Source organism: Petromyzon marinus, chromosome 43, assembly GCF_048934315.1.
Source record: "Petromyzon marinus isolate PM22_M1 ecotype Great Lakes invasive population chromosome 43, UKy_Petmar_22M1.pri1.0, whole genome shotgun sequence".
Classification (NCBI taxonomy): Eukaryota; Metazoa; Chordata; class Hyperoartia; order Petromyzontiformes; family Petromyzontidae; genus Petromyzon; species Petromyzon marinus.
In genome coordinates this window covers 5,414,023-5,554,923 of record NC_133709.1, presented here as the reverse complement: position 1 = coordinate 5,554,923, position 140,901 = coordinate 5,414,023, and the positions used below count along the sequence as shown (strand labels likewise).

The following is a 140,901-nucleotide window of genomic DNA, read 5'->3' as shown; positions in this document are numbered from 1 at the left end:
GGCTTGTCCAACTGCTTACATTGTTAAACCCAACCGGGGAATTGACATCCATTGTTATTTCTATGCAGGGGCGGAGCCAGGATTTCAGGCCGGGGTGACATTCAACAAATTTTAATTTCAAGAATGATTTAGAGAGTCAGGCTGTTGAACTAGACGCCATCGGTTGGCGACACACTCTGACAATGCAGTTGCACGGAGTCCGCCAGACCGAGTGTCGTACACTTATACGCAGAATGTCACCCCTGTCACCCCCCCCGGCTCCGCCCCTGTTTCTATGAATGCATTAACCCCCGCCCCCTTGGTCTCTTCACCTGATTGGCTCACAAGTGACGAGATCACATTCATCCCCCTATTTAAGACCGAAACAGGAGGAGGATTTCTCCATAACTCTGGCTTTCGCCAGATGATGCTGGTTGTAATTACCGGCGAAGCGTCGTACTCGAATTGTCAATAATAAAGGCTTTTGGGTTAGATCGCGTAAGTATAAATGTGTCGCAACCCTCCACCACCCGACACGGCCAATCAGTAAAAAATGTGTCACGTTAACAAAACGCCAATTAGTTACTTCTTCAGCCCACAGGTGTGTTTGAAGAGTTGATCCACAACATTTCGAATTTGAGTACGACGTTTCGCTGGTAATTACATCCAGCATCTTCGGGCGATTTGACACATTATTTACTGATTGGCCGTGTCGGGTGGTGGAGGGTTGTGACACATTTATACTTATGCGATCTAACCCAAAAAGCCTTTATTATGAATAATACTGGTTGCATAAGCCTACGTGTTAAACTCGAATTGTCAATATTGTGTGTTTACTCTCCAACACACCGGTGTGCTGAACAAGTAACGAATTGCCTTTTTTGTTTGTTCATGTGACAAACCTTCCTGATTGGCTGTGGCGGGTTTAACGACACATTTAGATTTCTGCGAACTAACCACCAAAAACAGCTATTTTGCTTACATTGTCTCACAAACTGATCCATTCGATTCCCCTTTACCCTCTTCTTGTTCATTTTCTCTTGCAGAGTAAGTGTTGTCATGTGTACAGCTGACCCTGTTAGGACATGCCCCACGCATGCCACTTGTCTTCTCTTTAGAACTTTCATTGATTCCTGCTTGTAGACATGGAAGTGGTGCATCGCGAGGTTGAGCCTCCTGGATCTGTTTGGGTAAGACGGCGTCGGCTTCAAAAGTGTCTTGAAAAGTCTCCCGTTTTTGAACGGCGAGATTGCCGATCAATCACGATCGTTTGGAGAAGCTGAAAAATATCGAGGGCGTGGGAGGACTTTGGTGTGTGAGACTGCATCCGTTTCTGCTGAATCAAACGCATCTTCATAGTTTACTAAATGCTGGGCAAATTGGCATTTATTGTTCCTTTGTATTTTCCAGACTCTGTTCAATCGTGTTATGTGATCAATGATACACTTCTTCTTTTAAAAACAGCTTTCTCTCGTGATGCGTGGTCCTCTAAACTGACCATTCTATTTTTGTAAATCCTTTCTGTACACGTGATGGGAATGGTTCGAACAACAATTCCCATCCCCTTTTCAATCCGCTGGTGAAGAAGGCCTTGTCATGCACCGCTGTGTCATGGGGAGTTGACTGTACTTCATCACGGTGGTCAGTGTGGGTTGCTAGACTTGTCAAAAAGAGGACGACGATGCTTGCTTAATGCAACCGTCTGCGTGGTCAGAGAGCTGAGGGAATGTAATCACGCAAACCCTAACAATATCCGGAGGAAAAATGGTTAACTACCATACCAACAATACTTGTACGGCTAATAGCTAATGGTAGTACAAGCAAGACTTCTCTTATTACAGGAGGAACATTTCACACGGGTTTTTTTCCAGGAAGATAACCGACACAACAGACAGTAGTGTAATGGGGTTTTTGTATCACTGGAGGGGTGTTTCTCTCATGCCCTTCACCAACCCCTGCACAATCACAGTGTATATACTTTACAATACAGTGATTTGTTTTATTTTAATTTATTTCTAACTACGTGACTTTACCGAAAGAACCAAAGAGTGTGGATTCCTGCAGTCACGAAAGCTTCAAATCAAGATTGAGTACTTTATATCGTTGAAGATTTTAGCCTCACCATAACCTCATCGGCCTTACACGGTTGCACATTACTGTAAATACCAGAGATTGGCAGCAGCAACAACAACAACAGCAGATTGGACCTGCTTGCTTCACCTGAGTGCCTTTACAGCCCCTCGTTCTCCTCATTGCTCTCCAGACGAGGTCAATTGGTGCTTTCTCACGCTCAGCCTCTCAACCCCAGGAGATTCGCGCAAGCTACGACTGATGTGGTCGTTCTCCTGCCGTCCACTCGACACGAGCCCTTGAGATGGTGTCCTGCCACCCGATTCCTCCAGGCTACAATAAAATATTGTGCAACGTTTCCCCGATGCGGTCTGTTCTCCGAGAACGCGGTAGTGGTTGCGTTCCTGAAGAACACCGCATCGTGGAAACATCGCGTTATTATGAATAATATAAAATATAGGGTACAGCACAGTCCGCGATAACGCGTGGGATGCGTGCGCAGGCTGAGCACAGACTGAGGCGCGTGGGTAGCAGCATCTAGAAGCATCCAGCAGTATCCCAATGCCTCGTGTGATGATGCAACGCCGAGGCAGCCGTAGAAGCGCTTATTTCCTACTCGCACAACGTAGTTCCGTTCGTTCGGTCGCGTTACATCCAATGCGCATTATCAAAAAAATGTGTTCCCCTAATACATTCATAGCATTATATCCAATTCGCGTTATGAAAAGTACGCGTTATGGGAGAACAAACTGTACTGTACTACACAGAGTGGTTTTCCCTCACTGCAAACTCAAACGTGAGTGTAATGTGGTAAGACAAATTCTCCTTCTATCTTACACATATTCAGCCTTTCCTTGCCAAAATGCCCACGTTATCAGCATGTCTTGGGACGCTACTTCTTTGCAAAGACAGCTTCCGATTTCATCGCTCGGGCATAATGCAACGCACTGATTTCAAACCACTGTCGAATGTTTGAAGGTCCATCCCCTTCTCCCGGCATCATTGCTTGGGACTGTTTTTTTTCCCCATTGTTTTCAAAGGAGCCGTAACCGTTGTTGATTCTTCGGGTCAACATTATTTATCAAGCATTGTTCATCCACACTGGGATTATCCATTATTTGGATCCCTTGAAAATAAATTATAAAACCCATCAAGTTTCTGCCCAGCAACCGATATATCGAGTACAAAATAAGACGTATATATAACGCGTAATTTTACTAAAAAATTTGAGCTGCGTTGCATAACCTTTGTAATTCTTCAAATCAGTTTTGTTTCACTGTTGGAATAGAAGAATTATTGAGACATCATTCTGCTAATTTTGATTCCCAATCATTTACCCAGCTTATTTGATGATGTCCATAGCTATTCCATTTTGTCCAGAAGCTTAATCTCTTCATACTGAAAACGGTAGCGATTCATTCCGAGGGAACATCCTCCTTTTCTAGATTTGAAGCTTTCGTGACTGCAAGGATCCATACTCTTTGGTTCTATTCGGTAAAGTCACGTAGGTAAAAAAAAATAACAAAAAATCACGACGTTTCGGCCACAACACAAGTGGCTTTCATCAGGTGAAGGGACCGGACTGTCCAGAGGACAGCGTTGGGAGGACGCGACCTGGGCTTGGCTGTCTTCACTCCAACGCTGTCCTCTGGACAGTCCGGTCCCTTCACCTGATGAAGGCCACTTGTGTTGTGGCCGAAACGTCGTGATTTTTGTTATTTTAATTTTTTACCTACGTGACTTTACCGAATAGAACCAAAGAGTATAAACATCCTCCTTACCTGAAACATCTTCCTCCTAACCCCAAGTCAATTGTGTCCTGGTGTTAAATTATTTTAACGACGAAGATCTGTGTACAATTTCTGTACTAGTCTCTTGGGGATTGCTACACCCCAAGGGGTTCGCGTCTCATAACGACGATGATGATGATCTGTCATGTCACTTGCCGACCCCCCTCCCCCCCCCCGACTGGACATCTGTGAAAAAGAGCTTTATAGCTCATCAGATTCCTCCAGGATTAAGCTTCACGTCCTTGCGTTGACGTTCTTGCCCACTTAATGATAATCTAAGCTTCCAACGCTACTTCGTAATGAGTCTGAGTCAATCCTCTCTTTTTCCCGTTTGATTTTTAATAAATAACCTTATTCCCCAGACACGTGTGAATGAGATCCGGCCAATGGACACACCACGATTAGACCAAGTTCTGCAACACTCAGATAAAACTGAATATATGAACCTAATTGGGGTACCCCAGGGTACCACAGTACTCCGGCTCTCGCACAATGTCCGTGATGCAGTCATTTTTAGTCTGTTGATGGTCGGCGACGCGGCAATCGACTCATCTCGACGAGCTGTACTCACGAGGATGCACCACCGCCACGGTGCGTACCGCGAGCGTTCGGGGTTTCGGCGCAATCGCCCTCGCTGCGTTTCGACATCGCGGAGTGTGGCACTGATTTCGGATTGATTGGTTACCCCCAGTCGCGGAGTTAAGTAACACCCCTGGGAAAAAAATAGTGTCCCAGAAATAAAACATTTCATTGCCTCGGCCCATTTTGTTTTATTTGTTACCCCGGGGCACCGCCACTAGGATCATATGCAGCCCAACAATAACGAAGCCTGCGATCTGCAACAATCCAGTAATACTGTACACCAGTGCCCCTCACTAATTTTCAGAGCGGGGCCCCACTTTCCCCGATAACACATCATCAGTGTGAATGCCGCTACACCATTTGAAACCATTGGGGTTTTGACAGCAGCACGATGATGGTGATGGTGGGGGGGGGTGTTTTGACATTTGTGTATTGCCAGGACCGCACTAAAGGCCATCAGAGACCCGCCAGTGGCCCGCTGGCCCTGCACTGAAGAACGCAGCTCAATCGCGACAAACTCGAACCCTACAATCTTTCTATATTTTACAGCTTCTTCAACATTAACCTGAATTGTGCAACAATCCAATATTACCTCCGATATATGGAGGTAATATTTGTTTCTTATCCATGAAATAAATATTTCCGATTCACCAAGAATCACCGCTCTGCTTTAATTAAACGAACAGCCTTTCTGATTCACCACTTTGAAGTTACCAGACATTCGCCCCCTGGTTTCTGAAACTTTATTCAGGAGGAATCTGATGAGCTGTGAGGCTCTCGTTCGCAGATGCCGAAGTCTCACGCCAAAGCTCTCCCCAACACCACGAACAAAATTCCCTGCGCTGTCTCCCTCGTCCTCTGCTTTAGCCTCTCTCTACTCTATGGCCATCCTCACTCACTTCGCACATGCACTAAACTTCGACGATCACAATCCCCATCTCATCATTCCCTTATTTCTTACGTTGCACTCGTTCGCACGTGGTTTTTTTTTAAATATATCTCTGACTCGCTCTCTTCACACCGTTTCATTCGCTCACACACTCTCTCTCTCTCTCTTTGGGTGTCACACTCTGCTTGATTTGCGACCCCAATTATCGCTATGGTTCCACACTGGTCTCACTCCTGACTACCACTCCTGTATGCGGTTCTCTCTCTATCTCTCTCTCTCTTGCTCTCTCTCTCTCTCTCTTCTTTCTGCTCACCTGCCCCACATCTGTTCTTAATCCTGCCTCTAGCCTTGCCTTCCTTCTTCCATAACTTCCTTTTTCCTGCCCTATTCCTTCCCCTAAGTCATGACACATGCATTATGATTACATCTTGTGAATTGCCAATGATCAACTTTCTCTTTTTGCTGTGTTAATGTTCCCACTGCATATGGCATCTTCATCTTTCCTCCTTCCCCCCTTTCTTTTCGAATGGTTTTAGAGCGTTCTGTACATTCTGTTTTGTTTGAAAAAATGTCATCCCTTTTGGTATCAGTTTTAAATCCACACACATGCTGTGATCATTTCATAGCCTATTTTTATTTTGCCCATCACCGTGCAAGTAATTCAAAGTGGTCACACACATTTCAGCGTTCTGCGACTAGAGTACAGCATATATAGATATTAATATCGTGATTATAACCTTCACATACACCCTGAAAGTCACGTTTCATGTCAACTCTCTTGTTAGCTCTTTGGCATTGTTTAAAAGTGTAAAGGGAATGGCACCGGCCTGTGATCAACTTAGTGTGGCGAATCTGTCAACAGACTCATGCTTCATTAGTGTGGACATACAAAACGGAGATCCATATATCTATTATTGAGCAGGATCATGTTTTTTAACTTGTTTCAAAGTGGGGATAATACCACCTGCATTGCATATTCCCTCCGCACAAACCACACGAGTAATTTTTTTACACAATCCCATCAGTCACGGGGCCTTCCGAGAGTGCATAATGTCCTATACGCGCAAAAGATTTATTTGCTCAAAAGTTTTGTCCGCATTGCTGCTCCACGTTCGTTTCTGGAATCTCCTTTGCTGCTCCATCATACAAGCTCAGTCCCATCCCTTTCGCTCCCAATAGGGTATTGGAGTTGGGAAACCATCCAAATGTAGGATTACAGAACTTGGGGAATTGTTGGAGATTGATTGCCATACCTGTAAATCCATACGGTTTACCCGTGTTCGTGTACAGGGAAATTGAGTTTTCAGGTCTAAACAGCGTACAGGCGTTTCAACACGGGCAAAAAATTTTTTTATTTGTTTGTGTTTCTCCATTGTGATGGTACTTTGTGGGATGAACGTTGAGATGTATAAGGGCCACGGGGGTGACCAATAAGGTGTGAATTGGTCTGTAATAAGGTCGGGCACTGATAAGGGGTTGACATGTTCAATACCCCGTTCTCCGCAACGTTTGATGTTCTCCGCAACGTTGGATGTTCTCCGCAACGTTGGATGTTTTTCGTTGTGTGTTGCTGTGCTCGTGTATCCCCGTTGTGAGATAGCCGGGCAACTGGCTAAGTGGGGTCAAATGGAATGGAAGAAAGGACTTTTACTGGTAGGAACCTCCTGGTTACACCACCAGCCCACAGGGGATTATTGTGTCCGTCCGTCGTGCATCCAAAAAATGGGAGGGGTGGGGCTGGGTGGAGAGGGGAGGGTGGGGAGGGGCTGGGTGGGAAGGGTGGGGAGGGGGTGGGAGGGGAGGGTGGGGCTGGGTGGGGAGGGTGGGAGGGGTGGGGCTGGGTGGGGAGGGGCTGGTCACCCCGTGGTGCCCTTATAAAACTCAACGTTTCACCTCCTCACGTCGGCTTGTGCCCGCCCTCACAGTCGGGCATATTTGCTGAATACACCACGTGGTGCCGCCGTTGACCCTGGCCATTGACCGAGCAACCCAACGTTCCTACCAGCTCCCTCCGCAGTAATGTGTTTTTTAAAGCTCGGGTGATACAACTTAACGCTCGAACTTGAGCAGTATCCGTTCAGTAAGATAAAAAGCAACTCAGGACCGGTTTCGACATTGCAGTGTCTCATCAGCAAGCGGGTTTGCTTGAAAACCCACGCTTGGAGGGCGTCCCATTGTTTATGGGCACGAATGCCCTCTCCTTACGTGAGCTCGACGCAAAACAAAAAAAGTAACACATCGTTGTGGATAATATAAAGTAAAACAACACGAGCAAGGGCTTCATTCGCGTTATTCACGACGCAACGACATCAACAACAACAATTACGGGGGGGGGGGGGTTGTAAACAAATCTTGATTTTTACGTGGGATGGGTGGCTGTGGGTGAGTGGCGGTCAGTGGTGGTGGGGCTGTGGGTGAGTGGGTGTGGGTGGGGTGAGTGGGTGTGGATGAGTGGTGGTGGGTGTGGTTGGGTGGATGGATGTGGATGGGTGGGAGTGAGTGGGTGTTGGTAGGTGATGGTTAACGGTGTGTTAGGGTTTCGAGTGGGATGGGTGGCTGTGGGTGAGTGGCGGTCAGTTGGGGTGGATGGGTGTGGGTGGGTGAGTGGTGGTAGGGGTGGATGGGTGTGGGTGGGTGAGTGGTGGTGGTAGTGGGTGGGTGGTTGTGAGTGGGGTGAGTGGGTGTGGGTGAGTGGTTGTGGGTGGGGTGAGTGGTTGTGGGTGGGTGAGTGGTTGTGGGTGGGGTGAGTGGGTGTGGATGGGGTGAGTGGTTGTGGGTGGGGTGAGTGGTTGTGGGTGGGGTGAGTGGTGGTAGGTGGGTATTTTGTACCATCGGACACTCCACCCCCACAACTCCCAATCGGTGATGGGGCAGTTGTGGAGAGTTTCCCATACCTGGGCAGTGTGCTTATGACTGGCTCCAGTTTAACAGCAGAGGTCTCACTCCGAATCAGTCGAGCGGCAATATCTTTTCATCGGTTGCGTAACGCTGTGTGGAAGCTACCTGGTCTGTCGCTCCGCACTAAGCTTCAGGTCTTCTCGGCCACGGTCATTCCCTCCCTTCTCTACGCTTGCGAAACGTGGACCTCCCTAATGGAACATCTTCGCCGGTTAGAAATATTTAGGCTGGCCTGCCTACGATCAATCCTGGGTTTAACCAGACTGGATTGTGTGAGGAGCTCACAAATCCTTGAAAGATCTGGGCAAGGTCCCATCGGTGAGCTCCTCCGGCGGGGAAGGCTGCGATGGCTGGGTCATGTAGCCCGCATGCCCAGCCACCGCATGTCGAAACAGCTTTTGTTCGGCCGGATTGAGGGGGCTAAGCGGGCGCGGCACGGGCTAGAGAAGAGATGGAGTGATGTGGTACAGGAGGACGTGGAGCTGAGTGGACTTGCCGATGACTGGTACCAGCGGTGTCAAGATCGGCCTCTGTGGAGGGGCTCGTGAAGGACGCTACTGGGCAGTTGGAGGTAGTCGCCCTCCAACAACAACGGAGGGCGGATGAGCGACGCTCAGAACAACGAGCGGAGCGCCGGGTGGCTAAAGCACAGCAGGTTGGCACAGTAGGGGGCACAGGTGGTGCATCAGCCAGTCATCTCAGTCAGTCGACCCGTGGCACCTGGGTCTGCCCCGTGACTTCCTGCCAGCGGGCGTTCAACACTTCACGTGGCCTCAGGGTGCACATAGCCTGGCACAAGCATCGTGGTGACGTCACCGCCACTTAGTGGCGAATGGCGATTGTTGTTGTTGTTGGTGGGTGGGGTCAGTGGTTGTGGGTTATTGGGGATGGGTGAGTGGATGCGGATGGGTGGGTGAGTGTGGGTGAGTGGGTGATTGGGGATGGGTGAGTGGATGTGGATGGGTGGGTGAGTGGATGTGGATAGATGGGTGGGTGAGTGGGTGATTGGGGATGGGTGAGTGGATGGCTGTGGGTGGGTGGATGTGGATGTGTGAGTGGATGTGGTTGGGTGGGTGGGTGAGTGTGAGTGTGTGGGTGATTGGGGATGGGTGAGTGGATGAGTGTGGGTGAGTGGGTGAGTGTGGGTGAGTGGATGAGTGTGGGTGAGTGGGTGAGTGTGGGTGAGTGGGTGAGTGTGGGTGATTGTGGATGGCTGAGTAGATGGCTGTGCTGAGTGGGTGAGTGTGGGTGAGTGGGTGAGTGTGGATGAGTGGGTAAGTGTGGGTGAGTAGGTGAGTGTGGGTGATTGTGGATGGGTGAGTGGATGAGTGTGGGTGAGTGTGGGTGATTGTGGATGGGTGTGGGTGAGTGGATGAGTGTGGGTGAGTGGATGAGTGTGGGTGAGTGGGTGAGTGTGGGTGAGTGGATGAGTGTGGGTGAGTGGATGAGTGTGGGTGAGTGGATGAGTGTGGGTGAGTGGATGAGTGTGGGTGAGTGGATGAGTGTGGGTGAGTGGGTGAGTGTGGGTGATTGTGGATGGGTGAGTGGGTGTGGGTGAGTGGGTGTGGGTGAGTGTGGGTGATTGTGGATGGGTGAGTGGATGGCTCTGGGTGAGTGGGTGAGTATGGGTGAGTGTGGGTGATTGTGGATGGGTGAGTGGGTGAGTGTGGGTGATTGTGGATGGGTGAGTGGATGAGTGTGGGTGATTGTGGATGGGTGAGTGGATGGCTGTGGGTGAGTGGGTGAGTGTGGATGAGTGCGTGAGTGTGGGTGAGTGGGCGAGTGTGGGTGATTGTGGATGGGTGAGTGGATGGCTGTGGGTGAGTGGGTGAGTGTGGGTGAGTGGGTGAGTGTGGGTGATTGTGGATGGGTGAGTGGATGGCTGTGGGTGAGTGGATGGCTGTGGGTGAGTGTGGGTAAGTGGGTGAGTGTGGGTGAGTGGATGAGTGTGGGTGAGTGGGTGAGTGTGGGTGAGTGGGTGAGTGGATGAGTGTGGGTGAGTGTGGGTGAGTGGATGAGTGTGAGTGAGTGGGTGAGTGTGGGTGAGTGGGTGAGTGTGGATGAGTGGGTGAGTGTGGGTGAGTGGGTGAGTGTGGGTGAGTGGGTGAGTGTGGGTGAGTGGGTGAGTGTGGGTGAGTGTGGGTGAGTGGGTGAGTGTGGATGAGTGGGTGAGTGTGGGTGAGTGTGGGTGAGTGTGGGTGAGTGGGTGAGTGTGGGTGAGTGGGTGAGTGTGGATGAGTGGGTGAGTGTGGGTGAGTGTGGGTGAGTGGGTGAGTGTGGGTGAGTGGGTGAGTGTGGGTGAGTGGGTGAGTGTGGGTGATTGTGGATGGGTGAGTGGATGGCTGTGGGTGAGTGGGTGAGTGTGGGTGAGTGGATGGCTGTGGGTGAGTGTGGGTGAGTGGGTGAGTGTGGGTGAGTGGATGAGTGTGGGTGAGTGGGTGATGGGGTGAGTGTGGGTGAGTGGGTGAGTGTGGGTGAGTGGATGAGTGTGGGTGAGTGGGTGAGTGTGGGTGAGTGGATGAGTGTGGGTGAGTGGGTGAGTGTGGGTGAGTGGATGAGTGTGGGTGAGTGTGGATGAGTGGGTGAGTGTGGGTGAGTGAGCGAGTGTGGGTGATTGTGGATGGGTGAGTGGATAGCTGTGGGTGAGTGGGTGAGTGTGGGTGAGTGGGTGAGTGTGGGTGAGTGTGGGTGATTGTGGATGGGTGAGTGGATGGCTGTGGGTGAGTGGATGGCTGTGGGTGAGTGTGGGTAAGTGGGTGAGTGTGGGTGAGTGGATGAGTGTGGGTGAGTGGGTGAGTGGGTGAGTGTGGGTGAGTGGGTGAGTGTGGGTGAGTGGATGAGTGTGGGTGAGTGTGGGTGAGTGGATGAGTGTGAGTGAGTGGGTGAGTGTGGGTGAGTGGGTGAGTGTGGATGAGTGGGTGAATGTGGGTGAGTGTGGGTGAGTGTGGGTGAGTGGGTGAGTGTGGGTGAGTGGGTGAGTGTGGGTGAGTGGGTGAGTGTGGATGAGTGGGTGAGTGTGGGTGAGTGTGGGTGAGTGGGTGAGTGTGGGTGAGTGGGTGAGTGTGGGTGAGTGGGTGAGTGTGGATGAGTGGGTGAGTGTGGGTGAGTGTGGGTGAGTGGGTGAGTGTGGGTGAGTGGGTGAGTGTGGGTGAGTGGGTGAGTGTGGGTGAGTGGGTGAGTGTGGGTGATTGTGGATGGGTGAGTGGATGGCTGTGGGTGAGTGGGTGAGTGTGGGTGAGTGGATGGCTGTGGGTGAGTGTGGGTGAGTGGGTGAGTGTGGGTGAGTGGATGAGTGTGGGTGAGTGGGTGATGGGGTGAGTGTGGGTGAGTGGGTGAGTGTGGGTGAGTGGATGAGTGTGGGTGAGTGGGTGAGTGTGGGTGAGTGGATGAGTGTGGGTGAGTGGGTGAGTGTGGGTGAGTGGGTGAGTGGGAGAGTGTGGGTGATTGTGGATGGGTGACTGGATGGCTGTGGGTGAGTGGGTGAGTGTGGGTGAGTGTGGGTGAGTGGGTGAGTGTGGGTGAGTGTGGGTGAGTGGGTGAGTGTGGGTGAGTGAGTGAGTGTGGGTGAGTGGGTGAGTGTGGGTGATTGTGGATGGGTGAGTGGATGGCTGTGGGTGAGTGGGTGAGTGTGGATGAGTGGGTGAGTGTGGGTGAGTGGGTGAGTGTGGGTGAATGGTTGAGTGTGAGTGATTGTGGATGGTTGTGGGTGAGTGTGGGTGAGTGGATGGCTGTGGGTGAGTGTGGGTGAGTGGGTGAGTGTGGGTGAGTGGATGAGTGTGGGTGAGTGGGTGAGTGGGTGAGTGTGGATGAGTGGGTGAGTGTGGATGAGTGGGTGAGTGTGGGTGAGTGGGTGAGTGTGGATGAGTGGGTGAGTGTGGGTGATTGTGGATGGGTGAGTGGATGGCTGTGGGTGAATGTGGGTGAGTGTGGGTGAGTGTGGATGGGTGAGTGGGTGAGTGTCGGTGAGTGTGGGTGAGTGGGTGAGTGGATGGCTGTGTGTGAGTGAGTGTGGGTGAGTGTGGGTGAGTGTGGGTGAGTGGGTGAGTGTGGATGAGTGTGAGTGAGTGGGGGAGTGTGGGTGAGTGGGTGAGTGTGGGTGAGTGTGGGTGATTGTGGATGGGTGAGTGGATGAGTGTGGGTGAGTGGGTGAGTGTGGGTGAGTGTGGGTGAGTGGGTGAGTGTGGGTGAGTGTGGGAGTGTGGATGAGTGTGAGTGAGTGGGTGAGTGTGGGTGAGTGTGGGTGATTGTGGATGGGTGAGTGTGGGTGAGTGTGGGTGAGTCGATGAGTGTGGGTGAGTGGGTGAGTGTGGGTGAGCGGGTGAGTGTGGGTGAGTGGGTGAGTGTGGGTGAGTGGATGAGTGTGGGTGAGTGGGTGAGTGTGGGTGAGTGGGTGAGTGGATGAGTGTGGGTGAGTGGATGAGTGTGGGTGAGTGGGTGAGTGTGGGTGAGTGGGTGAGTGTGGGTGAGTGGGTGAGTGTGGGTGATTGTGGATGGGTGAGTGGATGGCTGTGGCTGAGTGGGTGAGTGTGGGTGAGTGGGTGAGTGTGGATGAGTGGGTTAGTGTGGGTGAGTGGGTGAGTGTGGGTGATTGTGGATGGGTGAGTGGATGGCTGTGGCTGAGTGGGTGAGTGTGGGTGAGTGGGTGAGTGTGGATGAGTGGGTTAGTGTGGGTGAGTGTGGGTGAGTGTGGGTGATTGTGGATGGGTGAGTGGATGAGTGTGGGTGAGTGGGTGAGTGTGGGTGAGTGTGGGTGAGTGGATGGCTGTGGGTGTGTGGGTGAGTGGATGAGTGTGGGTGAGTGTGGGTGATTGTGGATGGGTGTGGGTGAGTGGATGAGTGTGGGTGAGTGGGTGAATGTGGGTGAGTGGGTGAGTGTGGGTGAGTGGATGAGTGTGGGTGAGTGGATGAGTGTGGGTGAGTGGGTGAGTGTGGGTGAGTGTGGGTGATTGTGGATGGGTGAGTGGGTGTGGGTGAGTGGGTGTGAGTGAGTGTGGGTGATTGTGGATGGGTGAGTGGGTGAATGTGGGTGATTGTGGATGGGTGAGTGGATGGCTGTGGCTGATTGTGGATGGGTGAGTGGATGGCTGTGGGTGATTGTGGATGGGTGAGTGTGGGTGAGTGTGGGTGAGTGGGTGAGTGTGGGTGAGTGGATGGCTGTGGGTGAGTGTGGGTGAGTGTGGATGGGTGAGTGGGTGAGTGTCGGTGAGTGTGGGTGAGTGGGTGAGTGGATGGCTGTGTGTGAGTGAGTGTGGGTGAGTGTGGGTGAGTGTGGGTGAGTGGGTGAGTGTGGATGAGTGTGAGTGAGTGGGGGAGTGTGGGTGAGTGGGTGAGTGTGGGTGAGTGTGGGTGATTGTGGATGGGTGAGTGGATGAGTGTGGGTGAGTGGGTGAGTGTGGGTGAGTGTGGGTGAGTGGGTGAGTGTGGGTGAGTGTGGGAGTGTGGATGAGTGTGAGTGAGTGGGTGAGTGTGGGTGAGTGTGGGTGATTGTGGATGGGTGAGTGTGGGTGAGTGTGGGTGAGTCGATGAGTGTGGGTGAGTGGGTGAGTGTGGGTGAGCGGGTGAGTGTGGGTGAGTGGGTGAGTGTGGGTGAGTGGATGAGTGTGGGTGAGTGGGTGAGTGTGGGTGAGTGGGTGAGTGGATGAGTGTGGGTGAGTGGATGAGTGTGGGTGAGTGGGTGAGTGTGGGTGAGTGGGTGAGTGGGTGAGTGTGGGTGATTGTGGATGGGTGAGTGGATGGCTGTGGCTGAGTGGGTGAGTGTGGGTGAGTGGGTGAGTGTGGATGGGTGGGTTAGTGTGGGTGAGTGGGTGAGTGTGGGTGATTGTGGATGGGTGAGTGGATGGCTGTGGCTGAGTGGGTGAGTGTGGGTGAGTGGGTGAGTGTGGATGAGTGGGTTAGTGTGGGTGAGTGTGGGTGAGTGTGGGTGATTGTGGATGGGTGAGTGGATGAGTGTGGGTGAGTGGGTGAGTGTGGGTGAGTGTGGGTGAGTGGATGGCTGTGGGTGTGTGGGTGAGTGGATGAGTGTGGGTGAGTGTGGGTGATTGTGGATGGGTGTGGGTGAGTGGATGAGTGTGGGTGAGTGGGTGAATGTGGGTGAGTGGGTGAGTGTGGGTGAGTGGATGAGTGTGGGTGAGTGGATGAGTGTGGGTGAGTGGGTGAGTGTGGGTGAGTGTGGGTGATTGTGGATGGGTGAGTGGGTGTGGGTGAGTGGGTGTGAGTGAGTGTGGGTGATTGTGGATGGGTGAGTGGGTGAATGTGGGTGATTGTGGATGGGTGAGTGGATGGCTGTGGCTGATTGTGGATGGGTGAGTGGATGGCTGTGGGTGATTGTGGATGGGTGAGTGTGGGTGAGTGTGGGTGAGTGGGTGAGTGTGGGTGAGTGGATGGCTGTGGGTGAGTGTGGGTGAGTGGGTGAGTGTGGGTGAGTGGGTGAGTGTGGGTGAGTGTGGGTGATTGTGGATGGGTGAGTGGATGGCAGTGGGTGAATGTGGGTGAGTGTGGGTGAGTGTGGATGGGTGAGTGGGTCAGTGTGGGTGAGTGTAGGTGAGTGGATGGCTGTGTGTGAGTGAGTGTGGGTGAGTGTGGGTGAGTGTCGGTGAGTGTGGGTTAGTGGGTGAGTGTGGGTGAGTGGGTGAGTGTGGGTGAGTGTAGATGGCTGTGGGTGAGTGTGGGCGAGTGTGGGTGATTGTGTGTGAGTGTGGGTGAGTGGGTGAGTGTGGGTGAGTGGGTGAGTGTGGGTGAGTGCGTGAGTGTGGGTGAGTATGGGTGAGTGGATGGCTGTGGGTGAGTTTGGGTGAGTGGATGGCTGTGGGTGAGTGTGGGTGAGTGTCGGTGAGTGTGGGTGAGTGGATGGCTGTGGGTGAGTGGATGGCTGTAGGTGAGTGTGGGTGAGTGGGTGAGTGTGCGTGAGTGGATGATTGTGGGTGAGTGTGGGTGAGTGGATGAGTGTGGGTGAGTGGGTGAGTGTGGGTGAGTGTGGGTGAGTGGGTGAGTGGATGAGTGTGGGTGAGTGGATGAGTGTGGGTGAGTGGGTGAGTGTGGGTGAGTGTGGATGGGTGAATGGATGGCTGTGTGTGAGTGTGGGTGAGTGGGTGAGTATGGGTGAGTGGGTGATTGTGGATGTGTGAGTGGGTGAGTGTGGGTGAGTGTGGGTGAGTGTGGGTGAGTGGATGGCTGTGGGTGAGTGTGGGTGAGTGGGTGAGTGTGGGTGAGTGGATGAGTGTGGGTGAGTGGGTGAGTGTGGGTGAGTGGGTGAGTGTGGATGAGTGGGTGAGTGTGGATGAGTGGATGAGTGTGGGTGAGTGGATGAGTGTGGGTGAGTGGGTGAGTGTGGGTGAGTGTGGATGGGTGAATGGATGGCTGTGTGTGAGTGTGGGTGAGTGGGTGAGTATGGGTGAGTGGGTGATTGTGGATGTGTGAGTGGGTGAGTGTGGGTGAGTGTGGGTGAGTGTGGGTGAGTGTGGGTGAGTGGATGGCTGTGGGTGAGTGTGGGTGAGTATGGGTGAGTGTGGATGGCTGTGTGTGAGTGTGAGTGAGTGTGGGTGAGTGTGGGTGAGTGGGTGAGTGTGGGTGAGTGTGGGTGAGTGTGGATGGCTGTGGGTGAGTGTGGGTGAGTGTGGGTGAGTGGGTGAGTGTGGGTGAGTGTGGATGTGTGAGTGTGGGTGAGTGTGGATGGGTGAGTGTGGATCAGTGAGTGTGGATGAGTGAGTATGAGTGAGTGTGGATGGGTGAGTGTGGGTGAGTGGGTGAGTGTGGGTGAGTGTGGATGGCTGTGGGTGAGTGTGGGTGAGTGGGTGAGTGTGGGTGAGTGTGGATGTGTGAGTGTGGGTGAGTGTGGATGGGTGAGTGTGGATCAGTGAGTGTGGATGAGTGAGTATGAGTGAGTGTGGATGGGTGAGTGTGGGTGAGTGGGTGAGTGTGTGTGTGGATGTGTGAGTATGAGTGTTGGTGAGTGTGTGTGAGTGTGGATGTGTGAGTGAGTGTGGGTGAGTACGAGTGAGTATGGGTGAGTGTGGATGTGTGAGTGTGGATGAGTGTGTGAGTGTGGATGAGTGTGTGAGTGTGGGTGAGTATGGGTGAGTGTGGGTGAGTATGGGTGAGTGTGGATGTGTGAGTGTGGATGAGTGTGTGAGTGTGGATGAGTGAGTATGAGTGTGTGAGTGTTGGTTAGTGGATGTGTGATTGTGTGAGTGTGTGAGTATGAGTGAGTGTGTGTGTGAGTGAGTATGAGTGAGTGTGTATGAGTGAGTATGAGTGTGGGTGAGTGTGAGTGTGTATGTGTGTGTGAGTGTTGGTGAGTGGATGTGATTGTGTGTGTGAGTGTGTGTGAGTGAGTGTGTGTACGAGTATGTGTGAGTGAGTATGAGTATGTGTGAGTATGTGTGAGTATGAGTGTGTGTACGAGTATGTGTGAGTGAGTATGAGTATGTGTGAGTATGTGTGAGTATGAGTGTGTGAGTGTTGGTGAGTGGATGTGATTGTGTGTGTGAGTGAGTGTATGAGTGAGTGTGAGTATGAGTGAGTGTATGTGTGAGTATGAGTAAGTGTGTGTGATTGTGGAAGGCGGCGGCGGGTGATCGCGCGCCCCGCGATCTGCGCGACTCCTTTTTGGCTCTCGGGCACCGCGCGCGTCCATTTCGCGTGCGCGCCTCTCCGCCTGCCGGCCACAAGCCTTCGCTCATTTAACAACTCTCTCTCTCTCCACCTTTCTCCTCACGTCCGGCTCGTTCATTATATTGTGGATACATATCGAATGCAGTTTGTTCGTCGAGCAACATTTGATTTTTTTTGTTCCCGTATGTTCATAAAACCGCAACTGTCGCTCCGTGGGGTAACGCTGAACCTCCCCCACCCCACCCCCCTACGATAGTTCCAACATTTGTTGTTGCATTTCTTATTCAAAAGGGGTTTGGCGGCTTCCTGTCGTGAAGTTTGTTATAATTGTGAGTGGTGGTGGTGGTGGAGACGCGTTTGGTTTTCCTGGTCTCGTAATGGAGCCGGGCGGAGGGGCGGGGTGAGGTGAGCGCTCGCCTCGAGGGGCGGGGATTGAGGGGAGGAGGGATGGAGGTGATGGGGGGGGGCGGACATTTTCTCGATTCGGTACGCGAACACTCCGGCGGCCATCTTACTACGGGGTTGCCTCCCCCCCAATCCCACCCGCCCCTCCTACACCTCCCCCCCCCACCTCTGCCGTGTGTTGCTCTTTGGCGGGTCCTTCCTTTCCGACGCCGTTTTTAGTCGACGAGTAACGACGTCACCAACCCCCACCCCCTCGCTCCCTCCTACCCCCCCCCTCCTACATCCATTCACCTCCTTCCCTGACAAAGATGGCCGGCAAGTCCCAACCGCCCCGCCCCCTCCCCTGCGGTTGGCTCGCGGAGGCAAGGCAAGGAGGGGCGGGGTAGCCCGACGTCTTCGTAGGGGCGGGGCGTTTGAGGAGGCGGGAGCGAACGTGATGACGTCGGTGCCGTTGACTTTGCGACGCCCCAATGAGTCGTCGCGCCCCTCTTCCCCGGGGGCAGCTGATCGACGAAGCCTAATCTACATCTGATTAGCATATTATTCGAATGTTCTGCGGGTGGGGGTTAAAATGATTTGGGGCGTGGTTATTATAAAAGGGGGGCGGGGTGTTGAAGAGGGAGGCGGGGCTAATTGGAGGGGGCGGGGTTATTTTGAGAGGGGCCTTGCTGTGTCTCACCACGGTGTATTATCATGGGGGTGAATCTGCGTGCATGAGTTTATAATGTTATAGTCGAATATAATCGAATCGTTACAATTAACGTAGTCGTGAATAAGCGCATCATTATGCGTGTCTCTATTAGACAGGGACGTATTATAAGATTCACACCTCCACAATTTGTTACATCCCTGCGTTGCCATTCGATTCAAGTATCCACTTATTTTAGCGTACAGAATCAAGCATGAGTAAGAATATTTGTTCATGCCGCTCGTTGCATATTGATATACTTAAGAGGCCAGCGTAACGTGGTCTCAATTAACATGCACTCTATTTTGATCCGGCATGTTTTAAATTTAAAAAACCCCCACCGGTACTGCTACACAACCGGTGGTGAAGTATGCTCAAATAACCCTCGGTGAACCCGTATCCATCCAGCAGTAGATCGCTTCGAGTATATGGGCGGACCACGGGGCACGAGGCGGGACTGGGTTGTTCACACTGCCATCGTGTGGGGTGTGGGATGGAGAGGCTGCCACCGTGTTTACTGCCGGTGAATGTGCGGTGGTGGCTTGTTGGAGGTTGGGGTGCACGTGGGAATGAATGGCTTAAGATGCAATATTACAGCCAGTGTTAACATAATGTTCCCAACCTCCGATAGATAAGTACGGTCGGCTACGTACGGTACCAACGAAGTTCAACATACATACACGTTCAATATTGATTTGAAGCTTTCGTGACTGCAGAAATCCATACTCTTTGGTTCTTTCGGTGAAGTCACGTAGGTAGAAAAATTAAATAAAAAATCATATATCACGACGTTTCGATCGCAACAGCAGTGCAACTGCTGAACCAGGAAGAAACACAACGAGAGAGCTGTGGAACTGCTGAACCAGGAAGAAACACCAAAGAATATACATACACGTTCCCGATATGTATTTTGCTGTTGGTAGTATTATCATCGTTATGGGACCTCCCTTGCCAGTATCAAAATATAAGAATAGGAGTTGAAGCTTTCGTGACTGCAGGAATCCATACTCTTTGGTTCTTCCGGTAAAGGCACGTAGAAAGGTTTTTTTTGAACCTGTCTACGTGACTTTACCGAAAGACCCAAAGAATATAAGAATATGTTTTACCCTTCATGGTAATAAAACAGGTGTTAAGATGTTAAAACACCAAACTGAAACCTTTTGCAAGGAATCATGTTAGTTTCCCCAATGCGACATGTCTCGGACCATGTCCGTGAACATAAGGTAGATCTGAAACACTGTAGGACCAATACCTCGGCCGTGGCTGATCATTGTTTTAATGCGGTGGGCTTACACGAAATTGATTTCTCTAAGACGAAGGTACTTTGCAAACCAACTGGCTAGTAGCTATCAACAAAGATTCGTTCATTAAGCCATCCATATATTTCGACAGAGACACAATTTCAACCGAGAAGATGGGTACAAACTTGGCAATCATTGGAAGGACATTATCAACCAGTTTAAGTCATAACTGGCTGTGATGTTCCCTTCCTGCCACCTTCAGATGTTAACCCCATGGCTTCGGCTCTCCGACATTACATTAACATGCTAATTTATATACTCTTTGGTTCTTTCGGTAAAGTCACGTAGGTATAAAATAAATCACGACATTTCGGGCACAACACAAGCGTCCGTCATCAGGTGGGAAACCATGGTCTGCTGCTGAGCCAAAGGGTCATAAAGAAGTGGCTGGGGCGAGTGATATTCATGTGAAAAAAATGCTAATTTCTCACATTAACATCACTAGCCACGCCCACTTCGTTAATGACCCTAGGACTACACCCGATAAAACAGTCTACATTAAGCAGCTTTCCTCCTCACCTGATGACGATCGCTTGTGTTGTGATCGAAACGTCTTAGTTTTTTGTTATTTTCTTAGAACCATCTACGTGACTTTACCGAAAGACCCAAAGAATACTATTCTTTTTTTATTTGAAGCTTTCGTGACTGCAGGAATCCATACTCTTTGGTTCTTTCGGTTGTCCTCAGGCGTAAAAAATAATCCAGCAGTGGAGCTGCTGAACCAGATTATTGGAGTTCAGCAGTTCCACTGCTGGATTATTTTTTCCACCTGAGGACGACCGCTCGTGTTGCAATCGAAACGTCGTGATATATTATTTTTTGTTTGATTTAATTTTTCTACCTTCGTGACCTAACCGAAAGAACCAAAGAGTAATACTATTATATTCTTTGTTTTTTCAGTAAAGTCACGTAGAAGGGAAACAATAATGTGAGAATTTAATTGTTTCATATTTTTATTATTTTATTGCTTCCCTTCTATGTGACTTTACCGAAAGAACCAAGAATATGAGTCCCTGCAGTCACGAAAGCTTTGAATGAAAAGTAATACTATTCTTATATTACCATCGTTATGCAACACCGTGTAAACATCTGGCAAGTTCCCCAGCATTGATTCCAAGCAAAACCCGAACTCTGCTGATGAGTCGCTGTGTGTCGTCGAAACCGGTCCATGACTTTTCTTATACTGTACTGATACCGAATCAATGCCGCTGCAAAATTATGCAATCCGACAATGGGTTATCTCATGTGTTTTTTTTTAAATCACGTGGAGAGAGACGGACATTTTGTGGGAGACATTGCATTTCAATTTTTTGGGGTCGGATTATGGGAGTTGACAAGCCACCAAACGGTGCAATTCCAACCATGCGACCCCACACACTATGGGCCAGATAAGTTAAGCATAAGGTAGTCGGCGCTCCTTAAACAGAGGAGGGAATGGCAAAGCGTCACGAACCACAACTCCTGTCGCCCTCTCATCGTGGCGAGCAAGACCTCTCGACGTTGGCATTTAGCTCCATGAGGCAAGAATAGAAAGGAGACTGAGTGTAGTAGTTAATTGTAGTAGTTTACAATCGTACTCAGATTGTAAATGTTGTGGATTTGCTCTCCAACACACGACCGGTGTGCCGTAATAGCAAGGGTGGGAAAAGCCGATTTTTTTTGGCCGCCAAATCGGGTTATTGGTTTAATGGAATTAAACCCGATTTTTCCGATTCAAACCTGGTTTTATTATCGGCGTCTCGTGCACACTTCAATCCTGCTCCTCGTCGTCGTTCGCCGCCGCGTCATCTTCGTCGTCGCTCTCGCTGCTGTCGGGCGTCGGGTAGTCGTAGAACGCATTGAGGTTCGACTTAATGAAGACGAGCTTCTCGACTGTGTTGGGCGCCAGGCTGTTCCTCAACTTGGAATGGATAAATCCCATCGTCGAGAAGTTTAGCTCAGACGCAGCGGTCGACGTGGCCATGCTGAACAGTTTGATGGCGATCTTCTGGAGTGCGGGATAGTCGCTGCCGCCGGACAGCCACCACTCTAGCGGGGTCTTCCTCTGCTTGGCCAGGAGCTGAAAGCGAAAGGATTTGTGCGTGTTCTCCTTCGTCGCCGCGATCTTGAACTGTGTGTACTCCAAGTAGAGCTGCTCCTTGCGCGGGTCGTCGACTGGCTGGGCGTCGTCGATTGGCGTGTTGATCAGGGCGTCCTCAAGGCAGCATCGGTTTTCGCTGGGCAATCCCGGGTCGAGCAAGTAGGACAGGCCGTGCGCCACGTCGTACATGAACTGAAAGTGATGCATCGCGAGCTTGAACAGATAGTCCCTCTCTTCCGCAGTGATGACATTGTCGGCGTGAAGCTTAGCGAATTCAGTTGGCAGACCGTGGAAGTTCGGCATCACCTCCGAGATCGGGACCTTGTCCGACTGGTACTTGACGATCAGGCGATTGATCGGGTGCAGGATCGCCAGCGTCTTATTCAGGTTGTCAATGAAAAGGTCATATTCTTAGCTCTTTCGGTAAAGTCACGTTGAAGGGAAACAATAAAATAATAAAATATATAAAAAACAATAAAAACATTCTCACGACGTTTCGACCATAACACAAACGGTCGTCATCAGGTGTGTTATGGTTTAAACGTCGTGAATTTTTTTTATTGTTTTATATATATTTTATTATTTTATTGTTTCCCTTCAACGTGACTTTACCGAAAGAGCTGAGAATATGAATTACTGCAGTCATGAAAGCTTTAAATCAATAAATGAAAAGGTCGTCGGTGATCGTGACGCGCAGCCAGGTCCGCTGTGCCTTTTGGGTGGCCGTTCCCTGCACGAAGTCGCGCGCCGAGACGAGTGCGTGCAGGTGTCGCTCTGACTGGAGCAGGGACAGGACCATTGCTTGAATCGTGCCCCATCGTGTCGGCGCAGCCCGCACGAGCGTTCGTGCTCCGGTCGACTTTTGCAGATCAAGTAGCTGAGCTTTCGGGACGTGATGGTTGTGGAAGAACTTGACGATGTCCTTGCATTCGTCCACAAAGTCGTGCAGGTCCTCGAACGGGTAGCCGTCGGGATAGGTCGCGTCCGCGCTGCCAGATTTCTTGGTCTTGGTCGCTCCGAACACGTCCTTGACCAACAGGTGCAGGTCGTGCGCACAGCAATCCTGGAAGTAGGAAGACGGGAACATCTCACGCAAGAGCTTCCACGCTTTCTTGTTTGCGCTGGTGTTGTCGGTGATGGCGCCGGCGAACGTGGCCTTGTCGTGGCGGCGGATCACGCGCGCGATATCATTGGCGATGAACTTGTGGTCGTGCCCTTGTTGACCAGTCAACACCGACTCGAGGAACAGGCTGCAGGCAGGCGAGACGGCCATGTAGTTGACGATGGAATCGTTCTTGATGTTGCTCCAGGCATCGGTCGTCAGGCACGCCGTTGCGCCGCACATGCGCTTATCGACCTTTGTCAGGAGCTCGGCGTGGCAATTGTCGAGCAGCGTTGATCCCAGCTGCTTCCACTTCGGGAGCAAGTTGTCATCTGGGCGCAACATGCGGATGGCCTCCTTCAGGTGCACGTCCTCGACGCGCTGGAACGACGTCCCGGTTGCGTAGAAGTGCAGTGCGATTTGTTGCTGAAACTGGGCCTTATCGGTCTTGGAGACGGCCGGCAGGGCGAAATACTTGATCGAGCTCTGCCGGCTCGAGCTGATGCCGGACACGGACGGCGCCTTCGCCTGGCGCGCCGGCTTCTTGTTGCGGTTGTACCAGTCTGGGCGATCCGCGTCCTCCATGCCGTTCATCAGCTTATGGAAAGGGGCGCATTTGTTCAGGTGCGTCTTGACCGACTCGCTCTTCTTGTGGTAGTTGATCAGCGTCTTGAAATGCTTGCAGACGTTCGACTTGGCGGTCTGCGGCTGATTGGCGTCGGTGAAATGCTGCCAAATGTTGCTCTGTGGGCGGCCGCGCTTCGACTGAACGTCGGCGACTTCCACCACGTCGCCGTCGACGTCACTGCTGGCCGCCAAGTCGATGAGCTCGTGGAGGACTGGCGAAGGGGCGCCGCCGTCGTGCTGTTGGTCATCGCCGCCGTGCGCACCGCCACTGCTAGGCATGGCGAGGGCGAGGCTGGAGTCGTCGGCGCTTGGGATGGAGTGGGTGGACATTGTATGGAAAACTTGGAATGGCAGCTTCCGACGAGTGACGAGCTGACGAAAGCCTGGGCGAGGGCCGAACGCACCGCGTGACTCACTCGCATGGCGGCTGAGCCCGGGCCCCGGCCCAAACGCCGCTAATAAAACCGAATAAAACCAGATTTGGGCAGGATCCAGGTGCTCCGGTTTTATATAAAAACCTATTAAAACCCGAATGAATAAAACCGGGCCGTGCCAGCCTTGCGTAATAGTAAGGAATTGGCACGTTCTGTTTATGTGACAAACTTTACTGATTGGCTGTGTCGGGTGGTGGCGGATTTAACGACACATTTATATTTACGCGATCTAACCCAGCAAAAAAAAACCTATATTGTTGATTATATTGGTCGCGAAAGTCTACGTGTTAAACTAAGTAGTTATATTTTTGACTCAAAACTTTCGTGACTGCAGGAATTCACATTCTTGGTTCTTTTGGTAAAGTCACGTGGATAGAAAATGAATTAAATCATGTTTTTTTCCCTTTTATTTTTCATTTTAATTTACTTTTAAATCTTTTATTTTATTTTCTATCTACGTGACTTTACCGAAAGAAACCAAGAATATAAGAAGTTATATCTTTAAATCTAAATTAAGTTATAGTTACTTCTGATCGGTGGATCGGTGAGATGGAGGGGTTGGGGAAAGAGGTAAAGCGAATGGGTGTGGCGAAGGTGGAGCCTGCGAGGGGTTGGGGCGGGGCCTGCGGGGGGTGGGGCGGGGCTATACGGGGGCGGAGCCTGTTCGGAGAAGGGGTGGGCGTGGGTGCCAGCGCGGTGACGTAACGAACGTGTACGTTGTTACATACAAGGGAGGGAGGAGGGGGGAGGGTGCTGCGCGCGTGTGTGTGTGGGGGTGGGGGCACGAGGAAAAGGGAGGGTCGGACGTGGAGGGGGGGGTGGCCGAGAGCGAATCGGATTAGCTTCGTGCGTTTCCGTCGAGGCTTCGTGCGTTTCCGTCGGGCTGCGCGCTCCTCCGTTGTTGGCTTCCTCGGGCGAACGTAAAACTTTAAGATCAACAGCCGCCATTTTGTTTGGAGGTTCTCTCGCCCGGGAGCGCGGTCTCGGCCGCCGGGACACACAGCCGCAGCCCGGCAGTCGCCGTCCGTTCTGCCGTTCGCCGTCGCCTCCGCGGTGCCTCTCCTCCCCTACCCTACGCGCGCTTAGCCGCGCGAGGAGGCTCTCCGTGGTCGCTCTTTTGTGTTTTGTTGAGAGAGGGCTGCCGCCGCCGCCGCCGTGGCCGCCTCGACCGCCGCCGCCGCGCTCCGTTCGCTGCCTCCTTCCATTGCACCCCGGCCGGAGAGCCGTCACCATTTTTTTTATTTTTTTTCCTCTCCCGTCTCGCTCGCTTTATATTTTATTTTTGAAAAACAAAGCTTAAGAATTATTTATTGATATTTTTTTCATTCTTTTAAACGAGCTTCGCGGATTCGATAACGGGTGGAGGGAGGTCGTGTGTGTGTGGGGGTTTTTTTTTCAGTTTTTTTTCTGGATTTCAGCGACGAGGTGATTACAAGGGAAGGCGGGGGGAGGAGATAAATAAATATAAAATAATTAATCAATAGCCCCTATATTTTATTTTTTCACCGTAAATCTCAAGTATAACCGTCGAGTCGTCCAGCGGAAGCAAAAAAAAATCAAAATTCTATCTCGACTCGGGGGGCCCCCCCTTTTACGCGTCCTTCATCTGCGGGCAAAGTAGTGTTTTCGTCGGCAGGGGCGCTAGGTGAGACGTAAGGCTTCGGCCTAAGCTTGGGCGTCCCCCGCGGGGCCCGTCTGTCCCTCCCGGCCCGGCCTCCCTCCCTCATCCCTCGGGAGGGTTGGACGATGCCCTGATCGGCCAGGACACGGGACGGCGAGCCGCCTCGCGGCTCTCTTCGCCGTCGTCGCCTTCGGCTGGTCGGCGGTGGGGAAGGAAGGCCGAGACAGGGGGGGGGGAACCCCGGCTACTCGCGAGAGGCAGAAGCTATTGGTTCTGTTCGGACGACGAGGAGAAGGAGGAGGAGGAAAAAAAACTCGACGACGAGGTTGGGGCTAGGGTGGGTGGGTGTGGGGGGGGACGGGCGTGCGGCCCCGACGAGGTGGACCGCACCGGCCATGGCTGCGTTGCGTACGGACTGCCCGAGGGGCCACTGATTTAAGGAAGAAGGAGACGACGACGACAACGACAGTAATTATCGAGTTGGATCAACGGAGACAGACGGCACTGTACGAGTGATTTGAGAGGAGGGGAATACGAGGAAGAGAAGGGAGCCAGGACGGTAGGGGAGGGTGGAGGAGGAGGAGGAAGACGCGCGCGCGCGCGAAGGCAAAGAAATAAGACGAGGATTTAAAAGGAAATCGCCACCAGCAACAAGTCTCGACGCAGGGACTCGGGGGCGACTGCGTTTTCCGAATGATCTCTGGCCGCGGTGAGACTGCTGCTGCTGCAAAATGGCCGAGAACCTGATGGACGGACCGCCCGCCGCCAAGCGGCCCAAGATCTCCTCGCCGACTCTCTCCGCCAGCGACGGCGCAGGTTGGTGGTGGGGGGAACCCCGGGTCGGCAGGGTCGTCTCAGGACGGGATAGGGACGATAAGGGAACGGGTGGCATTCGTTATCCCCCCCCCACACCCACCCCGACCGTCCTCTGTGCTGTGGCGGGAAGTTGAATTACTTGAATTCAGTGTGCGGGGGAGTATTGGGGGCTTTAAATTGGCCAAAACATGCAAATCGCAGGACCCTCCTGAAAGGGAGCCATGAACCGGGCTTTGTTGGGCAAATGCATGACATCGCATTTATTTCATGTTAAGTGCCAATGTTGTGAATGGTTCAGTTGGTAAAACTGCGACATAGCAGGCGTCTGTATGTGTTGCGAAAATGGTGTTTGTTGGTGTCGTCAGTGTAATGTTTGGTTGCATTGAACGGTGTGCATTGTAAATCCGGACCGTATGCTTTTTAGCCGATACGCTACGTGTGCACATTTATATACAGTACGTTCGGGTAGTCTAATGTATACAGTGCTATAAAACAGCAATTAAGACTTATGAGATTTTGGGCTCGTTGGCACAGATAAACGCTTTAAAGAGGCGCGATTGGTTTAGAATTTGCCAACGCCGAATTCAACGATGTTTGTGATGCGAGTGTTGCTAAGGTCCCATAACTGTGCGCGCGCGCTGGTGTCTCGTACACACGCGCGCGTGCTGGTGTCTCGTGCACACGCGTGCGCTGGTGTCTCGTGCACACGCGCGCGTGCTGGTGTCTCGTGCACACGCGCGCGTGCTGGTGTCTCGTGCACACGCGCGCGCTGGTGTGTCGTGCACACCAGCGCGCGCGCTGGTGTCTCGTGCACACGCGCGCGCGCGTTGCATTTGTGCACGAATCGAATGTTGCACGCGCGCTTGTGTTGGTGTTTTATGCACGTGCGCGTGTTTGCACGCGATTCCGTGCACCGCGCTGCCTTTCGCCTTCAAAGCTCTCCTCCAACCTTCTCACCCAGCAGCAACTCCACAATTGACCACCGGCTTCCACCAACATCCACACGGGCAACCGTTTCAGCGTTGCATATGTTATTCCACGTTGCTAATTTCCACCCCCCCCCCCCCGACTTGGCGCGCAGATACTGCCTTCGGCTCGGTGCTGTTCGAGTTGGAAAGCGAGTTGCCAGATGAACTCATCCCGTCGAGCGACCCCCTGTCCCGGCTGCCCAACGGCGGGGAGCCGGGAACCATGGGTGGCGGTGGCGCCACGTCCATGATGCACGACGCCGCCGCCAAGCACAAGCAGCTGTCCGAGCTGCTTCGAGCGGGCAGCACCTCCAACCTGGGCCCTGGCGGCGGTGCCGGTGCGGCCTCTGGAGCCGCCGGCTCAGCCCAGGGCCAGGCTGCTGGACAGTCTTCGGCATCCGTCGGCGCCGGGCAGCAACAACAACAGCAACAGCACAGTCCCAACGTGTCCACGGTGCTGGGCAATGCTGTGAAAAGCCCTGCGGCGCAGGGCGGCCTCACCTCACCTCCCGGCATGCTGGCTGGGGTAGGTGGGCAGGGAGGACCAGGCGGCCACGGGGGGCCCGAGCAGCAGCAGGGCCACCCTGGCTCTGTGGGCATGCAAGGTGGAATGCTGAATCCGGCGGTGAAGAATGCCATGAACTCTGGCATGGGGCAGGGCCACCAAACACTCCTGAACAGCAATGCGCAAACGATGATGCAGCAGCAGCAACAGCAGCAGCAGCAAGGCGGGCAACAGGGACAAATGCTGAACGGGCCCCTTTCGGCCAACAGCCTGGGGGGCATGGCTGGAGGAGCAGGAGGCCCCGCGCCTCCCCGTGCTGCCATGCAGTTCCAGGGCACGGTGGGAGCCAACAGCCTCCTGGCCGAGACCCTGGCCCAGGCGACGCCGGGGAATCACCCCGGCCTGGCGCAGTCTCAGGCCGGTGCCATGAACAAGGTAGGTGATGGCTCTGTGTTTTGCGTCTCATGTCCACCGCGAAAAGATACCTTCGTATTTGCTATTACCTTTTTTTCTCCCCCCTCCCTCCCTCCCTTCCAACTCGATGTTATTTCTTTTCGTTCTCAAACGCGCAACCAAATAGTGCTTGTGTTGGGTTGTAAAACACAGCACCACCACCCCCCCCATGACCACCCCTCACCCCCCACCCCCCTCTACTAACTCACGCCACTCCTCCTCCAGCTGCCCCCTCCTCCGTCCGCAGGACAAAGGAAGCCGCCGCTCACACGCGTATAACACGGGTGCTGCGTGCAGGAATATCATCGCGCCTTGTGCCACAGAGAACGGCGGGGGGGTTGGTGGTGGGTTTTTACCCCCCTTAGCTCGCGCTGGTTCATGCACACAACCTCTCGCACATGAGAGAGAGAGAGGGGGGGGGGACCCCTCCAGTGATGTCGTGAATACTAACTATTTACTACTGTATTTACTACGGCGGCCTGCTTTAGTTTGTCACTCGCAACGCACAAGTTTCGACTGGGGAGGGGGGGGCGCGTGTTTCAGACCATTGTGTTTAAAAAATGTTGGCCTCTTGCGTGTGTTGTATGCAAAGGACAACTTCGATTCAAACACGATTGCGTTTCTTTTGGACGTGGTGTTCGAGACGTGTATCCTCTCGGTGTGTGTGTGTTTTGTAAACATCGTCACTGGGGAGACAAAGGCGGCCTCGTGTGGTGTTGACCCACCCCCTCGTGTGCCGTGCCGGCCTCCATAGGTGCTCGCTAACAGCACTTGCCCCAACAGTCTGTTTAGGCTACACGGGGGGGGGGGGGGTGGGGGGTGAATCTTCGTCTTTGTTATTGCAAGTGAGTAAATGGGGACTAATTGAATGGGCCATGTTAGGGGGCGCGGGAGAGGTGGACGGGTACGAATGGGGGGAATGTTTGCTGCACTTCCACAGTGCTCTACTTTTGCATCGATTTTGGCGTCTATAGCGGCATTTCAATCCGCCAGACAAGAACCGTGAATATCTACAGATGTGCAAGTTATACGGACAGATAGTAAAGAAAAAGGGAAGGCCTGGAGCTTGTACGTGCACTTTGAAATTGCAATATTGATCGGTACGTTCCTCAAACACGTTATCCTTGTTACATATCTTTCCTCATACGACGGTGTTGTAATGACGAACATGCTGAGTTTATCCGTCCTTATTGGGGAGGTGGGGGATATCCTGAACGTGTGAGTGAGCGGTGCTGCTGGGCATTGGGGATAGCCACCAACCTCCTGGTGTCGGGATTCCCTCCTATGGGTGAACCGGTGGAGCTGAGAGAATCTGGCATTGCCTGGTGTCTGCTGCTGCTGCTTGAAACTACTGATGTGGTGTCTGCTGCTGCTGCTTGATGCGACTGATGCTGCACCAAGTGCCGATTCGTTGAGTAGCCACCACCATCAGCCGCCGCCGCTAGGCCCGGCGCTGCTCGCTCCGGGTTAGAATTTTCATGTCGGGATTAAGAGAGGTGAATTGCAGTGCCCCGGATTAGCCGTGTTGTGTATTATATAATGACGCGTGCATATGACTGTGTTATCGCCAACGGTATGCGCGCGCGTGTGTGTCTCTATCTTTGTGAGCGTGTTTTGTGTGTACCGTGTGTGTTTGGCGTCGATGCATGTTTGTGTCGGACGTGTGTGCATTTGCGTGAAATGAAACGTTCGCACGCGTGCAGTATCATTTTGCGGTGGGTTGCATGCGCGTTATAGCAGCCTGTGTAAAGTGCGTGCACGCATATGCGCAGACCCGTATACGTGCTTACACTTGCCTTACAATGCTCCTTTCGCGTAAGAATGTGGAACTGTGCATATGCGATGCAGCATATACACGAGGTGTGTAGTAATGCATAGCATCTAGTGTGTACTGTAGGTGCATATAGCAGCGCAGTATTGTATGCATTGCACGCAGCATACTGTACTTTAATGTAGCGAGTGTGTTTAGAACTGCCATTCACCAACCGGCTGTAAACGGAGATGTGAAGATTGGTTAGGGACCCCCCCCCAAATTCCCATCTTCATCCAGCAGTGGATGGACGAAAGCTTATCAATAATTAATATTAACCTCCGAATAGTGTGACGGCTTTGGAGGGCCCTCATCATCTAACAGTCGAATTGATGATGGCTGCGGATGATTAAACTCGTGACAAAATAAATGCGTCTACGAAGTAACCCAACAACACTTCATCTCTGCAGGCAAGGGGATTGCCGTGAAGGCATTTTTGAAGGGGGGGGGGGTGGATGGTTGGCGGTTTTTGTATTGTTATATAGGCACTGGGGAAAGCGTAGGCCTGAAACACGCACACACACACACTCGCAGCTTTAGAGGAGTCGGAGCAGCAGCGATTCGGGCCCGTGTGTGGGGTTGGGCATTGTACAAGTTTTTTTTTCACGAGCGCGTCTCGCCATTTTAAAGTGTTTACGCCCCGTGCTTTTAAAAGGCACGGCCTTGCTCGCCCACCCCACCCCAGTCCGTGGTGCGTGTGTTAATGCGTATGCCTGCCTCCGTGCGAGCGGGTGGTTGGGTGGGTGGGTCTGTGTTGCCTGTGCGTGATATCTGCTTGAGAGAGAAGTTGTGTAAAAACAAAGGAGCGAGCGGATCGGTGATGTTGACCGGCATTGTTGTCCGCGTTCGACCGGTTTTGGTGGCTCAGCCTAAACTGTGCCTTGCAATCGTGCGTTTCGGCCCACGCTTCCCCCAAAACGCATATGTTTATACCGTTTGCGATTAAAGGTGCCGGTTACATTGCATAGTTTGTCGGTGCGTTGAACTAAGTGTAAAAGCACTGGTTGGTGAAAGCGATTGTTGTTTGTGGTAGTGGATAGTGAGACCCTCTCCTGGATAACTAGAAATGTGTGTTTCTTACCCATATGCATTTTGGGTTGTTTTATCTGCATTCTCACCCATGCAATGTTTGAGGAGCAGAAAGTACAGTAGTTGATTATAGCACGTGCACCTTTTTTGCGTAGCTTGCAAAACGTGTTCGTCAGAGGTATTTTAGCATGGATCTGTGCTTATGACTTGAGACAATTTGACTGTGCAACGTGTATATATAGTTTCCTTGGTGTTTATGCATACACTGAAACTGCAAATAATTCTCAACGCATTTGTTGTGCATTGCAAACTTTAAATAATGAAGCGTGTAAGGATAATACGTATTTACAATTCAATGGTTGTAGCTCTTAGTTTCAGTTTGTACATTGTAAAGAGGCAAGCCTTTAATTTCCCAAACACTCCTGTCTTATTGTGAAAATTAAAAAATCTTGTTGGCACTATTGTGGGTAATGTGCAATGTCGAATTATGTATCCCAATGCAAAATTGGCGGAACATTTTGCAGGTTTTCAAATCTACATTGGTGATGGGGCTTGAAAGAGTTTTCGCACATTGCATGTTAAGCTTTAGCGAGTGAGGATTTCAACAACTACACATCCTTATTGCATGGATATTTGTTCGCGATTTAAAAGCAGTGTCTACTTCCAAAAAAAACCTAGTTTGGGATTATCAGTGAAACAAAATGGCTGCTGCCAGAATCTGTAAATAATGTTGGCACGTGCGAATGTTGTGCCGAATAGCATGGACCATCGGTGCGATGTATAGGCCATTTATGAGTAAATATTCCTACTGTAGAATGCTTACGGTCCCTTATATTTTGATGCACAGGTGAACGTAGTTTTCCTGCAGCTTGCATTAACTTAGACGACAATTTGCGGTGGTTAATTAGTTCTTGGATGTGAACAGATGTTGCTTTGCTTTTGTGGCTTGGCTAAGTGGCATAGGTGTGTGGTGTAAAATTGTTGGTGCACTGGATAATACCGAACTCTTCGTCTTTGGAAGCCTGCATCAGGGCACTTTATTGTTTGTGTTGTTGGAAAAATATTTGAACAGTAGTAGGTGTTCTCCACTTTGAAAACCATTCTGGAAAACAAGGTGTAGTATAAATGAGTGTAAACACACTTTGTAGGTATGTATAATTCTGCAAAAATGAGGCTGCACAGCGTTGACTAATTATAATATTTAAATGTTGTGTCCTAACAGGGTATCCTCCCGTCAGTCTATGCAATGCTCTACTTAACTAGCCCCTGTCAGTTCTGTATTCATTTCCTCATTCGCACTTCAGTGTGTTCCTTGTTGCACACGCTGAAAACCATCACTCACATGAACTCACTCGCTTGTAAAAAAAAAGTTCTCACGTGATTCTTGCTGTGTGCATATTGCAGATGACACCATCCATGGGAGGTGGCGCCTACGGCCAGCAGTACAACCAGGCCACCAACCAGCAACTGAGCGCTGCGGCCATGGGCAGCACGATGCAGAACAAGGGCGGCATGATGAACAGCATGCCGGGCTTCCCCAGCGACCTCAAGAACACCTCCATCACCAGCATGGCCAATATGGTGAGCGCCGTGGACGTATTCATCGCCACTCCTGCCGAGAGTGTTGCAGTGGCACACATCGACACTTGCGTGGAAATGTGTGTGTGTGTGGTGGCATTGGCACACCGGTTCAAGGTCCATCATCGATCCATACGAGAGAAGCCTTAGCTATTTGAAGTTTATGGGCCCAATAAAAGTGCACAACCGCAGATTTAATTTTCACTGATTTCTAATAAAGAGGGTATGGAATAGCAGTATCTCTACAAATTTCCTAATTTTTCGACACCAATGCCGCCATCCATGTGAGGCCTCGTTCATGCTGGATGTTCATTCAGCATATTCCCGCAATTAAAATTGACGGTAAAAGAGAGTTGACTTTTTATTTACAGGGAACATTTGCTGACATTGGAAATGGGAGTTGTCATGTTTTAACACTTTTTAATAGAAATCTTGGAAATTGGAATATTATTTGAAGATTAGAACACAAGTACAAATTTGAGTACTTAAATTTTTGAGGGGTGAAAAAATGCTGATAAGGAATCCCAACCGTTTAGATGAGTGGAAGATCCACACCATGCGTGCAAATTAATTGGCACTGTTGCATTGTGCGTGTAACTAACGCAGCAGACTATTGAGTGAACAATTAAATGTGGATTAATAGGTGTGTTTCTAAATATCTCCATTTCCCTAAACAAAGCACGATAACCAATGTTAACGACACAGATGTTCTTACTCTCTAAACGAGGCCGATGAAAACTGACTGAGGTAAGTCAATATCTGTAGGAATGCAGTGCCACTCATGGTTAATGAAAATGGTCTTTAGGCAGTGGTGTGGCCTTGCTTAAGCAAGTGTGAAAGTGAAGTTTTCTGCACATTAATGTTCCTGCTTCCCGTACCAAGAGAAGCGAAGTGGCAGCGTTTAAAGCGCAAAAGTGCTGTTTTTGACGCATTTTGTTTAAATAGGACCCATGTCAGCATTAATCGAACTAGGGATGTTGAGTATTCCTCCCACCTGCCATTTATTACACATGCATGCATTTTCTGACCAGCTTGACATTGTTGGTTGATGCTTAATACCTGGAAGTAAAATTTGTAGCTCTTTGCGACATCTCTCTCGATAAACGTCCACATGTAGTGCAGTTGGTTTGCTTACTCTGTATGCACAACAAAGTATAATTTTGCTGAATGTGGATTCGAATCTGTTTTGATAACTACATCCAGTGCTTCGAGGAGGGGTATGCACAGCCGTCCTCCGGCCATTGCTTATGATAGATGAATAAGGAGATATGCGAGGCAGTTCTCGTCATCCGCGGCTTGTGGGCTCAGTGGGAATGCTTTGCTGTAGGGAAAGTATTTTATGGACATTCGGAGTCTTTTTATGTATTTATGCTTGCGGTGTTAAAATTGCTGGCACGTGTTTTTCGTTTTGTTTGGTACGCTTCTTGTTATTGAACATACTTAGTGTTAGTAAGCAGTTTCCCATAAAATATGTTGGTGCAATTAAAATAGAAATATTGAAATGCTTTTTGAACAGGTAATTTAAGTTTATAAAAAAAAAGACATTTCATGTAGTCTTCAAGCAGGGAACCCAAGTTTATTCCAGATATAGCATTTATTCATTTTCTTAATAAGCAAGTTGTTTGCTGAACATATTGACCTTTTAACACTGCCGATTGAAGAATTGTAATACTGTGAAATGATTTAGTTGTAGTGCCTTTATCAGTAGTTGCACGTGTGCATGGCTGAATATGTTAACCGACAAACATCACTCAAAAGCTATTGCCGAGGTGGAAGGTAATGGCAACGTTGGTCTATTCGGGTATGAAATGTGGTAGGATAGTGTTAATTTAATACTTCACAACTCTAACATAGTGAGTGACAAAAGTTCAAAAACTAACCCCTCGCTGGAAGAGTCTATTGGCTTGAGGTTAATACCTGTATCAAGCTCTTGAAGCTAAAACCTCCGATGTGGTGCATTAAAGCGCTAGGCTTAACCACCGCGATCAAACCTTTTTTTACGTCAAGTGGTTTGATTTTTTTCCACCGAAGGCAAATATGGTTTCACAAATACCCCTGTTGTGAATTTGTGTTACTTGGTTTGGTCTTAGGCAGCTCCTGTGTCAAAAGGTAAACAGAAAAGAATCCTAATGTTCTACGAGGCTCATAGGTTGCTGTGTATCAAGAATTATTGGTACATTATTAAATGGAGGTCTTACCATGTTGACACCATCCTCAGCTCTGATCAGGTTCGATTGGCCTCTCATACCGTGGTTTCGTTGTAATTACATCATCCCTCGGTTGGATTTCTTTATAAAAACTTGTACTTTAGCATGTCTTCATTTTACAGGCAGTGTATGCATTGATACGTTGATGCATTTGTGTGTTTTTATGCAGTGTGTATCGGATACCACACATTTCAATCGAGTGATTGCATTAAGCAGAAAATCGATTGCTTGTTTTGTTAGGTAATTCTGTCAATAGGGTCAAGAAAGAGTGGAGCCCGCACATACATAATGTGTGTATTTATAGTTTAATGCAAAATTGATGTGCGCTCTAAAATAGTTGTGGTTTGGAAATCCCTGTAAGGTGTTGTAGGCTTTTATGCTCCATGTGCGTATGCAGCCGCTGTTGCCGACATTAACTCATGCACTGTACTCGGCACTGGTGGATGTGCACGTGAGTGCCATGCTTGGTAACATTGCGATTGAGCCAAGCTGTAAATAATATAGGGTTTTTTTTGTAAATATAAATGTATCATTAACCCACCACCACCCGACACAGCCAATTAGAGAAGTGTATCACGTACACAAAATTTGGCAATTGGTTACAACTTGAGCACAACGGTGTGTTAGAGACTAAACTCATAATATTTTCAATTCGAGTATGACGTTTCACTGGTGATTACAACCAGCTTCAGGTGATTTGCTAGAATTTTGATTCTGGAAAATTATATTTACGCATTCTAACCCAAAAAAACCTTTATGCATATTGGTCGAGAAAACCCACATGTTAAACGTAGCCAAACTGGCCTAGCACATGGCAGTGGAAGTGTCTTAGGATAAGTTGCTTGGATGGAAAATATCAGTACAAAATGTAGCAATTCAAGCAAGTTTCAGCTACGCAAATTTATATTGTTTCATCCATTGCTGAGTGTTTATTTCCTGAAAAGTTAATCCAGGCGGCCGGGGTTAAGTGGCCTAAAAATGCTTATCAAAGGAATGCATGTTTTTGTTGTTCACCTGACAATTAACTTTTAGCCATCATGTAGCAGACACATCACGCACAAAGATAAGTCCGCCGAGTTAATGTAAAGTAGCAGCGAGTTAATGTAAAGTAGCAGTGTGTCCCCGTGAGTTTTTTTTCATATTGTCTATATTTATCCTCTTGATTTGAAGCTTTCGTGACTGCAGGAATCCATCCTCTTTGGTTCTGTTTGGTAAAGTCATGTAGGTATAAAATAAAATGCTTTCCCACCTGATGACGGATGCTTGTGTTGCGCCCAAAACGTCGTGATTTATTTAATTTTATGCTTTCATGACTTTACCGAAAGAACCAAAGAGTATATATTTTTATCCTGTAATACTAAAATAATTATATAGCATGTGCATTTTGAAGTCACTCTCTAAAATAAATGAAAATGATCACACCAGTAAGGAATCGCTTTGGGCGATTGTTATTTGATCATCAGTGGACTGTTAATTCCTGGAGTTGGCCTTGGATAGCCTATTTTGTTCTAATGTGTACAGTCAATAGGCGTGCCTTAAATGAGGATGTGGTTGAGTCTGCATACCCACTTTTTCATCTTTAGATAAAAAGGCTGTAAGCTTACTGTGATGCAATAAATATTTACATTTATGTTTACATCTGTGCTCAGGTCAAACTCATTGGCTGTCCCTTCCTGCTAAACTTTTAAGACCTTGGGCCAGATTCCCATCTTCACGAAACAGGCCAAATATATTACTTTGGTGATTTGTTCCATAGTAGGGAAGGAGGTGTCGGTGCATTTGACTAATATGAACATTTGTTTAGGTATGAACCTGGCTTCTCTGAGATTATTCAAACTGGGACACATGTTAAGTTGCGAGCTTTTGAGGCTGTGGAGCCCATTGCCTGTAGGATAAACTGCACCTGAGCAGTGGCATGATTGACCTGTCATTGACGACCCCTTAATCAGTGTCTCAGGGGCCTGCACCTTTTCAGATGGAACTTGTTAGCATGTATATGTTGGCGACGAAGGGAAGATATGTGTTACTCACAACTCACTTGAGTAAGTGCAATTAGATTAGCTGAGTGTTGTGATTGATTAAGAGGCGGCTTCAGTGGTATTTCCCGTGCTCACCTCCGCTTGTTGGCTGTCTGCACGTGCACGCTGCAGTCAGTCATTCACATACTTGTGTTGATCAGTGTTAGTGTTTTTTAGGGATAGCCTTTAGGCTGAGCCAACTTCTCTGAAAAGCCTAGACTTGTCTTTTTACTGGTAAGAATATGGAAAAAGTGGTGGACCCGCTGACCTATATAGGAAATCCCAGATACAAATTGATAACATTTTTAACTGGAAATGCTGCACTTGGGCATATTGCTTGTCCAAAATATTTAGATTCTTCACTCGCAGAATTTGTAAGGTTAAAATATGGAGACAGTTTGATTCCTTTTAATTTAAATTGTACCCCTACATATTTCTGGAGCACCAGTGAATCGCCTGCTTAAATCCGTCTGCGTTTGTCCTTTTTACTTTTCGCTGCGTGTGCCTGATCCTCTTGCCCTTTGACACCACCGCACACACTCTCACTATCCCAGCCACAGCAGGCGGGCGGACTGGCTCAGCCTCCCGCGCAGGGCCTGGCCTCCACGCCAGCGGCCGACCCCGAGAAGCGCAAGTTGATCCAGCAGCAGCTGGTGCTCCTGCTGCACGCGCACAAGTGTCAGCGGCGCGAGCAGGGCAACGGCGAGGTGCGGCCCTGCAACCTCCCGCACTGCCGCACCATGAAGAACGTGCTCAACCACATGACGCACTGTCAAGCCGGCAAGTCCTGCCAAGGTGAGCGCGCGTCCGCCTTCTGCTGCCGTTGTCCGCAGAGTTTTTTTTTTTCTAGGATGCTTCCCTCTATCAATTGAAGGGAGCAGGGCCTTTGCGTGCACGGCAATTGGCAATTGGGAGGGAGAGGTGACGTGCAATCTGCAGGCTTGTTTCTCTTGAGGTGACAACGGTTCACTTGGCAATATTTTGGTTGAGGAAAATTTTGCAGGACCCTCCTGGAAAAAAAACGTCTTTAAGCTCGGTGAGGCTTTTTACTGTGTTAACAACCATTATAATAAACATAATCATAATGATGCAATAGCATTTCAAGCTGCATGGCCAGTGTCAAAAAGCCCATTGTTTCCAAAGTGGCTTCTCTGCATCACACTTCTTGGTTGTGTTCCTGACAGACCTGCGCACTATATATTGGAGAGTCCTGTTCTCAAAAAACTAGTGTCGATCAGCTATGCCTCAGTTGCTGGCATGTACCGTGGACTGCATGCTCGTTTGCCAAAATGGTTGTTTAGATTTTCAGGTTGTAGCCAGCAGCTGTAGTTTTGCATGTAATTTGTATTTTCGCAAGTTTCCTTCGGCTTTTGCCCTCTGCACTCTATTTTGTCACGGACTTCTAAAGTTTTCTGTGCATCACAAGGTAGTTCCATCTTGAGTAGGTGTAACCTTAAATAGGTCCATGCATAGACCGATGCTTGGAAATTACAGTTTTGTGGTGACCCTCTTTGCCATTTTTACTTGAGAGGGCCACTCACTGGTCGACATTTCTCAAGGATAAATACGAAAGAAATACCAATGTTATGTATTTTAATTGCTTGTTGCAATTCGTGCAGTCAAACCTGTTGCTTTAGTGAGTGAGTCCTATGCGTTAGCCATATTGGTAAAATTATATGTGGCCAACTCAGACAGTCTAGTAAACGATTTGGTTTTACATTTTCAGTCGCACAAACGTTACTGACTAAGCCAGAAGTGGGAACACTGTAACATCCTGTGCCAAATCAACGCTGCAAACAGTAGCATGTGTGCTTTTGAGCCCCAAATTTTAACACACCCATCAGGTGTTTACTTTTAGTCAGCGGGTGTTTCAATATCCTTGGATGACCGTGAATTGTCGACTCAAAAACGACCTCAATTTAAGAGGCCGAGATCAAATAAGGTTCCTATATCCAGCAGGAAGGACCAAAATCTGCAATACAACTTTTGGCCAATCATAGCTCATTTTAAATAACTCTTAAGCTTAAGGAATTCTCGGTAGTTTTTCTGAATAGTTGAGTCAGCATTCCTAGGCATTGATTCGTTTTTGAAAGGAAGTTTTTACATTGCAGTGAAAAAGGATTGTTCCCGCTGTAATAATATCCAAAACTGGCAAGTGAAGCAAGGATGGTATTATGGTTGAAACTTTATTTAACTATTGAACTTTTTTATTTTACCCCAGGTAAGGCACAATGCGCTATATAGCTCTTTCAGAAGCGACCTGGCCTCAAATGATTGTTAAACGAAGTGGCTTATGTGGAAATTTAAAGTAGCCAAATACTCTAAATGCACGTTGATTCTAAATGTGGAGGGGAAACCCAGAGGACCTGGAGAAAAATCCACGCGACAAGGGAGAGAAGATGCAAACTCCAAATAGACAGGTGTCAGGGTCGGGCTCAAACCCACGTCCTTCCTGCATGCCAGGCTAGGAAGTTAATATCTCGCCACAGTGGCCCCCACATGATGATTGGATATTAATCCAAGGTTATGCCGGCACCTTTTGCCTAAGAGGTGTCCACATGCACCTTGCTGACTTGGCAGCGCGCACGCACGCACCTCGGTTCGATCATGCGTTTACTAACCGCGATGGGGCTCTTCCTTTTGGCAGTGGCTCACTGCGCGTCATCGAGGCAGATCATCTCCCACTGGAAGAACTGCACACGACCCGACTGTCCTGTGTGCCTCCCGCTCAAGAATGCGGGAGACAAGCGTAACCAGCAGTGTGAGTATCAAGATGGTCACGTACGGACCCATTGACTGTTTACCTTGATTAATGCTTGCAATGCAGAGGGGGGGGGGGGTTGCTTTTGATAATACGCTCAAATCCACGTGACAAAGCTACAGCCAATCGTGAACGCATTGAATTTTTTAACGTATAATATTTTCAGAGTCGTTTATATGCTGTTACATATTTCAAACTTTATTGTGCTTGTTGTGCCTGATAATCGCCGCTATTTGCACAATGTTCTTGTGGCAGGTTACAAGACACCTATTGTTGTGCAAACCTCTTGTAATTTGCATATTGGCACTATATTAATTGGTTATATATGTTGAATATACATATATACTGGCCTTTTTAATAGTGCATTAAGGTCCTGGTAAAGTAATATACCACGGTGTGTAAGATTTAAGAGGGTATCTTGTGACAGATTCGGGTCCGTTTTGACTGTGTTTGTAATATTACTCGAACAGTCAGCCATTTTATCCTAAGCCATTTTGCAGTGGACTCCAAAAATGAAGGACAGTGTTTTAGACCTGTATTATTTTTTACTTTTTTCTTTCCCAAAGTGGCACTTGCATTCTATCAAAGTAAATGTTCTTAGAATAGTCTGTTGCTGTACTCACATGCCCTGTTAATGTCCCAATAACACTTAATATGCACATGGAAACTTGCCGTATGAAGCTGTATCGAATGAGTTGCCATAGGCAAGGACAGCGAATTGCCACCGGGTGGATTACACCAGTAGAGTGGATCTTATTTATTTTTGTTGCCTAAACTGAGAATATTTGTACTCGCGTTGCATAGAAGAGTGATTTCCGAGATGAATGAGCGTGGTTTAGCTCTGATGCACACATTGCGTCATCGCTCGTGTGGTTTTGACGAGGTTCTTGACGAGAAACTGAAAATGGCTGACTTTCGGTATTTGTTGCCTGGGGCACAGGGTGCGATGAACAGGTTCACGTGCCGGCAAAGTCTTGCCCTTCTGACTTTCTCGTGCGCACGCGATAAACCAAGACTGGGAGACAAGGGTGGTCCACGGGTGTGGCATTGGCCACATAACCCTGACACTTGCTCCGCACCGGCCACATAACCGTGACACGTGCGCCGCAGCGGCCACATAACCGTGACACTTGCGCCGCAGCGACCACATGACGGTGACACGTGCGCCGCAGCGATCGCTAACAGTACCTGTCCCAGAGGTGTGCGAGGCCGAGTGGGTAAACTTTGTCTCGCTTGTGTGTGTGTGTGTTGTGCAGCCCTGCTGGGCGCCCCGTCGCTGGGTGTGAGCAGCTCGGTGAGCACGGGTGTTATGGGTCAGCCCAGCACGCCCGGTCTCTCGACGTCAAACCCCATCGACCCAAGCTCCATGCAGCGTGCCTACGCCGCACTGGGCATCCCGTACCAGAGCAGTCCTCCCCATGTGGCCCAGCAGCAGAGCGCCAATCGAGCCATGAACAGCATCAGTGAGTATACCTTCAAGATGACGATTGTTTGCTAAAAATCCATCCGGTGTAAATTCATTAAAGAGACGATTACTTGGATAATTTTCCTTTATGGTAGTGAGCATTCACCGAGTTCTAAATGATGGATTCGAATGTGGATTATGGACTCCTGCCAATTAACAGCAGTATTCCTCAGCAGGTGACTTGCTGAAAACTAATACCATACGAATGTAACTTGAAATCGACCAAATAAATATCTACATAACATAACGTAAATTGGCTAAAATGCCATTTCCTCCAAACAGGCCAAAGTAATTTTAATTTAATGCAGACCCATCCACTTAATTTATGTGTAAAAGTTCCATTGTTTTTTTTTGCATAAAATACATTGTGTAATACACACCATTTTTATAAATATAACTTGAAAAGTCACTGCTGTAATGACTCCATAGGTAGGCCTCCAAAATCTTAACTTTGAAAATGATTAATTTCATGTCTAGCATACAGACTTGGAATATATCAATCCTCACACCATCAAAACCAACATGAACAACCTACTTTTCAGTAGTATTTGTAAAGTATATATTTTGAAGCAACTGCTCAATGCACAACCGCACATCCAAAATTCACACTAAATCTACCCATTGTGCAATTTAAATAAGCAACAGCATGTGGTAGGGCTCTGAATTATTTAAGTGCTGATGTCGGTTTGTGTTCGCAATCAACTAGAGGAATAACGTAAGTTGATGATAGCAATGGGAGCTGTCGGTTCTTAATTCTCACCACGCCACCGGTAAGGAGTGTTGTGATTGTGACCGCTGTTTCCTCAATTTGTGCGTATTATAATAATCTCATGTCTATGGCCTGCCCCAATGTTTTCTCGATTTGTGAGGAAGAAATGGCAATGCGCGAAACCCAAGCACCAGAAACATGCCTCGTTGCATGCAGATACTCGCATTACAGAGAGCAATAAGCGTTTAGTGTCCCGTGAGAATGTTTTCTCCAGATAAAATCACCCTCGAGTTCAAATTAAGTCATCCTTTTCATTGTTAGTGCACGTGGTGTTTAGGAGTTAATGACATTACTATTTCAATTGGTAATGCTTGATAAATCACATGGTTTTATAAAACAATATGATATTATATCTATAATTGCATTGTTTACTACCATCGGTATTCTTTATAAGCAACTTAATGCCTTTATTAGAGCTGTGTTTGAATTATTAGTTATGAAGTCTACTGTTGGGGTTTCTTATGATTGCGTTAAAAACATTAGTTTTAATCTCCCAGTGGACATTCATCTCTATTCAAAACATTGTATTATAACTTGCACGCCACAGACTGGATGTTGACCTAAGTTCAGTTGAACCGTTTCTTGAAATATAAGAGAGGTTACTGCAAGATATGAAAATGTAACAGGTGTTAAAACGGTGTAACTTATTTTTTGTATTTGAATGCATTTCTAAGCCTCAAATCTACTAATTGCATGAATACCTTGGTAAATTAATTTGGAACCATGTCAAAGGTTAACTGTAAATGTAATGTGCTCAAATGCCTTATTTTCATATTTACCATGTAAAATACTGTGAAAATATGAAGGCGCCACCATGAAAAGCGTGTGTTTTCATGCATTTCTTCACAGATGCCAACCAGATGGGTGGTATGGGCACTGGCGGAATGGGCATGTCCAACTCCAATCAGTCGGGTAGCATGATGCAGGACCCTGGCATGCTGCCGCCCATCGGATCCCAGAGGTATGGCAGTAGTGCATCCGTCCATTGTCCTTATCACTTTGCCCATCGCAAAATCTCTGTTGGGTTCTGCTTTGTCGAGACAATTGCCTGGAACTTGTCATCGTTAATTTTGTTTTTTTTGTGTGTCCGTCTGTGTGTTATAGCCCAATGGGTGGGGATAACGGGCAGGCCGGAGGTCTTACGGCAAGTGCGGCCACGGCTGCCCCCAGCACAGGCGTGCGCAAGGCCTGGCACGAGCACGTCACTCAGGACCTGCGAAATCACCTGGTGCACAAGCTGTAAGTACCTGCACCCTGCACACTTTGACTGCAAGCACACCCATTATCTGACCACAAGCACTTGAGGTGCTTGGCCTGTTGGACTCCATTAAAAGCCCCCTTTGGAAGAGAAACCATGGGAATTGCAATGGGTTGCAGTCAGTTTTTGATCAACTGTACTCACTTTATCCATGATGTTGTTAAAAGAACACAGAACTGTATGCGTATCCTTAATTGCACGTTTATTTATCTTTATCCTCTACTGCCGACCCCCGTTTTAATGTTATTCACAACATGTATTTAACTTATATTCTTGGTTCTTTCAGTAAAGTCACATTGAAGGGAAACAATAAAATAATAAAAATATATATATAAAACCAAAAAATTATCACGATGTTTCGACTGCAACACAAGCAGTCATCATCAGGTGTGAAAACCAACGGCAAGAACATTTTAAAGAAGTGGCGGTATTTATTTATTTTAAAATGTTAGCGCCACGGACAGCGATTTGACAGTTTGTTTAGATGGACGAGTCCATCTATGTTCGGAAAAGAGGAGGGGGTAGACGAAAAATGAATGTATGCTGTCTGAAAGCCACCGTAAGCGTGAACAATTAATTAAGACCCGAAAATGTTTATTAAATCCTTCCAATGATTGCTAAGCCAGAATCTATCTTCTCGGTTGAAATTGTCTGTGTTTGTATATGTGGATAGCCTCATGAACGAATCTCTCATGGTAGCCAGATGGCTTGCAAAGAACGTCGTGAGAATTTAATTGTTTTATATATTTTTTATTATTTAATTGTTTCCCTTCAACGTGACTTTACCGAAAGAACCAAGAATATGAATCACTGCAGTCACGAAAGCTTTAAATCAAAAATGTATTTAACTTATTATCCGTCTGGCAGTGTCCAAGCCATATTCCCCACGCCGGACCCAGCTGCACTGAAAGACCGGCGGATGGGCAACCTGGTGGCCTACGCCCGCAAGGTTGAAGGGGACATGTACGAGTCTGCCAACAGCCGGGTATGGTGTGCCCGCTCGCGCGGTCATCCACCCCTTGTGGGTGAACATCTCCTCCGCTTGCCCTTCAGCAGCGTATGAATGGCATATTCATGTGCATGCCAAAGTGGTAACACGTCGTGTTTTTGTGCGCGGTGTCCTTGCAGGAGGAGTACTACCATCTGTTGGCGGAGAAGATCTACAAGATCCAGAAGGAGTTGGAGGAGAAGCGGCGGTCACGCATGCAGAAGCAGATGATGCAGAACCCTGCTAGCATGCCGACCATGAATATGTCGCCGGGACAGGCCATCCGACCGCCCAGTAAGAGTTCTAAGTGCATATTGCCGGATAGGCCTGTAAACCTTTGGCTCCAGTAGGGCTATTGTGCACACATGGTGTTTTAAGGGCACCCTGTGAGACGAATAGGTGAGCATGTGTGCACACTTGGGAAAGGTCCTAGTGAAGAATATATATGTCCATGTGTGTTTAACACGTAGAAGAATGTCCATGTGTGTGTGTTAACATTGTGTATCGGCAAGCAACTAAAATTCCTGGATGCGGTGCGATTGAAGTGACGCGATTCCTAATGGGCACCACATCGGACCATATCATGGACAGAAATGTAATTGTTGATCAATGTGGTGAACCCAAGAGGGTTATTTATGGGGAGGTCCTTATCCAGCAGTGGACCTAACAAACGGGATGTACAAGTACATGCACAGCATAGTGGGATTAATGTTTAACTTCCAAATAAACTTTTCGAAAAATCAACCCTATAACTAAATGCAGCCATATTTAGCTTTTGGTGGCTGTACAACAAGCAGTGACGGAACAAAATAACTCCCTCCTTATCCATAAGAGAGCCTTCTGGAAGATTCTGATAGCATTGGTGCCTTCAGTCATGGCGAGGCGTGTACAGGCATGTCCTTTGTCTTCAACCATCTCCGTACTGAATGCTTTATTTATAGGGTGGGGGGGGGTCTAAAAATGACATTATCTTTAAAGGGTAATTTTATTCATAATGTAAAACAAAAAGTTTACGTTGATATTTTTTTTGTGCAGATGGGCCAATGTCCGACACCGGTATAATGCATACAACTGCTCCAAGCACTCCAGGGGTGCCTTCTCAGCTGCATGGTCGCATGCCAGCTCCACCAGGTACTTGCCAGTTCACGGAGGGGCCATCCGCAAGCTCATTCAGCTTCTATGCTCCATTATTTTATTAAGGAAATTAATAACACAATTATTCGTCAACGGTGTGGTTTCCTTGTTTCGTCAAGGATGAGAGTGAGTGGACGAAAATCGTCATGCATGACGGCAATGGCATGGCCTTATTGATTACAGTGCACTGAGGAAGACGCTCGTGGCAAAAAACTATACTATATGTATAAATTTTTTTTAACGAAGTTCACTGATTGGCTGACCTCAATATGGGAGCAAATTGAACATCCCTCGCACACCAAAATTTAATAACTGAAACGCACTAAATTTCAACTGCTTTAGTTGACTAGACTAAGAGAAGGACGAAATAAAATCCAGACTAATAGCAAAAGAATGCCAGAGATTCTTGTAGACTAGGCTTAAGACCAAAATAATAAGGCCAACTAAATTAACACTTGTGCACACAGCTCTGTGTAGCCATCTAATCCTGCAAATCTGCGCTGTAAAAACTGTTTTGAGCAAACTCTATCCAGTGTAGAACTTTTGAGTAAGACACCTGTGATGATGTTGGCACGGTGGCATGTCTCCCCTTGTAATGCTGTTAAGGTAAGGGATGGGTGGTTGATGCAGATGAGTGAAATTGCCCAAACTCACTTGGCTGAGAGTTGCATGCAATTGAACGTCTGTGCAAAAGAGCTGTGCATAGCTCATCGGATTCTTGTGTTTTGTCTGGTATAACAGGAGTTGGATAATAATAGAATTATCCTTTTGGTTGAGCATGGATGGAATGACTGAGTTGTCCTTCCCCTAATCATTGCTGCTTTGTTTAAATGCATAGGTGAAGAGAAACACATTAGTTAATAAAAGAGATATCTGGTAGTTTAAAATGTGAAAAAAAATGTATTGGAACACTGCTCTGTATGACAGTTGCGCTGCAGAATGGGAAGGACAAGTGCCCTCTGCTGAGAGGTTTTGATGCCACTTGCCTTGGTTAAACCATTTCTTTTATCCACAATATTTAGTACCCACTTCATTTATAATCCATTCCCAGTCCTTAGATGGTACGATAGGTCTTGTTTGACTAAATTAAATGCACAGTTTGGTATTAAACCTACAATTCATTACAATTTTAATGAGTAATTCAATTTGTGATGTACATTTAATTGTTTCTGTTGCGCTTCATAATTAAGTGTCTTCCGGCATGTTAAACTGCCTTGCACTCAAGTATAACATACAATTTAAATGTAATTGAGAATCATTTTTTGAAATACATATTTCCACCCACTTGTGGAGTGATCGCTAATTGATGGCCCAGTAGGGACCAGCGCGCAGGACTGTGAGAATGAGACAAGTGTTGCCATTGCTTCTGGAAGCCCGCTTGATATGGGGTAGACTTTGTGCATGAAGCGCGATCACCAATTCCTCTGCCACTGCGTGGAGAGCAAATGTTGGTATATTATAGCCTTGTACCAGTATATCATGACCAGGTGGACCCACCCCTTAATTTATTCATTGGTATGCATTTGAAAGCTCCCATGCTTGTTCACAAGATTTGGCCATTGTGTCCTGAATGTGGTTACAGATATTGTGAGTTGCCTCCAATTATGTCACTTACTGTGGGACAAATTGCTTCCAAATCTACTGTGGTGGGTAAATTTTAAATGTGCCAGATTTATGCCACCATGTCCCTGAAGGGTGCTTGTATTCTAATTGATCGTTTCTGCCCATGGAACTTTTTTTATGAACTCTCACATCTGAAAAATTAACTTCTGCAAATATGTGGGCATGTACTGTGTCTTGTACTTTTTTGACCTGCATTTGCAGTGAATCTTTACATGTTGGTGTTGATTGTGGGACGTCAGAGGAGTGCCACGAACTCGGACAAATTAGTTGCTCCTGGAGTGGGTGAATTAAATTTTGGCTGGCTGTTTTGTGAGCCACTCCACATTGCCCTTGTGGAGTGTGGTTAGTGTAATAAATATTAGGTTATGTAGTATTTTGTTTATCATAGAATACAAGTGGCCGCATTGGGTTAAGGGGACAGACTGGTCTGCCACGGGGTTTTCATATTCCCCATGCCAGGTGTGGGCAGTAATGCCAATATGAATATAATAGAATTAATTTGCACTTTAATTAGGTTTACTGGGCACGCCTGACGTGGGGAATTTTTCAAATCCCGTGGCAGAATGCAGTGTCCCTTTCGTCACTTGGGAGCCTTGGGTGCTTTTGATGTAAGCTTCATTTACATTTATTCAGTAACTTGGTGGTCGTTGAAAATCCAGGCCCCGATCAATTAATCTAAAACAACTACATGCAACAAACTGCCCAATAGATGTTGTCCAGCACTGATATTTTTTAGTTTTTTTAATTTGTAGTTTCCAAGAACCTTAATTGCCAAAATGTGTTTTGCGGCATTATCACTGGAAACGAACAATAATACTTCAGAAATAATGAAAGACCTATTGGGGAAAACTGGCGAAAGCAATTAATTGCATGCAGCGAGTGCTCTTTTAAATTTTCCTTGCCGAACTTGTAACATTTGTAACTTTGCATGGCAGTCTTGTGTATTGGGTACCATACATTACTATGTATTATTTCCGTGTATCAGTTATAAGTGCAGTGAAACTTGAGATACAACAGTGCGATGCCTTTGTTACTTGAATGAATTAATTATATGTTATTTGTCATAGCAACACACATGTGAATGTGACATCTGCCATCTCAAATCAGCAGGACCTGGGCTCGGAGCTTGGCGGGGTCCGGCGTGGCACGGTGTGGCGGCGGGTTCTGAGTTTGCCGGCGCTGTTGGTGCTCGTGTTCCCGCAGGACCCGGGGGCCAGTTTGGGCAGATGCCCCCGATGGCAGTGCCACCAGCCGTCCTCAACCAGCGCTCGACGCCACCACTCAACCACCCCAATCAGTTGAACCAAATTAACCAAATGAATGCTATCAACCAGGTGAGAGCCGCGACGGCCGCTGATCGCTACAGGAATCCCCCCCCCCCCACCCCTCCCCCCATAAGTTGTCGCATTTTCGTTGTTTCACATATACTTTGCTGATGAATTGAGGAACGTGTATTTCCTTGTGAGTTTAATGTTTTGCATGTGTTCTTAAAAATAAGCTCCAAATAGGAATGCACATGGTGATAACAGACTATTTTGCGACGTTATACAGTACTGTACGCGCATAGCACGTACCAAGTGCGGAGGGAGGTGAGCTCTCGACGTGCTACGCGGTAACAGGACGAAATGAATCCGCGACAATTACAATTAATGTTCACGTGGTACGCCCCTATGTGCGTACAGTACACTATTTGTCGCAAAGTAGCTGGACTCGACAATGTAGAGGAGTTGGAGATGGTGGAGTAGCGTGAGTCCCAGCTAGAACAAAAAAGCAAGCCGATTAAATTATACCACCACAAGGAATATGAACTGGCCTGAGCACAGCTTTCTTTGTCACTGTTCTTAAGGCCTGGCCTCAGGAATAATGGACGGTCTGAACTGCATTTGGTCCCAGAAACGGTTAAGTCTGGGCACCAAATGTCGAGTTCCAGTGCTGTGTTTTTTCAGTTTTGTTGTATGGTCTGGAGGCCTGGGCATTGCTTCGAGCTGATTTAGATAGGCTGCAGCCCTTGCACATGCCATGCCCAAAGATGCCTTCTTGGCGTCCCGATGGTTCGACTTTGTCAGAAATGTCACCATTGCATCTACGACAGGTCTACTAGCGATTGAGAGCTTAGTTGGAAGGAGACAGTTGTCCATTTTTGGACACATTGCCTTTCTTGTTGCGCAAACTCCAGCAGTTTGTCCTTTAGTTGGCAAGTGACGTTGGAAGTGGACTGCAACCGTCTGACGAATGGCTCCGCCCCCATGGTCACCCCTCGTAATCCATAGATCAAACAAATTACTGGACGCCTATATGGCAGCAAGAGCAGATGCATGATGATTGACTGCTACAAGGAACTGTATGAGCGGAAGAAGAAAATTGCTGTCCAGCTGTTTTTGGGCAGATTTTTTTTTACATTCTGCAATCAAGTCAGAAGGTCTGGGGAAGAGTGCCAGCTTCTTCTGGTTGAACGTTCTTGTGGCTCCAGCTTCATAGTCAGATCGTACTCCCTTAGTCTGCATAACTCCACAACACTGCTCACCCCAAGAAGCATCTATCAAATATGCGCCTAAACCATCTCTGGAAAGTTTTTTCTAATTATATCTATTGAGTGAAAATGTATGTTAACGTATGCATTTGTGTATACTTTATGACATATAGTCACGTTGCTTCTAGGATAGTCGACGAGGAAACACAACCCCTGATTTTGAAATGATGTTTGGGAAATTAGAGTTCTCTTTAAGCAAATTCGAGTAACATTTCCCAGGAATGCACACATCCCCAATGTTTTGTGGGGGGGATTCATGTACTCGCCCCTGGTGCAGCAACTGAGTAGGCTGCAGTAGACAAAGCCGAAAAGCTTTGGGTTTTACAGCATGACTCACGATCTCTGATGTTTTTTTTAATGAAATGTGGCTGGTGGTTGCATTTTGCTTATTTAAGCAAGAAATATTATTTCCCACCCTACTGTCTGCCACAATCATGCTGGCATGGGCCATGTTACATTTGCAAGTTGCCACACTTGAAATGCCCACAAGGATGCCGAGGGCATACTGCTGCTGCCAGAGCCAACATAAATGAGTGCTTATTGTTAGCAATGTATTCCACTCGGTGAGACGAAGCTGTGATGTTCCATGGGTGTTTTATTGGGTTTAATGTCTCGCAAATCAGATGCCCCCTTTTTATATCTAATTATAATTGCTCTTCCATGTAACTCAACACAGCATCTCGTAGGAGGCTGTTCTCGGCTGCTTTTGAACACCACGGTTGTGGTTAAATGTGTGCCTTCAACAATCAATTGCTGATGTCATCGATAAACCCATGATGCAGCTATAGTCGATCCTGTGAAAGTAACTGCTTAATTTGTGTAGTGGCCTTATAGTGAATAGCAAGTAGGAATCGGTGATCAAGGTTTTTAAAAACAAATCAAATGTGGCTGGTGTTTTCTGCTGGATCAGGTTCCATTACTTTGGAAACTCGTTTTGATTATTCAATATGTTTGGCTACACGCTTTTATTACTGGTGAGAATCACATGATAGCTACCAGCCATGGTTATTCTGAATGGAGTAAAACATTGACCATCTTCATTGTCTCACACTTGCGATTCGTTACGTGGTGGCTGTTTGGGTTGATGTTCAAATTCCCCATTGTACTGCGTGGGTCGATTCATGATGGGTTTTGTGTTCGTGTTCTTGCAGATGGGGAGTACGCGCATGCCGCCGGCGCAAAGCATGATGCACATGGGCAACATTGGAGCGCAATCGCAGCAGCAGTCGCCGACGCAGCAGCAGCAGCAGCAGCAACAGCAGCAGCAGCAACAACAGCAGCAGCAGCAGCAGCAACAACAGCAGCAGCAGCAACAACAGCAGCAACAGCAGCAACAGCAGCAGTTCCACTCGCAACAAGCGGGGCCTTTCCCTCCTGTGACAGCAGGCAAACCCACAAGCAGCGGGGCCCCCTCACAAACCCCTCCGCAGCCTGCTACCACACAGGTGTGTGCCATAGTCCCTCCATGTACTCTAATAGTGACATTTACCGTTATGGAGGTGTTCCTTCACAACTGGTGAATATTCTGATTTCTTGTCATTTGTAATTCCATGGAAGGAGAGCAATGCAAGCTCCATTGTTGCTTGCGATTACAGAGGACAATAACACAAATGGATGCAGTTCACTGCTTTACATGTGACAACATGTTGGACAATCTCATTGTGTTGGGAGGTTCATAATTGCTGATTTCAAATATAAACGTTATTTGCTGATAATGCATTGAAAGTGGTGCGTAAATAACAAAAAAATTAACACCACTTGCTGACTGAGTTTTTCAGAGTTGATGATGCAGGGTTGCAAATTGGTGGGAAAACTGCCAGACTTTGTTGGTCTTCTATACATGCACACGCTTTCCTTAGGATTTCACCTCCCCCCCCCCCCCCCCATGTCTTGTACAGGCGGCACCCATGCCAAGCACAGTCATGCAGAACAGTGGAAAGGGGAACGCAGGGCTTCCTCCAGTGACCCAGGTGGCCGGGATGGCTCCATCAGCCGGGTCTCCTCTGCCACCTGCCCATCAGTCCAGCCAGCCGCCCACGGCCCAATCTGGCATGCACGGGAAGCAATCGCCGCAGCAGCAGATGCCGCAGCAGCAACAGCAGCAGCAACCGCAGCCTCAACCACCGCCTCAACCGCTTGCTCAGGTGCAGTCTCAGGTATGTAGGCTGCATTGGTAACCACTGTGGAGGGTGACTTGCTGATAAAGCTTTCGTTTTTTATTTGTGGAATCTAAATGTCAGCATACATTTTAGAACTGAGCCATGTCAATTGAGGTTAAACACGGTGGATACAAGAAGAAGCAACATGGCGTATGCCATTTGCATGCACTTTGGGCCATCTGGTTTGAGCAGTTGTTTTTTGAGTTGGCTAAAATCGGAGAAAAACTCTTCTTGAAAGCATTCTGTATGAATGTAATTAGAAAGTGGAGGTTGCTTTCGGTGGGAGATGTGCAGAATGTAGAAGAGCAGGTACCCAGGCAGGCATTGGAGTTGGGCACCTGGGAGGTTGGCTACCAAGGGGAAGACCTAAAGCCATTGGTAGTTATGAGATCTTAGAAGGCCTGGTGTTTATTGTGCAACCATATTCGGGATATTGACCGAAGGATGGAAACAACGGTAAAGTGTGTTGGCACATCAACGTAATTGGCCGTGATGGCTTTTTGACCATAGTGTATTTTTTGTCCCCCGGGCGCAATGCAGGTTCAGCGTTCTCCACAGAGCCAGGCGATTCCTCTGGCGCAGACGACGCTGCCTTCGGCCCAGGGACCCACGTCTGTGGGGCCATCCCCAACCGCAGGGCCCCAGCACCTGCAGCAACCACCGCGCCCGCAGTCACAGCCACAGCCACAGCCCGGGACGCCGGGCCAGCCACAGCCCAAGACTCCGGTGAGCCGGCAGGGAGAGAGTTGCTACGCGTAATGCCAACATCTTTGTGTGCGACTGTGGTTGGAACTGGGTATGGATAGCACTGTGGTGTGCAATAGCTGCTGCTAGTTGCGTAACAATGCACAGGATTAAAATTCTGTGCTTGTGGGATGCTCGGGTTGAATCGTCGTTTAGGATTTATGCTTACCCATATGCTCATGTTACGATTTGCCTAATGTGGTGTATAGCACTACAAAGTAGATTAACAAGAAGCTATTTAATCAGGATCAAAACATAAATTATTTCTAACAATGATGACAAATTATTGAAACAAGTTATTAAATGCCAAACTGATGCTGAGAAAAACGGCACTCGAGTCATCACATCAGCCCGAAACCAAATGTCGGTCCACTTTTTTTTCCCCCACACGATTAGTTCGTTGCCCTTAAAATGCTCATTCTTGCCAACTAGTGCATACCTATTCTTAGTTTTTTTCGGTAAAGTCACGTTGAAGAGAAACAACAAAATAACAAAATATAAATTTATGCAAACCGACACACCTGATGATGACCGTTTGAGTTATGGTCGAAACGTCGTGAGAATTTTTTTATTGTTTTATATATTTTGTTATTTTGTTGTTTCTCTTCAGCGTGACTTTACCGAAAAAAACTAAGAATATGAATTACTGCAGTCACGAAAGCTTTAAATCAAAATTTAGTGCATACCTGTAATATAGTACTATGTCGACGAAACTCAGATCTTTGTGACTCCTAAACCTACTGGGCTGTAAGGTAGCCAAGAGTCGGCAAGACAGCAAATACGTTTATGAACATGTATTGGTGACCCTTTTAAAATTATCCAATGATGTTTTCCTGGACACATGATTGACCTAGGCATTTTGTTCTGAGATGTAGCCAGGTGGTAAATCTTTGTTGGGAGCAATGGCATTCGTAATTTACTTTGCATTGAATGGTTTGTTTTCATGCAACCATTTAGGAACTTTCTTAACAGCCAACAACTATTCTGCAAGCCATTTTGAATGCAATTTGGCCATCAGAATATACATTAACTTCAACCTGTCCTCGTAACATCCTCTTGGATAATGACCTTACCTTAGATGCAAGCGGAATTTTCAAGACGTCACTGTTTTTGCAAAAATACAACTGGTCTATGAACTACTCCGGGTAGAATATAATCTGACTTCCAGCCTCCGTTCCCAGCCATAACCACGGAGTAGCAGTCAGTGTTCGTACCAAGGTAGTATGTGATTGGTATTAGGTTATGCAAGCCAGGCGTGCACAAATGTATTTACCCCATCGCAATTTGACGAAATGGTGTGATTCAGGGTCACGATTCATGTTTAACAATGGATTATTTAAAGTTAACGTGTTTTAATGAGTGTAGCCTTGCTACTGGCTGCAACGGGTCATATAAATCAATGATATTTCATGCATACGAATTGAAAGTAATAGATTTTTACATGGCACGATTCCACGAATGTGTATCCCAAGCCTAAGAATTTACTTTTATTGTGCGCGTCGATACACGCCCAACGCGAACATCCTGATACTTAATTCGGCAACTCCTGCCTCCTAGATGTCACAGTCGTGCGTGAGCGCCGGCGACGTGAAGGTGGGCACCCCAGCGTCGGCAGGCAGCGCGTCAGACGGAGGCTCGCAGCCCGTGCCCATGGACGTCCCCACAGCCGCCACCGCCACCGACATCAAGATGGAGATAAAAATGGAGGAGGGCGCCAGCGAGGGTGCCGCCCAGCCCGACGAGAAGCCCGACGTTAAGGTATAGCGGTGTCGCCACTGCTAGACGCTGTCGATATGGATTTGCGGATTAAAAATTTGAATTGCGGTACCCGCATCAAGTGTAATTGTACGTTAAGAATTTAAATGAATTGTTTTGTCGAATTAAGTAAGTTAAAAGAAACGAATGGTGATGTAAGATAACATAGTTTTCAGTGAAATCGTGAGCATGAATTATGACAATTCTCAGGTTTAGGGATAGATTATTGTGTATTTTAGTAACTATGCTTGTCAAGGTCATGTAGAAAATCCTTAATGGGCATCTCTGCAGTTTTTGTATCTTTGCCCTGATGGACCTTATGTGTACGTTATTTTCCTATGATGATTTGTTGCTTAAAAGAAGATTCAACCTTTTTAGATCCATTTTTGGGCTGTTCAACGCTATTTTGAAGTTTATTTATTCTTAAAATTAACGTACTGTCAGGCTCATCACTGTGGTGAAATAGTGACATCGCTGTATTGCCCATACGCTTTAATGTAAAATCAGAGCAGCAATGTCACAGGAACACTGATGGAACATTTTGCCAATTTTTTCTCAGTAACAAAGCTTCGTCTCATATTTCGGATAGCCCAGGACACACAGCTTGGGTACATACCTCCACAATTAAAGCTACTCTACGTAGCTTATTGCGGTTGTGCATTACGGCTATCAGACGTGTTTTTGGGTTGTAATTCTTGTTGTTTGGCACGACTTCTGACGTTTCACTCCCATGCTCTGGGAGCTTCAGGATGTGAATTGCTGGGAACGAAACGTTGCACATGACGAACACCACTTGGTAAAACCCAAGCTGTTCGCTTCTCTGAAAACATTTCACGTTTTAGCGGTTGGTCCCATCACTAGGCTTTGACTGTGTTGATAAACAAAACAACAGTGGGGCTCTTGGTGCTCGAGTCCCCGATGATGGGCGTCTGTAGCCTGCAATGCTGACCACTGTCCGTCCGTCGTCCACAGCCAATTCGGGAGGAGGTGGACGGCGAGGTGGAAAAGATGGAGCCGAGCGAGGTGGACGAGAAGCCCGATATCAAGATGGAGGTGAAGGAGGAGAGCTCCGAGTCGAGCAACTCATCGACTGGGCCACAGCCCTCGCCCGCCACACCCCAGCCACGACCCAAGAAAGGTGACGGCAGCCCCCACCCCTCGCCTATCTCCAAATAGCACGGTTGGCTACGTACGTTGCAGAAAGAGTTCTGCATACAGATATACAGTATATACATAGGCACCTACGTCGTGCCCAAAGGTGCACCGTTGCCTTCCTTCGCTGCTGTGCTTGCAAACAGAAGACGAGACTCGAAGAACAAGTGGCTCTTGTGTTTATTGATGCCAGTCATGTAATTATTCGTATATTGTAATTGATTCCTAATAGGATAAATTCATCAAATAATGCTTATGGAAATCTGTTAAATTTTACTTCCTACTTATTTTCTAATCGTGTTTCTTTGGGTAATGATGAGACAACATGAACAAGCCAAAAATATGATTTATCTTGAATTCAATCGTGACAATTTGTTGAATCGCTGGGGGATGTTTGAGTGAATGTACCTGCCGAGTAGAAATGTGCTTGTGCTGTGTCCCTTGCTGTCCAACATGAGTTTTAAATGTAATTATTGAGGAAAAAAGACTTTAAAATCACTCGTGCTCTCTTCAGACACACACACACACACCTTGGGTGCATGTCCAAAGGATGACATTTGGGTTGCATCGCCTTTGCCCCAACCCAGTACATGCTAGGCGGTGCTTGGCGGCGTTCCTAACGGAAATGCGTTTGTGTGCCACCGGCGTGCAGTGTTTAAGCCCGAGGAGCTGCGGCAGGCTCTGATGCCCACACTGGAAGCCCTGTACCGGCAGGACCCCGAGTCCCTGCCCTTCCGTCAGCCCGTGGACCCACAGGCACTGGGGATTCCCGTGAGTTACACTTTGCACGCCACAGTCACAATCATCAGCATCATCCTGGCACCCTCCCCACAGGATTTGTTCGCAAGCTAGAGACACTCATTGCTCCCATTGCTCGAGTACTTCATGGCAAATGAGAGATTTTCTATTTTAGATTATGTCAAAGGAAGTGCCACTCTCCCTTCCTTAAGAATGTCCTTTTATCCAAAGCTCTACTGCAGAGCTTTTGCCTAAAAGCTAATTTGATTGAAATGCAGCTTAGATGACTCACCTGTTTCTGAACAAGGGGTTTCATCCATCAATGCATCTGTGCACATGGCTGTGTGTACCCGTCCAACTACAAAAGCCTGACATTTTCGAAAATCCTTCTGAAGGCAACTGCCCAATTTAAATGATGCCACCCACAAGTATGTATTAGTTCGTGGAACATAAGGACTTGAAAAAACTGGCTGAGCTGATGGTGATTGTTAGAGAACCCTGTATTATCACAGGGGGAAAATTTAATGAATTGACTTGGGGCATTCGAGTAAGGCCTGATATTGTTTAATCCACCTCACCCCCACGCTGTGCACGAGCCTTAACAATAGGCAGATTTGATCTATGCTTCCCGAACTTGTTTGAGAGTTTAATTCGTCGCAGTGGTTAATTCAACTTCGTCAAATGCATCGTGTTGCTTGTTCATTAAACCACGACCTAGTTTACCGCATTGGGAAACCCGCATACTCGTGCAGAACCTGGACTTTGGGCACATAAGTGTGGCACTTAAATCTCCGCGTGACTCACCCAACCCCACTTTTTGCTCGGATGCCTTGCCTAGCTTCTCGTGCAATCTCACCTGACACCAACCTTGTGTATATGAGTGCGTGTACATCTCTATTCATCACATCCGCATGCACTCGAGTAGCTTTTCAATGAACCGCAAAAGACACCTGTTACTCTTGTAGTGCTTGCACTTATTAATTGTAGTGGACATGTATCGGAGAGTTTGCAGCCTTAGGAGAAGCATCGTTGTGACAAAGCCATGCACCCAGGAAGTTTGCCTTGGCCAAATATGAATGCCCCACTTTTTACTGTGTTAGCTGCCTCTACTGCTCATAAAGGCTGCCCCTCTTAACCTTGTCCAGGGGTGTGGCAGAGCCAATTCCTTTCAGACCTCTCAAAGATGGCTGCAATGAAAAGAACCAAAAGCAAATCCAAATTTAGATCGGTGCGGGCATTCGTGGGTGAACACCTGTTAGTGCATTGTATGTGAACACAATTTGACAGAAGTTTGGGTCCTTGATTAAATACATAACTGTCTTTTGGGTTTCCTATTGGTAGCATTCAAAGCTATCGTGTGGAAAACCCTTGATGTATAGACCCAAAGTCTCTTCACTTGGTTTTACCACCACCCCCACGCACTAGATTTTCAGGAAGTTTCAGCTTCAACTTAAATGACATCCCATTTCAATGTTTAACACGTAGGCTTTGGCGACCAAAACCTCTTATGGATCCCATTTAAAACTATAGTGATGGATATAAACTCAACATAGCATCATTTTAAATGAGTGTGCCGATTTAAATCGCTGTTCGGTGCTGAATGTGTGTGTGTGTGCATGTCAACCGGTATTTATGTACCAAATTCGTATGAACTTAAGGCCGTTTGTTACCGTGAGCCATTTGTAAAAAAAAAATCTGCTGGTGCTGCTATGTTGCCCTATTTAAGCCCTTGCTTAAAATCTTTGAAAATCTATGCTGGTGATGCCTTAACTCTTCCATTGCAGTTCTTGATCCCTTCGTTGCTCCACTACCTCTGTCGTGTGCAATAACCCAAAGCTTGCTGGGATTTGATTTTTGTTTCTTCAACCTCTGTTTTTGCAGATTTAAGATATTAAAAGTTGCTTTTATTACATTAATTGGCATTCATACTCCACCTTCATTAATGTCACCTGAAGATAATCTGCCCATCTTGACATGTTTTCAGTACGTCAGAAGAACGGAAATGAAGTCCCAGCTAGCCCGCTTACAGCTTTACTGTTTGTGTGTGCGTGTGTGTGTGTGCGCGCATGTGTCATCAAATTTTTTTGGCGTTTCTGCGAAACGGTAAGACACAGCCACGGGAGATTTTGTACCATTATTATACGGAGCGAGCTAAAACTGTGTTGGATAGTTCCAATTGCAAAATCGCTACATGATGCTACACGTGTAAAATAGTTTAAAATGAATAAATAAAGGCCAAATGAAGCCGTTAAACCCCACAAGTGCCTACGGACATTTCTTGACCGGCAACTTTATGCGCGACAGTGATTTAAGGCTCCAAATTAAAAGGTCCTCTCCGTGATAAGCCACGCTCAAGCCAAACGCACGTTTGTGTTGCCATCTGCTGGCCACAATGGTGGTACCAGTTTCTGCTGCAGAAAAGTTGATGATCCCCTTCAGCCTTCGTCGTGATTCTGTGCAATTCGTTGGGGAGGACGTTGCGCCCTTCGGCCAATTTACGTACTGACCGTTTCAGGTCCTTTATATATATAAAAAAAAACGTGTCTTTAAAGAAGCCACAGCTTGTTTTGGTCCCAAGTGACTCATGCCCGTGAACATAATGCCCGTGTATTCGGAGACTTGAGCAAAACGCTGCTCTTTATTTTACATATTTTGGGTACCAGGCAATCGTGGTATCGACAATGCGGCTTGACTGTTGACGGCCTGCTAGCCATGTGCTGAAGGCGCACGTGCGTGAAGCTCATTAATTGTTTTCAATTGCTCGCCCGAACCCATGCCCCCTGGCTGTGTTTGCTCTGAGTGACATGTGAACCACCCAGACACCGTAAAGCCACGTTTCTTTAACAGAAACGCACCAAATTATGAAATTGCTAGCGGTGACGGATTAGCATTACCTTATAAGGTTGTACACATTTTGGCCCCCAAGGTGGTGCAGTGTGGAGGGTAGTAAGTGCGTTGCGATCGTGCTGCTGTTTTGCCGCTGTCAAGGAATTGAGCGCTTGATTTGTACGCCATTCCCTCAATCGCGTTTAAATTTCTCAACCTACAAGTGAATCTATAACACTTTCGCCGATTAAACTCCACAACTTTTGCAGCCTTTTAACTGGATGCAGTTATTTCTGCTCATGTACGTACTTAATTTGACTCGAGCTGTTACCCAGACGCTTAAGGGTTCATGAGAATTCACTTCGCTCAAACATAAGATTGCATAGCCATCGCGATGGTTTTTTCGGATGCTTGATATTTCTTGATATTGGTGCTTTTGTTTGTTATTCTATAACGGCTTTATTCTGACCGTGGCGTGTTGAGCGCGTCCGTGTCGCGTGCCGAGCTGGGCGAGCGCACCCTTCACTCTCGCGTTGCCGCCGTGTCGGCAGGACTACTTTGACATCGTCAAGACCCCAATGGACCTGTCGACAATAAAGCGGAAACTGGACACGGGGCAGTACCAGGAGCCATGGCAGTACGTGGACGACGTGTGGCTCATGTTCAACAACGCTTGGCTCTACAACCGCAAGACGTCGCGTGTCTACAAGTACTGCTCCAAGCTGGCCGAGGTGTTCGAACAGGAGATCGACCCCGTCATGCAGAGCTTGGGCTATTGCTGTGGGCGCAAGGTGAGTTCGATTTGTTGTGCCCGTACTCTTTTTTTGCACGGTGCCGAGCCCTTCGTCTACAAATTTGTCCACAATGCCACCTCGACGCGATGACTTTTAGGTGGCGGCGTCAGTGGTCATGGTGCCCCATCGTTGTTAATGCCATGGGTGTCTTTCCCCTGTGCCCGTGTCGTTTCAGTACGAGTTCTCCCCGCAAACGCTGTGCTGCTACGGCAAGCAGCTGTGCACGATCCCCCGCGACGCCTCCTACTTCAGCTACCAAAACAGGTGAGCGCGCGCCGCACACAAGTGGCTTCCCCCCTCACGTGCCTTGTCCCTCCCCCGCCCACAAAGCCAGTCGCCGGCTAAACGGCACGAGTGTTGCCTGCTAGTTTGCGTCATCGTTGGAAGCGCCCGACAATGTTATGTGCGCACATTTGGCGCCAAACAAAAGCAAGCAAGCAAGGCTGCTGCCACGTTGACTTTCAACAAAGCAAAAGTCTGACGAAGCGTTGTGCAGCTTCATTGAGGTGGCCTATATTCAGCAGTATCGTTTAAATTGAGCGTTGTGATGTACACAATCAATGTTTAACTGCTACTATTAATAATAGTTGTAAAAGCTAATTACATCGTGGTCATAATAATAACTGTTAAATTAAAAGCAGAACTAACACGTTTTGTTTTTGCGTTAGTTCAAGACAAGAACCGCCGCGTTCCACGCCACTTGTTGAGTTTTTGTTCTTCCACAGAAGTGGGCCAGATGATTGGTTATACAATTAGCACTTGCAAATGGGGCCCAAATGTTCCAGTGTAAAATGGGTGAACTGCCAAAGCTGTGGGATGGTTCTTTAAAAATGTCATTCGTTTCTTTTTTTCTCATTCAGTCTTTGCTCTTAAGCTTTTCCTATTTCTGCTGGCAGGTCCTTGTCTTCACTTCCACTAACCTCTCTCTTGCAGCATAAGACTTGATTTATAACCTATCCCTTATCACTCTGCACCAAACTGGTCTTTAAATCCTACCGCAGATGGAACACAGGCTTGCAGATGTGGGAGAAAGAAACGGGGGGGATGGGAAGCTATCTCTTCTGCAAGATGTAGACAGGCTCCTTGCAGAATTGTGTTTGCACCACCACAAGCCTGTCACTTTTATGAGACCTAATTCTGTGGACAGCCGTTGCAAGTGCAGTCCACGCATTGTGATGTGCTACTTTTTCCGAGTTCACACAATTCGAAAGTGGAAAATGAATAAACCAGACTTCTATGCCACTTGATATTTGTGCAGATTAATTAAAAAAATAAACCTCACGCTTAGCATGTTCTCTACACAGCAAGGTTTCAAAGGGTCACAGCTATTTTGGTTTGGCATTACCAAATGAGTGCTGTCTGATATAGAACATTTTAAATATTCTGTGACGTCCTTTGCAGGATAAGGCCATTGCTCCACAGTGATAACATTTTACAAAACCTTATAAATTGCCGGTGTAAGTTGATTTAGATGTTTTTTCATCCCATCATGGCCACACAACACAATGGACACATGATGGTGATGCAAGCCGCACGAGTTACACAATTGCAGTCTTTTAAATTTAAAAACTTAAACTGTACCGAGCATATCCTAAAAAAATATATAAAAAGAATATCTTGGCATTGTGGGTTGTATGTGCAAGGGTAAAACAACACGTCATTTAGTGCAGCGACGTTTAGACCCTTTCAACGTGACTCTAGGTGTTCTGCGCAGGATCTCTGATGTAACATTATCTTCCGTGGATAGACTGTTCATCCTCTGCCTCACCTTGCAAGCTTCTCGTTCGCTTCACTTGCACGAGGAGACACGGGGGGAATGTGGTCTTGCTGTTACAGATGTAACCCGTGGTTCTTTGTCACTGCCTGCTTTTTCCAGTCCATGCATTATCCTTCTGACTGATTTCCCTTTCCTGTCCATGCCCTTCCCACCCCAGCCACCACTTATTCTAACCTGTTCCACTGGCTGCTCGGGAAACCTTTTAATTTCTCACATTTCTAAAATTATGTTTTTTTCTACAAAGGCCAAACAGTTAATCCATTCAGTTGCGCACAGATAATCTCCAATCTCTACTCAATTCTATGGTGACACTGCACTTCAAATTGATAGTCGTTGCTTGTAATTTATTGTATACAAAGGCCATTGGTGATATTCTAAAATGATGTGAAGTGTTGTGATGGATATACCTTTGTGGTTTATCTGGGAATCCTATTGGTTCAACTAGGGCTGCTCAAGCCCAAATCTTCCCCCAAGCAAGCAAGCAAGCACGTGCATTTTGAAAATTGTATCAGCCACAGAACCTTTGTATGCAACACTCTGTTGCATGTATTTTTTCAGTCAGTCTACACTTCGGAAGAACAATTGCTCAGTGAGATAAGAGGCATTGGCCCTCGCATCCAGGAGTTTTTATTTTATTTTATTTACACGAAATGAACGTTGGAAAGAGTTCGCTTGCTCTTTATAAATGGCTGCCGGCTTGAGGGTTAAACCGTACCCCCCCCCCCCGACCCCCCCAAAGTCGCTGTCCTGTGCCCCTCTCGTTCAAGCTCCCCCCATGCTTGCTGCATTTTGTATTTTTACCATTTCCTGCTTCGCTTTGCAATCTCGTACTAAGGATTCGCTTCACTGCTGATTATGGTAGCGAATTCTTTAACGTGTAAACTGTTAAAAGAAGTAAAGTCCTGCTTGTATTTGTAGATAAAATTGTAACCGTAATTTACATGGCAAGAGTAAATTGAGAAAATTATTACAGCCAATAAAAAGCCACGATGGCGTTAATGATATTCGTTATCTTGATTGCTTAGTCAAGGAATCGATGGAAGGTGGCGGTTGATTACGGGTGGAATTCATTGTAACGTGACTTGATCGACGTGTTAATTTTGAAATCAGTTGCTAATCTAATGCTTTGCTTTGGCTCTCTGCTCTGTGTTTGTCTTTGTGTTGCGTCTCCCCTTTGTGTGTGTACCATTTGTTTTTTTTCCTCCCTACCTCACAACCCACTACCCTTGTATTTTACACGCCCCTTATTCCTCCTCCCCACCAAAAAAACCCGCACGCATTGCCCCCTTCACGACCCCCCCCCCTAAAATGATTTCCCCCCTTGCCCTCCTCCCACTTGCAACCTCATCAACCAATCGCTCCCTGCCCCCCCCCCACCCTCCCCCGTCGGTTTGTGCCGGTCGTCGTCGCCGTCGCCGCCCGCCGCCCCTCCCCTGCTTGGCTTCGTTGCCGCCGCGTTGGCTGTGTTCTGTTGGGGCGGACAGTTCACCCAAATATGGCCTTATTGCTGACAGGTATCACTACTGTGAAAAGTGCTTCAATGAGATCCAAGGGGATACCGTATCCCTTGGGGATGATCCCTCTCAGCCGCAAACGTAAGTTCTCAGACTGGTGTGTGCATGTTTTGGGGGGGGGGGGTGGGGGTGGCTATAGCTTTGGACTGTTGGGGAGTGCGGGGTGTTTGTGCCAGGATGAGGCGTTTATTTTTGTGTCTGTTTAATCCACGCCTGTACGGGTTCGTTGGGTGGGCATGGTTGGCAAAGGCCCTCGATAGGATATGGAACAAGTGTCTTTGAGGTGTTGATTAAGTCAACTTGATCGACATCAGACTTTTCTTCATTATGGTCTATTGGTTGACATGCTTATGGGGAAGTCTATGTAACGGCAAAAAGCCTGGGCTTGTATACACATGCATCTGGCAGCAGGGAATTCGAAGTGCTCTTCTGAGTGCATAGCGCAATATGTTTATAATATTTTATAAGTTTGTGTGGTAGTGTCAAGACTGCAATTACCATTTTCAAATGGTCTGTTGGCATATATTAGTTGCAGAAAGGGGACCCCTTTGCAAAAAAAAAAGTGGTTTGCAGCTTTAAAGGAGTACCGGAGCATTACAAATGCATTGAATAAAACAAATGCCGTCTCATTGTAAACAGATTGTGCAGCTTAATGGAGCCACGCCATAGACGATCAGTTCAATCCCAGCCTTCTGAATTGCCTGTAATTTTGGCCTACTTCCCAATGGCCAGCAGCACCTTAAATGAAAAGTCCAGTGCTCTTGTGTGTGCGCCGTGGCAACAGGAAGACCACTGACCAATTGCACACACTGACGTTTGTGAACATGGGGATCCTTTGCATCCACACATTGGGATGTTATTTTAAGTCAACAAGGCACACGGCAAATACCATTGATACACCAGGTCCGTTTTGAGGCAATCGTTGCTCGAAATTCTTGTGGACGGTTGCTGCGCCATTTTCTTTTGCCAAATATGTGAAGCTGCCTAAATCTGGCCATGTGGTCGCTGCTCCCCCTAGTGGGCACCTGGGGTGGAAACTTCAAGTAAGATCGGACAGGTGTCAGGAATTACACGAGGTTGTGTGCTTTTTAGACCAAACATTGTTTTTCAGCCTTTTTTTTTTGCACACGTTGTTTTCATGGGCCCTGACAGAAAATGTCGCTGTATTTATTTTCACGAAGTTACCACAGTTGGTCACAAATGCATAGCCGTTGGCAATCTAGTGTATTAAATCAGGACCCTGAAGATCAAAATGCAATCCCGCCAGTAACTTGGCCAGGGGCAGTCAATAGGAGTCGTGTTAAATACACGTTTATTTGCATTTAAACAGATGCAGAAAATTAATTTTTACGCTTCATGTATATGCACAAAATATAAACTACATTAATGTCAGGATGTACAATATTGCAAATAAGAGAAGTTAATGGTGAATCTGAATATATTTCGTTATTTTAGATGTTTTACTACCCTTTGAGTGTTCTATCACCTCGATATAAATGGTGGCTGTGTGGGGGAACCTGCCTGGCTTTATAGCCGGCATATCCCATGATGTTCCTGTGTGTGTAACCCTGCTGCACTGTTTCTTACAGGACCATTAACAAGGACCAGTTTGAAAAGAAGAAAAATGACACTCTTGATCCTGAGCCGTGAGTACACCCTGTTCACTTCTGGCACCAGTCACCAGCCACCCTCCCTTGCACTTTCTTTGTAATTGCTGCACATCCACCACCGACCTGCCTGTCCCTGTATAACCTTGTTTGACACGTGCTTTGCTGTTGCAGGTTTGTCGAGTGTAAGGAGTGTGGACGAAAGCTGCACCAAATCTGTGCGCTCCACAATGAGACCATTTGGCCAGCCGGGTGAGTGATGACTTAGGCTTCTTTTAAAATAAAAACGTCTCCCCCCCCCTCCCCCCGCCTTCCATAAAGCTGAACATTTCTTATTTGGGATTTTATTCAAATGTGGTTTGTGTGTTCAATATTTACGCTCAATGTGTGCGGTAACCTCTTACTGAAAGACCCCTCCTGTTATGTCCGCAGCTTTGTTTGTGACACTTGTTTAAAGAAAACGGGAAGGACGAGGAAAGAAAACAAGTTTTGTTCTAAAAGTAAGTGGAGTGCGATGGCCACAACAGTGTGATCCTGAAATTAATCTCTTCTCCCCAAAGACAGTGCTGCTTCTGAGATGCGTTCCAACGGCGAATGAGCAGAGCCTGTTGAGCTTCATGTGCCACACAGCTCACCATATATATAGAGTTGGAAGGACCATGTTGACAGGGCCCCTGATATTCGTTGAAATATTACAAGTGTAAATTCTGTAGCATTAAACTTTGTTGTGCTTACGCGGTGTTGCAACACGGCTTTGATTCACGCACCCAGCCTCTTGTTCACTCAGTAAACACGTTAATCCGTTTTGAGTATGGCATACATCACAAGTAATGGTTTTTAATTCCTCTAATGGGTATGCTTTGATTTTAATCCGGATTCTTTTTGGAAGTCCGCAATAACCCTGGGTGTCTGAATAATCTGCTGGTGAGCGAATTTGCCACTGAGGTAGCCGTATGTGTGTAGGGGTTTGGCAGCTCCAACCCCTACCATACCTGCTAACATTGCAGTGCTTGATATATACCATTGGCTTTCGAGATGGAGTCGAGTCACGACAGTTGCTATAACTGTTCCTCTACCTGACAGGTCTGAATGCGGGGTTGCCGACGTCCAAACTGGGCACTCACCTTGAGAATCGCGTCAACAACTTCCTGCGGCGGCAGAACTGTCCGGAGGCGGGCGAAGTGACCGTGCGCGTGGTGCATGTTTCCGACAAAACGGTGGAGGTGAAACCTGGGATGAAAGCCAGGTGAGTTCTCGGGCGGCAGCAGCAGTGTGGTCGCCCTGTGGTGCCCGGTTCAGGTTTGCTCTACGCATTTTAGCTCAGCCATCGGAAGCAAATATGTATTATAACACGACTGGCATTCTCGTGATAAACTTGATGGCACCACACCATACATAGCTGATTAATATAAGGCGAGGTGTATGGATACAGTGATCAATCTGGAAAATAGTCGTGTAAATCTCTTGGAAACTGGTCGACACATTTTGGGTGTGGGGTGATGAGCATTGCCTATATGGCATTTGATGTCACTACAATGTAACGCATTTGTTCTTCACAAGGATGCGTAAACCTGTAATTATTATTTTGAAAGGCTTAATATGTTGTATCCAATGTGTTTGCACTTTACCATTATGTAGAAGCCTAATTCGCCTGTAAGCTGATGTGTGTGTGTGTGCGTTTCGCCCTCTGCACTTGGGCTAGGTTTGTGGACAACGGGGAGATGGCGGACTCGTTCCCCTACCGAGCTAAAGCACTTTTTGCCTTCGAGGAGATTGACGGCGTCGACGTTTGTTTCTTTGGGATGCACGTCCAGGAGTACGGCTCCGACTGTCCGCCACCCAATCAGAGGTAAGGCCACGTGCTGCCAATTAGGCTTAATACATCGCCTTAACCCCGCCGATGTAATTGTTGCAACTATACTAACTATATTTCTAATGATGCATGCCCATGGTCTTGTGCAGTAGGTGATTGATGAAAAACCAGTGATGTTGGACAAAGTGTATCAGAAGAGTTTTGAGAAGTTTGTGTATTGAGATTGGTGGGAGACATGTAGAGGCTTGGAAATAAAATATAGTTTTAACGGAGTATTGATAAAACAGATCGTCCAGTATTATAGCTGTTATAAATTGGGCCAGCTCTATAATCTACGCGACCTCCTTGTGCATCGTACTAGCCATAATCAGAGCTCACTTGACTATCCCCATCAGTTGAGCCAGGCATAACGCGTGCATGTCTGGTCCCCCTTTGCTAGGCGGGTGTATATATCGTACCTGGACAGTGTGCACTTCTTCCGACCGCGACACCTACGCACAGCTGTCTACCACGAGATCCTCATTGGCTACCTGGAGTACGTCAAGAAAATTGGGTGAGTGTGGAGGCAAAGGAGAAAACATCCTCTCGTCCAGAAATCGAATGCATTTGGTTTTGTCAAATCCGTTGGAGATTGTGGGGAATTTTGAGTCTTGCATTGCCCTTTGGCAAATGCTATTCGGTAAGTATTCAACACCTGTCAACCGGCAAGATGTTTGTTAATTTAGGCGATCTAATTTGGCGGTTTCACATGCCGCAGCCCGTTATAATTCTAATTGCAGCCCAGAGATGTTGATTACAAAGTAGTAACCTTTATATAACATGTGATTATGCGAGCAGAAAAGCTGAATGTTCTCTCTGGTTCCGATGGGCACACCCTTGACTCGGAGCGTGTGTGCGTGTGTGTGCGCGCGTACGTGGATGTGTCCACAGCTATACCCAGGGTCATATCTGGGCGTGCCCACCCAGTGAGGGCGACGACTACATCTTCCACTGCCACCCTCCAGACCAGAGGATACCCAAGCCTAAGCGCCTGCAAGAATGGTACAAGAAGATGCTGGACAAGGCAGTGGCTGAGAGAATCGTCCATGACTACAAGGTAATGCAGCGACGCACGAACAGCAAAGTGTGCCCATCAACCACGCTCATCATCATGTGAGCATGTTAACCGCTGACATAGTGGTTATACCTTTAAGCACCAATTGAATGTGCATCAGTCCTCGGCGCCCGAATTGCGCGAGCTGCGTTGGATACATTTTTAATTTTGCAGTATTGACTTTAACCCGGTACGTTGGCGATGTCACGGTGCAGGACATCCTGAAGCAGGCCACAGATGACCGGTTGACGAGCGCCAAGGAGCTGCCCTACTTTGAGGGAGACTTCTGGCCCAACGTGCTTGAGGAGAGCATCAAGGAGCTGGAGCAAGAGGAGGAGGAGCGCAAGCGAGAGGAGACGAGTGCATCATGCGAGAGCACCGAGGTGAGGGCCGTATGGTACGATGGGCAGGGACCGCTCACTCGGTGGTGGTCATTGGGCCGTTGCCGATGTCCGAAGGTCCCATATAATGCCTCTGCTTGAGGTCCCCAGCGTGTACGTCTGCGCCCGCGCTCTTGCGTTCTGAGAGCGTCACGCACTTTTTCGTTTGCGCTGATTGTGCAGGGGAAAAAGGGAGATAGCAAAAACGCCAAGAAGAAGAACAACAAGAAGACAAGCAAGAGCAAGAGTAGTAGCAGCCGCACCAGCAAGAAAAAGCCAGGCATGCCCAGCGTGTCCAACGACCTCTCTCAGAAGCTGTACGCCACCATGGAGAAACACAAGGAGGTAAGTCTGGCTTGGTGGATAAGAGTGGCTGTGGTGTTTATTGGTGGCTATGGAGTTGGGCTTGCGTAAGATGGGTATGGGTTGACTTAAAGCTTTCGTGACTGCAGGAATTCATACTCATTGGGTCTTTCGGTAAAGTCACGTAGATATTTTTCTATTCGCGTGACTTTACCCTAAGGGTATGGGTGTTGTATTAATACGCTTTATACATTCAAATAGATGTTACTGTCAGACCTCTCTCTGGGTACGGTTGGCTGGGTGGGTACGTGTGCCTGGGTTGATAAGGGGTGGTATAGGTGGGTTCTGCATTGAAATCCCAAACCCCTGCCAGATACGTGTTTGTTTAATGTTCAATCCGTATTGTACACGTGATGGCATTACAATTGGGTTGTAATCGGTGAAAATTGCTGTGAACGTTTTAAATTAATTAATCAACAAGCCCTTCCCACTTGGAGGCTTCCACTCCAATCTCCGCTTCCCTCATGACCTGCATCTCAACTCGCCTCGTCTGCCATGTTCTGTCCTCCCTTCCAGGTGTTCTTCGTCATCCGGCTTCATCCCCCGGCGGCGGCAAACTCTGTGCCGCCAATCCAGGACCCAGATCCGCTGGTGACGTGCGACCTCATGGACGGGCGCGACGCCTTCCTGACGATGGCGCGAGACAAGCACTACGAGTTCTCGTCGCTCCGCCGCGCCAAATGGTCCACCATGTGCATGCTGGTGGAGTTGCACAACCAGGGGCAGGACCGCTTCGTGTACACCTGCAACGAGTGCAAGCACCACGTGGAGACACGCTACCACTGCACCGTGTGCGAGGTGCGCAGACCAAGTGAAGAGGGGGCGACGGTCTCTCGCCCGCCATCGCGCGAGACTTTTTGTCGATATTATCATTTTGTGTTGGACTCTGATTGGCCTCGGGTTTTTGTGCACGCGTGTTGGTATTTACTTCCCCGGTTCGGCGCTAACCTTGTTACTCTCAGCAGTAAAACAAAAGGATAGTTACGTAGAAAATGTAGCGTCCGTTGGTGCCGCGTTGATTAGTGTGTGTATTCAATTCACAGAGAAATAAACATTACTCTTGTACAGAAATATACGAGTTATGTCACGTGACAAAAGTGGTTCAAAATAAAAGTACTAGTGGAGGCGTTCTTAAAGAAAGTGCAAATTAAAGGTCACAAGTGGCTTTTGAGGGCTTGTTGGTCAATGAGCTTTTCTCCCCTTGTCGTATGCCTGCAGGACTACGACCTGTGCGTGGCCTGCTACAAGACCAAAGGCCACGAGCACAAGATGGAGAAGTGGGGCCTGGGCCTGGACGACGACAGCAACAACCAGCCCATGCAGAACCCACAGGAGTCGCGCCGCCTCAGCATCCAGCGCTGCATCCAGTCACTGGTGCACGCGTGCCAGTGCCTCAACGCCAACTGCTCGCTGCCGTCCTGCCTCAAGATGAAGCGCGTCGTGCAGCACACGCGCGTCTGCAAGCGCAAGACCAACGGCGGCTGCCCCATCTGCAAGCAGCTGATAGCGCTGTGCTGCTTTCATGCCAAGCACTGTCAGGAGAACAAGTGTCCCGTGCCCTTCTGCCTCAACATCAAGCACAAGCTGCGGCAGCAGCAGCTGCAGCACCGCCTGCAACAGGCGCAGATGCTGCGGCGGCGCATGGCCGCGATGACCCAGGTGACGCAGCAGCAGCAGCCGCCTCCGCCGCCGAGAGTCACGCCGCCGCACGCGGGCCTGCCTTCGCCGACGGGCACCAGTGGGAGCTCGGTGCCGACCACGCCGACGGGGCCGCAGGCTGTGCCCCAGACGCCCCCAGGCCCCACCGTCGGGCAACCGCCGCAATCCGCCCTCGTGCCGCCGGGCCTTTCGCAGCCGCCAAACAACGTGACGCTGGCCAACAACGGCATGGCGCGCCAAGCGGGAGCCCCCGGGATGTCGGGTGGAAAGCCGACGGGGCAGCCAGGGCCCGGACAGGCACCGCCAGCCGCCGCCGTGGAGATGGCGCGGCAGATCGAGATGGCGGCGCATAACCAGCGGCACATAGCCTCGCAGCAGCAGCAGCAACAGCAGCCGCAGCAGCCCCAACCGCAGCAGTCGCCTTCCATGTTCTCGCGGCCATCCAACATCAACGGCAGCATGGGAATGAGCAACTCGCCGATGATGATGGCCGGCCAGCAGATGACGTCGATGAACCATTTGGGTTTAAATATGACGGCTCCGCGCGGGCCACAGCAGTTGCCGCAGGGCATAGGGGCCATGGGCATGCATCATTGGCAGCAGCCCGGCATGCCGACCCAGCAGATGCAGCCGGGCATGCAGCGGGCGACGGGCTTGCAGATGGGCATGTCACAGCAGCAGATGAACATGGTGGCAGCGCAGGGTGGTAGCGTAGGCCCCAGTATGCAGGGCCCCACGCAGGGAGTGCAGCGGGGCCAGATCCCGCCGTCAGCGCTGCAGGACCTGCTGCGCACGTTGCGTTCGCCCAGCTCTCCGCAGCAGCAGCAGCAGGTGCTCAACATCCTCAAGAGCAACCCGCAGCTAATGGCGGCCTTCATCAAGCAACGAGCGTCCCGCTACCAGGCCGGCCAGCCTGTCATGCAGCCGGGCATGCCGCCACAGCAAGGCATGCAGCAGGGCATGCAGCAGGGCATGCAGCAGAGCATGCAGCAGGGCATGCAGCAGGGCTTGCAGCAGGGCATGCAGCAGGGCTTGCAGCAGGGCTTGCAGCAGGGTTTGCAGCAGGGGATGCAGCAGGGGATGCAGCAGGGAATGCAGCAGGGGATGCAGCCGGGAATGCAGCCGGGCATGCAGCAGGGCATGCAGCAGGGCATGCAGCAAGCGATGCAGCCGGGAATGCAGCAGGCGATGCAGCAGGGGATGCAGCCTCAGCCAGGGATGCAGCAGGGGATGCAAAATGCAATGGCGATGCGTCCTGGCGGCCCTCAGCCCGGCATGGGTATGAACCCGCAGGCGCAAAGCATGGGCATGAGCCCCGGCGTTAGCATGGGGCCGGGCGTGGTGGGGCAGCAGCAGTCGTATCAGCTTATGCGGAGAGCACAGTACCAGCAGCAGGCCATGGGCGCTCATGGGCAGTTCCAGGCACCGCAGCCCACGAGCTACCAGCAAACCATGCAGCAGGCAACGCCGCAGCAACAGCAACAGCAGCAGCAGCAGCAACGCATGCAGCAGCATCTGGGCATGCAGGCGACACAGATGGGGCAGCAGGGAATGATGAGCGGGATGACGCAGGGTGGCATGGGCCCCGAGGGTGGCCCCACGGCCATCACCCAGGCGCAGCAGCGACTGATGCTACAGGTTCAGATGAAGCAGCAGTTGGTGGCGGCGGCCGCAGCAGCGAGTGGCGGCGGCCAGTCGACGCCCATGAGCCCACAGCAGCAGCACATGCTGGCAGGGCAGCAAGCGGCGCATATGGCCGGCCAGCAGATCCCAACGTCACTCAGCAACCAAGTGCGCTCGCCGCAGCCTGTGCCATCGCCGCGGCCCCAGTCGCAGCCTCCGCACTCGAGCCCGTCGCCGCGGATACAGCCGTCGCCACACCACGTCTCTCCGCAGACGAGTTCCCCGCACCCAGGCATGGCAGGCGGCCCGCCGCAGCCGTCGGGAATGGAGCAGCAGGGACACTTCACGGCGCCGGATCAGAGCGCCATGCTGCCACAGCTGCCAGGGCCTGGCATGGGACAACACCACCTGGGGCCGGGGGACATGGGCCTCGGGGCCGATGGGTCGGACATGGGGGGCAATGGTCCGCAAGCGCCTGACGAGCTGGAAAAGTTTGTGGAGACGTTGTAGTGTTGCGTGTGGAGATGGACACACCCTTCGGACTTGACTTAAATTTTTTTTCTTTTGTTTTTGTACAGTTAAACTTGGGAATATTTACGTAGAAAACTTTAGTAATGAGGATGTAATTCTTGTGGGAAGCTAATGCTAATATATTCCATGCTGGCCGGAATGAGATGGTCGCAGTGGATCGTTTTGTTTTGCTAAGGACACTGATTTTTCAACAACGAACTTTTAATATGCATATTTTATATTTTTTCCTCCGTCTTTCTTGCATTCATGTTGTATCGTGTCCAAATTCATTTGTGGCAAATGCAACATGTCAATGTACACAAAAAAATGTCATTCTTTCTAAGATGAAGATATAGCCGGAAGAATTTAAACTTTTTCTATAAGTGTCTGTGGAGACGTTTCAAGTATTAATTTGTATAGTTAGGAATTATAGATATATCGCGCACATTTATTTGCCGATGCCTCTGTCTTTTGGATGTAGAAATGATTCCGCCTCCTGGTTTCTTCCTAGCCCTAGTTTTTCTCTCACGACGCCTGTAGAAGCTGCTTCTTACCCGTGCCCTCTCGGTTGCTTCTGGAGTGTAAAGATCTTGTCAAAGAAAGAAAACAGTGTAAATCATGCAGGCCCTTGGAATACGATTGGTATAAATATATGATGGAACGTAAATGAAGGCACTGTAAAAAAAACTGCATATTTCCTTCCTTTATGCTTAACTGAAATAAATGTGTGCACCTTTAAAATGGTGATGTGACCTTGATATCGCGTTAATGCTGTAAATGGTTTGGGGGAGTGTTATTGTTTTTTATTATTTGTTTTTTTTGTTGCCGCTGAATTTACGTTTGTACAAGAACCAAAGCCCTTGTGCATTGATGCCGACTTCCACCCATTGCTGAGGCTCGGGAAGTGGCTTGCTTGGTAGGGGGGCATGTACATATAAACTGTGTTACAGGACTGTCTGCCAGCCAATCACGGCCCCTTGTGTCCCTCTGCAGTAATGTGCTAAATAAATGAGATTGTGGTACAACTACTCGCAGCGTTAGTGTCGACATGTTCTCTCTCAGTCCGCCCAGGTGCCGTGAACACAAACCTGGACGCACGCCCGTGACCCGGCCAAGTGTTGAAAAATTCCTGAAGTTTTTTTTCTGGGTGGAAGGAGGACTGCTGTTTTGTTAAATAAAACAATGTAAATCGTGAATCTTTACATACTTGGCACCAAATGATCACTTACGGATCGTTGCGTTATAATTTAATTGGTTTCAAACTATGGCAAGTGAAATTGACATGCTTCTTGAATTAACGTTGGCGTTGTGATGTGCGATGTAGCGATCTATTTACGCTGTTTTCATGTTAGGTGTAGGCTTGGATTGTGATATGGTAATTTGATAACACTAGCAACGGATTTTTTTTATCAGGAATTTAGTTTATCGTATTTCATTGCCATATATTTTTAGTAATTTTAGTTCTCTTAGTTTCTTACAAGCTTTTAATAAGGTCACACTCATCAGATTTTGTTAAAACATTGAAAAACCAATAAATTGGTGCTTGCACTTTATTTGGCCGTACTTGACTCAGTACAAATATTGGCAATGATTGCTGAGCGGAGAATAATTAAATTGCGGTAGAAACACTTTATCCTATGGTTTTGGGTTGAACACCTCGTCCAGTGTTGATTGAGGATCCCAGCGTTATTGGTCACTTGTTGAACATTAAGCAGTCATTTGGAAAAGGTCATCCCACTTTTTATTCTTCATGTCAATAATAGGAGGTACCGCCAACTTGTTGATTCGTGAATTAAATGTCATGTTCCCTTGCCATGACCAACTCTGCACCGTTTCTACATACAAGGTGCTTGCTGCTTGGTGAGATGGGGACAAATCCAAATACTGTAATATTTCTTCCAACGATTTAAAACACTGAAACAGAAATCCTCGTTGAACGGCCCTGCTTGGAATGTGTCGTTTTCCAAAGGAGGAGCACAACTTTAGGTGTCGGCGATACGTAACCACACTGCTGTGGTTTTTCTGCTGAATAAACATGATGGCAAAAAAAGCAATAGATTGACTTCTCGTGCATGAGCTCCCAGCGAAGTGTCTCAGCAATGTATCCTGTAAATTGCGAGCCTCTCACAGGAAACGGTGATATGTTTACGTACAAACGATTTTCTGAATGCATACTATGCGTTGATCATAACTCTGAGGACACTGGCAAGCAAATGGTTGTTAAGTTCATTTCGGCAGCAGCATATTTGTTATTTAAATCTCGGTAAAGTCAAATGAAATGCGTGCGTCTGCTGTAGGGGAGTTACGTACGTGGTGATTGTAAAAAAAACTTGTGCCGAGCTACAAGGAAACATTGTGTTGAGTGACATTTTTTTCTGCTGCTTTTTTAGGCCTTGTCAAAGCATATTTAGAATTTGTATGTTTATAGAGTTTAAGGTCCCAAGAGCTGAGTGAATGACTCAATTAAAGAAAATAAATTTAACACTCTACAGTAATATAAAGACGCTAATACAAACTGTTAATATTATTTGGTCACCCGTTTTGCCACCTGCAATGTGATAATCCATTCTCTAGTAAGACGAGCGTAAATTTGACATCTGCAGTATTACATTGCTTCATTGATTAGACATCTTGTTTAAACTTAAAGTAATAACCAGATTTAAATACTGGAAATAAAATTGTGTGTGCCATCTAAACACCTTGAGGGCCTACTCACAATTAATACTGCCCGCTGGCCAAAATGTTAACTCTTTTTATTTCGGTGAAAAATTGGCGCATGCTCCATGTATAGACAATTTGTGTTTCTCCATAATTTCCGCCTTCAACGTTTCCTTGTACGTAAGCGCTCTTGATAAAAGGGATTTACCAACCTTCTCCAAGTGACGCCGTGTGACTGTTTCATGAAGGCCTGTTCACCTTGGCCCATACTACTTCATCTTCCTTCCACGGGATGGTGGTGGTGGTGATCGAGTTCATTCATTCTATTCTCGACATGCCTGTGCCAGATCGTGAATGTCACAATGAAAAGAAATATGCTGTCAACCGTGACTTGCAGCCATCAATGACTCAAATGAAGTCTCCATGACACTCCAACGTGTTTTTTGACAATGTTTTCAAGCATATAATTTTTACACGACACGGGGTTCCGTACCAGGTATTCCGTGGGACTACATCGAGGATTGCCTGTCCTTCCCTATAAACTTATTTTCATCTGCAGCACAGTACGCGAGATTTAAGTGCAGTTCTCCAGAAAAATGTGCTTTCTCCTTCCCCCTCGCAACAAAACCGCGTCTCGCCTGCCACTGCCCCGCACATTAATTTCACCGATCTGTCGCACGTCGATATTCGTGAATGAGCTTCAGGCGTATAGACCTAATCACTGCAAAAGCTGTCAGCGAATGATCGGAATGGTGGAGGGGGGGGGAGGTGTTTTTTTACGTGTGTGTAGAGGTTGTGGGACGTGTGGCCCATTTTAGGGTGGCATTGTCAATCGTATCGCGTCTGTCGTTCGATGTTCTGACGCGGTTCAATATCCCTCCCGGCCCCCATTGTTTGCGGAGAAAATTGAAACCGCGAGCTGACGCACCCGCAGACACGTACAACAACAGCAGGTGCTCGCGGTGTTGCTGTGTTGGGCCACCACGTGGATGGACGCGTGGCCCTCTGCAGCTGTTGTCGGAGCCCGTCGTGTGTTCTCGGCAACCTGGGCAAGACTTCCCATCGCCCCGTCGTCGTAATCGACCAGCCTCAAGATTATAATTGCATTTAATGTGCACATCGCAATTGGGAAGAAAGAAAAAAGGGCGAGATGGTTCGGCGATCAGGATCGCAATCCCCGATTCAAGGTGACCCCGCTATGGCCACGTGGTCGTGCACCGACTCGGAAGGAAATATATAAGCCAGCTTGTAAATCGTTTCCTGTTTGAGTTACCTATCGAGCCGTGACGAATAGTGTCGGGATTTGGGTTGTTTCAAAGGGGCCGTCCATAATTGACGTCACGCACCTAGGGGGGGAGGGGGGTTGAGAAATGGGACGTCACATCAAAATGTCGCAACTTTAAATAAATATAGACAACACGTTCTACTTAATTAAATAGACTTTTTAAATGTTTTATCCTTCATCAGAGTGCATCGGCTCATTAAATACGCAATACAATGGCAATACTGTAGTTTAACGCGATTTGAAGCATGTTTTTTTCTTGGGGGGGAGGGGGCGCAGAGCTTTGTGACGTCATATTTGAGGGGGGGGGGGTCTGACTTTGTGACGCCGTGTGACGATGGGGGGGGGGGGGTCAAAAATCGTCCAAAATCGCGTGACGTCATGGATGGCCCCAAAGGCCATGTACAATATTAAATTAAGAGGATCCAAAGGTGCTTGGGGGAGGATAAGTTTGGTGAGTATCGTGATTGGCTGGCCATGAATGGTTGTGGGGTTGTTGGGGAGTCAGATTCCTCTTGAAGATTTAACCCAGCGGGGTTCACGTGACTTGAATTTTTTTTTATCGAAATGAGAGGTCGGATTCCTTAAATTCCGCGTGCCATATTTTCTGAAGCGTCTGAACAACAAGTTTCATGATCAACATCCGCACGAGCGGTTTCAATTAAAAACCAGCAATGGGGGGGGGGGGGGGGGGACAACCAGCAATGTGAAACGAATCGCATTAACGAAATACATCCAACCAGAAACAAACAAAAAACCCCAAACGCATTCACTCGGCCCGCTCTCATTGCCGTGGATTACGTGGGTGTGTTTTAGTTTGTTTTAAAGTTGTTGACTAAAACGTAAGCGGTTATTATATACCCCTTTGTTGCGATATCGCAACGCCGAGTTGCGATATCTTTGAGCAACGTTTACATATATTCTTAGCTCTTTCGGTAAAGTCACGTTGAAGGGAAACAATAAAATATATATAAAACAATAAAAAAAATTCTCACGTTTACATCCTCGGCGGGAGCAAAACTTTTTCCCGTGTAGCACATTTAGTTCGCAAACCGCGTGTGCTTTAAAAGCAAACAAATACGAAGAGTAACATTAATTGAAAAAAAACGAATATACAAAACACCTCCCCCGTCTCTAAACCTTTAAGACAGTCTGCTTTAGACACCTCAGCAGCTTCACTCAGGAATATTTCCCCTCCTGATGACTACCGCTTGTGTTGTGGTGATCGAAACGTCGGAGTTAGTTATTTTTTTGTTATTTTTCTTTCTACCTATCTACGTGATATAGGAATAGGTTTTACCCTTTTAACTGGCACAAAAACTGACACCTTTATTCAAGGCATCATGTTTGCAATAACCACAACACAAGCAGTCAAAATGCAAACAAAAAGAGACAACTCTGATAATTTTTCGATTTAAAGCTTTCGTGACTGCAATGATTCATCTTCTTTGGTTCTTTCGGTAAAGTCACGTAGAATGATAATAAAATAATAAATTGATAAAATAAAATAACACAATAAAATTCTCACGACGTTTCGGCCACAACACAAGCGGCCTTCATCAGGTGAAGGGACGAGACTGTCTGGTAGGACAGCGCTGTCCTTTTGTGTTGTGGCCGAAACGTCGTGAGAATATTATTGTGTTATTTTATTTTATCAATTTATTATTTTATTCTCATTCTACGTGACTTTACCGAAAGAACCAAAGACAACTCTGATAATGATATTGGCACTGTCCTTGAATTTGATTGGTCCACACTCGAGACGGCTTTTCTTAGAGCCCTTTAGTCTCCACTGGTGTTGGACCAGAAGACGCCAACAGGCGTCACACAACTCAAAAAACAGCGCACCATCAGAGAAATCTATCTACGTGACTTTACCGAAAGAACCAAAGAAAACTCTGATAATGATATTGGCACTGTCCTTGAATTTGATTGGTCCACACCCGAGACGGCTTTTCTTAGAGCCCAGTCTCCACTGGTGTTGGACCAGAAGACACCAAAAGGCGTCACACAACTCAAACACAGCGCACCATCAGAGTAATCTATCTACGTGACTTTACCGAGAGACCCAAAGAATAACCCCACACCCACCCCACCCCCTACCACTCGTCTCTACTAATTACAAACATTACAGCGAGGGGTCACACAGCGAGAGAGAGGTGGGGGGGGGGCGCTCCCTCGCTTCTGGAATCTTCGACCCCCGCCCCTTGGCGGGGGGAGGGGCGGGCACGGGAGGGGGGGGCTGCAGAGGGGGTAGGAGGCGGAGAGAGAGAGGGGGGGGGGCGATGCCCACGACGCGATTGGTCGGCGCCGCGTCACGATGCCTGCACGGCGCGCCGCGATTGGTTCGAGCGTGGGCGGTGACGCGCGAGGCCACCGCCCCTGACCCCCCACCCACTCCACACAACGTTCTCTCTTCGGCAGCGGCGGTAGTGCTTGTTTTGTCTAGGCCGCGGCTACCAAGTGCGAATTATCACAACAATTACAATTGCCGTACACGAATAACGAGTAACGATAATAACAATAATAACGCCGCCCAGTGCCCGATCGATTAGCTGTACGCGTAGCGAGAGATGGAGCCCGAGAAGCTGTCGCAGTTGAAGGCGTTCGTGCTGCTGTGCTCGCAGAACCCGGGCGTGCTGCACAAGCCCGAGCTGCACTTCTTCAAGCAGTGGCTGGAGAGGTACGCGCCGCCTCGCAGCTTTCACGCGGCAACGCACGGCCACAGGCAGAGCTCCACACGGCCACAGGCAGAGCTCCACACGGCCACAGGCAGAGCTCCACACGGCCACAGGCAGAGCTCCACACGGCCACAGGCAGAGCTCCACACGGCCACAGGCAGAGCTCCACACGGCCACAGGCAGAGCTCCACACGGCCACAGGCAGAGCTCCACACGGCCACAGGCAGAGCTCCACACGGCCACAGGCAGAGCTCCACACGGCCACAGGCAGAGCTCCACACGGCCACAGGCAGGGCTCCACACGGCCACAGGCAGGGCTCCACACGGCCACAGGCAGAGCTCCACACGGCCACAGGCAGAGCCTCAACACACGCGGCCACGCACAGCTCCACACACGCGGCCACCCAGAGCTCCACACACGGCCACCCAGAGCTCCACACGGCCACCCACAGCTCCACACGGCCACCCACAGCTCCACACGGCCACCCAGAGCTCCACACGACCACCCAGAGCCTCACACGCGGCCACCCACAGCTCCACACGGCCACCCACAGCTCCACACGGCCACCCACAGCTCCACACGCGGCCACCCAGAGCCTCACACGGCCACGCAGAGCTCCACACGCGGCCACGCAGAGCTCCACACGCGGCCACGCAGAGCTCCACACGCGGCCACGCAGAGCTCCACACGCGGCCACGCAGAGCTCCACACGCGGCCACGCAGAGCTCCACACGCGGCCACGCAGAGCTCCACACGCGGCCACGCAGAGCTCCACACGCGGCCCCGCAGAGCTCCACACGCGGCCCCGCAGAGCTCCACACGCGGCCCCGCAGAGCTCCACACGCGGCCACGCAGAGCTCCACACGGCCACGCAGAGCTCCACACGGCCACGCAAAGCTCCACACACGGCCACGCAGAGCTCCACACGGCCACGCAGAGCTCCACACGCGGCCACGCAGAGCTCCACACGCGGCCACGCAGAGCTCCACACGGCCACGCAGAGCTCCACACACGGCCACGCAGAGCTCCACACGGCCACGCAGAGCTCCACACGCGGCCACGCAGAGCTCCACACGCGGCCACCCCAGAGCTCCACACGCGGCCACCCAGAGCCTCACACGGCCACGCAGAGCTCCACACGGCCACCCAGAGCCTCACACGGCCACGCACAGCTCCACACGGCCACGCACAGCTCCACACGGCCACCCAGAGCCTCACACGGCCACACAGAGCTCCACACGGCCACCCAGAGCCTCACACGGCCACGCACAGCTCCACAGGTCATACAGCTCCACACCGCATCGCTCCACAGCACCAAACACAGCTCCACGCGGCCACACATAGCACCACAGAGCTCCACACAGCGCCAAAAAGCAAAGGGGGGAAGCTCATCGTGGCTTGTCACCCTCAAAGCTCCGCACAGCTCCACACGGACAGCTTTTCACTCTCCATACATACAAAGACCGCTCGACACGCCTACTTCGGACTCGGTTATACACAGCTCCACGCAGCCTCTCAACCTCCACACACACACACTGACCAATATGGTAATTCATATTGCAGTGGAAAATGGGCATGGGTGGTGCATATATAGTGGCTGAGTGAAGATCGACGTCTCACGGGTTGGAGGCTCGTGAAGGACGCGGCAGTTGTGAAGGCAGTCGCCCTCCAGCAACAACGGAGGACGGAGGGGCGATGCTGCTCACAACAATGAGCGGAGCGCTGTGCGGATAAAAAAACATCAAGTTGGCACAGTAGGGGGTGGGGGGGGAGGAGGTACAGCTGGTGTGCATCTACCGGTCATCTCAGTCAGCCAACCCATGGCACCTGCTGGGTCTGTCCCGAGACCTGTCAGCGAGCGTTCGACACTCCACGTGGCAGCCTCTCAAAGTGCACCGCGCCTGGCACATGCGCCGTGGTGACCGTGACGTGACGAATGGCGGGCATTGTTATTGGGTCATTACAGTCCTTGTATTACAGTCATTGTATTACAGTCATTGTATTACAGTCCTTGTATTACAGTCCTTGTATTACAGTCCTTGTATTACAGTCCTTGTATTACAGTCATTGTATTACAGTCATTATTACAGTTATTGTATTACAGTCATTGTATTACAGTCATTGTATTACAGTCATTGAATTACAGTCCTTGTATTACAGTCCTTGTATTACAGTCATTGTATTACAGTCATTGTATTACAGTCCTTTAAGCCACACCCCAGCTCGGGAGGACGCCCCCAGACAAACCAGAACTCCCACACCAGTACATTTCACACCGTGCCAACCCATACGGTTTACCCCGTATTCTTGAACGGGGAAATCGTTTTCAGGTCCGTACGGCGTGCAGCCGTTTTAATACGGGCAAACATGTTTTGTTTTGTCTATTTGGTTGTGTGTTTCTTCCTTGTGATGGGACTTTGTAGGATGAATGTTGAGATTTATAAGGGCATGGGGTGACCAAAAAGGTCTGAAATGGTCCGTAATAAGGTAGGCGCTGATTAGGGGTTGACAGGTATGACATTTTAACAACAAAAACATGATTTACTAACACCAAAAAAAACACAGTAAAAAAATCGCATTCCGACGAATGCACAAAAAGGTCAAATAACCAGACGGTGCGTCGCGGAAAGGTCCAAACGGTAGCGTGTTATACATAACACGAATAACCATCACCTAGCCAAGTTTATCAGTACACGTATCACAGTCCAGTACAAAAATAAAGTATCCATTCCTCGTGCTGATCTCGCAGTAAAGAGGGCTCAACCCTGCATAAACACACACACACACTCATCGTCTAAGGAGAACTTCGGAAAATTGTATGGTGCTCAGCTCCAGCCACCACATGCACCGGCCATGCTACCCAATGCCACTTTCCCACTGCAGTATGCTTCAGCAGACAAAAGTGAAAGAAGCTCCCGCAGTAGTTAACTTGGATAGTAGCAAAATACCAAGTAAAGGCAATGCGACGAGGAACCAGGAACGAGAGAAATGTGTTATTGGTACAACTACCTTTCCAGATAAGATCACTCCTTCCTGGTCGTCACCATTTTTCCGGTTGCAAACGAACCACGCAAACTAACCAGCCAGTCCAACCCCTCAAGGTAATATACATGAATAAAGTGTACATCAAGATAATACAGTACAAAAATAGGTAACCCAGTGGTTAGATAGAGGAAATAATAATCTTTGTCATTGACTATGCATAGTTCAACCTAAAAGTTACCACTTGGTACTAGTTTATCCAGTAAAACCTGATAGTCACAATGACTGACAAGTAACTTGACAAATATTTACAGACTTCCAGCCAACTGCCTGATACGTTACAACCTGGTAACTTGTCCCACAAAATAAACTGGTAATGAGAACATTTCTCACAGACTTCCTGATATCTACCTGCAACGCTACGGACTGGTAACTTGTCTCAGGGATAATTGAGGAACAAGGAACACCATCATCACAGATCCCCGAGTATCTACCTAATACGTTTCTACTTGGTAACCTATCTCCCTATATCTTCTATTGTCGCTCGGTGTCTCCCTAAATCGTCCAGTTATATCTCAATGTCTACCTGTACCGGTGTCCTCCCTGTGTGTTCAAATACTGTTACTCCTGGGGTGTCACTGCACGCTCACAAATGTAGACTTCCGTATGACCACGGGTGCCTTGAACCAGGCCCCACAATGTCCGCGTTGTTTAGGGAGAAAACTCGGGCTAGGTCGACCACTCAGCGTCTCGGCCTTATGCCGCACTATTAGAAAAAAATCCTCTTTCACCACGGAACTACTCCATCCATACTTTACAAGGAAAACTATACCTTAATACACTGTATTAGGAGCATTCAACAATGAGGGACGGGCCTTCTTTGTAACTGCTTCCCCATTGTTGAACGCCTATTTATCACATTATTAGATTTGGGAATTGAATCATTGCCACCCATGAGGAAACCTTCTGTTCGCTCCTACAGCTAAAGGTCCTGCATAGATGTCGCTGTAATAAATAATCATCAGAGAAGCCGAAGCCCAAGTCTGTATGGATCATACTTAAAGTTCCCAGTTACTGATTGTGTTTGGTTTACTAAATCAATAAATCCTGTATTTTTGTTCGTTAAATAATGTAGTAATTTTTTTTAATGTTGACAAGTGCCAGTACTTTATGTTTGTATCATGACTTTTGAAACCGCGATTGTAACTGAGATCTGTACTTTGCAACATCTGTACTGCCGCAGGGTGCACGTGACATAGAACCTAACACATAATTTGGGCCCTTCCTGCTGAAATAAATACAATTTAAATCTAACAATTGCTCCACTTTTGAAAGTTAGTGAACTTGACAATTTTATTCTGAAATTACAGGGCACGCAAAGCAGCCATGTGCTCTTTAATTACGCCTCCCACAGGGCCACTCAATCCCCTTCTCCCAAATGGTCTCCCTGGGACTGCTGAATGCTCCCTTGTTGTTACCTTGTTTATCTCAGATCAATACGACTTAACGTCTCTGCTCAAAATGTTTAAAATGTGGGCATTATGTGAAAAATGGTGGCCGTCTTACAAAAACGGTGGCCATCTTTGATTTTTAGGTGGCTAACATGTTTTCCTATAAAGTGACCCTAAGGAGATAATGTGCCGAATTTTGTGCTTGTATCACCATTTGAACAATTATTTATATTATCTGCTCCGCTATCCCAGGGTGTGTGTGTTGTCCACAGTTGTCTTACGTTCACAGCAATGGATGATAAGTGGCATGCATTCCCTACTTCCTCTCTTCATCTTGTCCAAACATGCAGTCCAGTATTCTGCATCCTCTAGTATTTGCTCAATATTGCTTTGCTACTGGCAGTATGGCAGTGGTCACCGAGCTACTCTGTTAAATGTTTAACCCGCTCTCCAGGTCAAATCACTTCCGATTCCCCGCACCTTTGATTAACACAGTTGGCAACGTACGGTGCAAAATAAGTTCAACATGCATGCATACATTCTTAAATAACACTTGATTTTTGCAAGGGTCTTTTTTTTAAACCGGACTTTTGGTGGATTGCTAATAGTTGTAGTACCTTTAGTGTACGTTATGAAAGCTATTTTTAATTATCAAGGAATGACGCATCATAAAAAAACATAATATGATGACTTTAGGTCGTACGTAGACATTGGTTTACAACGATGATGAAAGAATAGAACGCTAAATATAAATCCATTCACAGAACTGTCCAAAGAGGATGTATGTGTTCATTTGTTCACGTTTGCCTCTGTGAAATCTCACTTTGATTTAATAAAGGAATAGATTTTCCTCTTTAAATAATAGCCACAACTGCAGTGCGCTTTTTATAACACTTATTTTCATCCAGAAGCTTCACCGTGCTTTCATTATGAGCGAATTAGTTCAACACAGGATCTCAAAAAAGTGCCCCCCCCTGCTTTGTTGTGGGGTCCCGGCTCTCTGCATGGTCTCAGCAGATGTCCCGTCTGTCCCGATGGCGTCCCACCGATAAATCTGGCATTTGGGCCAACGGGGACTTTAAAAGCCTCGTCTTGTCCTCATTTCACCACCCCCTCCTCCACCACCACGTCATCTGCGGGGAAAAAAGTCTGGTGTCTTGTGCACGTGACCACCGCACCTTAGCTCAGCCAAGAATTGCAGCAGGAATCCCTTGCTGCTGTATTTGCTTAATAATGGGGCCACCTTTGGCTCAATGCAGACCGGTGCCTGCTGTTGACCACTATTATATTCATTCTGGTTTGCCGACGTTTGCAGAGCCCATGGCCTGGGGAGCACGCCAACACGTGCAGGGCGTGTGGAAGGAGGAGCCTCGTAAAACCTCCACCCCCATTCATTCATAGGGCGTCACCCATTGAGCATGTCCGTCCATGAAGGGGGAAAAAGAAAATGGTGGCAATGCCCAGAGATGACTCTGCTGATGGCTGCTCATACTCTTGGATTTGTGGCTCTGATGAATTGGGTTTTGGGTAAATATTCAAACGAATTTATTAACTCTGCCCATAACTCACATTTGAATGTGATAACCATGAAAAAAATTGTTGTTATTTGAGTCCGAGGTTTACTGTCTGTGATCTGGCTGATACACATTTCCAGGTGGCCAGAATTGATTTTTCTCTATCACAACCTTTCTGCAGAGAATGCCCTACGGAACTTTATTGCTCTACTCGGGGAACCCTTTACAGCAATTAGCGTTGGAATGTTGCAGTGGTCTACGCAAATGTTTATAACACGAGTGTTTTAGCGATCACATTGCCTCAATATTTGGTGACAGGTATGCTTCCGCGAGGATGTCCGCCTAAATATGGAGCCGTAAAATCTGCTTGTGCTCATGCTTGATGGATTTTATGCATCGCAGGCTTGCGCGAGATGACAGCGCCTTATGGAAGCTGACATCCAGCAGTAGATTGACCATGGCTGATGATTAATTTAATGAGGTGGCAGGTAGCACTGGCTTGTGTGTTGGGGAGGTTGTTGTGCTGGTCTTGAGAGGTTAACCTTTGACCCGTGTGCATCTGATGCCGTTTCAGCATGGGAGCCCAGGTGCCAGCAGCACCAGAGGAGCCAAGTGCAGCCAAGCCTGCCCCCCCCAAGGCACTTTTTGCTCCACCTCAATAATAATTAGTACATTTGGTATTCGCACCATTCTTATAGGTGCAAGGCAATCGTGATGGTGCTACGTTTCTCATTAGATCATTACGCTGGCAGCAAACCATGCCAATGCAGTGTGGTACACCACGCCCATTTGCGCAGCACACTCATCATTCAACACTGCCAGTGATCAAAACGAGGCAGTCCACAATGGGTGATGTCATTGTATTTTATTACATCACCTTAAACGGTTTTCTTTTCAAATTATTTTATTATCTTGAAATTTGAACATGGCCTTCATTTACAGCGATTCCCAAACTGGCTAACGGTGATAAAATTCTGCAAATCTTGAGTATAATCCAGTAACCTCGCCACCAACAATGGCTGTTATAAATAACCACAGGAGTCCTTTGAACCTGCCATTCTCTGCTTCAGTGCCACAAAAATCACGCCCACTGCCCACCTCGTTTGGTAGCGCGATGTCACTGACCCTTTTGATTTCCCTTCCCTCTCAGACTTCCACCTGGACTGTTGTGGGGGCGTGGTCTGATACGACAGATAAGCCAGGGATAATATAGAGACCCATAGATCCACACAGATACCACCTTGAGACCCATAAACCCACGTTGACATTAACAAGGCGTCGACTGGTCAGACAGAGGAGTCGGTGTTCATGCACAGAGAGAGGCATAGACTCGCAGATTCTGTGACCTGCATAAACTCCTATCAATAATTGACTTATTTATCCAGGAAAGCCACACTCAGTCATTGGACTGTTTTTTTCAGGAGGGTCCTTAATTGTTTATGTGCTCTCATATGAAGGTTTGTGAGCCGCAGTCACACTCTGGGCACAGGGATAGCTACCACTAGGGGTCCCTGTTGAATAGACTGCAGCAAGGCAGTGGAATGGTTTATACGAGATGTAATGTAAGGCGCTTTCAGTTGCCGAGGCATTTAAGCGCCCTATGAATGCAAATCCTGATCCTTATGTTTAATTGGCCATTGGTGGTAGTCGTGGTAATGGCGTGGTGCATTTGTGATGTCTGCTGAGCAGGAGGAGAAGAAGCCAACGTCCCCACCCCCATCCACTTCAGCACCCGAACCAGAACCAGAGCGTGAGAGCGAAGAGAGCGATCTGGGTACGTTAATCCTTGCGTACCTCAGCCCTCTACTTCCCTCTGCCAATACCGCTCCTGCTGTGGTGCACATTCTTGCTGGTGCTGCTGGTGTCGTTTTGCATGCTGGTGCTTGTGTTATTTTCTGCTGGTGCTTTCAACACGGTGTCTACGTGGGAGTCTCTGCTGCGAATGCTCGCGCTGCTGATGCCTTTTCCCGTGCTGGTGTTTTTAGTGGCACTACCACCAGTGGAGTGGGTGGAACAGTGGCTAGCGCAGTGCACTACGAGCCTGATGACCCGAGTTCAATTCCGGCCATGGCTGATATTGATGGCGAGTGATACATGAACTGGGCATCCACTCGCACGACAAAGCCTTAAATGAGTACCTGGTACTGTGTGTAAACATCAACACTGGTGAGACAAAGTGGCTGGGCGTGATGCTGGAATTTCTGCTTTAATAGGCGCTCGTTCACAGTACTTGCCCCAACAGTCTGTGAAAGGTGATTCTACTGTTACTACGGATGGTAGTTTTGGTGCTGATGTTTGAATCGGTGCTGATTCTTCCGGTAATATGAATAGTGTTGGTAAATAAGCTGTTGAGCATAATGGTGGATGTGGTGTTGGTGTCGTTGTTGCTAATGGATCTGCTGGTGTCGGCTTGCGGAAGTTTTAACGATTCTTTATCCTCCCCCTGTGCGCAGACATTGACGATGATGGCGTGGTGGAGGAGGACCATGATCCACCGCAGGACATGGGCGACGCTGAGGTTGAGGTGAGCACATCTTGACCCTCTTCACCATTACATGATTTTTATTCATGATCAAGGAGAGCACCTGAGAAGCACATCCATCGCGGAGATGGAACAATGAGATTTGCTCGTATGCAGGTACTGTATGGATTGCCTGTTGTTTGCTATGTGCAGCTGCTGAATTTAATGCTTAGGTTTTTTTTAATGATGGAGAGGACAATATGATATTAAAAAAAATAGTATTGTACAGCATCTTGAGATGTGGTCACGTTTAGGTGCCCTTTAAATCCCAGTTGTATTGTTAATTGCATTGCATTGGTGATAATGGTAGTAATGTATTTTCAGCGTGTGATTTTACAGCACCACAAGTGTGTTGAGCCCTGATTAAATCCCAATGTGGGCCCGGCACACTTGTATACACTCGCACATCTTTTTGTGTTTGCTCCGATTTTTCTGTTTGCGTCGTTGTTGAATTTGTATTTTTTTATGTTATTTTAGTGACCCGGGTCAAATGAGAGACTCTTCTTGTCTCTTTGAGTTATAACCTTTGGCTAATCACATTTTAAACAAAACTTCACTTGGAACGTCTGCGCACAGCCAATAATGTACACGTAGCTTAGCGTCACCCGCTGTGTGTGCCACAGGTGTCGGAGGAGATGATGGACCAGGCTAACGAGAAGAAGGGCGAGGCCATGAGTGCCCTGGCCGATGGTAAGGCCACAGCCATGGGGACAGGAGTACACAGCGGCACATTGCTGTATGAAACACTGATGATGAATATTAAGTGTAACCATTAATCATGATTCACTTGTCACCGTTCAGGATCACATGTCCATTCAAGAATATTTTTTCGTCTTATTTATATAGTTTGGTCGGGTTTGTAGTCTTGTTCATCCTAGCTCAGTGGGACTTACCTAAAATAAACTGACTGATTGGATATATTATCTTGCAAGACAATTCAATATATTCGTATTCATCGCACATTGACTGTTCTTTTACACACAATCTCACATTTCTCGTGGATCGTAAGAATTCATTTAAATGGATGAGTCATTACATGCCTACTAAATATACCGTGCTGCACTAAATTTCACTACGTGAGCAGTGGTGCAGTGGTTAGTGCACTCGGCTATGAACCTGGCATACCTGGGTATGATCCCAGCCATGGATAAGGTCAGGGAGGAGCTTTATCTGAACTGGTCTGTGACCTCACCGGCTACATTGCAGAAATATTGTCTTTCAGTCTGTATAGCTAAGCGGTGGATGTTTGTATGCGTGTGTGTGTGAACCTGGGTCGTGTGTGTGAACTTGGGTCGTGTGTGTGAACCTTGGCGACCCGAATTAGATTTCCGCTCACAGCCAACACCAGCGACAATTATCTGAACTGGTTCTGAACCCTCCCCTAGGTTCACTCGGCCTCAAATGAGGACCTGATGCGATGTGTAAATATTTCCACGCGGAAGATGAAGGTGGCCAGGCGTGGTGCTAGCCACCCACTTCCTCGTGTGCTGTGGCCGGCATTCATAAGTTCTCGCTTACAGCACTTGACCCAACAGACTGTAAAGGCTATGCATGGGATTGTTGTCTTTGTGTGTGTGTGTGACAGGGGAACTCCAGAAAGCCATTGAGCTCTTCACAGAGGCCATCAAATTGAATCCCTCCTCTGCCATTCTCTATGCGAAGAGGGCCAGGTTTGTTTCCTCCAATGGTCCTTGCTGGGCTTTCACAATCAGCAGTTGGAATTATATAGTAGTGTTGTGTAACCATGCCTATCTCATTAGTATTACACTTACAATCAGTATTAAATTGCAATTACGGTTAATTGCTTTAGGAGTTAATTATTGCAGTACCACTGAAAAGTTGCTGATTGCTATATCACCAGGAAAGGGTTTTAAAATATATATTGGAAGCATAGTTTGTCTTTAACGCAGAACTTGTCTACAGGAACAAACATAACAAGTCATCCACTTGAAGGGGGAGGAGAGGACCGATGAATTGCTACATACATAGTGTGTTCTGAATCCCACAAACATTTCCGCAAAGTAACAGCGACGAAGAATTGCTTTAAATAAAAGACCCACAGTGATTCAGCTTCACTACAAACGTTGGGGAACTGGAGCCTGCTGTTCACGGCATTGGCCACTGGGTTAAAATGGCCCTGATTGGTCAATCCAAGACTTAAGGAGGTGGTGTTTGCTGGCCTGCGTGCACGGATACACGTGTTTGGCAGTGCAATGGTTAGCGTGTTGCGTTACGAACCCGGCATCCTGAGTTCGATTCCCGCTCACGGCCAACACCAGTGACAATTATCTGAACCGGTCCTGGGCCTCCCCTAGGTCGACTCGGCCTCAAATGAGTACCTAATGCGATGTGTAAACATTGCTACTAAGGACACACAATCGACCGGGTGTGTTGCTGACCGCCCACCCCCTCATGTGCCGTTCGAGGCCTTCATAGCTGCTCCCTAACAGCTCTGGCCCCAACAGTCTGGTAAGGCTATACGGGGGATCTTTGTCTTTGTGTTCAGTGTGTACGTGAAGCTAGAGAAGCCAAACGCAGCGATCCGCGACGGAGACCGAGCCATCAGCATCAACCCTGACTCGGCGCAGTCGTACAAGTGGAGGGGCATCGCTCACCGGTGGGGTGCTGCACGCACGCACGCACGCACACATGCACACTCACATACCATACACACGGACTCGTGCGCACACTCGCCCTACAAAGACAAAGATCCCCCGTGTAGCCTGTAACGGAATGTTTGGGCAAGTGCTGTTAGCGAGCACCTATGAAGGCCGGCACGGCGGGTGGCCAACACCACGCCCGGCCGCCTTTGTCTCCCCAGTGGCAATGTTTACAAATTGTGCTAGGTACTTATTTTGAGGCCGAGTCGACCTAGGAGAGGCCCATAACCGGTTCAGATAATCGTCACTGGTGTTGGCCGTGGGCAGTAATTGAAACCGGGTCGCCAGGTTCGTAATGCAGTATGCTAACTGCACGATGATAGATAAGCGCATACTCTCGCACAAACATGTGCTCACATGCTCATACAAGACAAAGATGTGTCTTTTCGTGCTTGCGTACACACGCATTCGTGCGTGAACACACTCGCGCTTACCCGCACACGTACGCTGACAAGCATATCCACTCACACGCACGTGCTCGGTCACGAACACGCGCTCACACTCGCTAGCTCACGCACGCATACGCACCCGTGCACATACTCCCACACATACACACATTCGCTGGCATGAACACACAAACTCATGCACTCGTGACCTAACACGCACGATTGCTCGCTCATCTGCGCATGCATACACACGCATATGCTGGACTCTTCTTGAGTCTGCATCACCGCACGCGCTCTTGTGTGCGTGGGTGCCATGTGACATCTCCGTTCCCTCTTCGGTCTCGCACCTTCTTCGTCGGGCCCCTGTTCTCGTGGTGCCCTCCAGGCTGCTGGGCCACTGGGAGGAGTCCAGCAAGGACTTGGCCATGGCCTGCAAGCTAGACTACGATGAAGATGCCAGCCGCATCCTCAAAGAGATCACTCCCAAGGTGACGTGTAATTTGTCGTTTGCTAGCGGAGGTTGTGCGGGGGCCGTGGCTCGTAGTGATGGGTGTGCACAGCACTGCAATTCCAATAATAATAATCTTGCATGTATATGGCGCTTAAATGTATGTATGTTGAACGTCTTTCGCACCGTACGTAGCCAACTCGAATTTCCATGCATCATATCTTGTATCAAACATTATTTGAAGCCCGTTCTCGGTGCCAGTTGTCCCTGTGTGGGACAAGGGTGACTCGGCACTAGGCCCTGGTTCCATTTGCAGCCATGCATGCGAGTGACCAGCGATATACGGGTCTTGGATATTTTCTATATCGACTTGGCCTTAAATGAGTAGCCGGTGTAATGTGTAAACATCACTGGTAACACAAAGGCAGCACAACCCCACTCATTCTCCGTGCCAGTCTTAGTTGATGCTAGCAGCACTTGCGTCAATAGTCCACATGATTAAATGGTGGCCCTGTATTTTGAACGCCCGTATGTTTGCACAGTCTGGGGTACTGTCTTGTGAATATTGCCCTCGCCTCTGTGTAAGTTAGCATGACTTTTTCGGGATAGCTTCCTACGGTTTCTCACTAAATGATCATTTTTGAATTATTGTGTGCAACTTGTAAATTATTCATACTTTTTAAAATATTATACGTGCTTCTTTTCCGCCATTTTTTCCCGATTGTGCTATCAGCGTCATAATATTGAAGGAATTATCCATTTGGAATGCTTGCAGGGTAGTGCAGCACCTCATGCAAGAGCAACTTTATTGGAATGAGATTCACAGAAGTACTTCCAAATTATTTCAATCGACCTCTTATCTACTCTTCATTGGCAGCACTGTCCCACCCCGCCTCACTGCAGACATAAATGTCCATGGCTTGACGGTCAAACCGATATCATAGCACTTTTATTGTCGACTTTAATTTGGCCAGATTAAGTGCAGAAATATTTTTTATTGTTTTTTTTCCGGTTATTGGTGACTGGCTTGAGGCTTTAAACTCACTCCGCTTGAGAACTCTACAGACAGCCGCCCAGAATCAAACCCAGGAAATTCAGTGGCGCTGGCTTAGTCCTCCGACCTCTCAGCCCAACCGGGCCACCTCCAATTATCAAAACTTTTTTTTATTATTCCCACGTAATAAATAGATTACGGACGTTGCACTTGCAAATTATCACCTGTTGACATTAAATATGAATCATTGGAATGTATCATTCATGTTTTTTCATGGCCCCTTACGTTTATTTTTTAACAGAAAGCTTACTGAACCTTGATCATTCAAATCTGCCTTAAAAACCGAATTCGTCAAAGAAACGTCACACAATACACTTACACCCCTACGCAGGCAAGCACACGCGTGCGAAACAGTAGTCTCGCTTTCCTGGAATATTACAGGAGAATCACAAACACCCGACATGCACGCACATCGCATTAGGGGTGTTCACTCACAAGATGAACAACTGGCAGGCTTCGAATAGGCTTCACTGCACCGTGACTGACACTTGGCACACTTCAAATGCTGAATGCAAGAAATTACAATTGGGCTATTGTGTTAAACTTAAAGTGATTAGCTTAATATATCACTTCCGGAATTGTTTAATTAGATTCATAAATTAGAATTTAATTATCAATATCCCCTTTCTGTATGCACACCCGTGTATATGCAAGCATACAACTATGCAGACATATACATTTGTAGTACTTAAAGATACGTGTCTGCATAGTGTTGAGTTTTTAAAGAAACAAGCTGTAGCAAATGTCCATCGGTTGGCTGCAAACAGTGACCTTCAGTGCGTTGAGCCATGTGCATTGTGGGCCCTGGAGCGGCACTTGGGTACAGTCTTCATAGCGTTGCCCCCAGTGCTCTTTGCTGGGAGAAGATGGAATTCTGGGTGGTGGTGGTGGTGGTGGTGATGAGAGGCGTCGTTTTCGAGGGGGCAAACTGGCGCACTTCGTCGGCAGCCCTTCCCCCGGCGCGTCCCGGCACCGGCGCTCATGGCTTGACGTAGCGATTCTTGGGCGTCTCGTTGCACAAGTACGACCCGCACGAGGGCGCCGTCGCGCGAACCTTCAAGCGGGTGACCGGCGACAGCGAGCCAAGCAGCGCGGGCAGCTCGACGGAGATGGCGCGTTCGATTTTGTCGAGGAGACATCCGTTGGTGTAGCTGCAGTGGTAGGAGAGCGGACGGATCGTCGCCACGGAATTGGCGCCGAAGAACGACTTGTAGGTTTTGGGGTCGGGCAGGTCGAACTTGCTGACATTGGAGTTTGCCAGCACGGAGCCGTAGATGTTGTACTCCTCCGGGTGCTCCACGATGTCGGCGAACACCTGCTCCGCGTTGCTGAAGAAGGAGGAGCGCGTGCGCAGCGTCTGCACGTAGCGGTCGACCACGAGCGCGTGGATGCGCACGCGGATGGCGTGCTGCCGGATGAGGGCGATCTTGTTCTCCATGCGGTTGGCAATGATTTGCCGGAGGTCGTCGAGCAGCGAGGTCTCCTCGGCGAGGAAGAGGCCCCTGTTGGTGTCGACGCGGAAGGCGTACGGCCAGAAGGAGCTGACGTAGACGCGCGGGGGCTCTGTGACGTTGATGAGCGGTGCGAGGCTCCAGAAGAGGGCACCGTAGACACGCATGAGTTGCTGCGTGGAGACGCTGTCGGCCTTGTTGAGGATGATGCGGATTTGCGACTCGCGACCCTTGAGCTGCCGGAAGAGCGTCTCCAGCTCCAGGCCGACATCCAGCTTGGTGGGGTCGAACACCACGAAGATGAGGTCACCGCGGTCAATGAACCACTGGCACACGTCGTTGAAGGGGTAGCCTGCTCTCGGTCACGGGGGTGGGGGCGGGGAACGTGAGGCCTTGTGCTCGCACAGGGCATTCGCACCAGCATTGGGTGGTACTCATCTGCTGTTTGCGGACCCGAGGCAGGGGTGGAAATTCCGCATGCCTATGGTGAGAGCAGGACTATCTGTAGGACAGTGTTGGCACTTTTGAGTGCTTGCAACAGGAAACCTCGTGACCAACCCTACTAAGCACAAACATGCAGGGAAACCCCCCCCCCCACATTTTTAGTTCGAAATGGCACTAAAACAACATTTCAGGGCTTCAAACCACAGCCCAACACAGGGCAGCTCCATCCCCCATCCGCACGGTACCTGTTGGCACGCTGGCACTTATTCTTGTGCAAGGTTAGTGGGGGTGGAGCGGTGGTGCAGTGCTTAACGCGTTGCACACTAAATGAGGCAACGGAGTTGGATTCCCCGGCCGTGGCTAACTTCACTGAGTGACATCTGAGCTGATCCTGGCCTCCCGCACCCCCCCCCCCCCACCCTTCACCGACCCGCACTGACCATCGTGGTGAAGTTTGGTCAAAACAAATCCCCATGATCGACAGTGTGGGGAGGGCCCTACCATCCAACGGCACATTCGACGAAGGGCTGTAAATTACTCTTGTAAATGGAGTACCTGTTCAGAGGCACAGCGACTGGCACAGCGCTCACCTCGCTGTTGCTGCTTCCGGTTCTCGATGATGCCTGGTGTGTCCACGAAGGTGACGCGCTCCAGCAGCCTGTGAGGCATCTCGACGCCGGAGAACTTCTCCAGGAAGCTTTGGCCGAATTTTTCGAGCGAGGCAAAGGTGCGCGAGCCGTCGGTGGCCATCACGATGCCCTCGAGGTGCTTGACTTTAGTGCCGTGTCGGATCACCGTGAACTCCGACGTTGTGGGCTCAGCTCCTGCGAAGATCGTCAGCAGGAGTCGTAACAATGGGCAAGTTTCTTACATCCCACCAGCCCCTAACAATGGGCAAGTTTCTTACATCCCACCAGCCCCTCCCCCCGCCTCTGTCCAGTCGACAGTGTATATGGGCACGCTACAGCGAGTCGATTGGCATGTTGCCTGTAGTGGTGTGAAGTGCGGATGCCTCTGTCTCTTTCAAGACATCTGGCTAGTGTGGAAGAGTAGGCCAAATACCTTCTCGAGGCGATCTCTCTAGCGCTCTCTTGTGGTGGAGGCTTTTCCACCAGCCATCGCTTGATCAATAAATGGCATAGCTGCACCATCACATTTTTTGTTGTTGCTATAAATTACCATCATCATTGCCGTCCTTGTTGGATGACGACGAGCTGGATTTCATAGCTGTGACATGCTTGGAATAACATTGAGAGACGGATTGTAAAACAATGCGCAGGTTGAATACTTCGTTTTGACTGTTAATAAAACTAAGTGGCCTTGGGTGGGACACGTTGCTGGAAGAGATGATTAACCGGTGGTCGAGTGGCAGCCAAGCGGGGGAACGCGACCGAGAGAGGACATCTCCCAGGAAGATTGAGCAATGGAATGAAATCGGCTCGTGTGCATGTACCATGGTGGATTCTCATATCGCCGGACCGTAATAGACATCGACAGATTGGGGATGCCTTCATCTGAGAGTGGACTGATCATCGCTTATGATGATGATGATGTTCACCTGTGTAAAGTGAGAAGGCCTTGTCATCTAGGCCTAGCAGGTAGTTGATCATGGACGACTTCCCGACACTCCAGGGACCCAGGAACAGCACCAGGGGTTTGGCGATGATCTCGCTCTCTGCGGCACATATAGCCAGACATGCACACTGAGGAAGGATAACAGTTTGAGTTCATATTGCGCACGCTTTCCAGCACTGATATAGCATCTAAACACCTTTATCTAAAGAAGCTGTACAGCTCAAGCGTGGAAATGAACACTGCACTTTCGAACAAAGTAAACATTGAAATCAAAAGCGGATGCGGGTAGATTTATCACCGGCGCGGTACACTGCGCACATCCATCTCAGCGCAATCGGGGAATTGTCCTTTCATGTGTAATGAGTGTGGTTGAGGACAAATTTAGGCTGCAAAGGGAAGAGCAGGCGAGGTGATTATTTGTATGTAGGTGGAAGAGCAAAAGGGTTTTTTTTTTAATGTGCGGAAATGAGGACTAGTATTTATGGATTCCTCAGGTTTCATTGATTCCAATGCCGCCGATACACGCGTCAAGTCTTGACCGTATATAATATGCAATTGGTGAACATGACAGCTGCAGCCACAAGAGGTTCAACGTGCACCACTATGCCAACAAAAAATATCGACGAGCAACGTTGCATCGTGACGTTTCGGCAGACCCCGCTGGGTTGTGTGTGAAAATATTTTGCCTCTTGACCTCGTCACCCTGATGAATCTGTCTGATGTTATAAAATCTAGGAAGCTAAAGCAGGGTTGTGCCTGGTAATCGGCCATACATGCACGATGCAGGATCTTCCTGCGCAAAGAGTCTTGAGACTCAGGCGTTACATTCCAAGGAAAATCAAGGTCGTTATTATAATTAACGTAACATGCCTACACACACACGTGTCACCAGGGCCTGTGCTTGGGTGACTGCCCTGTGTGCTTGTATGCAGACACGCATGTACAAACAGCAGCCCAGTACTCACCGTCAAATGTGCTGATACTTCTTCCGTGGCTAGCTACAGTGGAGAGGGGCACGGAGTGGGTGGTGGAATGGTAGACTGTTAGGACGAGTGTTAGCAAGGGTATGGCACACAGGGTTAGGGTGAACGGCAACACAGAACCACTGGAAATGACCAGCTGTGTCCGGGTATCATTTATCATACTGATAATAGATGATAGCATTAGAATATCCTTATGGTCAGGCCAAAGCCTGTAAAATGTGACCTCATTTTCGTCACGGCGTCATTTCAGTGCAGTGGTTACGTGATGAGTTCTCCGGTATTATTTTCTGCTTGTTCTGAAACCGGCTGAGCTTGTCCCCATGGTCTTATCGTGAGAGGGGGGGGGGTCCACAAACACGAGGTAGAGAGTTAACGATACATCTTGGCTTTCATTCCTAATCCCCGATCTTGCAGTATCCAGCAGTCCTGTACTCGCACCAAAGCAAGTTTACATTTATCACCCATTGCCCGGGAAATTACGCTTGTGGTGATGCGTCAGTAGTGCGGGCTCATTGCTTGCAATGTAACGGTGATGGGTTTGTTATGCTGGTGTGTGGTCGTGGAGTGGTGTTGCCATCTGTGCCGCGGTGTTGGTGCGTGGTCTCGCAGTTCCCACGGTTACCGGTCATGTCGTGCTGGCGGATGGAGTCGTACTTGTAGATCCTCTCCAGGGGCTTGATGGAGGTGTGGTAGATTTTTTTTAAACGGTCCAGAAGCCCTGCAAATGTAGTCCTTTGCATGTCAACTTTTGGAAATGCCTACATTAAACAAATGACGCTGACATTAAACGTCATGATCTGAGTTTGCCAAATCAAATAAAAAATCCTTACAAATTGCTTAATTTGGAGCTGCAGCTCGAGCAGGCGAGCGAGCAAGACCACTGCTGGGATGACGATGTTGGTCCCAGCAAGAGCTGGGACTATCCGATTGGTTAGTAATTTACGGTATGAACTAATCGGATAGAGCAAAAATTTATAAAGAATTAAAGCTTTCGTGACTGCATAAATTACTCATTGTTTTTTTCCGGTAAAGTCACGTATGTAGAAATACCATAAAAGTATATTAAAATAAATAAATCACGACGTTTCGACCACAACACAAGCGATCTTCATCAGGTGTAAAAAACATAGCGAGGGAGCATACAGGGCGACACCAACGCAACACGTAGAGAGCGCCAAACTGCACGGAGGTAAAAACAACAGGAAGATGAGAGACGAGAATTCAACAAACCTAAGAAAAAATTATGTGATGCAAAACCAGCCAGGCCAACAACACAGTTAGACACTTGCCTGGCGGACCACGAATTTCAGATGAGTGCTAAATTTCGTGTTCATCCTCTGGACTGAACATACCAGCATAGACAGAGTGAACAAATACGAGGTACAAGTCAGCAGAAATACATATACAGGGAAACCAGGAGGCAAGGAGAGGAAAGACGAACAGAGAAGCAAGGAAAAAGAAAAAGGGCCGGAGGGATGAACAGACAAAGGCCTTAAATAAGAAGTAGAGGTGGGGGGGAGGGGCCGAAGAGAGCCAAGTGGCACGGCAGCAGAGGCGGGGGGAGGGGTAGGAGAAAGCAAGGGGATGCAACACGTTTAGGGCAGAATTGTAAAGGTGACTTCCCCGCAGAAGTGTGTCAATAAAGAATTAAAGCTTTCGTGACTGCATAAATTGCTCATTGGTTTTTTCGGTAAAGTCACGTATGATTGATTTATTTTAATATAATTTTATGGTATTTCTACATACGTGACTTTAACGAAAAAACACATGAGCAATTTATGCAGTCACGAAAGCTTTAATTCTTTATTGACACACTTCTGCGGGGAAGTTACCTTTACAATTCTGCCCTAAACGTGTTGCATCCCCTTGCTTTCTCGTACCCCTCCCCCCGCCTCTGCTGCCGTGCCACTTGGCTCTCTTTGGCCCCTCCCCCCCACCTCTACTTCTTATTTAAGGCCTCTGTCTGTTCATCCCTCCGGCCCTTTTTCTTTTTCCTTGCTTCTCTGTTCGTCTTTACTCTCCTTGCCTCTTGCTGTCCCTGTATATGTATTTCTGCGGACTTGTACCTCGTATTTGTTCACTCTGTCTATGCTGGTATGTTCATTCCAGAGGATGAACACGAAATTTAGCACTCTTCTGAAATTCGTGGTCCGCCAGGCAAGTGTCTAAACTGTGTTGTTGGCCTGACTGGTTTTGCATCACATAATTTTTTCTTAGGTTTGTTGAATTCTCGTCTCTCATCTTCTTGTTGTATTTCCCTCCGTGCAGTTTGGCGCTCTCTATGTGTTGCGTTGGTGTCGCCCTGTATGCTCCCTCGCTATTTGTTTTTTACACCTGATGAAGATCGCTTGTGTTGCGGTCGAAACGTCGTGATTGATTTATTTTAATATAATTTTTATGGTATTTCTACATACGTGACTTTACCGAAAAGAGCAAAATTTTTTGAGAAAAACATCACTGCTGTTCCCACGTGTACCGCTGAAGGGGAACTGATGAGTGGGGATTGTTGATGTCATCAACAGCATCGTCTGCGTCGCGCTTAGCGTGCCTTGCAGGGGGTTTCCGGCCTTAGGGAGGCAGGATGTTGGGAGCAGCCGCCGTTTTTCCAAATGACCCCGAGTAATCTACCACGTCAAACTGCGATCGTCTTAGTGGGCAAATTGCCCCAACTTTTGTCCCCCGACCTGGGTAGTCATCGCGTGGGGTGTCGTCGTTGAGCTGCAGCGTGTCGGCGATGTGGTGGCGGTTGCGGAACGTCTCGTCGAGCTCCGACTCGTCGCCCGCGTCCACCGCCGCCACTGTCTCATTCTCGTCCTCCCCCCGCTTGGGCGAATCTGACGCACGGAGGTGGCAAGGGCGTCAAAAGATGTTCGCATCGGACAAAGACGCCGACGTACAACGACACGCTTACGTTGTAGATGATGCGGACTCGGGATGTGTCGATCCTAGACTGTGACGGGCCGCACAGTGTATATTCGCTCGCTCTCGGAGAGAGAGGAAAGGACTGTCCCCCCCCCCCCCCATCATACGAATGACAAACTTTCACCCTTGGCTCGGCTATAAAGAGATGAGCGTCCACCTCCACACTCAGTTGAGCAGGAAAACCACTACCGATCTTGACTTATGACCTTATCTGTTAATTCCTTGACCTGTTCATGTGACTCTACCAGCTCTGTTTTTTTTAAATGAACGGATGTTTTGTTTTCTCGGTGCTTCTCGACTCTTGATTTTATTTGGGGGCGATCTCCCCAGTGGTGCTTGGCTCGCAGCCACACGGCCGCGTAACTCCGCCGTGCCTTGCACCGCTGCCCATACTTGGCTAACAAGGCGGGGGGGACGGGGGCGGGGGGAAACTCTAAAAGCGGCGGACGTTGCCCACGCCAGTGCTAATTCCATCCCAAGAGCGCGCAGAGGGCAAGCGGACACGCGCGCGTGCGTTTGAGAGAGGCAGGCCGCGTGGTCGCCACGCCAGTTCTGCGGTTCTGTCGGCTCGTGGCCTGGCCGCTGTGCAACGAGACCGGCAACTCCGTGGAGAGTCTGGTGATATCTCGACGGCCCACTGAGAGCTCTGCACAGGGTCATCAGCAGTACTGGCTCGGTGAGAGCGTTACTCTCCCCTCGGCCATTTGTCCGCTTTTCTCTATAATGATTTAAACCATGATCACTCCACTGCCTGTTGAAGGCCTTCTCAAGCCGCCGCCATCTCTCGCGATTCTTTCGACGTAACGAATCCACCTCGCACGTGCACTTGAGCCGATTTCATTGCCACATCTGCTCGGTCGACATCCTCTCAGATGCGTGTCGTTTCCTTTCGAATGTGAAAATAAATGACAGCCCTTTGTCAATTATCGACTGGACGAAGAAGGGCCGTTTGATAATGCTGCACCGCACTGGTCAATGCAGGGGAAACCAGGACCGGTTGAGAGATAAATTGCCACCGGTGGTTAGCCATGGGCAAGAACCACTTTGAGATCGCCGAGTTAAGAGCACATCGTGCCGACGACTGTCTCACCGCTCCAACCCGCCTTCTGTTTATAAATAAAATTGGCAATTCATCTCGGTGTCAGAGGAAATCCCGTTTACAGCGTGGCCCTGGCGACGGCATGCCGCACACGCTATCGGTAGCTCATATTTAAGACCCGTCGCATTGGAAAGCGCAAGGTGCCCGTTACATAATGAAGACCCCATTTGTAATTGGAAATTAATTTAAATAGGTCGGCGATGAGAATTGCGCTGGGATAAGCGGGGGGCCGAGAGTGTGGCAGGGGCAGCCCGTGGGACGTGTGGTTCGGTTATGTCCAAACTGACGCACAGAATGTGCTCACTGGCTTTTTGAGTGTGTGGCCCTGGTGTGGCTGAGCAAGGATGCAGAAAACCCATTTCGTAAAATGACAGTCATGTTGCATTGTGGCGAGAGACCCGACTTGAGGAGGGTTGATGGGTTGATGTGTGCGAGTACGCCTGTGCGTGTGTGTCTTGGCAGACACTTGACCCCTTGGGTTTAGGATGTCCCCAAGAGTGAAGCTTTCTGTCGGCACAAGCTATTTATTGGGCGTCGTGAATGTGGGCTGTTGCCACCTCTGTAGCTTGAGTGCGCGCTCCTAAGTTTTCACTGTGTTAGAGGGATCGCATCATCACACTCTTGTTGCCAAGGGAAATAAATCGTAAAGAATTTGTATCGATTCAAGTATAAAGCAAGTTAAAGCAACCAACGGACTTTCGCATCATAACCTGCAATGCCAAAACACCATGCCATCCGTAAACCATATGTCTCTACGGACGCGTACAATGCACGTGTGCTTGGAAGTCTCTGCTCTACGCCGTGGACACGGGTTGCAATCGGTGGGGGGGTGGTTACTTTTCTGGCCACGTTAGGTGACCAGAAGCGAGTAGCTCGCTATCAGAAAAGGTTGCGAGTTCAAAATCTGGTTGACGGTTGACTTGGGGATCGATAGAATGATTACCACTTTGCAGAGGAAAGCCAAAACAGAGTTTGTCCTGTGGATCGACTCGACCATCGCCATAGGATTGTGCAAGTTTCACGCAGGTTCAGAGCTCTAAACAGTGCCTTGATGCTTATTTGAGCAGAAAACCACTTTGGTTGCTTGAGCTCTGACTACATGCATGCCACGGTTGCCTGTTTACTCAAATTATCATCTCTAATTTTAGTTCAAAAGAGATTTGCACGTCCGGGTTTTGCATATTGTGGGTGCCCCTTTATCGCGATGGCAATACCAAGCGGGGTTTAGAAATTTGCCGCAACTCCTCTGCTGTCACGAGAGTTTTGACAGGAAGGGTTTTACGGGCTCCGTGTCGGATCTTCCCACAAGTGGGCATTGATTATATCATTCAGAGGCGTGTGAGGCTGTATTTAGGTGCTTAATAGAGCTTCCATTAAGCTGCCAGGTGGTGGTACGGCAACGTATTGCTGAATCCATCCGTACGGGGCTTTGAGCGTTACCACCTCTAATGTGTGAATCTTTTCCGGGTAGTCCGATTTAATTGCACGTGCCAAACACCCATTGCTGGAATTGGCCAAACAGCCAAATGTGTTTAGCCCTGCTGAATGAGTGGTGAGGTTAAACGAAGCTTCCCTGGGCTAATAAAGAACATTGCGATGAATAGTTTCATTCGTCGGTCCCAAGTAGAGAACCCAGCACGTGTGTATGTCATGGGTTACTGCGCTGAAAAAAAACCACCGGTGTCGCTTAATTTGTGCAGTACTTTGTTTTGCCAACTCGCACAGATTGTGTCCTATCTCATCGAATCTCGGAAGCTAAGCAGCGTTGCCTGGATAGTGTTTGTATGGGCTACCACCATCCATTAAGCAGGTGTTATAGGCTGCTGTAAGGACAGAAAAGCCCCATCTTCGTACTGGTCTGGCTGTCAAAAAGGGCTTGTGACTGCGACAGTTGTGAGTTGTCGGGTTTTGAATGTCGCAGCCACCGGCCATCACACTTCTCAATGGGCCGCCACTGAGTTTACAATTCAGTGGGATATTGCCGCAGCGCACACTCACTGCTGTTAAGTCGAAGACATCAAAGCGCTCTCAAAAGGTATCGCAACAAGGTCAGCGTCAGTCTGTGAACGTAGCGTTATTTTTAACAGCTGACATTCTATTCAAGCAGACTGCTGCCGCAGTATTTGGCCAAGTGGCACAGCAGCAGCGTAATCAGCTCACAGTTGGAAGGTTCCGAGTACAAATCCTGGTTTGAGTTAAATCAGCCTATCACCCCCCCCCCCCCCCATGGTCAATAAAATGATTACCACTTTATCAGGAAGGAATTTTCACCACAGGTTCAAGGCTGTGAACAGGCGATGAGCACCGATGTCTCAATGCTCATTTGACCAGGAAATCGCTTAGATTTGGTCACGCATTGGCTAGTAGCACACTGCACTCTGAACCCACGAACCTCGGTTCATTGCCTGGCTAACATCAGAAGTGTGCTCGGACCAACCGCTTGGCCTTCCGCGGCATGGGGGAGCCCTCGTCCATCGGTGTTATCGGCAAAGAGCTGCGAATCGCAAATTCCAAAAATCCAATGCGACAGCTGGAAATCCCTAAAAATGAATGCCCAAACCTCACAGGTGGCACAGGAGGCCTGTAGAGTCCTGCTCGACCCGACGCCCCTTTTGGCGGACGACAACCGAGAGCGAGCGCGCGCGTTTGGGAGGGAGACAGAAGGACGCTTACCGTCGGCACAGGCCGCGACAATCAACAGGCAGAGCAGGGTGACTTTGAGCGGCGGCATTGTCCGGCGGCGAACGTTGGTGGTCTCAGAGGCAGACTCGTACAGAAGAAACGGAGAGGCGGGAGATGTATTATTATTATTGGTGTTTGATTGAATTCTAAAATGTATGTACTGCTGGAGACGGTGATAGACTTGGAGTTGTAGAGAGCCTGACAGATGAGAGAGGCTGCGAGGAAAAGGAGACGCAGACGGAGAGAGAGCTCATGTAAAGTTGCCGAGTGGGGAGGCTGACACGTGACTTGGCACACGTGGGTGCCTGCCACTTACGTCTGACAGTAAATTTAACCCTCGATTCCCTCCCTTCCCAACCCCACAACCTTAATCCCTCTCCCTCAATCCCCCCCCCACACACAAGCTTCCACCCCCACCCCCTTTCGTTGACTTGTGATTGACAAATGTGGTATTTGAACAGTCATAGCAATGTGTGTGTGTGCATATAAAAAAGGAATCATTTCCGGCCATTCTTAATACACAAATAAGTGTACCTCTATCACGTGGGTCATGGGTTTATTTTTAGCATACTTCACGGAAGTTGGTGAAGGGCTGCGTATGTTTGTGTGTAAATTAAATAGAGTAAGAAAATATGATGCTTGTGAGTTCAATATTGCCAGGAGTTTAGAGGTGACTACAAACAGTGAATAAACAGATTGCTAATGCTCACTTCTAACCGGCCGGGTGACTCGGCAGTAATGTGAGCGACTCGCGGTTGACAGGTTGCAAGAGTTCAAATCATGGTTGGGGATTTACTCGTCCCACTGTTCTGCCTGGGTCGATAAAATGAGTACCACTGAATGGGGAGCTCAAGAGTGGTTATCCTTTGTATAGACTCTCCCCCGTCATAGCAATGTGGACTCTCCACCTCACTGGCTCTGTTGAGCTGTGATCAGCACCAATACCTCTGCTCATTTGAGCATGGAAATAATTTTGACATGTTTTGATTGCTCACGGATAATCCACACCCAAATTTCGATTTAAAGCTTTCGTGACTGCAAGGATTCATCTTCTTTGGTTCTTTCGGTAAAGTCACGTAGAATGAGAATAAAATAATAAATTGATAAAATAAAATAACACAATAAAATTCTCACGACGTTTCGGCCACAACACAAGCGGCCTTCATCAGGTGAAGGGACGAGACTGTCTCGAGGACAGTGCTGGAGCGAGTCCTCCAGACAGTCTCGTCCCTTCACCTGATGAAGGCCGCTTGTGTTGTGGCCGAAACGTCGTGAGAATTTTATTGTGTTATTTTATTTTATCAATTTATTATTTTATTCTCATTCTACGTGACTTTACCGAAAGAACCAAAGAAGATGAATCCACGCCCACTTTGAGCATTCGACCGTCGTGGGTCCGCGTGCCGTGGAGCAAACCTCACTGTGGTGTAGTCTTGCGGAATAATATCAAAGACTACGGAGCAAATTTGATGCAAGCAAAAAAGGCCAAAGAGACGAACAACCACGGGGCTGAAAAAATGTACGTGCAGAGCTCAGCGGTGACGTCTTGGGTTATGACGTGAGAAGCTTCAGCTGTTGCAGCTCTCAAGGGAGATGGAAACCCGAGCTGCAATTTAAAAATAAACATGAAAGACAGACGTTTGTTCATTATCCGTAGGCCTGAATTAGTCAATTTGGCAGCGTGGCAAATCCAAGCTTCACGTTGTCTTCACCGATGCAATGGCGGAGCCAGGATTTTCAATTGGGGGCGGGGGGGTAGGGCAACCCCTCCAGCAATGATAGAGGAGTTGTTAGTAAGTAAGGAGTTGGCAAGTAAGGAGTTGTTAGTAAGTAAGGACTTGTCCCTTGCTTTTTATTCGACGCGTGTGCGGCGATGGCGCAGCCATCGATCGAGGGGTCGAATTCGAACCGCGTTGTGTAATCGGCATCGCGCTCGCTGAAGGTGAATGTCTTCAGGGAAGTCGTGTACTGTATACACAACTGCATACAATTCTGTGAGTCACTTATAACTGCTTTGCCGTTACTTATTGCCAATTATGGACTCAGCCTATTGTCATATCATCTCATAGAGTCCCTGGCACGTAATAATATGCTACACAGTGGCAGTGGGGGTCACAAAATGCCGATTTATTACGAATAAACCCCAATGATCCGATCGAAATTTGGGATTTCGATCGGATCATTGGGGGGGCACGTGCAACCCCACCCCCCGCACTGGCTCCACAAATGTCTCAAAGCAGACTTTACTTGCAGTGCTCAAATGCGTAACTGTTTTAGCGCTCACTCGCTCATTTCTTAAGAAACTAATCGTAGGCTTCCTTCGCGATAAAACATCTCTACCGCCAGGTTGCTTTTGGGACAGAACCACGTCACCCCCCTTGGCCGTGTATCTCCTCCTGAACTCCCTGTATCAATGGGGGCAATAAACTGAAGGGGCAGCGCAACTGACAATGAACGTTTTATTTTTCAAGAGTGTTTTTACGTTGTGACATTTTTAAACTATCGATCAGGCCACAACAGCGGTGGCTGCGTCGTAAGTCATTTGAAGTGAAATATTCGCGCTCTGGGCTACAGCACCAGGAGTTGTGGAGTTGGGGTGGCCAAAATGCCAAGGCAGTGTTGCAAGGTGTGACCTTTGCTCCCTGCCTGCTCTCTGACCCGTGACCCAGAAGCAGCTGGCTCCCTCTACCAAAACTCAGCCAGATACATGCATTCGCGAGTCTTTCCGAGCGGCGCCAGTGTGAGACCTGATCCATATTTGGTCCTCGCTTTTAGAGTCGTGAAGGCAAACGCTTGGGATGGAGCGTGGAGTTGGAATGCGCGAGGGCGATGAGACCATTGATAGGCGTCGAGCGCGCATGCGTTCTGTTTTTCGTGTCGCCTTGTGGCGTCGTCGTGAATCGCCGTCGCGTTGTGCCGCAGTGATTTACCGCCATCGTGATCTGCCTCCTTGAGCGGCGCGATGCGGCACAGGGACGCGACCGTGACGCCGCGGTGGTGTGACGACGTTTTGTCTCGGCGGCGGCTCAGGCTCAGCGCATCGCGGAGCACAAGCGCAAGTACGAGCGGAAGCGTCTGGAGCGGGAGCTGTGCGACCGCAAGGAACGCGTGAAGCGAGCGCAGGAGGAGCACGAGCGGGCGCGCAGGGTGGGTGGCATGCGGCACGCCGCCAGCGCGGGAGAGACGCGTGCACAGAACACGCCGGGCCCACTGCAAAGCATCCACGCGTGAAAACACGGATTTGGCGCACGGGAAACGCACGACGTGGAACGCGCGGCCAACACGCCCAGAACGCAATGAACGCATGGCAAAAAACGCGCGTGGCACACGGGAGACACGCACGTAATGTGCTGAACGCACGGAGAATACGCGTGCAGTGCATCCTCAAAACTTGCATGGGACACGTGATTCGCACACGTATGTAGTGCATGCAAAAAACGCCGAACACGCAGGAAACGCACGGAGTACATACTAATGGCGTGCTCGACACACGGGAAACGCCGATAATGCACGCTAAAGAACACATCCAGAACACGCTTAAACATACGAACAATTGCACATCTACTGCACAGCAAGTGGACCGCAAATACACGTTAAGTGCAAGACATACACGCCGCGCGCACGCCAAGTTTCTTGCAGCATCTGCTCATTATAACTCGTAGGTCACGTGAACCCTGCCAGCGGTCCCAGCAGGCTAACGCAGGAGTCGCATCTGTGCGCGTGCATGTACAGGAGGAGGACGCACGCCGGCAGGCTGGTGGGGGAGGCTTTGGGGGATTCCCTGGTATGTGTACATACACACACACAAAGCGTACATGCACACATTCACACATAAACACGTACACCCATGCATGTACACACATTTGAACTGACAAACACGGTGGCTTTAACATGCATTACCAAACCCAGTCATACCACACCAGCCGTAGCCCGAACGTCCTACCCAGGGCTTAATTCCTCACTCGGCGTGTTTCCGGTCACGAGTAGACTGGAGTAGACGTGTGACGAGTAGCCACGGCTTTAGCTAAACGTGTACTGGTTGTGGCACGCCGGGCGCGGAAATAATTTCTGCCAGTCGTGGACCTGGACAGAGCTGATTCTACCCTTGCAGAAACGGGGTCTGTTGTTGATCCTTTGCTCCACATGTTTACGTGTGTGAGAGAAGTGAGAGTGCGATGTGAGCTCCGCCCTTTTGTGTCCCCACTGACTCCTGTGCTGCGTTGTAGGTTTCCCAGGGGGCATGCCTGGGGGATTCCCTGGGGGGATGCCGGGGATGCCCGGAGGAATGCCGGGCGGCATGCCCGGGGGAATGCCGGGGGGCATGCCCGGGGGAATGCCCGGGGGAATGCCAGGAGGAATGCCCGGTGGCATGGGAGGTCTCAACGACCTCCTGAGTGACCCAGACGTCATGGCTGCTGTACAGGTGCGTGTCTGCAGCGGGGGAGAGCCCCCCGGGGAGAGCCCCCGCTGCATGGCAGTGTGACGTGTGACGGTCTTGATTGTGAAAAGGGCTGAGGAGGTGTAACATCTTGATGGTGGTGGTGATGATGTTGAGGATGCACATTGTGGTAATGATGAGGAAGATGGGTGGTTGTTAATGTGTTTGATGGTAATGGTGATAATTAGAAGAGCGATCTTGATTGTAGTCATAATGACAAGTGGCGATATGTGACCCTCTATTTCGGATTTATATAACGCCCTTTCCTCTGCGTGTCTGTGCGTCTGCGTGCATGTCTGTGTGCGTGCGTGCGTGCATGTCTGTGTCCGTGCGTGTTTGTCCATGGAGAGCGGTCGTGTAGCGGTTCGCATACTGCACTACGAACCCCGGCGACTCGAGTTTGATTCCCGCTCACGGCCAACACCAGTTACGATTATATGAACAGGTTCTGGCCCTCCCGTAGGTCGACTCGGCCTCAAATTAGTACCTGGTGCGGTGTGTAAACATCGCCACTAGGGAGACAAAGGCGGCTGGGCGTGGTGTTGGCCACCCACCCCCTTGTATGCCACAGTGCCAGCCTTCATAGGTGCCAGTCGCTAACAGCACTTGCCCCTACAGTCTGTTGAGGCTATACGGGGGGGATCTTTGTCTCTATACAGTGAGGGAAAAAAGTATTTGCTCCCCTGCTGATTTTGTACGTTTGCCCACTGACAAAGAAATTATCAGTCTATCATTTTAATGGTAGGTTTATTTGAACAGTGAGAGACAGAATAACCACAAAAAAATCCAGAAAAACGCATGTCAAAAATGTTATAAATTGATTTGCATTTTAATGAGGGAAATAAGTATTTGACCCCCTCTCAATCAGAAAGATTTCTGGCTCCCAGGTGTCCTTTATACAGGTAACGAGCTGAGATTAGGAGCACACTCTTAAAGGGAGTGCTCCTAATCTCAGCTTGTTACCTGTATAAAAGACACCTGTCCACAGAAGCAATCAATCAGATTCCAAACTCTCCACCATGGCCAAGACCAAAGAGCTCTCCAAGGATGTCAGGGACAAGATTGTAGACCTACACAAGGCTGGGATGGGCTACAAGACCATTGCCAAGCAGCTTAGTGAGAAGGTGACAACAGTTGGTGCGATTATTCGCAAATGGAAGAAACACAAAAGAACTGTCAATCCCCCGTCGGCCTGGGACTCCATGCAAGATCTTGCCTCGTGGAGTTGCAATGATCATGAAAACGGTGAGGAATCAGCCCAGAACTACACGGAAGGATCTTGGCAATGATCTCAAGGCAGCTGGGACCATAGTCGCCAATAAAACAATTGGTAACACACTACGCCGTGAAGGACTGAAATCCTGCAGCGCCCGCAAGGTCCCCCTGCTCAAGAAAGCACATATACATGCCCGTCTAAAGTTTGCCAATGAACATCTGAATGATTCAGAGGACAACTGGGTGAAAGTGTTGTGGTCAGACGAGACCAAAATGGAGCTCTTTGGCATCAACTCAACTCGCCGTGTTTGGAGGAGGAGGAATGCTGCCTATGACCCCAAGAACACCATCCCCACCGTCAAACATGGAGGTGGAAACATGCTTTGGGGGTGTTTTTCTGCTAAGGGGACAGGACAACTTCATCGTATCAAAGGGACGATGGATGGGGCCATGTACCGTCAAATCTTGGGTGAGAACCTCCTTCCCTCAGCCAGGGCATTGAAATGGGTCGTGGATGGGTATTCCAGCATGACAATGACCCAAAACACACGGCCAAGGCAACAAAGGAGTGGCTCAAGAAGAAGCACATTAAGGTCCTGGAGTGGCCTAGCCAGTCTCCAGACCTTAATCCCATAGAAAATCTGTGGAGGGAGCTGAAGGTTCGAGTTGCCAAACGTCAGCCTCGAAACCTCAATGACTTGGAGAAGGTCTGCAAAGAGGAGTGGGACAAAATCCTTCCTGAGATGTGTGCAAACCTGGTGGCCAACTACAAGAAACGTCTGACCTCTGTGATTGCCAACAACGGTTTTGCCACCAAGTACTAATTTATGTTTTGCAGAGGGGTCAAATACTTATTTCCCTCATTAAAATGCAAATCAATTTATAACATTTTTGACATGCATTTTTCTGGATTTTTGTTGTTATTCTGTCTCTCACTGTTCAAATAAACCTACCATTAAAATTATAGACCGATAATTTCTTTCTCAGTGGGCAAACGTACAAAATCAGCAGGGGATCAAATACTTGTTTTTCCCTCACTGAACGTGTCTGCGTGTCCGTGTGCTTACCCAGGACCCCGAGATCATGGCCGCCTTCCAGGATGTTGCGCAGAACCCGGCCAACATGTCCAAGTACCAGGGAAACCCCAAGATCATGAGCTTCATCGGAAAACTCTCTTCCAAGTTTGGGGGGGCTGGTCATTGAGTCCCCCCTCGTAGTGAGGGGGAGGGGGGGTTCAGGGGACACAGAGGGGTGGGGGTACAAACCCCCCCGAGGGAAAGCATCCCACAACTAGGAAAGGCAGTAAAGTGGCAGCGGCGGGCAGTGATGCCGGAACGGCTGCAATTTGAGCGAAAGTTAATTCTGCCTGCAGATATTTTTTTGGATACTTTTCTTGGTAACATTTTTCATTTGTTTATGGGGGGGGGGGGGTGCAGAGGGGCTGGGCAGCACTGAACCCACGTTGTGTAAACATCTCATCGGCGAACCACACCTCAGGAAGGGCGCTCGTTCGGTCTTCGCGCCAGCAATCCCCGGTCGCTGGTTTTATTCACGCTAAAAAAACAAAACAAAGAGCCAGCGGTGAACGAAATGAATGTGTGGTGAGATTTCAGGGGGAACTAATGGGAAAAGAGAAGCGATGGTGGAGATGATCGGTCACTCACGGTCGTGCGGCTTCAATACATTTTTAGTCCACAGGTGATGTTAGTCCACTGCGTGGGAACGGCATGGATGCTTTATGCGCGAGTCCTTAGAGTGCTTTTTATATTTTTCTCCACCTGCTAAATCAAGTTATTTTAGTACCTTGCTCGATGGATATTTTTTTTGGAGATGCGTGCGTGACTTGGCAAATTCATTTCGCGGGTTTTTTTGTTAAGCCGTTTTGTCTCCTGTCCATGCCGTGGAATCTCTCCCCAGGTGAAAAAGATGTGGGCCACACATGGTAGGGAGCAGTCCTCTACGAGTACAGATTAAAACGGGGCTCAATTTATCCTTATCGGGCTGTGGGAAATGTGTTTAACGAGCAATTTGAAGTGATCGGACACGACAGCTTGTGACCGGGCTCGTCTTCGCGTGCGACACGCGAACTGGTGCACGTTCATGTCGCCCTTGCCGCCTCTGCATCAGTCGGGGCTCAGGACACCAAAAGTGGTTCGCAAAGTAAAGTGTTCGTAGTTTCAAAGATTTGCGTGAGCATTGCCCAAAGCGAAGGTAATTCTGCGTGTCTTGGGGGGCTGTCACGTGGCGCGTGTGGGAATGAAGCGTTCCGGGGGGGGGGGGGGGGTGGGTGGCAGGTTTGCTGTCACCGCCTCGGCCGCAGCTCTTTGCTTAGTAAGCCCTTACCTTGATTTCTGACCTCTCATCTCCCCCGCACCCCTCACTGAGCACACGTCGGTTGTGTCTTCCTTGTTTTCGTCTACTGATAATTCCCAACCTCTCGTCCCTTCGCATCCTCCAGTGGTGGAGCGCCGAATGTGGCCCCCGCTATTCAAATCCTGGAGCGATGCTCGGGGCTGTTTGGGTTTAATTGAAAACGATGAATAAACACATTCTATAGGTGAACACGGCCTCCTTTGTCGAGTTCCTTTGCTTGTCAGAACATTGCTTACCATGGATGCCATCGGTTGTGGTGCCGAGGAGGGTGGTGGACAACCTCGTGGTGTGCCGTTGTGCAGGCAGCAGGCACGGGATTCTGGGAATTAACCCAAGCAGAGAAACCTCGTGGCAGCGCTGGGGGTACACAGCTGGCCAGTTTGTGCGTTAATGGGTTTCATGTTCACAGAGTATTAAACTTGGGTGGTAAAGCATTCGTGGTGGAGTGAGCTTGGGATTGGTTGGGAACAGTGATTAATATTTTTGTTTAACACTTAAATATCTAAGTATGCAGAAGTTGCCCAGGTTACACACTGGACCAATATTGTCGCAGCACGAAGCTGGCACTTGAGATCCGAGTTTCGAATCCAGGTTTTGGTAGCCCGTAAATAGTTATCGACTGAAGCAACTCGGTCTTAGCCAAGTCAGTGACCAAAAAAAAACCCTTTTACCTCACTTTTATTTGACGCTTACAAAATAATGCGAGTCAGATTCCTCGAACGGCATGCGGGAAGGTGCAAACCCCCCCCCCCCCCTGGTGTGCATCTAACAGGTACATTAATGGTCTCTCGGATGTAGTTCCAGAGCTCGTTCTCCAACACGGAGTGGGTGCACCGATTTCTGCGAGCGATGGGAATGGAGGCTTAACCTCGCGCTGTCGAGCGCAAACAGCAACAATGCAAACCAAAAATCAGGACACTGCAGGTTTTGTAAAGAAAGTTTATTATTTTACTTATCCTCTCCGCTATACACACTAAAAAAGAGGTACTATACGTGGACTAAATGCCCTATCCTCCTTGCTGCCCGACTCAACCTACATTCAGCAAGTGCTGTGTGTACAGCGTAATGTCAGAGCAGCCGTCGCCAACTCCCAGTACTGTGGACCCACCCCGCAGCCATCACAACAGTTCGCCCATTGGGCACCGCCAACCCCCCCCCCTCCTCCGCATTGGGAATGGAGGTTGGTAAACACGGGAACTTTGTGGGGGTGGCCCAATAGCGGCCGAGTTGATGACAGCTGTCACGACCAGCTATTCTCAAACGGCAGTCGTCTCTTCCCCCACCTGCAGGGAGTGGGAGTCCTTTACTACAGGAGCACTTCCACTTTCATTTCCCGCATTCTGGTGCACGGTGATGGTTGGTTGCATAAACCCCGCCCCGAGCAAAAGCGAAAATGTCTCTTTCCTATCTAAAGCAGTGTCATTGTAAGAGAAACGTTCACTTGAGCCGATTTATGCAACCTGCCCACAAGTCCCAAAAGCCAGGCTGGGCCGCAACGGTGACAACACCAAGGACTGGGGTTTGAGAACAGCCATCGGATATAGACCCCCCCCCCCAACCCTCCCCTTTGAACCACACCGTGGCCTCTCCCACTTCAGTTAAAAAAAAAAACCTGGGGCCTCTTTACCGCAGAAACCCCCTCCTCCTAGGCCGCGGCTCCCACGCGCTCCAGGACAATCCCACGTTTTTACACTCTGAAAGAATCCCCGGCGATCCGGTTCCAGGACTCCCGAGGTCTTCGCAGAATCCAGGGAAATGCGAACCCCTATTTAACGGCAATGTTTCCGGTGGGGCTTTTGACGCGACGCGCGGACTGAAACCGCGCGGGTCGTCGCACCCGCTATAGCGAGTGCGCCCCTGCGAGAGCAGCGCTGGGGGGGGGGGGGGGGGTGTGGGGGGCTCGAGCCGATGGAGCGGCAACGCAGGGAAAAATCCCTCGCGCGTCCGCTCCGCTCGTTTTAAATCTCCCGCGCGAGCTGTGGATTACCGCACGCGCCGTTCTCACCGCAAAGGGATTTGGGGGAAACCCCGAGTGAGATTTAAAACCACAAAACAATTAACCAGGCCAAAAAAAAAATCGCAGAGACACCTGCAAGAGCTCACTGTAAAAACCTCACCCAAATAGTTTTTAAGCGCAATTTCATATTTTGTTCGAGCACTGGTCGTTTTCTTTAGGAATGTGTCTGTAGCCGAAGTGGATTGGATTCACTGTTGCTACGTTTAACGGTAAGTCGAGAGTTGTGTCCCTCCGTTAATAACATGAATAACCATAACATTCAAACGTTAATAACACTTAAGTTGAAAAAATAAAAATATATAAAAAGGCCATGACACATGGAGACTGAACGCCTGCTTGCACGCACCCCGACAAGAGTGGCCGGAGAAGTTCCATAACCGCATCGCAATTCACAAAAAAAAACCCTCCAACACAAGAGCCAGGGAAGAGCGGTGGTGTCAAGGGCAAAGATGGCCAATGCGAGACCTCGCAGTTCAAGATGAACGGAGATTAAAAAAAAAGTATCCAAATTGTAATTGCCATGGATAGTTAAAAATTACGACAGATCCCTCGACCTTCGTTTTTTTTTGCTCTCTGGAAATTCGACTTGCTGCATGTAAACCTAAAAAAAACACCGGCTGGGAGTTTTACTTTACCTGCCATTTGATTAATATTAAAAAGACGATGACCGATAAGATAGAGGTTCGCAAGCGCTGCCTGTTGGTTTTGCAAGGAAAACGCGCTCTCTCCTGCCGGCGAGAATTGGCGGAACACAAAACCAGTTGTTTGTGCACGCGTCATTGTGAAATATACCCAAGTCTCGCTGAAGCGCGGGCGAGACCCCGCCGATACCTTGCAAGCCCCGCGAGATCGTTCTGTACATGCACAGCATCCAGACTGAGCACCAGCCTTAAAAGAGACAAGTGTGAACGCACTGCACCTTGCAGCGGTAAAGCAACGTGACAAGATGCGACAACGGCGTGTTGGCCTGACCCACGTTCAGGATCACGGCCCTGCTATGCCACTGCGGCAATTGGACATGATACTTCAAAAGGACTGGATAAAGTTTGCGGTGCCTCTTGTCGGCACGCTGCGCCAGCATGTGTGCAAACTTGCCAAACTGGTAGTCGGTGCCCAATGGTGTAGGACTAATAAAAAATATACCCTTATGTTACAAAGAGAAGCATCCCCTGCGGGAGCGATGCTCCTCGTTGGTAGAGATGTCCAGATTTAAACTAAGGTGGCAAATGATGGTCGCCGAGCTCCGAAGACAGCGAGTGGACTCTAACCTGGGTCTTTGTGTCGAGTTCATTGAATGTACGCACGTGCACCTTCCAGCGGTCTTACTCCCCTTGCGAATGCTGTTTTGCCGCTGGTATCACAAAAACAAATTTTCCATTACTTGGATGAAACTCGCCCAAGACTTAAGACGGTATCGACCCGTTTTAATCTTCCGACAAAGCGTAATGTCACCAGTGCACGTTTTATTGTGCTCGCTAGCAGATGCGCGAGTCCTCTTTCTTGGATGAGGAAACCCTGGCTCGGGTTAAAGTTTCAATCAATCACGCCCCAGTACGACCACGCGCTTTCAGAGACCCAGCACCTGGGGATCGGCTCAACCGTGGAACAAGCGCTTTGCCTTCCTCCCCGAGCTGTGTACAGAATTTCCTCGCCATCCGCAAATTGCATCTGGAAACCTCCACACGACCGCATCGACAGAGTTGAGAGAAAGTGATAAGATAAAGTGATGAGATCGGAGAACTTCTCGATGCTTAAGAAGCATCTGCAGACACTGCGCGTATATATATTTGGACGCCAATATCTGTGACATTTGCTATTCACGAGTATCTCCCGGAACGTATCCCTCGCAATTAACGAGGGAATACTGTATTGACTCGGCGAATTGAGTTTGTTGACGAAGAGAGTGGGGAGGGTGGGTGGGGGGAACATTTAGCTCCTGCTGCAAGCCAAGGCAGCCTCTCACAAGCAGCTTGCTGGAACCCCACTCCTCTGGGATAGCGCGCCACCAGTTTCGGAGCGACCCGCCGCTGCCACAAACAACAGCCAGCACGAGGTGTCAATTCACTTCGCTCGACGAATATACAGTATTTAGAGAACGACAGTTGTGATTTTTTTTGAGAGACCCTCTCTTGCCGGCTAGCTTGGGCTGGGGGGGGGGGGGTTCAGCGGCTGTAACCTCCCCCTCCGCACAGCAGCTATGGGTATTACTAAAACCGCGAAACCGCGAGATGACAACACCGGCGGGGGAGACGAAACGTAGATGCAAAAGAGAAGAGCCATTTCTGCAACCAGAGCTCCGGAGTGTTAACGAGTCGACTCCAGTCACCTGCACGGGCCCTCTCTGCCTTGCGGTCGCTTCAATTCGAGGCTCGCCGGTAAGAGGGCACCCCCCCCACCCCCAAACGCTGCCCACAGAACAAAGATTTTTAAAAGTCAAGTCCCCACCCACTCCCAACTGCACAGCGAAAAGTTCCCTGTAACACCTGGAGCGAGCGTGTAGACGCCGTGGCCCAGGTAACACACACACACACGTGCCTAGGACTCAGGCTCGCACAGGCAGGCAGGCAGACACCCCCCCCCTTCCCCACCCCCGGCACCACCCACCCTCACGCCCCTATGGGTGTAGCACCAATCCGGCGGTGCTCACAACAGTGTGCGAAATCGCGCACGGCGCCGGAAACACAGAAACAGAAGAAAATATACACTATAGCCGACCTCCCCCCCCCCCTCCACTGCTCGCTGCCCAGTGCCGGCCTAACCCCCCCCCCCCAATTCCACTTCATGTCAGAGTTCAAAGGCACAGAGCACTCGCGCTGACACGCACACAACACGCCTGCCGCTCGCGCACCTTAAGAGCTACTACAGTCCCTTTCATTTGTTTCGTTTTAACTGTTTGCTTCATACCACTGCCACTGGATTGCCTTCCGGTTGAGGAGCCGGTTGCTTCTCCTGCCTAGGCCAAGTTTAAAAAGGTCAAACCTCAGCGGCTGAAGGTCAAACGTTGGATTGTGCATTTTGTGGATTAAGCCAGTTAAGTAGAGATTAAGAGACCACCCAATCGGAGACCGGGATTTTAAAATCTAAAATGTCCCAAGTCTGCTGGACGCGTTTCCGACTTGCGACGTTCACGCTGCAGCCTACGTCGGCGAATTAGTTCATTTTTGTCCGTCAAGTATCTCAAAGAGACCTGCGCTGGCTTCAACACAGGCAACCGCTTGGCCACTAAAATAAGCCTCAAAACAGCACAGCTTATTTTCTCCTTTCTTTTTTTTTACCAAAAATATAGTTTGTCATAAAAAATTTAAACAATAAAATTAAAATAAGCTAACAAGGCATGATTAAGACTTACACCTAACTTTAACAAACGCTACTCTACAGCCTTCAGTGACTGCAAACTAAGGAACTCGATAACATTTTTTTTTTACTTTTTTTGTTGTACGTCAACCTACGCCAGCCGTAGGCCGCGCGTGTTTTTTTGTAAAAAAAACAAAACAAAATCTAAGTGCTTTCATTTTCGCAAGAGACATCCGAGCTGAGCATCGCACCTGCCTGTGAGTGCAGGCGAGGGTGGGGAGAGTGGGGGGGGGGGCACGGTTTCATCAGGGGTTGTGGTTGGTTCTTAACTATTTTTTGTTTTGCGCGACAAGACATCACAATGTTTGGGTGGGGATACAAACTCGTTTTTCCGTGGTGGGGGGAGGGCGGGAGGGGGGGGGAGCGGGGCTGCGTACCCGCCACCGCCACGTTTCTTTCCCGTGTTTTGTGTCGTGCGACCTCATGTCCGTGGCCACGCTGCCGCCATTCGCTCTCGGCTCGACGACGGATGCGCGACATCGAGGCATCAACTCCTCCCCCCCCCCCCTCTGACCCTTCCAGCACTTCAGAGCTGCCCTGGAGACTTCACATTACTGCTTCTGTCCGCTTTCCACGTTTTAGTGACACTTTCTTTGACCGCTTTCGTTTGCTTAAATGATTTCTCCACCGACTGGTTTTGTCGTTTCCGCGGAGCGCGGGGGACGGTGCGTGGCGCGCGGTGGTGGTGGTGGGCGGGCGGGGGGGGGGGGGTGAGGGGTCGGCCATCACGAGGCCTGCTCGATCATCTCCACGACCACGCGGCCCTCGTGCCGGTGCGGCACCCGGCTCCCGTCGTGGCCACGATCGGACGCCTCTTCATCCTCCTCCTCGACCTCCGCCACGGCCGCCGCGGCCGCCACCACGTGCCTCCGCAGCCGCTTGATGATGACCTCGCTACGCGCGCCCTCGTCCGCGTCGTCCCCGTCCTCGTCCGAGGGGGAGCCGGCCCTCCGCAGCGGGGACGATGACGACGCCGCGGCCGCCGCGGCCGCCACGGCGTGCAGCGGCCGCCCGCCGTCGTGCGTCCCCTCTATGTGCTGGATGGCCTACGCCCACACACGCGGGCCGCACACGGTACCGTTATACGCCATCCTTCGTAAAACCGCGCACGTGCGCGTACCTTGCACGCCGTTTCCTTTTGCAACACGCGCAGTCGCGAGTGAGCGGGAGAGAGCTGCGTCACCTGCACGATGGTGTCGAGGTTCTGCCGGGACGTGGAGGCGCTGGAGATGACGGAGGAGGGCGGCGCCATGGTTACCACGGTGACGTGGTGTGGCGGCGGTGCCGGAACAATCACCGTCGGGTGCTGCTGGGGCTGCACACACATACACACACACGCGCGCACGCACACACGAATCAATCCTTGAACAAAAATCTTAACCCCATATTATGACGATCAAATTGCTGGTGTGCGGGGGGGGTGGAGGGTGAACCATTACAACTGCAATTTGTAATGCGCTTATAAAATAACAATGTCTCAAGAGCGTGTAGGTGAAGAGGAAGGTTTTAAGGAGAGACGGAAAGAGAGGGGGGAGCAGAGGGGGAAGTTGCCCGGGGAGTTCCAGAGGAGAGAGCGTAGCGGCTAAAAGATTGGCCGCCAATGGTGGAGAAGCGGATCTTGGGATCGAGGTGGCAAGAGTCAGTGAAGTGGAGGGAGCGGAAGCAGCCGCTGGGAGAAGGTTGCAGAGGCAGCGAGGAGGAGCGTGGCTGTGGATGGATGTGAACGTGAGGACAAGGATTTGGTAGTTGCACGCGCTTCCTGGGTAGGAAGACAGAGAAGTGAAGCCAGGAAAGGAGTGATGCAGGGCGTTGGATTTCAGAATTTGAATATTTGTTTATACTGGAGGAATCCGATGAGCTATAAAAAGCTCTTTTTCTTTTTTCGATTTAAAGCTTTCGTGACTGCAGGGGATTAATATTCTTGGTTCTTTCGGTAAAGTCACGTAGAAGGGAAAATAATGCAAATAAAACAATAAAATTCTCACGACGTTTCGATTGCAACACAAGCAATCATCACACCTTATGATGATGGTGCAATCGAAACGGTTCATTTGTATTATTTTATTATTTCCCTTCTACGTGACTTTACCGAAAGAACCAAGAATATGAAGCTCTTTTTCACAGGTGTCCAGTAGATTTAGTCCGGGAGAGACCCGGGCTGCATAATTTACATGCCCTAATGTGCACGTGCAGACCTCAAAGAGTGCGCACACACCGACATAAACACCGACACACCAACACCGATCCAACACCACAAACCCCGACACCACAAACACACAAGCACACGCACCTCCGATAAACGCTGCGGCTGTAGCTTGTGTCCTAGGATGTGCTGCTGTTGCTGTTGCAGCACGTGCTGCTGCTGTTGCTGAATGTGAATCTGTAGTTGCTGCTGCTGCTGCTGTTGCTGCGGGTCGATCCGGAGCGCCGTGTCCCGGTGGGGTGGCTGTATCTGCAGCTGCTGAGCGATTCCCTTCAGCTTTTCCGGGTACAGCTGAGCCTCCATTGAGCGCACCTGCTCAGCCCGGGCAACAAACAAAATAAACGCCCGCAACTGCAAACACGCACACGCACGCACGGGCAGAAGTACACAGATACGCGCGGCGCCCTCGCGCATAAGAATCCACATTTCTGGATTCGTGTACATTGCACGTTATGAGAATCAAGTGACCCCTGCAGGCACCAGCGGCCACTGCACCCACCACGATGTTAAGTCACCGAGCTGCCAGAGTCGCGCCAATCCTTACGCCCCCGGGGAGCTCCCCGCCCCAAAACCACCAAGTGGAATCGGCACGAACCCCCTCCAAACTGTGTCCACTCCAGGCACCCTTAACTCTCGTCCCCTAAGCGTCTTTCCCTCTGCCCGCCTGCCCTCCCTTCTACATACCTGTGCAAGCACCCCCCCCCCCCCCCCATTCCTCCGTCCCCCCACGGTCCCACCTGCTCCTGCAGGAGGAGACGCAGGCGCCGCTCCTTGTCGAGGGAGGCGCGCAACTCGAGGAGGTCACGTCGCAGCTCCTCGGCCTTGTCCTCCTCCAGGATGTCCGGCGAGCCGATCCCCTCGTCGCGCTCCTCCGCGCCGCGTCGCGCCCGGAGCGGCGAGCCTCCGTCGCACTCCTGCGTGACACGCACGGACGAACGCGCACGTACAAGCAGACGGCGAGACGATCGCACCAGTACGCACGTTGAACTCCTTTAGCACTGTACGTCGCCAAACACGCTGATTGATCGGAGGTGCACTCATCTGTTCCAACTCAACAACTATTTATTTGGCCGGGTAAGGCCCACTGAGCGACATTACCTCTTTTTCAGGAGCGACCTGACCATCATAAATGGTAGCTCAACTTAAGTGGCTTATCACGTACAAATTTATAGCAGCCAAATACTAAATGTGGAGGGAAAAACCGGAAGACCCGGAGAATAATCCACGCGACCACAGGGAAAGAGAGACATGTAAACTACAAATATACAGCAGGCACCAGTGTCGGGATTGAACCCACGACCTCCTGTATCCCAGGCGAGGTATTTTAAATCTCACCACCGTGGCACTCACGGAGGCTACAATGTTGGTAGAGGTGAGACAACTCGAGCTGGGATATCCAGCTATAGTAATCGATTACTCTACCGATTATATATCAGTGTAACAAAAATATATATTTTGTTTCTGGGTAGTAAGTGTTATTTCCTAATTGCTTATGCCTCCAAAAGTACAGAAAATGGCTATTATTCCCCACAAACCAGGACAGTGATATTTTGAAATGTAGCAATTTTCAATGAGAAAACGTGATATGCATTTGTGTCATTCCTTCACATAAAGTCCTGGTCGCAAAAGCAAAGTTTGTGGGGAATAATAATAGCCATTTTCTATACTTTTTAGGCATAAGCAATTAAGAAAATATCACTTACTACCCAGGAACAAAAATCGTGTTACAGTGTTACCAGTTCAATGCACCAGCAACAGTGCGTAATTAAACCTTACCGTCACATTTTAATTATATGCTAATCCATCCAGACGCATCACCCGAGTACGCAAATCCAAACTGCAGCTCCGAACCAAAACCTCCAAGCCATTTCTCTTAGCGGCGCAATGGTAAGGATCTTGCGTTCATAAGTGGCTGGAGCAATTAACCAATGGAACGGCTGCACTAAAGAACCCGAACCACGTGTCCATGCGAGCGATGGAGCGAGCGCGCCCCCTGCTGCTCACGACTGGAAACTACCACCGGTCACGTGCCTTTCACAGCATTTCCCCAGCCGAACGTCATTCCAAATCAGTAAACGTAATGCACTTCATTCAATCTGATGAGAGCCCAATTAGGTACAACTTATCGCCCGCTCGGGAAACGGTCGTTAAACGCGGGCACGTTTAACGCCACAAATGAGTCGTGTGTGTCAAACTTAATTTTCATCGACGCCTCATGGCTCACCCGTGTCAACAAATTATTTCACGGCTTTTTGTCATCAGATCCTCCCATAATTTCCTGCAGAAATAAGCAGGAGGCTTCAACCCTGGGGCCCAGGTACGGGCCCGCGACCTCGTTTCATACAGCGCGCGACTTTGTATCACACGGTTCAGTGGCAACTTTTTTTTTAAAGTGGCCTGCAAACTGCATACTCACGCATCACTGCAAGCAACTAGGTCACATTAATTGGGTCGTAGGGGGGGGGAATATTTTCTACCTGGCAACAACACCGTTGTCTAATCTTCGGGGCCTCTTGCAGCAGTGAGGCCGTGGCGCGTGACAACGCCAACTCGGCTCTCGATAAAGAAACAAGTTCCCATCCCCCCCACCCCCCCGATCCTGCTGCCGTGGAAGGTTCCCCACAACATTAATCCTGTTGCCGACTCGCTGCCCGTAGGGGAGGAGCCGGGTTATCAGCACGGTTTTCCCCGCGCGCTGCTTTCGCCCCTCACCTGCACGAGGCGCTTGAGGTGAGCGTTCTGCTGCAGTAGCCGCGTCTTCTCCTGCTCCAGCGAGTAGATGTACTCCGCCGTCTGCTGCAGGATGGCGGCCTGCGGCACGGAAACAGTCGGTGTGGCTTTTGTAGTTAAATCGATTCTCTGGCGTTGCAGTTTGACGCGACGTTATCGAGAGCTCGAGAATTGTAGCGAATCGTTGAAGTCGTCGTATAAATTACGCCGACGAATTGAACCTGGGTTGCTGGGAAAATGACAAGTTGCACCAATGGCCACACCGTCATTCCCCTACATACAACGGCGGGGTTTTCGCGAACACAAAGTCCTCCCAAACCCACCGCAGTACCCGCCTCCCTTACGTTGTTACGCGCGGAACATGCCTGATGATTACTAAACATTTCAACGTGTGAAAAAAAGCTACAAAAATAAAGACACCTGTGCGAACTGACAGTGCTCAGCGTCTTATTGGTATCTCAACGGATAAACTCAAAACAATCTGTTTAACTTGTAACCCATGGGCGTATTATCCGGGTTGCAGATTAATCATGTTTGCGATAAAAAAAAATGAGCGCCTGCTAGTTGATGAGCTGCTCCTCTCTCGTCGAGAGTTAGCGACTCTGAGGCAGGTCGTGACACCGCTGCTACCAGTCATCGGTACACAAACACAGAGATGCGCACGCCGATGGGTGCGTACCTTGCTGAGCTTCTCGCCGTCCGTGTGCGGGATGAGGGTCTTGAGCGACTGGAAGCCGGCATTGATGCTCTGCATGCGGCGGCGCTCGTTGCTGTTGGCGATCTCGCGGCGGATGCGCCGCTCCGTGTCGCGCTGGCTCTCGGGGGAGCCCGCCGACACGTTACCCAGGCTGAGACACGCACGGTGAGACACGCAGCGTCTCGGTGAGACAGTGGTGAGAGACGTCTCGGTGAGACGCAGCGAGTCTAGGCGAGACGCACAGCATCTCTCCGAGAGACGCGCAAACGACTCGGTGGACTGTCACAATTCCAGGGTTACCATTTAAGGTCACGATCAGGGGGCGGGTCACAATTCTCCAATTTGTCATTCAGGGACATGATCTAAGGTCACAAATCTGGGCCAAGATGCAAACGTACAGCCTTTGTGTACGTGTGCACATACATTTATAGCAGTGTGCATTTTAAAAGAGTGCTAAAAATGTTTTGATCGGAATTTTTTTTACAAGCACAATTTGAAGTATGTAAGATTAGCATAACAATTCGTATCAATCAGTGAATTGTTAAATCCATGGCATGAGGTAAACATCTTCATAAACTAGCATTCTGTCACATTCATTTTTTTCAAGTGATTAACTCTAACACATAAACCATAAAACATGGCAGGTGATGTGTCATGAAAATGAAACATGCCACTTGGCTCATGAACCAAGCAGGTTAAAGTAAACCTCAACTATTTTTTTCTTAAACAATTTTTATCTGACCAGGTAAGGCCCACTGAGCTATAAAGCTATTTTTGCATAAGCGACCTGGCCACAAATGATAGCTCAACGAAGTGGCTTATACTCCGGAAATGTATCGCAGCCAAATATTCAAAACGCAAGTTTCTAAATGAGGAAGAAAAAAACAGAGGACCTGGAGAAAAATTCACGTGACCACGGGGAGAGAGACACGCCAACTCCAAATATTCAACAGGCGTCAGGGTGGGGATCGAACCCACGACCTTCTGCATACCAGGCGAGGTAGTTAACATCTTGCCAACACCCCAAATAAACTATAATACATGATTAAGTTGGTCGGTACCACCGGAGAATATATATACGCTAGTATATACACCATGGGCAGTGTCCACCATGGGCAGAACGCCTAGCGTCTAAACTGTTTTGTCGACAGTCTTTCCTATTTACTGGCCTCTTCTGCGGACGTTTCATATTGCATTTTTTTCCCTTACCAAAACGATGTTCTCCATAAAGTGTACTACGGTTCCCTTTAAATTTTAATTTAAAAAAACCGTCACTTTTTTCAAATTTTCTTGTTGTGGTTTTCACACCTGGTGATGATTGCTTGTGTTGCAGTCGAAACGTCGTGAGAATTTTATTGTTTTATATTTTTATTATTTTATTGTTTCCCTTCTACGTGACTTTACCGAAAGAACCAAGAATACGGTTCCCTTTAACGTGCCACAAAAGCAGCTATCACTGTGACCTTGCTAGCACACGTATTTCTAACCTAAGGATACAAAGTAAATCTAAATATTTATTCGCATTTGCCACCCTGAGTGGTACCAATAAGCTGCGTGTTGGTCCAATAGCTAAAAGACAAGCCGATTGGCAAAAAACGCTCCGAACAACCGTGCCTAGAGAATGCTCACGGGGCCATTCGTCACATGCGCAGCGGTACTTTGTGAAGTAGGTGGTACAGTCACGTGACTGTGACAGGTGCATCAGCTCGATGTTAAACAGCAAAGGTGGCTTCACACACGTGGGGGGGGGGGGCGTTTACTGCTCATGCGGGGTATATAAGGTTCATTGAGACAAAGCCCGTGCCACTGAGAGCCCCAACAGCAGCAGCACCATGGAGGACTCCTCCTCCACACCCCCTAGGCCTTGTGCTGCTTGGGACCTTGAAAGCCACCTGTAGCTTATTCCACAGTGAGTGGGGCAAAGGCCCGACCTCACACCACCCCCCCCCCCCCCTGCTATCCCCCCCCCCTCCCAGCGTATCTTTGTTGCTCATTTCGTCATCAGCCATGGCTAATCCACCGCTGGATGAAAGCCTCCACGAGACCATCGCCTTCCTCTCACGATCATGCGATATTATGATCCCCCTAGCACCTGCATGACAACAGATCTCGCTCCCCCTTTTTGAAATCTGAAAGCCGGCGTGCGCAGCTGTGAGGATCTCCCATCCAACAGCAGCACATCCTTGGTGGTGCTGCTGCTGCTATTTATGTTATGTATTCACACCCTCGGGTATTAAATGAATGCTCACCGGTCACAATTTGCTGCCAACTCTGCGCATCAATGAGCCATTGGGACCTTTGTGTATTGTATTGGGGACTCCTCGTGTCGTCATGGACTGATAATAATTACGCGTGAGTGTTTGGGCCGAACCAGGCAGCAGCAGCAGCTTAATAATTTGCAGATTGTGGCCGCATCGTCCACGGGACCGCCGGCTCGGGGCTTGGGTAGCAGACACAAGCCTTCCAACAACTTGCATCGACGTTGTTCTGCCTTGCACCGGGGATAACAAACGATGCTTTCCTTAAAATGAACGTAATCCATAACTCTGGTAACGGGCCGCCAACATTAAAAACACATTATTTAAGCGCGTCAGCTTTCCCGACAGACAATATCCAGCAGTATTCGTTCATTCAACGCAAACCAATTCTATAAGACCCCCCCCCTCCTCACCCAACCTACGCGCACAATTCCACCTTTTGTGGTCACGTTCAGCAGAAAAAAAAATGCGGGCTTGTAAACAACACAATTTGCTACTTTGGACGAACAGATGTTGTTGACGAGGGGCAACTCCGTGCAACAAACAATACGGGAGCCCGTCCATTGAACGTCACAATGAGAGACTACTGCTGCCGCTTTCCCTTTACGAGACTGTCGGCACTCGGCTAGGAGAGGCCCCCCCCCCCATCCCTCGTGAAGTGGCAACAGCACCCACGGTGACTCATCCGCCATGTGGCCGCGGACAGTTAAAGGGGGGATACCCCCCCCGCACGTCACACACCCCCACGACCCCTCCCCCCATACGTCATCCCCCCCCCCAACCCACGGCCGCTGCCCCCCTCCCCCCATACGTCATCCCCCCCAAAACCCACGGCCGCTTCCCCCCTCCCCCCCACGTCACACCCCCCCCCACGTCACACCCCCCCCCCCACAACTGACGGCCGCTCCGCCACTCCCCCTACCCACGGTCGCCCCCCCCCCACGTCACACGCCCCCCAACCCACGGCCGCTCCCCCCCTACGTCACCCGCCCCCTACCCCGCCCCTCCACGGCCCCCCTCCCCGGTCACGTGGCGGGAGCTTCCATCAGCTCTGGCTCCGCACGTTGCGCGGCCTAGAGGGGGCGCCACGCGCGCTGCTCGGCACATCATCACCCCCACGGCACATTACCCCCACGGCACATCACCCCCACGGCACATCACCCCCACGGCACATCACCCCTCACCCCCCCAACTCAGTACGGAGACGCGAACCGCAACACCTCCACTCACTCCCCCCCACTCCCACCCAGTGTTCTTAGCGAATTTTCAGAGAATGGAGCCCCACTTTCGCGGATAAGACATCATCAGTCCGAGGGCCGCCACACATTTGAACCCATTGGGGTTTGACAGCAGCATGATGATGGGGGGGGGGTCACATTTGTGTACTGTCGGGGGCCGCGCTAAAGGCCATCAGGGGCCGCCAGTGGCCCGCGGGCCTTGCAATGAGAAGAACACCGATCTCTAGAGACGCGACCTGCAGCACTGTAGCCTGCCAGCCATTGCCTATCCTACCCCGAGAGCCACAAACCCATCACACGACCGATCATAGATTGACACGGCTCTAGCCGACTCCAACTACTCCCCCCCCCACCACTCCTGCAAGCACACTCCACTGTAGCCTACCCCATCCCGATACACACCACATATAAATAAACCTACACCAATCTACTCATAAGCACACACCGCTATGGCCTCGACCAGCCATGCTCCCCCACTCACACTCCACTCGATCAGAACCACACCACTCTATCCCTGTTAGCCATGTACACCCACGCTGCTAATCTACACCACTCTACCACACATCGCTCTAGCCCATGCTTGCACCGTGTCATGCCCACACCACTCGCGCAGACCCACACACACCAACCCCGCTCTCTGCTCCTCTTAAAATCATCCTATGGGGGCCATCCATTTAGTACGTACGCAAAAATCTGTCAAAACTTGACCCTCTCCCTGTACGCACGCGTACTTTTTACTCCCTCCCCGAATCCTATAGAACGGCCGATATTTAATCCACACAGAAACGATCAACGATGTATAATATTAACGTGTTTAAGCAAACAGATAGTCCACCGCCGGGCTATCCAACTCATTCGAATGCCAATGTCGACAAATTATTATCGTACGTAACATTGTCAGTAGACCTCCCCCCCCCTCTCCCCCATACGCAAGCGTACGCATTTGGGTTAACCCCCTCTCACCCCTCCATGCGTACGTACTAAATGGATGGGCCCCTCCATGCGTACGTACTAAATGGATGGGCCCCTCCATGCGTACGTACTAAATGGTTGGGCCCCTCCATGCGTACGCACTAAATATATGGGCCCCTCCATGCGTACGCACTAAATGGATGGGCCCCTCCATGCGTACGAACTAAATGGATGGGCCCCTCCATGCGTACGTACTAAATGGTTGGGCCCCTCCATGCGTACGTACTAAATGGATGGGCCCCTCCATGAGGTACGTACTAAATGGATGGGCCCCTCCATGCGTACGTACTAAATGTATGGGCCCCTCCATGAGGTACGTACTAAATGGTTGGGCCCCTCCATGCGTACGCACTAAATGGATGGGCCCCTCCATGCGTACGCACTAAATGGATGGGCCCCTATTCAGGCGCTGCACGTGCGCGCGCCTTTCCCGCTCTCTCTCTCTCAACCCTCCTCCTCCCTCCCTCCCCCGGTGTGTCCTGGAAACCGCGAGTTACAACTGCAGAGGGCTGGGCCACTCCGGACGGGAGAGGAGAGGGAGGAGGAAGGCAATAGGAGGGGCACAGCTGCAGCAGCAAAATCTCCTTCTGCCCAACCCACGAGCGGCGCCACTCCTTCTCCCATTCATTTACAGGCTCCACACCCGCTGGCTGCCCCAGTCCACGTGCTTGCTTGCTGCTGCTAACCAAAGTTTCTCTCTCCCCCCCTACCACCACCACCCCCTTTCCAATCGTCTCATTTTGTCCAATACTTGTCCGACTAAGCAAACTATTTCACCGGCGGCAATTGGAGATCTCCTCCCGGGCGAGAGAAGCCGGCACAATGCCCATTTCGTCGAGACGCGTATCGCGTGGGACGGCTTTGCACCAAAAATATTCAGTTAAAAAAATCGTCCTTTTGGTACGGACTATTACCAGATCGGATATTTCGGAGTAAGTTTTAGCTGAATAGTTTTTTACATATACTGTATAAAAAAAACCCTGCCCATTGACCCCCCCCCCATCTATAATTGGATGTATGAGACATCAATTCACTTGTACAAATAACTTCAGTTGTTTACGGCGTCTTAAATCAATTGTATTTAAATATAAATGAGGCTTGAATGGAATGCGTCTATCAAGACGGGACTTATAAGATCCACTTTCCCATAGCAAAAACTGAGGATGCGTCTAGTAATCCGGTAGAGGTGTGACCAGTTTGTATAACTTTAAACACTGGTAACAAGTTTGGGCCGATTCTTTATTTCCGAAGCGTCTTATAATTTTATAAATCGGTCTTAAAATACTTTCTAAAACTACCATCGCAATGCGTAAATGTAGGATTTGACTCGATGTAAACCTCTTTCAACTAAATTATATTTCTCTAGACGCTCAATGACAACCACCCCCGTTATTGTAAATAACCTGTTGCAAACGGTACATAATACTTGAGATACCAACCCCAGCAAGAGAGCGTGGCTGTATAACTTATACCACCGCAATAAAGCAATGTTTACACATCAGCAAACGAGTCTCAAGACTCGTCGTGCAAGAAGATACTGCACCGGGATGGTTGGTCAATTCCATTAACGAGTGTCACGGACTTCACTTGAAAGGAAACCAAACAACAAATGTTTTTGGAATAAATCCATATACTGCCACCTTCCAAGCCTACACCAGCATCTGTTATTCCTAGACTGTTTACCCATCCATGCAGCTAACAAGCGCCGAACTCTGATTAGCTTCCGTGCGCATATTGAGTAAAGGTGCGTACGAGTGGCTTCAATAATGACACTTAATACCAAGTGCGGTTGATTATATATTATTAAAAAATATCTTGTTTTAGTATCCTTACTCGTCCATGTTGGAGCAAGTTATTCTGCATTGCTATGGAACCACCCGTATCCCTCCTCCCCCCCCTGCGTGCTCAAGTCAAACCAGACGCAAAGACCCCCAAAGCAGCACGTGTCGCCACTACAACAAGCCGTAGACAACTACACTTAGCACCATTCTCCCCACTGGATGACAGTAGTTACACACGTGCGTGTCTGCGTACATGTCGGAGGTCAACCCTATAGAGCACTCATTGCATCGAGGCTGCAAAACACACCAGACCGATGGTGAAACTCGGCCCCAATCATTCATCAACATCATTGATTGATCCGCGGTAAAATTAAAAGCCAACGCGTGGGCGGGAAATCTATTCCTGGCCAGAGTAACATGGAATTTCCATGCAATGTGGGCTGCGCCCACCACGTGTTTTGTCATCGCCATCGTTGCTGATGCAGCAGTAGCTGCGGCACGTGTTTCCCACGCAAGCGGCCTCGTGCAATCGTGCAAGACGGGCTAATTGAACAACGCTTCTCTCTCGCACTTGACATATGGAAAGCTCTTCCCCCCCCCACCTGCATTCTCTTTCCCTTCTCCCGACACGCGGTCCCACGCTCTTCACGTTCCCCGCGCGCTCTCCTCCGCCACGTGCTCCTCTCCTCCCCAGCTCCGCACTCTGCTGCCCCCCATGAACACATTCATTTCCCGCTCGCCCTTCCATCTCTCCGGCGTGCTCTCTACGGTACATCTCTTGCCGCTTTGTCCACCCCCCCCCCTACATCGCTCACCCCTCCAGTGTACTCCTGCTCGCCGTCCCTTCTCCCCCTGCTCTCCACTTTCTCACTCATCTCTCCTCTCCCACTACATTCCATCCTCCTCGCTACCCCCCCCCCCCCAAAAAAAATATCCGTTCTCTTCCCCAGACTCCCATCTGCGCCTGCTCTCTCTTCAAGCGTCCCATTTCTCCCTACACAAAATCTCCGTAACACGATCCACACCCCCCCCCTTCCTCGCCATCTCGTCACTGGCCGCTCATCTTCTAATCTCCCACCAACAACAACCTTGCTACACATTTACCTCTCTACAACATCGCCTCAACTCCCTGTCGGCCACGTCTATACAAACACGATCTCTCCTCCCTCCCGCGTCTCTCCGCAACGCTGCCGCTTCTCCCCTACAAACATGGGGGGCGGCATGGTCACCACGTGGCCAATGTTTTCAACACAATCGCGCGCCAAAGGCGGACGGGCGGCGTTTAAAACGACAACACCACGACGGCGGCGGGGGGGGGGAAGGAGTAGGGTGGGGGGCTTAATGCTCCCCCTTTCCGTCAAATTAAAAGAAAATACCTCGATTGCCGCGTGCAACAACAAACAATGCCCACCTCTGCCGTGCAAAACAACAACCCGCTACAAATCGAGCACACGCGCAATATTGAAAGTGCGCAACGCGCGCGCGCAACGGCGTGCGCTACCCCCCCCCCCCAGCCTTCCTCCTCTCGTCAACACTTTCTCTCTCTCTCTCTATGCCGTGTCGCACGCAACTCGAAACGGCAACGCAACAACGACCGACCGACCTGCACAGGCCGCCGATGACCTCCTGCTCCGCCTTGCGAAAGTCTCCCAGCGCCGCCGCCGCCGCGTTCTCCGAGGGCACCACGAAGTAGGCCATTTTGCCGGGGGAGGAGGAGGAGGCGCGGCGCGTCGACGGGGAGGCGGCAGCAAAAGCAGCAGCCAGGGAAGCAGCCGCAGCAGCAGCCGCCGCTGATGCTGCTGCTGCCGCTCCTCCTCCTCCTGCTGCTGCTGATGATGGTGATGGTGCTGAAGCTGTCGCGCTGCTTGCAGCCGATGTTGGTTCAACTAATGACCCACCGGCTCGAACGCTTTCAGCTGTTGCCCGCTGGACACTGTCGATGCAGCTGTTGCTGCTGCTACTGCTACTTGTGCTGCTGCTGCTGCCGCTACTTCTGCATCTAAATGCAACTACTAGCGGACTAACCCAGCCTCGCTACTTCTCCTTCTTCTCTGTTGTGCTGCTGCTGCTGCCGCTGCTCCCTTCTCGCAACTCACTCAGCGACGGTTCCGCTGAGACACTTTGACGACTGACACTATTGCTGCTGTTGCTGCTGGTAGTAGAAACGACGCGAGCACGGCGTGGCTTTGGGGGGGGGGGTGTTGGGGGTGTTGGGGGGGGGGGACACACGCGGCGAGAGAGAGGGGAGAGAGGAGGGAGAGAGAGAGAGAGGAGGGAGAGGCCCCGAAAATGGCGGGAAACAGCTGGCTCGAGCCGCAGCACCGCCCCCGTCGGGCCCCCCGGGCCGTGTGTGCGTCCGCACGCACGGCCCGCGTGTAAACAAAGCACTACATTGCTGGTGCTGCTGGCGGTGGTAGTGGTGCTGCTGGTGGCAGTGGGGGTTTAGTTTTTATTTTAATGGTCGTGGATTTGTGTGGGTCACCAATTGATGGCGGGGTTGACGGTGGTGGTGTTGTTTGTTTGTTTGGCGTAGCTCGCAACCCATGACGGTGTCACATAGGCAAATTCGGAGCTTTATCGGGTCACCACGTTCCCTTAAACGTCTTCGACGTTTATCCCATAAACAGTCCCATCGCAAGGGAGAAACACGTACACAAATGTGTTTTTTTGTTGTTGCCAGTATTAAAACGGCTAGTACGCCGCGTGGACCTGAAAAACTAAATTTATTCCGTACAAGAATACGGGGTGACATCGAATGAGTTGACACGGTATGATGATGATGATGGTGATGCACCTCCCCTGATTTCAAATGATCTATCTCAACACGATACAAAAAAACACATCCAACACTTTAATTTTCATGTCACCTGCCCGCCAGCTGCGGGTGGTCGCGATAAATATGTATTATAAAGGTGATAGTCTCGATAGATGAAGGTTTATAGTGACATTTACAAAAACAACAAAACAAACGATAGAATAGAGTGTGAAGCTGAGCCGAAACACGTTTGTCCCTGCTTAATTAAGCACACGGGGTATTATTTTTTTGTATTGCATCTTAATTCTTGTTCTCTCAAACACTCTTTTTACGTCGGTTAAATCTTCGCTTAAAGCTTTCGTGACTGCGGGAATTCATATTCTTGGGTCTTTCCGTAAAGTCACCACCACGTAGATTAAAACAAATCCTGCAGACGACCCGCTTGTGTTGCGATCGAAACGTCGTAGTTTTTTTGGTTATTTTTTTAACATAGCTACGTTGACTTTACCGAAATACCCAAGAATACTGTTTACGTCAAATACGTTTGTAAAAGCTGTGACGAACATCTCATTGTTAAAATGCCACCACCACCACCCCAAGCCCAGCGCATAAGGGTTTCGTTTCAGACTCTATTTCGCATGTTTAGAGGGCAGGTTTTTTGTTTGTTAATGTGTATATTTATTTGTATTATTAGTTATTCGGAAATGCTTGGAGGTCTATCTAAATGTCCGGGATGTAACGCGTCCTAGATTCACGTCCACGTGGTTAAAGACTTGATCGATTAAAATCATCTCTCGTGGTGATTGCAGGTGGACCATATGTAGCAGGATCGTGAATGATGATGATGGTGCTTGGGGGGGGGGGCTTCATCCAGCAGTGGATTGATCGTGGCCGCTACTAATTGAAATTATTTTTCCAACCGTATGTGTAAACCCACACACACAAACACCCAATGTATAACCCGTCTCGTACAAACCTCCCAATTAAAAAAAACAAATCGCACAGAACGTACCGCGGTATTTACCGATTAATATCGTTCAAACAAAAAGCGATGTGAATTTTTAAAAATAATAATAAAAGAAATAAACAACTCGCAATGAGGATTCGTCTGCATGTTCTCCCCGCCTACATCCATCGCCATCCATGATGTAACCGAGCTCGCACGCAGAATGCGTCAGCTGCGCGGAGGGATCCCGACTACGACTGCTGCTGCTACTGCAGCGTGTGGGGAGACCTCGCCTCGTGGCTTCGGAGGGTGTGGGTGGGTGGGGAGTTCATTTGCCCTCACAACAACGACGACAAGCCCAGCCTAAGCCACTCTCCCTCCCCCCCTCCCTCCCTGCTTTTATCACTCGCAACACCACACACACACACTTAGCAGAGGCCGCCCTTCTGTCCGCATCACGCGCGTTGCGTCGCACGGTCACGGCCCTTGGAAGGCGGGAACGGAGCTCAATTGCCGCGAGTGAATGGCGAAGGCGGCGGCTGCGGCGACTGTTTGCAGGGCTGTCGAGTGGTTGATGATGGTGTGTGGGTTGGTGGTTTGTAGTGAGTGGATGTAGGAGGAGGCTGGGCCATCGTGAGCAATGACGGTGGTGGTGTTGGAGGAGGGGGGAAATGTAAACGAAAGGGATGGGCGGGCGTGCGGGCGCTGCTTTCAATGAGCGACCACCGCAAATGGCGCCTCCGCCCTCGTGGTGCCGGGGAGGCGAGGGGTGGGCGGTGGGTGGGGGGGGAATTGCCCGCACGCCGTCCCCTTTGTAACGAACGCCACACACGCCGACCACGTGCGTTGCCGCTGCCAAGATCGACACGAAGGCAGCCATCTTGGTAAGGGGTTCGGACGGGGGGGGGGCCTCCGTCCGCGTGACTCTCCGTGAGGGAGGGTGACGTCACAGCCCGGCACGTCACGACCACCGGCTGTGTTGCCAGCGACAGTTACCTAACCCCCACCACAAACCACCCCCGACCAAGATGGCGGCCGAAGCGCATGCGCAAGCCAAATTGGTGCGCGCGCGCGGCGTTATACGGCCACCAGCTGATGGAGAGAGGTGAAAGGGGGGGGGGGACTTTTGTTTTCTTGTTGCCCGTTGGTCGATAGGTAATCACGTGCCGGTGGCGAGCGAAAGCGCGACACCCCATTGGTTGGATTTGAGATATTGGGTGGGGCCAATGGAATGTTCTCCCCAACTCTTCCACACCTTCCCCCACCCCACCCACTCCTTCACACGCCCCTCCCCCTCCAACTTCCGTTTACTGCGAGTTGTGGATACGCGCGCGCTGATTGGGTGGATGTCGCGTACCGCGGTACGCGACGGTTGAGTTATGTTAATCAGTGTTATGTTTTGATTTAAAGCTTTCGTGACTGCAGGGATTCTTTCGGTAAAGTCACGTGTAAGGGAAACAATAAAAGAATAAAAATATAAAAAAATATTTTTATGATTATTTCATTGTTTCCCTTACACGTGACTTTACCGAAAGAACCAGTGTTATGTTAATGATTTGTATGCAAATTAGTGTTATGTTAATTGAGCGCTTACCACGTGGGCTCCAGTGCGAGCAAATCGCGCTTGAACTCTTAAAGTGAGGGCGACCACGCTATTCTCGATTAAATTTTTGTTGTGCGCGTGAATCGATAAGGGTAATCGATTACCGATACCAATTACTGACGACCAATCGGAGACGACGATGGGAGTGCAGGGCGCGTCACGATTAAACGCCTTTGCTGTGCAGGGTAGTCCAGAAGTCTTGTGACCCCCCCCCCCATTTAATTATCCTAAAACTTTATTTTTTAATGATTTTTTTTAGACATAAACAAATATGCAAATGAAAACAATGTTAGGAGTCGATGAATTGGAGGAGGGGGGGATCACAAGACATCTGGAGCACCCTGTAAATCTGGCTCTCGATTCATACGCATAGAATGCTTGTATTGATACACAATCGATTATCTAAAACATGTAAGTAGATTAATCAAAGTATATATCACGGATTATTTCCTGCATTCGCAGGGCTGCGCAGACATACAGTACTGTAACAAACTCAACATATTAATCAGCAAACACTGGCCTCAAATAGAACAGTAACAGCTAGGTGACGTTTCGGGCAATGACCCTTCATGGGGACCATCAATTCTATTTACTTTTAAAGCAGTGTTATTGACGAATTCGTATTTTGCTTATGTTAGACATTCTTCTAATATTGCTGTGAAGACCGTTGATAAGAGCGTGGCTCCATGACGAGGCTCGTGAATGTGTATTATGCTTTCCTTCATGTAAGCTTAGGCTGTTCAGGTTTTTTTAATTTACATATATATAAACAGGAGTATTGTCAAACGATTAAAAACCATACGTTCTCGAATTTCCTGGCTGGCTGCTGGTCAGGGCTCCTTCTCCACCCCAACATTAACTATTCAGAATCACGGTCTTTATTGAGACTGGAGGAATTCGATGAGCTATGAAGCTCTTTCACACAGATGTCCAGTATTGTTAGTGGCTGCGGGTCTTTGCCGTCGAAGCTAGCTGGCTATGTGGCTCAATTGGACTTCCCGTGGCACGAATAAGGCCTGAAACGGTGGAACAAGTTCGGAAAGACGTGACATTTCGACACCTGAAGAGGTGGAGTAACGAATACAGAATGCTTAATTTCAGAGCTGCTGTAATCTTTACAATTCGCGCCCCCAACTTAATCCTATCACCGGACTCGAAAAATATAGATGACAAAATCCTTCACAATACATGTTATCTTAAATTTCGATTTAAAGCTTTCGTGACTGCAAGGATTCATCTTCTTTGGTTCTTTCGGTAAAGTCACGTAGAATGAGAATAAAATAATAAACATAAAACAATAAAATTCTCACGACGTTTCGGCCACAACACAAGTGGCCTTCTTCAGGTGAAAGGAACGAACCTGTCGTCCCGACAGGTTTGTTCCTATGTAGCTCTGTCGTCCCGACAGGTTTGTTCCTTTCACCTGAAGAAGGCCTCTTGTGTTGTGGCCGAAACGTCGTGAGAATTTTATTGTTTTTATTTTATTATTTTATTCTCATTCTACGTGACTTTACTGAAGGAAGCAAAGAACATGTTATCTTGCCATTTTATTACGCAAAATGTGTTTTTTTTAATTAGTTTTCGTGCTCCGGCTACAGGGTTGTGAGAAGAGTGTGAAAAATGACAGCTGCCTCTTAATTTTCCGTTGTTTTTGGAGGTGATGTTAATTTTCCAAATTGGAGGCTTGGGTTCCCGACCACTTGAAGATGAAACCCAGCTCCTCGGAAGTGTTAGGGATTGGAAGGGTTGCGTCTCGGTCAGATGACACTGCATTCTGCAGACGATGAAGCCGCTTTGTCGGGCTCTGGTGAAAACGCACGCGCTAAGTAAATATGTAAATGCAAAGATTTACACGTGTTTAAAAAAAATTGCATTGCACATAAGAGCCCAGTGGGATATTCAATACCCAACAGCCATAATTTGGCGGGGGTGTGGGGGGGGGGCTTCTTCTGCAAGTTGGAAGGCCCTGTTGGTTTCAGCAAAGTGCTGTCTCGCACGGTGGCTCCACTGAGCCGCGTTAACCTCGGCAGGAGAGGCTCTGTTGGATCCCCGTGTGTACAAGGGTAGTCCAGATGTCTCGTGACCCCCCCCCACCCCCGTCCTTATTCATTGACCCCGAACATTTTTTTCCCTTTGCATATTCATTTCTGTTTTCGATCAAACATTACTTGAAAACAATATATACAGTTTTTTTTTATAATTAAATGGGGGTGACAAGACATATTGGCCGCCCTGTAGAGTTCAGTTTGCAGTCGAACGTTAGACGTGAAAAGTTAACTTGTTCATCACAACCACCGCCCCACGGCCTCGCTGTGCCGTAGGCAGGATGGTCTCAACGTTGTGAGATAGGGATTACGAGTGTTGAACTCCCATGATTAGTGTAACGTTTCCCATAATGCGTATCGTAAGATTTTTTTTCTGTCTCTCCTGATGAGTAGTAGAAATAATTACATGTTTTATAACAGCCCTTTGTCAAGCCACTTATGGACGAAAGCCACACGGTGTCGGTCATTGGGCTCGTTTGACCATACTTCACCGGTCTGGTCGGTATTGGTTGGCGAAGGCAGAACCTTGGACCAGTTCAGATATCACTCGTAACCTGTAGCCGGAAAATGCGCGTACCAGGATGAAAGTGTTGGGCTTCAAACTGATCTGCTTTTTTTATCTTGCGTTCAGCCGGCTGTCCAGTTGTGACTAAAATAAAACAACCCCATCAAAGTGCACTTAATATAAGCCTTGAGCTTAACATTAGCATTAAGATGATTGAGTATCTTCGGGTGATAATGCTGTGCCCGTGTCACAGTACTGAAGCAACACTGCATTAATATTGGGTTCAAATCCCACATTGCCACCCAAAATGAAACTAGGTTGTAAAAGAATGAATTTACACCTCTGCCTGGTCAGTGACTGAACATGAACATTGCATTTTCTTATACGGCTAAATATATTGCAGTATTCAATATCGTCTAAATTACAAGGTGAGAATTCCGTGTCTGTGTATATGCTATTTTAAAGAATATATCAATATTTGTTACGCCACCTTTCAGTTGTGTCACAATTACATCTATATAATGCGTTCTGTGTGTGATTAAATAAGAATGAACCCGAAAGGACGACCGCCACGGATATTGAATGATAAGATCAGCTCATGTGCATGAGTGAGGTGCATTGTGGCATCACAGCACCTCCAAGGATACTTTGCTAGCAACATTTCTAATATTGACCATGAGGCTATTCCAGAAACTGTCCACCGGCTCACTCGCCAATTTCAACATGAATATGCATATTTAAAACATTTTTTTTACTTAACTCCCCTCCATTGGGAATAAGGAGGGATGGATAGTGGCTGTGTGGGGAGACCTACATCAAGCAGTGAATAGAACATGGCTGATGGTGAAATGTGAAATATAGTTGAGCATTTGTAATGGTCCCCATTTAGAATAGTGGCTGTATTGAGGAGCTGCGAAAGGAACTTCGATTGAGTTACATTTGTGCGTGTTTCCAGCTTTCAATTGTGCCTACATATTTTTACATAAGCATGTACTGATATTTAGTCTGACCTGGGCACATTTTTCCAAGTTTATGGGTATTGTTATTGACTGGAGCTGATGTAATACAGCTGTAATACAATCGTCGTGCTGAAATCTGCGATACATCTCAGCTTTTCACGCTGAACTCACAATGTGAGATGTTTTATTTCTGTTTTTTTCTTCCTAAATTGCAAACGAAATAAAATAAATAATAATAAAAACGAGCAATTGTTCTGCTTAGTATCTTGCTCGGAGAACTCATGACTGCTTCTCCGAAGCGGCAACAGCAGCAGCAGCATCTTGGAGGCTGCACATTCCATGGCTGGTGAGGCAGGCGGGGACCCTGGATGGAATGCGTTGTGGGGGCAGGGGAGGTGGTGCGTGCTGCGTGGGAGAGAGAGAACGCGAAGGGCGTCGATGGTGGGTGGGTTGGTGGGTGGGAGCAACAACGCAAGAGTTGTGGGCAGAGGCTTCAGGGATTGCAAGGACCCCCAGGAGTCACAGGTGCTCGCAGAGGGAGGGGGGTTGCCCCTGCGTTCGTGCCACGTGCGTCTTTGTGAACGCGCCCCGAAGCTCGCCAACAACGGCGCTTGCACCCCCAACAGTCTCTTCAAGGCTATACTGTGTGGACGAGTGCATACGCTGCACCCTAACAGCACTTGCCCCGACAGCCTGTGTAGGTTACACCGCTGTGGTGCAGTGTCTTTATCTTTGTTGCGGTGTCGTGGAGCGGCGGCGGTGAGCGCATTGCGCCGGGAACCCGGCGGATCGGAATTCAATTCTCTCTCACACGATCCAACAACCAGCATCACTGACGGATATCTGAAGTGGTCCAGAGCCTCTCCGAGGTCGACTCGGCCTAAAATGAGTACCCGCTTCTGTGCGCGAACATCAGCACCTGGGGAGACAAAGGCGACCGGGCGCGTGGTGCTTTTGATCCCCCTCCACCTTCGTGAAGCATTCCGGCCATAACAGCACTTTCCCTGGCAGTCTATAGTCCTCTACAGTATATCTACATTGGTAGATATACGTCCCTTACTCACCGGTACATTGGTAGATATACTGTCGTTTTGTGTCTCTGGGTTCATCATCCTGGCTCAAACATATTCCCTTACCTCGCCACCACACCGTGTATAAATAAGCCTGAGCTTAGCGTCGCTTTTGACATAAGCCATGATCAATCCACTGCTGGATGGGGAAGGAGGAGGGAGGACGAAGGGTGGATGACCTCTCTCCCCTTAAGGTCCCCGCGGTGCAAGAAATTCCACCCGGCACCTGCGCGCGATTCGATCTCATCAGTCTCCATCTCAGACGGGGAAAAACGTCCCTTAACTCACCGGTTGATGTTGACACTTTATTAATCCCAGTTGCGGTGTTGTACGCGTGTTTTTTTTTGCCGGTGCCGGACCGTGATGCGGTGGTGCCCCCGATGTGGACGTTGTTATTGTGACCCTGAAAGTCCATTTCTGCCCGTGCACATTCTTTGCCACCATGCGCAACAATTGCTCACCGATCCCCGCGTGCGTTTCCCCTTGGATTGCAGGGCGTAAAATGAGCGATTCCATACCGATGAACTTGTTTTCGTAGCCAACCGTGGTAATTGGAGGTGCCGAGGAAAAGACAATAAAACTAAACACACACACACACGGGCAGTTCTTAAGAAATTAGTTTTCAATTAATATTTAAAAGTGACACGTAGCTCCATGGCGCTTCCTGATATCTACTAACAACTTCTACCAGTTGCGTTAACTTTGTAATGTGGACACAAAAGTAGTCTCGCATATGTATTACCGCCTGTACTTACTTCATACGTGACCATTGCTGACCGTACAACGTAAACCTGAACAGTAAATCCAGCCGAAAGGGAGACCTATATACTCTGTGTGGGTATCAATGTGGGGAGTGGCGGGTTAGTGGCTAGCGGACTGCGCTACGAACCCGGTGCCACAAATTCGATCCCCCGCTTATGACCAAAAACAGCAGCGAATGTCTGAACCAGTCCTGGGCCTCCCCTAGGTCGGCTAGGCGTCAAATGAGTACCTGGTGCGGTGTGAAAACATCGTCATTAGGGAGACAAAAGCGGGCGGGCGTGGTGCTGACCACCCCATCATCTCGTGTGTCGTTCCACCCTTCATAGGTGCTCGCTGACAGCACTTGCACCAACAGTATGTGGGCAATATGGGGGATATTTGTCTTTGTTCGTGTCTGCCTATACCCATATGTGCAGATTAGTCTGCGTGAAACGCACTTTGTAAATAAAAAAAAAAAATTAGAGGCAGCTTGGATATTTCTCAGTTTCTCCCTCCTGGCCGAATGCTCCTCTGTGGCACAGATTGCGTGTTGTACCCTGGCGAGTGTGTGTTTGGCTTGGCCTGGAGCCCTTGCTGCGCCGTCAAGGATGGTGCTCTGTCCCTGGCCTTGTGAAAAAAAAAACATTCTCCAGCTAAAATTAATGCTGAAAAAAAAGCTTCTCAACGTCAGACATTAGAGGACACGTTTTACAATCACCAGATGTATCTGAGTCGTGATATTGGTGTCAATGCGAGAAATGAAACACTTCAGTTTTGAAACTCTGACACTCGCCAGAGCCTCATGTCAGGTAATGGCCCTTAAAGAGGCCGAAACAAAACTGCTTATGGTGCCTTTTCAAAACGCATTTTCCCACCATTTGACATCTCAGTGGCTTGCCGAATGTCTATTCTGTATATAGTACCGTACTGTACATAAAAATTTCAGCTCGGAGATCTGGGTCAGATCATACTCGGCAAAACACATTTTATGTAATAGATTCTTTATGCGGTCATTCATACGTGACAATACTTAGACCTAGTTTAGTCTCAGATAGTTGACTGGAACTTAAAAGCGAAGCTCTCTGAAGCACTAACTCAGTGTTACTGGCTCAACCTTTTGCAATGTGGCTTATTGGAAACATAAATGGCCATTGCACTGTCCAACTCAGTGGGTAATATACTGCTGTATTTCGTTCACAAAAAGTGTTGGTGGCCATTTGTAAGCCTTGGCCAGAAATGCAATAATTTGGCCACAGATAATTCTTGGCTTCCTGTTTCTCATACAAAAATTTGGGCACTTGGAGTAGAAATACATGCCCATCCCTTAAATGAAAGCATGTGTTTATTCAGGTCCTAACAGCAATGGCCAGAGGGCATCAATGCATTAAATTATTGTATTTACGCAGGCCCCAAAGGCATTGGCCAGTGGACATCACGTAAGAGAGTGCTGCTGGAGGAGGGCAGAGGCTTCATTTGTATGTTTGGTGAGGTTTTGGCATCTCCATCTGAATTGGGTCCCAAGCCTAACCTGACATTTCCGAACGCAGCATGACCTGGCAACGGGATGTGGGAGTCAAGTTTCAGGATCTGTGGCATTCCACCCAGAACCATCTACCCTTAATAGAGGCTGAGCACAAGTTCAGCCGTCAACATTAAGATGGGGATGAGCGGTAAGCTAAACCCTAGGCACGCCTGACTTGTAAAACTTTAACCAACGTGTGCCCAGCCAGCCGTGCCAATAAGTCTGGCTCGAGCCAGTTTCCACCATGTCAAGTGTCTGCCATATGTGTGTACACATGTGTACTGTGTGTGCACGAATGCATGCTTGGCCACTGGGTTTGTGTATACTTGAGGTGCGTTCGGTCAAGGCATACCTTTAAATAATGTTTGAATGTTTTGTTTGTTAAAGAGTAAATATAAATAATAGGTAACCAATTGGCAAGACGTTAATAATTTATTGCATTGCGTTGGTTTCTCTAATTTCTGGCAGCCTGAGTGGCAAGTTTCCAGTTTATTTTGTTTAACCAGGTGAGGACTCAAGGGACCAGAAAAAAGTCTCATTTGTGAGAGTGACGTGGGTCACCAAAACGATAACAAAACGAATAAAATAAAGTACATCCATTGAGGTAAATAGCAATTAGTGCAAAATCAGCGGGAGTGGTGGAGTGTGGTGACACATGCTCATTTACTCATTCGCAGACGTTGCTCAAGTTTAAATAATGGCTTGTTAAAGAAATCATTGTTTTAACCCAGCCATGCCTTTTAGGTAAAATGTTTCTTTGAAATACTGTATCCATGACTTAAAGCTTTCGTGACTGCAGGAATTCATATTCTTTGGGTCTTTCGATAAAGTCACGTAGATGGGTTCAAAGAAAATAACAAAATAGTGAACCTATCTACGTGACTTTACCGAAAGACCCAAAGAATGCTGTATCCATATTGTGTTTTTGCGAGGTCATATTTTTTTTTTAAATAGCCAAATGCAACAACCAAAAATACCAATATTGTAGACGAATATAAAACTAATAAAGTTTTCAGAATCCAAGCAAACCGTTCAATTTTCCCCGAGTCCTGTGTTGTTTGAGAACGTAGCTCGAACGCAACGTTATTTATACTAATTGTTCGGGCATCTTGGTAGGGTGATGTTTACACTTTTAAACATAGTTTTTTTATACATAGTGTGCTCAATGTGGTTTATTCTGGTGTTTTCTA

The 140,901-nt window shown here is 49.0% G+C and overlaps 4 protein-coding genes across 12 annotated transcripts; 2 read left to right on the top strand and 2 right to left on the bottom strand.

Moving 5' to 3' along the window:
- Window positions 1-24,294: 24,294 nt before the first annotated feature.
- On the top strand, window positions 24,295-74,369 carry LOC116951439 (CREB-binding protein-like). Of its 7 annotated transcripts, none has more exons than XM_032970047.2 (32): window positions 24,295-25,892; window positions 26,974-27,800; window positions 32,062-32,238; window positions 37,015-37,255; window positions 39,108-39,221; window positions 40,478-40,684; window positions 42,305-42,416; window positions 42,560-42,694; window positions 43,581-43,698; window positions 43,842-43,995; window positions 44,737-44,832; window positions 47,566-47,792; window positions 50,140-50,433; window positions 50,887-51,132; window positions 51,688-51,873; window positions 53,449-53,649; window positions 54,619-54,784; window positions 55,451-55,569; window positions 58,914-59,153; window positions 59,332-59,420; window positions 62,418-62,528; window positions 64,037-64,093; window positions 64,229-64,306; window positions 64,487-64,554; window positions 65,138-65,300; window positions 65,757-65,903; window positions 66,307-66,420; window positions 66,798-66,963; window positions 67,176-67,343; window positions 67,515-67,685; window positions 68,220-68,501; window positions 68,922-74,369. In XM_032970047.2, exons 1-32 carry the CDS (start codon window positions 25,808-25,810, stop codon window positions 71,493-71,495), a joined length of 8,133 nt encoding a protein of 2,710 aa, XP_032825938.1. In that variant the 5' UTR covers window positions 24,295-25,807; the 3' UTR covers window positions 71,496-74,369. The 7 variants fall into 7 exon arrangements, with proteins under 7 accessions (XP_032825938.1, XP_032825939.1, XP_032825943.1 ...); XM_032970048.2 differs by having other exon boundaries at window positions 50,887-51,144; window positions 58,935-59,153; XM_032970052.2 differs by having other exon boundaries at window positions 24,296-25,892; window positions 47,662-47,792; window positions 50,887-51,144.
- A 3,441-nt stretch (window positions 74,370-77,810) lies between these two features.
- ST13 (ST13 Hsp70 interacting protein) lies at window positions 77,811-110,504 on the top strand. Its single transcript, XM_032970087.2, has 12 exons — window positions 77,811-78,118; window positions 84,639-84,702; window positions 85,754-85,838; window positions 86,518-86,588; window positions 87,209-87,275; window positions 88,171-88,255; window positions 89,092-89,202; window positions 90,017-90,119; window positions 105,320-105,436; window positions 106,022-106,073; window positions 106,516-106,712; window positions 109,014-110,504. The coding sequence occupies exons 1-12, from the start codon at window positions 78,009-78,011 to the stop codon at window positions 109,143-109,145; spliced, it is 1,194 nt and encodes a 397-aa protein (XP_032825978.2). The 5' UTR covers window positions 77,811-78,008; the 3' UTR covers window positions 109,146-110,504.
- SRL (sarcalumenin) lies at window positions 91,334-102,573 on the bottom strand. 2 transcript variants are annotated; one of them, XM_032970083.2, is made up of 7 exons: window positions 102,281-102,573; window positions 98,271-98,420; window positions 96,209-96,304; window positions 95,569-95,601; window positions 94,587-94,703; window positions 93,619-93,852; window positions 91,334-92,936 (listed from the first exon to the last, which is right to left on the bottom strand). In XM_032970083.2, the coding sequence occupies exons 1-7, from the start codon at window positions 102,336-102,338 to the stop codon at window positions 92,113-92,115; spliced, it is 1,512 nt and encodes a 503-aa protein (XP_032825974.2). In that variant the 5' UTR covers window positions 102,339-102,573; the 3' UTR covers window positions 91,334-92,112. The 2 variants fall into 2 exon arrangements, with proteins under 2 accessions (XP_032825974.2, XP_032825976.2); XM_032970085.2 differs by lacking the exon at window positions 95,569-95,601.
- Window positions 110,505-111,240: 736 nt separating the features above from the next.
- TFAP4 (transcription factor AP-4) lies at window positions 111,241-129,788 on the bottom strand. 2 transcript variants are annotated; one of them, XM_032970086.2, is made up of 7 exons: window positions 129,169-129,788; window positions 121,299-121,467; window positions 120,602-120,700; window positions 118,627-118,803; window positions 117,977-118,201; window positions 116,870-117,001; window positions 111,241-116,732 (listed from the first exon to the last, which is right to left on the bottom strand). In XM_032970086.2, exons 1-7 carry the CDS (start codon window positions 129,261-129,263, stop codon window positions 116,412-116,414), a joined length of 1,218 nt encoding a protein of 405 aa, XP_032825977.2. In that variant the 5' UTR covers window positions 129,264-129,788; the 3' UTR covers window positions 111,241-116,411. The 2 variants fall into 2 exon arrangements, with proteins under 2 accessions (XP_032825977.2, XP_075929846.1); XM_076073731.1 differs by lacking the exon at window positions 129,169-129,788 and adding an exon at window positions 128,168-128,355.
- Between the last annotated feature and the right edge of the window lie 11,113 nt (window positions 129,789-140,901).

Bases quoted from the DNA above. Each gene is read 5' to 3' on its own strand.
- LOC116951439 (XM_032970045.2), top strand. From the start codon at position 25,808: ATGGCCGAGAACCTGATGGACGGACCGCCCGCCGCCAAGCGGCCCAAG. The intron at 43,699-43,841 runs GTATGGTGTGCC...GTGTCCTTGCAG, and splicing joins ACGAGTCTGCCAACAGCCGG to GAGGAGTACTACCATCTGTT. The intron at 66,421-66,797 runs GTGAGTGTGGAG...ATGTGTCCACAG, and splicing joins GAGTACGTCAAGAAAATTGG to CTATACCCAGGGTCATATCT.
- ST13 (XM_032970087.2), top strand. From the start codon at position 78,009: ATGGAGCCCGAGAAGCTGTCGCAGTTGAAGGCGTTCGTGCTGCTGTGC. The intron at 86,589-87,208 runs GTGAGCACATCT...TGTGTGCCACAG, and splicing joins TGGGCGACGCTGAGGTTGAG to GTGTCGGAGGAGATGATGGA. The intron at 87,276-88,170 runs GTAAGGCCACAG...TGTGTGTGACAG, and splicing joins CATGAGTGCCCTGGCCGATG to GGGAACTCCAGAAAGCCATT.
- SRL (XM_032970083.2), bottom strand. From the start codon at position 102,338: ATGCCGCCGCTCAAAGTCACCCTGCTCTGCCTGTTGATTGTCGCGGCC. The intron at 98,421-102,280 runs GTAAGCGTCCTT...TCCGTGCGTCAG, and splicing joins TGTCGCGGCCTGTGCCGACG to ATTCGCCCAAGCGGGGGGAG. The intron at 95,602-96,208 runs GTAACCGTGGGA...TCTCCACTGTAG, and splicing joins CCGCCAGCACGACATGACCG to CTAGCCACGGAAGAAGTATC.
- TFAP4 (XM_076073731.1), bottom strand. From the start codon at position 128,340: ATGTACCGTAGAGAGCACGCCGGAGAGATGGAAGGGCGAGCGGGAAAT. The intron at 121,468-128,167 runs GTGGGGGGGGGA...TGCGTGTCTCAG, and splicing joins AGAAGGGAAAGAGAATGCAG to CCTGGGTAACGTGTCGGCGG. The intron at 118,804-120,601 runs GTGAGGGGCGAA...CGTGTCACGCAG, and splicing joins ACCTCAAGCGCCTCGTGCAG to GAGTGCGACGGAGGCTCGCC.